The 144,179-nt window shown below is 37.8% G+C and overlaps 6 protein-coding genes and 1 long non-coding RNA gene across 11 annotated transcripts; 2 read left to right on the top strand and 5 right to left on the bottom strand.

Moving 5' to 3' along the window:
- Positions 1 to 1,235: 1,235 nt before the first annotated feature.
- Positions 1,236 to 1,739, top strand: LOC122029002 (vegetative cell wall protein gp1-like). The gene has a single exon (XM_042587966.1). It carries the CDS (start codon positions 1,236 to 1,238, stop codon positions 1,737 to 1,739), a length of 504 nt encoding a protein of 167 aa, XP_042443900.1.
- Positions 1,740 to 2,536: 797 nt separating this feature from the next.
- Positions 2,537 to 8,403, bottom strand: LOC122029003 (hexokinase-2-like). The gene is made up of 6 exons (XM_042587967.1): positions 8,242 to 8,403; positions 7,891 to 8,046; positions 7,708 to 7,788; positions 7,599 to 7,624; positions 3,668 to 3,788; positions 2,537 to 2,746 (listed from the first exon to the last, which is right to left on the bottom strand). The coding sequence occupies exons 1-6, from the start codon at positions 8,401 to 8,403 to the stop codon at positions 2,537 to 2,539; spliced, it is 756 nt and encodes a 251-aa protein (XP_042443901.1).
- A 4,548-nt stretch (positions 8,404 to 12,951) lies between these two features.
- On the bottom strand, positions 12,952 to 16,834 carry LOC122030045 (NAC domain-containing protein 75-like). Of its 4 annotated transcripts, none has more exons than XM_042589193.1 (7): positions 16,705 to 16,834; positions 15,865 to 16,059; positions 15,566 to 15,743; positions 14,674 to 15,260; positions 14,370 to 14,579; positions 14,117 to 14,224; positions 12,952 to 13,280 (listed from the first exon to the last, which is right to left on the bottom strand). In XM_042589193.1, the coding sequence occupies exons 2-7, from the start codon at positions 15,988 to 15,990 to the stop codon at positions 13,197 to 13,199; spliced, it is 1,293 nt and encodes a 430-aa protein (XP_042445127.1). In that variant the 5' UTR covers positions 15,991 to 16,059; positions 16,705 to 16,834; the 3' UTR covers positions 12,952 to 13,196. The 4 variants fall into 4 exon arrangements, with proteins under 4 accessions (XP_042445127.1, XP_042445130.1, XP_042445129.1 ...); XM_042589196.1 differs by lacking the exon at positions 16,705 to 16,834 and adding an exon at positions 16,217 to 16,698 and having other exon boundaries at positions 14,692 to 15,260; XM_042589195.1 differs by lacking the exon at positions 16,705 to 16,834 and adding an exon at positions 16,217 to 16,698 and having other exon boundaries at positions 14,117 to 14,221.
- A 2,045-nt stretch (positions 16,835 to 18,879) lies between these two features.
- LOC122029615 (serine/threonine protein phosphatase 2A 55 kDa regulatory subunit B beta isoform-like) lies at positions 18,880 to 54,932 on the bottom strand. Its single transcript, XM_042588683.1, has 14 exons — positions 54,509 to 54,932; positions 50,458 to 50,561; positions 50,282 to 50,377; positions 50,064 to 50,183; positions 46,743 to 46,934; positions 46,402 to 46,493; positions 33,269 to 33,387; positions 32,294 to 32,417; positions 32,039 to 32,162; positions 20,945 to 21,013; positions 20,746 to 20,837; positions 20,587 to 20,664; positions 19,759 to 19,820; positions 18,880 to 19,680 (listed from the first exon to the last, which is right to left on the bottom strand). Exons 1-14 carry the CDS (start codon positions 54,630 to 54,632, stop codon positions 19,547 to 19,549), a joined length of 1,530 nt encoding a protein of 509 aa, XP_042444617.1. The 5' UTR covers positions 54,633 to 54,932; the 3' UTR covers positions 18,880 to 19,546.
- A 4,553-nt stretch (positions 54,933 to 59,485) lies between these two features.
- LOC122029004 (neo-calmodulin-like) lies at positions 59,486 to 60,980 on the bottom strand. The gene is made up of 4 exons (XM_042587968.1): positions 60,919 to 60,980; positions 60,157 to 60,327; positions 59,966 to 60,062; positions 59,486 to 59,695 (listed from the first exon to the last, which is right to left on the bottom strand). The coding sequence occupies exons 1-4, from the start codon at positions 60,978 to 60,980 to the stop codon at positions 59,555 to 59,557; spliced, it is 471 nt and encodes a 156-aa protein (XP_042443902.1). The 3' UTR covers positions 59,486 to 59,554.
- Positions 60,981 to 62,486: 1,506 nt separating this feature from the next.
- On the bottom strand, positions 62,487 to 63,239 carry LOC122028554. The gene has a single exon (XM_042587399.1). The coding sequence runs from the start codon at positions 63,124 to 63,126 to the stop codon at positions 62,644 to 62,646; it is 483 nt and encodes a 160-aa protein (XP_042443333.1). The 5' UTR covers positions 63,127 to 63,239; the 3' UTR covers positions 62,487 to 62,643.
- A 67,339-nt stretch (positions 63,240 to 130,578) lies between these two features.
- On the top strand, positions 130,579 to 133,059 carry LOC122029936. 2 transcript variants are annotated; one of them, XR_006125246.1, is made up of 4 exons: positions 130,579 to 131,143; positions 131,219 to 131,330; positions 131,645 to 131,710; positions 132,766 to 133,059. It is a non-coding gene; the product is annotated as an uncharacterized LOC122029936 (long non-coding RNA). The 2 variants fall into 2 exon arrangements; XR_006125245.1 differs by having other exon boundaries at positions 131,645 to 133,059.
- Positions 133,060 to 144,179: the final 11,120 nt, after the last annotated feature.

A 144,179-nucleotide genomic window follows, 5' to 3' on the forward strand; every position in this document is an offset into this window, starting at 1 on the left:
GCGTCAGGGGTGACCATGTCATTTTTGCATCATATGCATGGATTGCATTTATTGTTTGTGCTTGCTGCATTATGTATGTTCATTTTGGTGATTGCATATGATTGACATGCATACAGGTGACATTTTGTATCTGGTCTGACGACCCTTATTTTCGGAAAGGAGGTTATGGTGAGTACAGTTTCTTCAGCCTTTTCAGTCTGTATTTCCTATTTTTGTTCAGGAAACTGTATCGCATGATTATTACTGTTAGTTATATCTTATTATGCATGTCTATCCGGTATCCGCTGAGTTGTTGAACTTACACCGTTGATTTATTCCTATTTCAAGTTGAAGCTGTCAGGAGGTTCCAGTTGCTAGTCCCCTTGTCACAAGAGTTTACGTATTGGTCTTTTGGTATTCTGGTTATTTGCTTAGAGCTGTGTTTCAGACTTGTATTGGTTTTGCACCCTGGATTTGTATGGTTTTTCTTAAGGCATTCTAATAGTTGGTCTTTTGCTTGCTTGGTAGGTTTCTATTTGGTATGTTTTGCTATGTGGCTGCCAGACGACAGAAGAGGTAAGTTTGGATGTTGTTTTCAATTTCTTTTCGTATTGTGATGATAGCCAAAGGCTGATATATTATAACTATGTGGATTGTTTCATTTTTGTATGATATATATTCCAGCTGTATTGGCTGATGATTGTGAGCCCTGTGGGCTATGTAGATAAATTTCAGATTGTCACCCGTACAGGGGAGATGCTGTCGAAATTTCTTCTGACAGGGACTTCCCCGGGGCGTGACAATTTATTTGGTATCAGAGAACGGTTTTACGAGTCAATCTGGGTATTTTCGGATTTGTACAGTTTTTTGTCGATTTTTCATGTTTCGGAATTTCGAGGTATACTTTGACGAGGACATATTTGGGGAGTTGGCAGCGACGGGACATCTCTAAACGACAAATAGGTAAAATGATTAATTTGATAATTTTGGTACTCGTGATAATACTTGGGTAATAATTAAACAGATATGAAGCGTAAACGCGTGTTCCCGCTCCGAGACGTGGTGCTGGACGACCACACAAGAGGACGTTGGCATCTCTGGCGACGGAGCCGCCAGAGAGGTCTGCTGTGATCGAGCCTATCGTTCAGGGACAGACTCCTCATGGTATTACGGGCGCGTTGGACTCTCAAAATTCGACGGTTCTAGAGGTACCTACCTCAATCGTACCCGCCATATCCACTCCTATAGAATTCACAATGTCACCGCCGGTACCACCTGTGACATACCCGGCACCACCACAACCTGTGCCTGCTACTGCATACCCGACACCCGTACCAGTAGTGCCAGTCACTCCTCCGGTACCACCATCTACCATACCTCCCTCCCCTATTACCTATATTGACCCTGCAGTGCCACCAGCGGTACTGGCCCCGACTTATGCAACAGCACCAGGGGTATCTACCCCGGCCTATCCAGCGATACCACTCGGAGAACCAACTCCAGTGGTACCGCCGGTTCTTGCAACAGTCCCTACTCACCTTATTGATATAATTGTGGCACGAGCTTGGATCCCAACTTTGGCAGAGTTGATGAAAAGTCGATTCACGCTATTCCGCGGGGAGACCGATCCGAGCATGGATCAGTCCTGGATAGAGACTATGGAGCGGACTTTCTTCCATATGGCTTGCTCCAAGCGGGAGAAGGCAGAGTTGGCTGCTTTCCATTTACGGGACGAGGCCGATTTTTGGTGGGATATATAGCGATCGATCATAGGCGAGCAGCACATCACCTGGGCGAGATTTAGAGAGGCTTTTGAGAATCAGTATTTTCCCTGGTCGTATTAGATGACACGTCGTCAGGATTTTCTGAGTCTTTGGCAGAACAATCGCACAGTAATGGAATACAATGCTAAATTTAATTGGTTAGCTAGATTTTATCCAGAGTTAGTTGCTGAGGATATGTCACATATGCTTCAGTTCATCCAGGGACTGGATGGACATCTTCAAGTAAAGATTGCGGGTTTTGGTTACTTATCTTACATAGAGCTCTTATGATTGAGGCAGCTCAATAGAGAGTGAATACAGATAAGAAAAGAAAGCAGATAGATCAGACTTCAGGGCAGACCCAGCAGCCACATGCTATCAAATAGCAACAGAGTGGTCGCAGACAGTCGGGTCAAGGTACTTTTGGGGCATCTGGTCGACCTCAGAAGTTAGGGTGAACTTCATCAGGATGTTTCGCACTTCTCGGCAGAACTGGAAATAGTCCGCCGGAGACATTTACTGCACTCGATGTGGGTCCAGAGATCACCTCACATTAGCCTGTTCCCTGGAACAGTCAGTTTGCTATTATTGCAAACTACCTAGGCACATGAACCGAGATTGTTCACTAAAAGCTCAGCATGTGGTTTCTAGTGTTTCTGTTCAAGGAGGTTAGTTCAGTCAGACAGGGACTCAGCGAGGGGGGCAGAAAGGTCAATTTTTGGATCGTCAACAGAGGGCAGCCCTACCTACAGTAGCTGCATATGGCATACATGGACAGGAGCACTCTAGTGCCCTTATGGTATCACAGAGTCCGATTTCGGGACCTTAGCATCTGACGCAGGGGAAATATCAAATGCAGCCCCAGCCACTGGTTCAGTACCAGTCACTGCCCTAGCCACCGGTCCAGTATCAGTTGTAGCCCTCATATCGATCTCTGGCTCAACATCTGACACCGACTCAGTGGCAGCCTCTGGCAATGCTACCACCTCCACCCCCACCAAAGACTGGACGAATTCACGTGGTTACTAGAGAGGATGCGCAGCGGGCCGACGGATCTATTTTCCACGGTACGGTTTTACTTTATGCATTTTATGCTGAAATGCAAATTGATACTAGTAGTTCGCATTCTTTTATTTCTCGTGCATTTATGAGGGAGATTGGTAGACTACCTGCTCTTAGACCGTGATGACTGACCGTCGTCTTATCGCACGGTGATACATTGGACATCACTCAGGAGGTCAGAAGATGCCCATTGAACTTCGGCAACAATATACTCACGGTAGATTTATTAGTACTGGAAATGGTAGAGTTCGACATTATCCTTAGCATGGACTGACTATCAACATATCATGCCATGGTTGATTGCCAGGCGAGGGTGGTCACATTCCGACCTCCGAACCAAACCTCGTGGGATTTCACTAGCATTAGGGATGACGGTATCTCGACTATTTCTGTGATTCAGGCACAGAAAATGTTGTCGCATGGTTGTAAGAGATTTCTATTGTCATTAATTAATACTGACGACAACAGTAGTCCTCAACTCTCAAATGTTTTAGTGGCCCGAGAGTATCCGAATGTATTTCCAAAAGAGCTACCAGGCTTGCCTCCTCGAAGGCAAGTGGATTTTTCTATTGAGCTAATTTCGGGGACCGTGTCGGCATCGAAAGATCCTTACCGTATGACACCGAAAGAGTTGGACGAACTAAAGGTCCAACTCCAGGAGGCAATTTCCAATTTAATGAAGGGTGTATGTCTCATCCTCATCAATGGTTCCTCTCCCAAGGATAAGGAGAGACTGGTTTGGCCGAGGGTTTGTACTTTATTCATGATGAACCTATATTCCGAGGTGGATATGGGTCGCGGTTCTTTTATGTCAATCTGTATCTAGTCAAAGATCTTTTTGAAGATGATATTCATTGAGTTACCTTTGCTACAAATACCCTCTTCATATTATAGTTGGCTTTGAGAGCGTGGATTTCCAAGGTGTCTTCATGAGGAGCCTCTACTCCTTCCAAATCTTTAGGCTTGAAGTTGATTATGTTAGGACTGAAGGAATTTAGATTCTCCACAATGGTATGATATTGTCTACCCTGGACCTACGTCGTTATGATTTTATTTTTGATCTTTCTCCAAAAGGTCTCATCCCAGTGGAGATATTTTTCCCTTATAAGTTCATGATCTTTTCCATATATTTTCAACGTAAGACTTTGTTTATAACCTTACAACCCCCACCCTCCCCCCCTCCTCAAACAAAGGACCATGTGACCCCTCTCAAGTGGAAAGTCTATCCATTTGACGTCAGATCCTCGATCCATCATGTCTTTTTGTCCCTTGGTCCAACCAACCTACTAGATTTTCCTGCCCCTCAGTACACCCGATCTATTAGGATTTACTTGTCCCTCGGTCCACTTGACCTACTAGGACTTCTTTGCCCCTTAGTTCAAATGACTTAATAGGTCTTCTTTGCCTAGTTGTAATTAGGGCTTCTCTGTCTGGCTGTCCACCAAGACATCATGCCTAGGGCTTCTCTACCTGGTTGCCCATTAAAATTTCCTGCCAAGTGTCTAATCCTCTTTATTCTAACATAGGAGCTCACACTTCTTTTGTTTGAGGTCAATATTATACTCATATGAAGCGATTAGATCATAACTCTTATGCATAGTCGATAGTTAAACCTTCTGACAATTTAGGTTTTGATACAAATTGTTAGAACCAAAGGAATTTAGATATCTCCATATTTGTATGATATTATCTACTTTAGGCATAATCCCTTATGATTTTATTTTTAGGTTTTACCCAAAGGTCTCATACCAATGGAGATATCTTTCTCATATAATTCCATTATCTTTCCCATGTATTTTCAATGTGAAACTTTGTTTACAACCTTGCAACCCCAACAGATTGGGAGTCATCCATTTACCTCTAACCGGTGCTGACTCTATAGTTTTCCATCCTTCACATGTGGTCTTTCTTGATCTGATGAGAATCTCCATTTATTGGACCCCCTAGAGATCATATTGACAATCCCTTACGAGGAAACTTTGCGTTTTCTCTTGTCCTTCTCCTGGTTAGTTTTTTGGCATGGCCAGGAAGATTCTTGGGGACCATTAGATGGTGAGCAGGTCCTCCAATCTGATTGATGATTGATCATCTTGTCGATTGGTTTATTGAGCGAGTCAATAATGCTCCGGGGATGATTTCCTAGGCAATGAACATTTGTTGACAATCTATCATAGCTCCTGAGCATACTAGTCGCATCCTTAATGGTATTTATGTAGGTAAATCATCCTATGGTATCTGATGTGAACTTTTTTTTCTACAATGGCATATCAACCCTAATCATCGTTTACTTTTGGAAGGATCATAACTAGTGATCGAAACCTAGGGAGACCCTGTGACTAGATCTCTCAACCTCTAATTAACCACTTTTCCTATTATGCAACAATGAATTATGTTTGATCCATTAAGTTCTATGATAAACTAGGGTCCCTCACGGCATATCAGGTTATACTTTCATATTTGACACTCTCATCTAGGTTTTCTATGGGTGGGAGAGTCAGGTTCTCCTTTCGGTTCATCCCTAAATCCTTATGGGATATAAATATCATACTTTTGGCATCAAGATCGGGTTAATATAGTAGATCCAGACCATAAACACATATTTCATCAAACAAGAAATATACAAAACATATAGATTAAACAAAAAGATGTTCACATATCAAAAGGACTACTCCATACATCCTAAAATCAGGAGAACTACCCCATTATAAAGGAATTACAAACTAAAGACACTAATAAAAAAGAATTCTTACAGATCAAAACAGAGAATAGAGATAGAGAACTACTTAGGGAGAAGATTTCTGGTGTCTTTTGAGTGGTTCCCTTGCGCTGAAGGTGGACAAATCGCTGGAATGGATGAAGATGATTGCTCTAGAATTTCCCCTAGAGGGGAAACCCTCTCCCAAGGAGGAGGACGAAGTCCTCTGGTCCCAGATACTTAATTCAAATGAGGAGAGCTCCTTAGTGTAGAAATTTAGACGCTCGACACAGGTCATGCCACTAGGCACGGGCGCCCATGTCGAGCATGGGAGCTTTAGATCTAACGGAGCATGGCCTGTGCCGCTGGTCATGGGTAGTTGTGGAAAAGTGGCAAAGTGGGACACGGCTTGTACCACTGGGCATGAGCAGTCGTGGTAGGTAGACCGAGCCGGGCATGACCCATGCCACTGGGCATAGCCACGCGTAGTGAGTTGGGCCAAGCTGGGCATGACCCGTGTAAGTTTGCTAATCGAAAGCAAGTTTAACTTGAATTTTAGAACATGGAGCACATTCTCAATAGTCACATTGTTGCTTAATTTCATAGACCTGATGGATTTTATCTCTATATGTCCTCCATTTGGTAGTTGCACAACAGCATGTTTAGAGATAAATTTAATTATAGTAGGTGGAGTATTAGATACGTGATCAGTGGCACGACTATCCAAATCCAATGCTATTTGTGTAAATAGAATCGATACTTAAAGTATTGATAAGAGGTTCAGTGTTACCGATGTCTTTGCGAAGGAGGGCCATAATCTAATCATATTCTTTTGTCGTCAACTGCTTGGTTTCACCCCTCTCCATTTTGGAAGCGACAGAGGAATTTATAGATTTTTTGCCTTTCGATTTGACGTCTTTTTCCATGATATCTGTGTCCCAGAGGAAACCATGAATATAGAAGCAATGATCGATGGTATATCCATCTATTTCATAGTTGGTACAGTAGAGCCTTTTGTTGCCCACTGATTGGTGAGATTCTACCTCGGTGACCCATCAAGTATTCATCTGATTTTGTGTCTTGGGTTGTGCAAAATTCACGTGTCCAAAATTGTCTCTGTTGGTCGCCACATCACTTTGTCTCTCGTGTTGTAAAATAAGAGCATGGACCTTCCGAATGTCAGGAAGATGATTCATTAAAAGTATGGATCCTCGAACAATGGAAAAAAAATCATTCAATCTCATAAGGAATTGCATGACTCATTCTTTTCTTCTCTTTCAGCGAGGTCCTTGAAGCCACCACAAGTGCAAGTGATTGGATCATGGTACGATAGTTCATCCCAAAGAGCTGTCATCTTAGTATAGTAGATTGACACATATTGGTGTCCTTGTCAAAGTTCTACAATTTCTTGATGGATTTCAAAATTCGAGTGTTGTTTCCTTGTGAGAATCTATTTTGTAAATCATTCCATACATCAGTTGTGAATTCTGTATAGATAATGCTACTTGCAATGTTGGAATCAACAGACTTAATAATCCATGAAAACACCATGTGATTGCAACGCTCTCATGTTTGAAATGTGTCATGGTCTTCCTTTGGCCTCTTGATTGTCCCGTTGACAAAACCAATTTTGTTCCTCACGCTTAAAGTTATGTGCATCGCGCGACTTCATTGTCCATAATTATTTCCTTCGAGTAGTTTGGAGACGAGAATCAGACCGAGATGATCGGAATGATGCAAAGCGAGAGGATCTGATTGGTTGCCTCCCTTCTCCTTTTTCAAGCTTTCTTCTCTCATTATTGTAGGGAAGTATATACCATAAAAAAAATATGAAAGTAAGTGGGAAGAAACCTTTGTTAATTATGTGCATATTCATGCATAATCAATTACAAGAATATATATAATTTTCTCTACTGTTAAATCTGTTCCTAATCTTTACAATTGATTACATAAAATAAGAAAACTAAGGCCTAAGTTGATATCATTTAATTACATAGAATATATCTATTTAATCAAATTGATTATGTCAATCAATTAGAATCCTTTCTTTAATAAGTCAATCAATTATAATCATTTCTTTAATAAGTCCTCCAAGTTACATCCCTGAAATCAACTTCTCAAATATCTGAAAACAACACAAAGATTTCATGAGCATTGAAGTCTGGCTCAAAAGAAAGATTGGCGTGATCAAGTTGATTAGTATCATGCCTGTTCACCAGGGTTCATGCTTTCACAATCCAATGCTCGGTCATACTCTGTCAGAGGAAGATGGCATGACTGGAAATTGCCCTACTCCATGTTTATAACCTTCAAATTCACGCATGAAAATCTATCAGGCTAAGCTACACAATGAAAATCTGTCAGAGCGCGAGGAATCAAAAGAAGCCTTACCATCTCCCCTGAGGTTGGTTGGATGCCATGCCACTTGGGCATTGCATTTGAACTCTCTACATATGCTGCATTAGTTCCAGTGCCGAGTATGACAGCAATAATAACATCTTCATCGTAGTATCTTGCACCAGCCAGAGTCCCAATCGAGTCGTTTACCTATTTTTTCAAGAATAAAATGGACCTAAATTTGCATGTTGCCTCTTCTTGGCATTTGTCAATTCAACAGGCACATCGCTCCCAACCTGATTCCATATTATATTGCCGTCGAATACACTCGTATCAAAGAAGTGAGTGAATGAAGGATAATAAATCTGCTGTTCTGTCATAAATTTAATTTGGAAAGAACTTTACGGTCTCATCGATTGAGAAACCCTTGGTCCGTTTAGACAGCACACCAGCTGAAATTGAAGATTGTCTAACTGAGAATGAGAAAGTAAAACCAAGTTCTCTCTGTCTTCCATCTTCGAGGTGTAATTCATCCCCATCAGATGCAATGAAGTTAACCAATTGCATGGCTACGAAATCGATTTGGTTTATACTTCAAAATTAAATCGGACGATACATGGTTTTAATTCTCTAGATCCATTGAAGGCCTACGTCCACAAGGCCCAGCATAAACCCCTTCGATCGTAGTTAGAGTTCTGGCCCAGTTCATCTCAACATCCTACATTCAGTCACCCGTGCCTACGTAATTATCATGAAAATATTCCGTGGGTTTTAGGCAATGCAGTTGCTTCTGAACTCACTGTTTTTTTAGTTTTTAATTTCAAAGGTGTTCAGATTCTAACTAAGTGCGTGATTGTCAGCTGATACTGCAAAACAATTGTCTCAAGCATCTTTGGACTTGAGCACTAGTATTATATTGCAGTGACAATTTGGATGAAGCCTTGCTGTATGTTCCAAGTAATATAATTAACCAGAGAATTGGTCTCAAGTGCTTGTCCTTTCGCTGTTTTTAAGAGCAAGTAGTTGGTGCAGACATTGGTTTTAGGCCTCAAGATTGTTCAGCAAATTACCGAACAGATAAAGTTTCAAAATATTTAAATCATGTATATAAATTTTAAAATTACTAAATCATGTAATCCGTGCCCATTTTACTCCTTCGTATTTATCTCAATCGATTACGATAATGTAGCAATCGATTCGGGATACTATTCATCAACTCAGTAAAATCCCAAATCGATTGTTATATATATATATATATATATATATATATATATATATATATATATATATATATATATATAATTGATTTGTATTTAAAAAATCATTAATCTCGATATATTATGTCAAATTGATATTTAAGGGCATGCATATAATCAGGAGAACTAGACGAACACATAAGATCTAATTCCATGTAATTCCAAACTCTCTAAGTTCATCAACCGATTTGACACAAATTTATTGATAGATCTAAAGAACTTCGAATGACATGGAACTAGCATCTATATATTTATTTAGTTTTACTTATTATATCTATGCCATTAAATATTAATTTAGCACATTACATTGAGAATAATAATTTTTTTAAAATCAATCAATCATTTAATAATAATAATAATAATAGATTGCTACAATATAACAATCTACTAAAGTTACTATTCATAGTCACATAGTCATGGAACTTTACCGAATCAATTGTTAGACTGTGGCAATCAATTGAAAATTTTGATTTGTATCAAAAATTCACTGCTTTCAATATAGTGGGTCAGATTAATATTCGATGGCATGAAATCAGATCTTATGTGTTCGTCTAGTTCTCCTGATTGTATATTGCCCTTAAAAATTAATTTTACATACTATATTAAGAGTAGTGATTTTTTTAAATATGAATATGTCCGAAAAATCTAATTCGATCGTGTTAAAAAAATTACTATTCTTAATATATTGGATCAAATTGATATTTGAGGGTATGGATATAATTAGGAGAACGAGATGAACACATAAAACTTAATTTCAAATCATTACAAGCTTTCCAAGTTCAACTGTCGATTTTGTCAAAAATCGGTCAAAACCAAATGATAGATCCAGAGAGCTCGGAATGACGTGGAACAAGGTCTAATTCTTCTAATTATACCAATGTCTGTAAACATTAATTTGACCAAATATATTGAGAACAATATTTTTTAACACGAATCAAATTTTTTGGATATACTCGTATTCAAAAAATTATTGTTCTCAATATAGTGTGTCAAATTGATGTTTGAGAACAAGAATATGATCAGGAGAACTAGACGAACATATAGAACTTGGTTCCATATCATTCTAAGCTCTTTAGATCCATCAACTGATTTTTGCCGAAATCAACTGATAGACCTAACGAGCTCAGAATGACATGGAACTAGGTTATATGTGTTCGTCTAGTTATATTTATACCATCAAATATCAATTTGACATACTATATTGAGAGAAATGAAATTTAGAATTTATGGCCACAAAATCATTCCCAATCGTAGTAAACAATGGGTAAATCTACCAATAGATTGGGAACAGTAACGAGAGGTAAAATGAGTATGAGATATGAGATTTGAAAATTTTAAAATTTAGGTACATGATTTTAGTATTTAGAAACTTTAGCTATATGGTTCAGTAATTTGTCAAAGATTGTTTTAGCATTATAGAGTCCAAACCACAAAAAGTGGAATATGTTAAAAGAATAACTCGAGGTCCCTAAATTACCAACAAGAAAAAAGGATGAGAGAGTAAGGAACAAATGCTATGGAAACCAAAGGATTAGAGTGTGCGTGCTTATTCTGCCTAAACAACTCCCTGGTGTAAAAGGAGTCGCTCAACATTAGCCTTATAATGTCTTTATTCCACACATACCACAAACCCTAAAAGTATGCTTAACTAAGGGACATGGGAGAGCATTAAAGGACGAGAATCATCCTTATAATTAAAGCATGCAGTCATTTGAAGAATCAAGAAAGGAAGTCCCCATGTTCTTTTATTCTCTCCTCCACCACCCAATTAATTCCTTCTGCAATTTCTTTATGGGACCAAATGCCCTTTGAAGGGCATCCAAGATCCTCTAAAGAGAGAGAGAGATAAGCATTGCCTTTATGATATGAAGAAGACAGTGGTTCTTTGCTAACTCCTGCTGAAAGGGACGCACGTATATATATAATGCTCAACATTTCATACACAAACATAATTATTATACATAAAGAGAGGCATTCATACTAGGATTCTCAAAATGATTGTGAAAAGGAAAAAAAAAATGTTCGAGTGATTACACATCCGTGATCAGTGCGAGATTAATGAATGTCAAAATCTTCCTAACTAATGGCAACCTTTTTCTCCAAGTATATCTGCCACATTGCACAACTTGAAGTGAGATGGTAAACTTTCCATCTTATAGTGCTAAACAGAATTGGATTCTTCTTAAAGTATGGTCACTTAAAAGTGAGTTGTGATTTGATTGAGATATCTTTATATCAAAACTAGTGTATTCAAAAAAAAAAAAAATATATGGAACCGTCGTATTAACCGCCCCTTACAATGGCCTCATATCATATGGAGGGAGGTTCAAGAAGCACAAGTGATAAGCGCATGATAAGGCTTTTGCAGGCGATATATTTAAGAACAGCAAGCACACAGAGATTGAACTGAGAAAAATAAGATAAATCTTCTATTTATTCACTTTGATCCTCGTGTGTGTATATAGTAATGTTACTCTAAGGACTTTACTACAGACACCTCGTTCAAAAATTAAAAATCAATTTGATAATTATTTTATGATTAATATTATAACCTAATCCCTATATCTTAAAAATAAAATCTTATTAGCATAACCGAGATCTTAATAAAAATAAACAAAAAAATACTTTAGCGCGGACGAAGTCCACAAGACTTCGTCCGTAGCGTAACAATTTATTATATATATATATATATATTTTAGTTAATTGCCATATATTGTAGCATGAATCATGTTGAATGGGAGTCTTAGTGTAACGGTAAAATTATTATCGTATGATCTTCTGGTCAAGGTTCAAGTCATCTTTTTCAGACCCCATATTGACAATAGATTGGTGGTACCGAACTATCTTTACCATATATCATCATGTTATATTCTCTATATAACAGTAAAAACCACATCATCTATAGGCCATTTGAATTATTTGGTTTGAAATTAGATAGTAATTTGAAATTCATGAACATATTATATATTGTAGGAATAATAACTAATTTAGCCAACCAACAAAAAAAAAAAGAAAATTTTTCTAGACAAATAAAAAACCGTGAGTAGAGCAGAAGAATTTGCTTTATCAAAATTGGTATAAGAGGAGAGTTTTGACTTCATAAAACTGCAAATTGAACCTAATTTCATATATATAAACATGTGTGCAACCAACACAATAATAATAAACCGCAAGTTTTTAAGGTCAGACATCAGAATTTGGATTATAAACTTTAATAAATATATCTTCGCATCAAAATTTGTGTAAACCACCTATATATTATTCAATTTGGCTTTGATGATCTAAAAAGATGTGGTGTCTAAGTATTCATGTTAAGGTGCCTCTCTAATTTAGAAAAGGGTGTTAATCTTTTCTTTCCAATTCATCTTCATCATCTATCTCATATATTTTCTAAATTCATATATATAACATTGTTATCAAGGGAACTCGGTGACACTCAGAGCGTCGTTCACGGTGATTTTTTTTAAGATCCTGGTTATGCTACTAAATTTTTATCTTTAGAGTCTTAGAGGTTGGACTATAATATTAAGTATAAAAAAAAATACTCACGGAATGTGCTAGTAAGATATGCATGATAACATTTCTTTTATATATATTCTTATCAAATTTGGCCAGCAACTTATGCTTTAGTAATTAACAACAAAAAACAAACAAGTATATCCTTTAGTAAAAAAAATTCTTGTCTAACAAACTAGGAAGCAAAATAAAGATATTAGCATGATTCTTACAATTAAAATACAGTGATCAGTTATTTATGAAGACTATACACATACACATAACCCTTGCATGCTCATGCAGTTTCTTAATCAACAGCCTTCCTAGCTTCTCTAACTATTTCTGTCAATTTTTTTTTTTCCAATTTTTTTTGGCAAAACAGTCTTTTATTAGCAAATTGCAATTGTATGTATTAAATTGTGGTTTTATGATTCCTTATCCAAACCTGATGTGTTGAATAGATCTTTTTGTTCAAATCTTTCTCTTTCTCAACTTGACAAAGCACTAAAGACAGCAGAGTGATCATGATTATACCCTTTTTCCCTTTCTTTCTTTCTTACTTTCTTTCTTCTCATAATTCATGGTTCTTGGCTTTGTCCATTTTCCTCATTAGACATGATGATGATCTTGGTCTTGTGGCCAGCAGTATGGGTACTGCCATTCTGTCTCTTGAGCCTCTGGAATTGATGCTTCCTGCCACACAGCATGCAAATTATCAACAGCACACGAGCAACAAGAAAGTAGAGTAGCATACTCAAGTAAATAAAATATAGCACAAGAATCAACATATATTAGATTGAGTGATAATAGATAGTATTATAGCTCAGTTATATATGATCTCATTTTAGAGTAGATTTAGTTATTAAGAAATAAATTCACCATTTTTCTTCAGTTTTTTCTAACAAAAGGATAAGCAATTCAATTATTTTAGCATATATATATCATTTCATGCTTAACCAGTCCTTTTCTTACAAATAAAAAGGTAAACAAAATCAAATAAACAGAAATATATAGAAGATGGGTGCAATGAGGATTATTCATTTTTGCACAGTGTTGCTACACACAGTTATTGCCATAATGTTATAATTGGCAATCTATATTATACAGGATACTATTTTATATTGCATAAATCAGCAGTCATGAATTAAAGAAGAAAAGAAGTCTCACTAGTTTCTTTTTCCTTTATCTTTATTTATAATTAAATTGAAACCATGTATACTTTAAGACAGTAAGAGTCTAGCTATTGTGAAAGATCAAAAGCTTAATTACCCCTTTTCACTTTTTACAAGTTGCATATATTAAAGAAAAAGAGAGGATCCTTGCAATTACTGGTAATAATTATGTTCAAAATAAACAATTAATTAATGTGTTCATATAGAAATGTAATTCTTCTCTATAAATTTATGATCAGTTAACTCATCTAGGAGATCTTAATGAATCAAATACAATATATATTCTTAATTATTCTGTTGATCATCTATGTATACACACACAATTCTCTAAAGGAAAAAAGTGATAATGCTACTCACTGCTTTACTTCCGGCAGAGGTGCAACTCATAACCACTTCTTCCAAACAAGAAGCAGATCTACTATCCACCTTCTGTTGTCTCTGCGGTAGTTGTTGTTGTTGTTGCTGCTGCTCAAAATCATATATATATATATTCTAAATAACTATTAATTTTCTTTAGAAGAATTAAAAAGAATAAAATTGGCAATAATTTAATTTGTTTCTAAAATCTAATTAATTTGGGATTGAAATAATTAATAATATTACTATGCACCTGAGACTTTTGGGCATGCAAAAGCATATGGTAAGGGTCTTCTGCAATGCCTTGCAAGGAGGAAAGCTGCGCATTAATGGCGGAGATGGTATTCATAGGAGGAGGCCTTGTCATGTGGAAAGCTGCAGAGGCTTGCACCACCTGATGATCCCGTAGCTGTAGCTCTCCTCCGCGCTCATGATCAGATCTCCCAATTGGAGCCTTGGCGGTCTGTTCCATTATAATTAATAATCACTTATTATTATTATTATTCCATATATATATCAATCTTAAAAAATTCTCTGAATCAATCACTACTACGTACATCGTCATGTGTAATTACCTCAGAAAAACATTCTCTAAAAGGAGCAAAGCTAAAGGCCTCAACTGGCTTCATGTGCACCACCTCAATGCCACTACTGTATCCAGAGACAGAATGTTCGACATGGTCTCTTTTGCTCGCCACCTCCTTGGAGGATCTACTTCCACTCTCCACTACTACTTTACTACTGTTTGCATTACAACTCCTCTCTGAAATCAAGAAGTTGCACTGCCTCGGCTGGGTCTGGTAAAAGATCTTGGACACCACCAGCTCGCCTTCCTTCTCCTCCTCCGCCTCCCCCAGGTGGTACTGGTGCATCACCCAGTTGGTCTTCTCGGGCTTCCGGTTCTTCCCGAAGTTGGTGTAGAGAACCAGGATCTTCTTGCACCCTCTCTGCCTGCCGCTGACCATCACGGGCCTGGTCTTGCCTGTCTTGTGCCACCTGGTCTCCCCTGACCCTCTCTGGCTTTGGAGATGCTCCTCCTGATCACTCTGCAGGTTTATTATCTTCCGCCTCTTCCGCGTGCCGGTGGTGTAGGCCTTGGAGGGCCTGTGGAAGAAGTGCTTGCTCAGGCCATCCTTTGTCACCCCTGCAGCAGTGCTGCCCTTCGAATTAGTGCATGCATGGATCAGTGAGTTAATTAATTAGCTAGCTAGGTTAATTAGGTGCGACAAGAAACGGAAATTTTGTTTCTTTTCCTTTTCCTTGTCAGATGAACCGCTTACCAAACTAAACTATATATAAGTTGGAAAAATTGGATTGTCTATTTAATTAACTTACTTCTTATAACTTGGACAGAGTAATTATATTAATTAGTAACAGCAGCACATAAAATGTAATAATGCAAGTCGTAATTATAAACAAAGGGAAATTTAATTAATTAATTAATTAAACCTGGGAGCTTCTCAGGGTGGGTGTAGCAGATGCCATCTTCGCCTTCAATTGTGGGGATGAACTCGTCTATCAGAGGGTGGGATCTTAGTTCTTCTGCTTTAACCTTCGCTTCCAGGTGCCCTATCAATTCTTGATCTGTCGGATCGAACTTTACTCCGGCAGGTAGCCCAAACCAGTCCTGTAATTATATATATACACACACACAGGAAAGATTAATCTTTGTTTTGTTTTAAAAAATATATATATATTATATTTTTGTTAATTTCAAGATTAAGAAGAACAAATCAATGAACACAGACCGGCCTTGGATCGATCTTGTGGCCGCAGCCAGGGCAGAGTTTGGATGCAGACAGTACGCGATGCTCTTCGATCTTGGCGTCGATGAGGCTGGAACTGCTCACTGAGCTTATGGGGCTTGCGTTCATGGCTTTGTTTAATTCTTGGAATTATGATCACTCATCAGCACTCGCATGCGTCGATCTCTTCTTGATCGCCTGAAAAGAAAAACAAGCGTGTACAATCAACACAGTAATTCAGAAGATAACTCAGATATCTAAAACACAAAGATATGATACCAATCCAGAATAACAAGAAGAAGAAGGAGAAGAAATAAGAATAGGAATTGCAAAAGGAAGACATTGAACAACTTACATAAGAGAGAATGCCTTCTACTTTAACTGAAACCCAAGAGGGAAAAAAAATCAAAGGAAAAGGCTTCTCTCAACAAGCACACTGACACCAAATAGAGAGAGAGAGAGAGAGAGGGAGAGAGGTGTTTGGGATTTTAGATTTGGGCAGTTCAGCTACTAAAGCTAAAGAAGAAAACGGCTGTTCACTGCTGTTACTTCACAAAACGAAGAACCAAACCCTTAATAAATATATAAAATACATAAATAAAGGGAAAAGACAATTCTGATCTGTCTCCTTAAGGAAAGACGACCACCACCGCCACCACCCCCTTGCGAGAGTTATGCATAACATAAAACTAAATATATTTTTGGCGTGATGGGTAAAGTTGGAGCTGGTTCAGTATTTTTCTTTTTTTCCTTGCATGAAATGATGGAAACAGGATATTATTTTGCTTTGGCTACGAAGGATTCCGAGAAGGGGAAAAAGAAAGAGGGTGAGGAACAAGAGACCTTGGGATGTGCTGATATGATGGTCCTTTTGTGGACTGGTCTGAGAGCAGAGGCTCTCAGAGGAGAGAGAGAGAGTTGTGCAGAGATGAATCTATAGGTTGCTTCAAAGCCACGGCAGCTAAATAGTAGATCACTTGATGGATACCGATTATAATATAATATGTTTGCATGTGTGTAAATATATTATAGGTGAAAAAATCCTAAAGCAGCCTTCAACAGTAAGCAGGACAACGAAGGCCATGTAATATTAAGAATTTTTATTTTTTTTCTCACGAAATTTATGGAATCGTCTCTCTTTGGTCTTTGGGTATTTATCTCCTCAGCCTTCTTCTCGCCTCAACGTGTGTTTCTAGAAGTGACAAACATCGACTCTTCCAAAAAATAATATTTCCATTTTGAGGCTTCTGTCATCGTTTTTAATTTATGTTGTAGCAAATAAATTATCTGACGACAGGAAATCATCCCGTAGAATTCACTGTTAAATATTTTTTTTTGGAATTCTCTTTTAAATAGCTAGAGAAATCAATCGTGGCAAGGCAGTGCGCAAACGAGTTTACGACGTGTTATCCAAACAAATAGTTTGAAACAAAAGATAAATTTAAATAGATTAAACAAATGCACGCGGTGCTACCATATCTAATTAATTAATGACATGTAAATGAAAATAAGTAATAAAAAAATGGATATGAGTGAGTAGTTGAAGGGGGCAGTGGTTGACAGGTTGAATCTGCGGTCGATATGCAGTCAATAGCTGATGAAGGAAGTAGTGAATGTGAGGTTGAAAGAGGGATAGAGGAGATTGAGACGTTGAAGGAGAAGAATAGGTGGATCAGGGGAAGGAGGAAGAGAAATAGAAGAAGCTGTCAGTGTCAGTGATAGAATGGAAGAAAAAAATTAAAATAAGATAAAAGAGGAGTAGGAGGAGCATTGTTTTCACTGCAGTGAGGATCCCTTGGGAGATTCACCTTGATGATACACGGTAAATGTTGAAGCCCTCCAAAATTTGATCTTGCCGTGGGAGACCAACAACTTAAAAATAAATAAATAAATAAAATAAAACATTTCGATCCTGTAGATTTTTTTCAGTTGTTACATTTTGAACTTAAAATTTTGATATATTAAATTCACTTTAATTTGTTATTTGAAGCATGTCATTTCCTTAAATCATTTCAATCCATAACTTTTTTTACTATATAACTTTCATAACTATTTGATCTTTTTTATTAATATATAAATAGACAAGACTACATAAAGTAGTTCCTTAAGTTCCAAAGTGAAATTATAAGTTGATCCGATAATTTATCTTTTTTTATATAATCTGGAGAAATATTATGAGGTGAATATAATCACTTTTTACTTAGCATCTAAAGTGAATATAATCACTTTTTACTTAGCATCTAAAGTCATTTTAAAAATATCAAAGTGAAGTATATATATCATGATTTGAAACAATATTAATTGACGTCTTGAGAGTTGATTTCTTAGAAAATTGAGAAGTGATCTAACTTAATCAATCATTCCAAAGTGACCTAAATTGAATTGTGACCCTTAATCTTAAAGTCTTAACATGAAGTTTATGGTGATATGTCCTCGTTACGGTTGAAGAATAGCAAGCAATAGCAAACAAATAAAAACTTCACCAAAAGGAAAACTTGGAACTAAAGCAATTACCAGCTTGAGATGAACTTCACTTCTTTCTTTGTCAATCTAGTCAAGCTGTCACTATCTTGGAAGTCTCTTCAAGAATCAATGTTAGTAGCCTACAAGTCCCAGAAAGTTGTAAATCTCTTGTCCAATCTCACATTACCCCCGCTGCACATGGCCTCTATCTTCTGCTCTTAGAACTTTAAAATCCAACACTCGGCAATCCAAAAGCACGCTGACTAAATTTGGCAAACTTTTTTTTTTCTCTGGGTCTCCAAAACTATTCCTCATGAAAACTTGTAATTTAAGATTCACCAAGATATCATTGATTAAAACAATCATAAATTAATCTGATACTCTAAAAAACACAATGCTCAACAAGCCTACTAATGCGCTTAATGACAACATTAGGAATTATCATAATGGTCACTACTCATTTGAAAAGTATCCTTGCAAAAATCCTCACTTTTCATTGACCTGAAACCTCGAATCAAACTTAAAATACACACTGATACCTTTAAATCATCAATCTAAGAAAAAAATCGTATTTTTGATGGTTATGCCATTTTCTTCCTAATAAAAAGATGAACTAGTGTGACAAACCCCTTCATTCATGGGTTACAAACCGTGGAAATGAAATTACAGCTGAAATAAAACTCGAGAAGCAGAAGGCATCCAAGCCTACTATTTGACAGCTTAAAAAAATTAAATATCAATGACCAACAAGATTACATTGTCTGAGCAATTTCTAAACTGAAAACATACTATATTCCAAAGATTAAAAAAAAAAAAACTGAAGGATTTCCGTGTATAATATTATATGTGAACGCTTTGCAAGTGAAGAACTTCCCCAAGCTCTGGTATACATGTCCAACAAGTACAGATGCCCTGCCATCCAGATGCAGAACAGCCCGTGCTTTGAGACACGAAAACACCTGCAATAGGTGCAGCAATCTACAAGGGTGCCGTCAAACTTTAGTGAAGATCTTCAATCTCTCCCACAAAATTAATCAGAAGACGCTTCCATGGAAAGTAGAATGTCTATTGAGCCTGGGTAGCAAATTTTTTTACCACACTTGAGCATGCAAAAAATCACATGCTCCCACACCTAGCTCATTGAACATCGAAAGCTAAGTGCCTGAACAAATCATAACAAAAAAAAAATTTGCAAAAATGAAAACTTCCGTTCCTAGTATCTTCATGCATAATACATGTACAAACTGTTCATCGCAGCACAAGCAATTAAATTTTCTGTTGGGTGCCAAGCTAAATGGAGTAATTTGGATGTGAAATCATATGAGTTGCCGTTAGAGTCTGAAGAACTTTCTGCTCCTGTGGCATTTAAGATAACATAAGATGGCATAGAACAATAGACTGCTGGGAGAATAATATAGTTTAGAGGTCCCAAACCTCGTCTAACAACCCGTGTTAAGCTGCTAGATCTTGCGGACTTTGAGTTCTGCACTTGCAGCCTATAGTCACATGAAAAGAAGTCAACCCGTACCTGATGCTTCAATTATAAAGCAAGACAAACTACTATAGCCCAGTGCAAACTTAATTCCATTCACATATTTCTAATAAATTACAGTAGAGGCACAAATGTCATAACGTCCATTAAATATCAATTTCTGAAGGAGAGAAGGGGAGAAATAGTCTGCTGGTTCAACTGCTGAAAATGTGCCAAAACCAAGTTCCATTAGGCAGAACTTTCTTGACTTATTTCCTTGCTTGGTAACAGACAATAAGTCAAGAAAATAGTCTGCTGGTTCACATGAAGAATAGAAATAGTTGAAGAATAAACAAAATATTACCTTGCTTGCTAACAGACAATAAGTGCCTCAAAAAATAATAGCACTCATCAAGTCTTTGCGATTGGCTATATGATGTTACCAAAATCAATAACAGAAACAAAGATCTCTAAGCTGGAAGGAAACCATAACATCCAAAGTATCTAAAAGGATTTAAAGGAGAAAAAAAAATCCCTGCAAATTAGTAGATGGTTATAACTGGGGCACTGGTCATCAAGTCAATTGAATCCCACAAACTTACTTGCACTATGAACATATAAAAATGAATGCCATCACCATGTTAGACTTATTTCTTTTATACAAGTTCAAAGAAGACAGCCTTGCATTCTGAGGTTGTTACTTTCTATGTCCATATATTGCTAAATAGACATTTTCTGGAGGACATAATGAAAGAACATAGGAATTTCTTTTAGTTTTATGGCCACTGTACCTCATTGGATTTTTACTGGCTTCCAAAGTGGTTGCTTCATTGCTGCCAGGAACACAACCAAATACACGAAAAAGATTGCTGCAGTTCACCAATGATATAAATATCAGAAATAGGCCAGAAGAATGCAGCACCATCACTACGATACATGCTGGATTATACCTGTAACTTCCAGTTGTGACATGCAACCCATCACCACTAAGGCAGCAATCAAATTTGTCAAAGATTGAATCACTTTCATAAAGATCACAAAGCTGCAGAGAAGCACAAACTAGTTACTGGAACTGTTCCATCATAGTATACAGCCAATACTATTAATTCGATCAGAGAAAATGTAGAATACTTAAAACCAAGCCTTTACCCTAGGTCTTAAATGTTCATGGACCTGGAAAGTTGCAACAGGACCAGCTTCCATGTTTATGTCCCATAGCTGTTGAACAAACAACAAAAACACATAAGAAACAAGTTTATACAAAAATAATTCATTTTTATATTTAAATGTCAAAGGTTCAATTCTTCACATGTGTTTTCTTTTACAATTTATTATCACTTGCTGAAATTCAAACTAGGCAACTTGTTATTTTATTCCTATTTTATAGGGATTTATTTTCTGTCATTTATTTCCTAGATTGGATTGTAATTAATTCAAATTTATCACACCTCTAATTTTAAGGGATTTATCTTTGCATATAAGGGGGATCATCCTATCAATGAAAATATACAATTTCAATCAAGCTACATTGTATCAGAGCATAAACCCTAGCCCGAAAAACCCTAACCTATCTCCTTCTCTGCTAGACTCTCCTCTCGACCTCTCTCCGTTGCCGCCGAAACCCTAGTAGCGAGTTCTTCCTCCAGCCTCAAGACAAAGCTGCACGATTGTTGGTTCTTCCGACAGCAGCATCTCCATTCTGTCATCAACAACAAATAGAGCAACCGACTTCTAGGTGTGACAAGATCATGGCTAACTCTGATTTTCTTGTGCAAGACACGGTAGGAACTTCCTCCGGCATGTCCTACGTCATACCTTCTCCATAAGGCAATCTCCTTCCCATCACCACTCAAATTTAAGGGCCACAATTATCTTCAATGCCGAAAGTCAGGCCATCTCAAAGAACAATGTTGGCAACTCTATGGAAAGCTAGTCGATTGGAAGCTTCCTAGTTGAGAGGCAAAGGCACATCATGCATCAATTCAAAATCTGTGACTTCTCCTTTCTCCAAGGAGCAGTTGGATATGCTCCAAAAGTTATTTCGGAACAATCTATTTAAGAGTTCAAATTTCAACTTGTCAACAAGCAATCCTATGACAATGCACACAAGCAAGTCCTATTGAATCATCGATTCAGGAGCATCTGAACATATAACAGGTGACAGAATGTTATGTTAGTACCCCGAGGTAGTTTTGATGTGAACAACCAAGTCAGGTTAAGTCCTGTTGACTTTTAATCCTTGTGTCTAAGTGTGCAGGAACTTAGGAGCACATGAAGTCGAACAAAAGACGCAGCTAGCGAGAAGGACGGCACGGAAGAGAGCCGAAGGGCTCGGTGCGTCTGAAGGACGAGGTGCTGCGGAAGAGTACGCAAGCGGACGATGAGGCGCGCAATATTTCCGAAAGTTGGGTTCGAGTGAACCCTATTTTGGATGGTCAAGATCACTCAAGCGAGCAGAGCCGGAGTGGAAGACCAGGACCAAGGCGAGCGGACTGGGCGGAAGACCCAGTCCAGGCTCTTGGACTCGCCGGACTCCGGGCGCCCGGACCAGGATGTTTATCAAGAACACGTCAAACGTGATCTGTTGCGACAGGGATAAAGTTTTATCCCCTCCAGGCACTTAGAACCCTTCCAGGGCTATAAATACAGCTCTGGTCCCAGAAAGCAAAATACAACACTTGTAATCGATTCTGTTTGAGTTTAGCTTTCTAGTTGTGAGATTTAATTGCTGTAAAAGGCTTCTCCGCCCAAAGGAGATTTTTACTGAGTTTTTCATCTTTAACAACCTCCCCGGTTGTAACCAAGTAACTCTTTCTGAGCCTCTTCTTTTTTGTCTTTTAATATTTTTTATGCAAGTGTTTATTTTGATAAAGCTATAAGTCGAGGAAGGTCTTTTTCATTTTATTATGCAGGCTATTCACCCTCCCTCTAGCCGGTCGCCAAGGGACCAACAAGTAGTATCAGAGCCCAACAGCTTCAGGAGGACTAACTGCCGAACGAAGCACTCGAGATGGTCGGACAGAGCATCTACCCATCCAAGTTCGAGGGGGAATTCATAAGCTGGAAGAAAATGATGGAGGTATCTTTTAAGACAAATTTTGATTTACTCTTAATAATGGAATTTGATTTTGTAGCACCCGAAGGCAAAGAAAAGTATTAATGGATTAAGAAGGAGCAAGCCGACTTCGTAGCAAATGACAAAACAGAGTTCCATCTACTAAACGTCTTACCGCCACAAGAAGTCAACTGGATCGGAGCCTACGAGTCTGCCAAGGAGCTCTGCGAGAAATTCCTGGAACTACACAAAGGAACCTCGGATGCAAAACTCGCGAGACGGGATCTGCTCAGAAACCATATCATCAACATCAAACTAGAAGAAGGCGAAACCGTTGCACACCTTTGCTCAAGGATCAAGAAGTTCATCACCGGACTCACGAATCTCGGAGAAAAAGTAAGCAACCAAGATTCACTAAGGTACGCACTTAACACATTCCCTAGAAATACTGAATAAGCATCATGAGTATATGTTTATTATATATCTAAGGATCTATAATTAACTACTTTAGAAGAATTATTTTCAACATTTAAAGTCCATGAAACAAGATGTGAAGATTTGAAGGAGCCAAAGCACAACCTTGCCTTGAAGGCAAAGATAGATGAACGAGATTCTGAATCGTCTCTCGATACAATGAAAAAGTGCTCATGGTAAGAAATTTTAAAAAATTATTTAAATCTAATAAATTTAATCAAGTGCAGGGTACAAAAAGAAAAAGGAAAGTAAGATGCCACCACTGCAATGAAGAAGGGCATGTCAAAGATAACTGCCCAAAGTTGAAGAGCAAGGACAAAAACAAGGAAAAGAACAAAAAAACCACCCAAGTATAATCTAAAGGCGACGTTGGATGACACGTCATCCGAATCGGAGATAGAAGTCCTCGCCGGACTTGCGCTAGTAGTAAGTCACCAAGAAGGCGAAAACGAAACAAGCTCGTCCGAAATGAACATCGAGAGCATTGATGAAGGGAGAGCGACATCGGAAGAAAGCAGTAATTCAGGAGGAGCTTCAAATTACGGAATCAACAAGGTAAGTCAGGTACGACCTCCACCTCCGGATAAAATGTTTGAATTTATAAAACTATTATCGAAAAATTGGTATAAATTAGAGAAAGAAAATAAGGATTTAAAATCAGTCTTAGCTGGTTCTTGTCGATTAGAAGATTTCGACAAAGTAAAATTAGAAAATGAAAAATTGAAAAACAAAATAGAAAATTTGAAAAATCACACATGCTCAAAATTTATTCCTTCTAATTTTAGAAATTATTCAGGATTTAACTGGTATCTTAAAAATCATAAGGGTTAAATTAGAAAATTATCTAGAAAGTATATCCCTTGAAAATTTTTAATTAATCCAATAGGAAGGAACCTATATTGGGTACCAAAGATATGCTTAAGTTGATTGTTTTTGGACTTAGGACTTTCAAAGAGCAAATTAAATATCCAATTTTTTTAAAAGGCTTTGTCTAGAAAATGGTTGTTATTCCAATATCCAAGAAGGCTTAGTGCCTCGTCACAGCCTAGAAGTCGATTATTAAAATAAGTATTTAATTCACTAACCGTTAAGCATTTAGTAGTTATAAAAATGCATTAAATTGTCTGTCAAAATTTTTTATCATTAAAAATTGAATTAATAAAAATCATATTTGTTAGAGTTACTTTAGCAAATTTATTTTTTTGTAAAATCTTATCTAAACATTTTTTTTGAAAATTTTCCGTTATAAAACTTTTTCAAAATGCAAAATTCTTGAAATCTTACTTAAACTTCCAATTTTACTTAAGAGTTTTTTTATTTTCCCTAGACTTTAAATTTAGATTTTCCAAAATCATTTTAAAGTACTCTATTTTAATGTGATCAAAGGGGGAGAAAGGAAGATTAAGTCTAAGGAGAGGGTAATTTAATTTTTTGCAAATTATTAAGTTGCAAATTTATTACCTTCTTATTTCTTTATGTTTGTTTGCCCTAATTTAACTTGGGTTTGATCACATCAAAAAGGGGAGATTGTTAGTACCCCAAGGTATCTTTGATGTGATCAACTAAGCCAGGTTAGGTCATGTTGATTTTTAACCCTTGTGTCTAAGTGTGTATGAACTTACGAGCACAGGAAGTTGAGCAAAAGACGCAGCTAGCAAGGATGGCACGGAAGAGAGCCGACGGGCTCGGTGCGTTTGAGGGACGAGGTGTTGCGGAAGAGTACACGGGCGGACGAGAAGGAGACACGCGGTGTTTTCAAGGGACGAGAAGCCGAAGCGGAAGATTGCTCGAAGGCCGGAAGTTGGGTTCGGGTGAGCCCTACTCCGGATGGTCGAGATCGCCCAAGTGAGCGGAGCCGGAGTGGAAGACCCAAACGAAGGCGAGCGAAATCGAAGCAAAAGACCGAGACCAAAAGTCAACAGGATGTTGACTTTCTTGGTCTGAGCGCCCGGACTCGCCAGACTCCAGGCGCCCGGAACCCTTCCGGGCACCTGGACCAGGATTTTTATTTGAAACACGTCAAACATGATCCGTTATGACGGAAATAAAGTTTTATCCCCCTCTAGGCGCCTGGAACCCTTTCAGGCGCCCCAACCAGGGCTATAAATACAGCCCTGGTCCAGAAAGCAAAATACAACACTTGTAATCGATTCTGTTTGAGTTTAGCTTTCTAGTCGTGAGATTTAATTGTTGTAAGAGGCTTCTCCGCCCAGAGGAGATTTTTATTGAGCTTTTCATCTTCTTTGGATTAACAACCTCCCCGGTTGTAACTAAGTAATTATTTCTGAGCCTCTTCTTTTTTTTATCTTTTAATACTTTTTATTGCAAGTGTTTATTTTGATAAAGCTATAAGTCAAGGAAGGTCTTTTTCATTTTATTGTGCAGGCTATTCACCCTCCCTCTAATCGGTCGTCAAGGGACCAACATGTTATTCTTAACATTTACATTATGTGGCAAATATCTAATGGTGTGTATAACAAACGACACAACTACCAAAGTGGTTGGAACGGGGACCATTAAAATTTCCAACAATATCAATCTCAATTCTGTGCTTTATGTGTCTAGACTTGCTTGTAATCTTGTGTCGGTTAGTAGGCTCAACCGAGACCAAAAATGTAAAACTAAGTTTTTTGGTGATTGTGTTTTTCAGGACTTGAGCAGCGGGAAGATGATTGGTAGTGCTAAACTTCGTGCACGACTTTACCTTCTTGAATCCTCCCCTACATCTAGCCAATCTGGTGAGCTCAACTGTCAACCAATCCATAGTTTTATGTCTAGTAGTTATCCAATAATGAAAGTGAAATTATGATGTGGCACTATCGATTAGGATCCAAATTTAGGAATTTGAAACATCTTTTTCCTTCACTATTTATCAATAAAAATCCTAATTTCTTTCAATGTGATCTATGCCAGTATGCTAAACATACCAAACACACTTATGCACCCCGTCAATATCAACCAACACAACCTCTCTCACTCATTCAAGGGGGCATTTGAGGACCATTCAAAAATCCAAGTCTTACTACTCTAGATGGTTCTTTTCGTTGATGATCACATAAGGTTGTGTTGGATCTTTTTTATGAAAGAAAATTTTGAAACCACACAAATCTTTCAGAATTTTCATTTTCATGCCATGATTAAGACCCAGTTCTAGGCTAACATACAAATTCTCAAAACAGATAATGCCAAAGACTTCTTTAATTCCAGCCTCAACGCCTATCTCCAATCCAATGGCATAGTCCATCAAAGTTCATGTGTTGATACACCCCAACAAAATTGTGTAGCTAAACGGAAAATTCGTCGTATACTTAAGGTAGCCTGCTCTTTACTCTTCCAAGCCCATGCTCCAACCAAATTTTGGGGGGAAGTAGTTCTAATAGTTGCCTATCTTATTAATCGTCTCCCTTCCAGGGTTCTCAAGTTCAACACTCCATTTCAAGTTGTACAAAACCTATATCCTAGACTCAAACTTGTCTCCAACAGCCCTCTCAAACTATTTGAATGTATTGCATTTGTCCACATCCACTCTCAATATCGGGGAAAATTTGATCCACAGATACTTAGGTACATTTTCTTAGGATATTCGGCCAACAAAAAGGGTTATGAGTGCTCTCCTATCACCCAAAAATTTTATTACTCTGGATGTCACCTTCTTTGAATACATTCCATATTATTCCAATACCACAATGCAGGGGGAGAACAAAATTGAATTGCAACATTGGGATTGGGAGCCCCTTTTTGAACCAAGTCCTTCCTCGATCTTACCATTATCATCACTCAACCCTCCATCATCCTCATCGACTCCTTTCTCTCCATCATCATCACAATCACATGTACCACCTATTCCGGAACCACAAAAGAACACACCACCTTCCCATGACATAGTGAAAGTCTACGTGTGGCTGTGTCTTTACACGAAACTCAATCGTATCATGAGTCAACTCGAGGCCAAGTTGAACATGAAAAGCAACAGGATCTAATAGAACCAGTTCCGCAGACATATCCCACATTGGAACAAAGATCTTGTACTCTTCATTCGACGCACAACTATATGTTCTACTAATGTCTATTTCCAGGATACCAAGCATTTGTGACATCACTTGACAAGATCAGTATTCCTAATTCTGTGTATGAAGCTCTAAAAGTTCTTGAATGGCACAAGGCAATCCTAGAGGAATACACATCCCTGGAAGAGAATGGGACTTGGACAGTATCTGAGATACTTCAAAGGAAAAGAACTATGGGATGTAAGTGGATTTTTTCAGTCAAGCATAACCCAAATGGAAGCATAAATAGATACAAGACTCAATTGGTAGCAAAAGGTTACACCCAGTCCTATGGGATTGACTATCAGAAGACTTTTGCACCGATTGCAAAACTCAATACCATCTGAGTATTACTGTCTATTGTTACTAACTTAGATTGACCCTTGATCCAGCTAGATGTGAAGAACATCTTTCTAAATGGAGATCTTGTGGAAGAAGTTTATATGGATATCCTGGATTTGAGACAAATAGTACAAAAGGAAAAGTCAGCAAACTAGGAGATTAAGAAGAGCCTTGTATGGGCTCAAACAATCACCCAGAACTTGACTTGATAGATTTGCTAAAGTCCCTAAAGGAGATGACTACTCCCAATCTAAAGCTGATCACACGCTATTTGTGAAACATTTTCCATGTGGGAAAATCTTAGTACTAATTGTATATGTTAATGATATTATCCTCACAGGAAACCATGAACCAGAAATCAAAAGACTTAAGTCACTCCCTATTTAAGGAGTTTGAAATCAAGGATATGGGGCAACTCAAATACTTCTTGGGAATGGAGGTAGCCATGTCACAAAGGAATCTTTGTGTCTCAAAGAAAATATGTTCTTGACCTACTACAAGAAATTGGGTTGAGTGGATATAAGCCAGTTGATACACCTATGAATCCTAATACCAAGTTAAGGTCTCGGACGGATGAAATGGAAGTTGATAAAGGACGATATCAACGATTGGTAGGCAAACTTATCTACCTAACTCACACTCGTCCATATATAAGTTTTGTTGTCCAACTATGTTAGCCAATTTATGGGAAATTCTTCAGTTAATCACATGGATGCTATGCTTCGAATATTAAGATATTTAAGAAGGGACCCCGGAAAAGGACTCATGTTTAGAAAGACATACAGACAAACCTTGGAGGTTTACACTAATGTTGATCGAAGATCTACTTTTGGATATTGTACGTTCGTTTGGGGAAATTTGATCACTTGGCGTAGTAAAAAGCAAATATTTGTTGCTCGAAGTAGTGCCAAGATTGAATTCCGAGCTCTGAGATTGGGCATTTGTGAGGGAATCTGGATACAATGGATTCTAACGGAACTCATGCTAAAAACAAGAGATCTAATTCAAATTATGTATGAAAATCAGTCTGCTATTGCTATTGCTATTGCCATTTCCAAGAATCCAGTTCATCATGACCATATCAAACATGTGGAAATTGATCGACATTTTAGTGAGAAGATTGAAAATAAAGACATAATGCTCTGCCAGGTGCTTTCAAAACACCGGGCAGCTGACATTTTGACAAAGGAACTATGACCCAACATCATCGAACTGAGCTCGATTCTGGGTTTAGAGAGCATTTATCGCCTAGTTTGAGGGGGAGTGTTGAAATTCAAACTAGGCAACTTGTTATTTTATCCCTATTTTGTAGGGGTTTATTTTTTGTTATTTATTTTCTAGATTGGATTGTAATTATAATTCATACTTATCACATCCCTAATTTTAAGGGATTTATCTTTGTATATAAGGAGGATCATCCTATCAATGAAAATACACAATTTCTGTCAAACTACATCACTGATGAGCTTTCAAAAGCAATGCTGGTAGTATTGTTGTTTATATATATATATATATATATATATATATATATATAAAGAAATTTTAGCCTGCGGTGCCTTATGTGCGGTTTTGCTGCGGTACTTGCCACGTCAGCGAGAAAACACAAAAAAAAATCAACGCTGCTCTCCTCCTGATCGGCCGGACCGATCAGGCTCCAACCTGATCGGCCGGACCGATCAGGCTCCAACCTGATCGGTCTGGGAGTCTCCTGATCGGTCTGTGGACCGATCAGGCCCTAGGCTGATCGGTCCCCAGACCGATCAACCAACTCTCTGTGAGAGTTGGCTTCGAAGCCTGATCGGTCTGTGGACCGATCAGGCTATAGGTGGATCGGTCCACAAACCGATCCCCCTACCTTTTTTTTCCTCCTGATCGTTTCCTGATCGGTCCCCAGACCGATCAGGAGACTCCCAGACCGATCAGGTTGGAGCCTGATCGGTCCAGGCCGATCAGGAGGAGAGCAGCGTTGATTTTTTTTTGTATTTTCTCGCTGACGTGGCAAGTACCGCAGCAAAACCGCACATAAGGCACCGCAGGCTAAAATTTCTCTCTCTCTCTCTCTCTCTCTCTCTATATATATATATATATATATATATATATATATACTTGTATCATCATTATTTTAGCATACACAATAACATAAAGCCAAGAGGGGAAATTCAACTATGGACAAATTAAGGTCCTATAATTTTACATTAAATTCAATAAAACTAACTTCAACTTACAAATCAACCAATAGAACATTATTTAGGCTCTCATGCCAAAAGAACATTATTAGTTTTCAATGTAATAAATTAATTGCTACTTGGATTACAAAAAGAATATTAAGTAGTTACATTATATGCATTTCCAAGGCTTGATGTAAGAGATGTTCATGAATTTCACCCCATTAAGCTTCAAGGACATGATCGAGTTTGAACATGGCACAATTTAACTTACAATGAAAATATAAACACTTAAACCCACACCCACATGAGTATTATCCATCTAGGCTTGGTCATAGCTTCAAGTAGATCTTTATAATAATTTTTTACAAAATTTATTTGTAGACGTTGTTGTGCTAATTGATGTGTGTAATTTAATTTAATTCAAGCTTTGAATTGTGGAGCAAATGTAGTTTCAGTAGAATAGTTCTAATGGATATTATGAAATCTTTGTAAGAGCTTTTAGGTATCTTGAATCTATTATTGGAGGAAAATGTGATATCGCTCACCCCAAGCGGTCCAGTATCAATAGTCACATGGCAAGATGCAAGCAAGTAAATCATAAGAGACATTTTGTCCTAGCATAGTGGCCCATTGCATGGGGGGAGGATATTGATGAAGATTAGTTAATAAGATAAAGAATGACTAGTCAAAATGGAGAGACTTCTAAATCTTGTGTGATTGTGATATCCCTATTAGGCTCAATGGGACATTTAATAACAATGTGATTTGATCCATCATACTTTATAGATCATGTTGGGTTGTCAGAAAATAACATGTTGATTCTTTTATCTCCATTAGCCTCAAAGGAAGGTACAATAAAAATGTGCTTTGATCCATCATACTTATAGAGATCAAAGCAGGAGGGAATAAAACATGTGGAAAAGTAAAAGTAGCAAAAATAAAATACTAGATGGATTTGTAGAATTACTAGAAGAGATAAAATATACATATTAATATTTGAGAGTAATTAAATATTAGCTTCAATATAGGATAATATTAAGAGAAAGAAAAATGATACGCAGAGAGAGAGAATCTCAAGGAAAAGCTAAAGGATAAACACATAAACTGATGGGTCCACCAAAAGTAAAAATGGTGGGCTATGACTTTATGTGTCTATCTGAGTTTTTCCTGAGATTTTTTCCGTGTATCATTACTCTAAGAGAGGCGTTGAGATGGTATAGAGTATATTTAAAAAGAAGAATTGGATCATTTAACATAGAAGGCATAAGTAGAAGGGTAAAACAATATTAATTAATATAATAAAAAATTAATTAATTTGAATATTACTAGTGATATTGTCATGCATAAATCTCCATTGTCATAGGGATAAATTCGTGAAGTTGACTCTAAACAGTTGAGTGATAGGGACAACTTTATGGTATGAAGACAAGAAGAAGAGTAGAGGGGAGAACATCATGATGTGGAGATGGCCTAGAGAATTATTACAAGGCAGAAAAGGGTGTCATTACTGCAAACAGTTGGAACAAACATGCTCAATAATAAGATGATCATTATAAGCAAATTGATAGTTATAAGCAAATTCTTTCAACAGATGATCTGCATCTGCTTGTTACTTTGAGCAATTGATACTGAACAGAACATAACAGAGGGAAAATGTCAATATTCCAATCTAGCTTAAAAATAATGACTTGATTAGCATGAGAATGCAGGCTCTAGGTTCTTCATATAGTATGGTAAAAGATTGGATTGTACTCACACAACAGGAACGTGTGTATGATATTGGTTTAAATTATAAGAATTTTTTTGGCACAAACTCAGACGCTTTTGTCAATTCTACAGATAATGGTGCAAAATTAGTCACAGATGACACAAGTGCATCCTAATGCAATTTGGAGTATCTACATAGAAAAATATGAAAAGCGCCAATGTCGAACAAGAATTTCAAGAATTCTTGTTTGAAATAACCAAAATTCAATTAATATATACACATTAAGTACTTAATTTAGTATGGCATGTCTACTGTGGTAGTGACTATCAGTGAGTAGATTTTATCCCACTTGAAATAGCAAACCAAGTGACACTAACCTGTGCTTCCATGATATTGCACAAATGTGCTGATATAGGGGAAAATGAAAAGAGGTGAGGATAAGAAAGCAACCTTAAGAGTCATATAGTCACGACTAAGGAGATGTCTTCCATCTTTTGCAAATTTAATATCTGAAATTGACGTAATGATTTCTGTAAAAAAAGACCTTGAACCAGGAGCTTCACGTTCCTCAAATCTGTTGATAAAGTATCTTATTATCCATACTAGATAACTTCAAGAAGTTGAGATAAAATATACTTAGTGAGTAGCACATGATTTTCCTCAAGTCATTCTCACATCAATACAATAAGGAAAGGAATTTCTTACATCTTAGAATGATTGTCACATAAAGAAGATTGTCGCAAGTCTATAAGCCGGACTGAGCCCTTTGAACTACTATAAGCCAGCAAGTTACAGTGGGTTGGATGGAACTCAGCAGATGTGATCACCTCTAATAGAATGTACCATTTCAAAAAAAAATCATTAACTCAGAAAAATAAATTTTTAGTAATAATGCATCAAAAATACAAACAAGTAGTATATACAAAAGTTTTCTAAATGTAGGCTGTGAATATATACATACGAATTATCAGAGAGGACAGTATATGAACATGTAGAAGGATTGTAGAAGAAATGGTACAGGAATAGCTAGATTATCTAATAAGCTGAGTTTTATCGTGATATTCCTATTGCATTATTGCATATCAAAGAGCCACCAATCAACAACCCAACAAATATGCTTATTTATCAGAAAAAAAAAACACAAATAAAAAAGACTAATTAGAAATTAATTGTCAAGCAGAGGCAAATTCTATTTGGATAGACTAACCTGCTTCCTGGTTATTTACAAGAATGCATTTCAGATCCACACAAAATGAGATTGGACTGCCAGTGTAATTGTGGTTCCAATGTTGGCTTCCACTTAGAATTTAGGAACAGCTTTTGCCCTTATATCATGCAAACTAGCGAACCAAGAAAACTGTTATAACAAAACGTATTGATGATTTTTTTTTAAAGTAATCTGATTGTAATTATACTAACAAAGTCGGTGGTTGCTAGTGTATTGGTAGTGTTTAGGAGGTTCTTAACCATGTCATCCAATGAACTTCTGAAGATCAAAGCAATGGATGCCTAGTTGGGTCTATTAAAATCACTTACTGAATAAAAACCCAAGGCAATTAATATTGCATCTTAAGTAGGCAGAATGTGCTAAAAATTTACAAAAATGACTAACACACTTAAAGTGCCCGATCGAAGTTTTAAAGCAAAGAATTAATTTAACTTCCAATTAAGAGGTAATACCAGTTAGATCCTCCATATTTGCAGGTTTCACATCAACAATATTAAAGCTCTGATTGTTAATTTCCAAATTCCAAAGGTTTATTCGCAGATCATCAGCTGATATGAACGTCTCACAATCACTGAGTTGAAAAGATAAAAAATATCAGTTTCAACAATGCTCAAATTACAAGTAGATTTAAACATATTTGCAGTCATATAATAATATTGCAGTATGCAAGATTAAGAAAATTATAAAATCATACTACTGAAAAGTCCCATATATACTCCTGAGTGCTGCTATGTGTCATAGCTGACGTGAGTAGTGGGCGCTGATGTCATTGCTTACGTCTATTTGAATTAAGTGCTTTCTGTTCTCATGGCTTGCATCATAGCTCCATCATGTTAATCAGGTTGGCTTCTTCTACTGACCCCATAGATAGAGGTAAAGTGGAAGTTGATGCTGCTGAAGGTGTAGCCATTCTTTGTTTTTAGAACCATGCAGTATTTTTCTTTTGATAGAACTGGCATAAGTTTGGATGTTCAGTAGAATATGTGAAAGGAAAAAATACTGTCCCAAAAGTTTTTGCCCAATAAATTTTCTCAGTAAAGATTTCTCCGGCCAAAGTATAGTCTATGGAATCCTAATAGGGATCCCAAAGCCAAGAACTGCCTTGGAGAGAGGATCTCCAATGCTTAAATTGTTCTTCCAGGGTTTTGGCGAAGTCCATTCCTTCTCCGTGTGAGACGGATATTCTTCAAAAGCAAGTAGTTGTATATTAAGTCCTTGGACATCTAGTTTAATTAGATGTCTAGCAGGTTCAGTTTGTATAGATAGTCATTCAGAAGGAGAGCTCTCGAAAGTAGCCAAGACAAATGTTTCTTTTTCTTCAAGTATATGAAGTACTCTTTTTCCAAGTACAGAAGGCAAAGTTTGTATAGAGTCTATGTCTTGGACCCAAAATTGTTGAAGTAGTCTGTAGTTCATAAGAGTAAGAGGAGTAATTAACTTTCCTCTATAATTTTTGTGTTTGAACTTGTCAGCATGAATATTGGCTTTTCTTAAGGAATAAAGAAGTTGGCGTCTACAACCTAAGTCTGAAGTTCCGGGAGTAGAACATTGAGGAAAAGATTTTGTACACTTGATTTAATAAGTATATTCCTCTACATAAGTAATAGTTATCCCAAATGTGGGATTTTGATGAAACTAATTCAAGGCTTCTTCAAGTTCAAGAAACTATTTATAAGAGGCATCACCCAAATCTCGAAGATAAGTATGTCTTCAGGAAGTGCTTTGATGGACAGAAAATTGTCCCTTTTTGTGTTGGCTTGTAAGACTTTCAATGACTGATATTGCCTTGGTCTAAGTGGAACAGACAATACATCAGTATCTCGTCTTTCTGGAGTACTATTGATGGCTGAAGTTGCTGCCATTAAGTATGTTTTGTCTCTTGGATAGTATTATCCAGATGAAGTAAAGGACTAACTATAAAGTTAGGACCTAATTTGGTCCTAAGTCAATCATAGGCTTCATTGATGGAACAAAAGCCTTTATAAGGGGGTTTATCTTCTTCCGAGAGAAGTATTTTCACTTCATCCCAAGTAGAGTATAAGCCTGCATAGGCTGCTGCAAGAATAGCATAACACGAGAATTTCTTCCCAAATGATTTCTGGAGCATAGTAAAGAAGTAATTTGACAGTGCATTAATTATAGCTATCTTTTGATTAGCTATTCCTAGAGACGTTTGAATGTTCCAGATGTTATTAATTAAACATTGCTGGATAAGATCAAGTTGTACTCTGACTGGAAACTGAAAAGTATCTTCTGGTCTTGAGAACTGAGGAAGTTCATGGATTCCAAATTTCATAGTCTTTTTATAACCATAAGTATGAACTTGTTTTTGTCTGTCCATTCCTACAAGAATCATGTTAAGTTAATAATCAAGATAAAGTATCGGCTACCGAGTTATTACTGCCTTTCATATGTTCTTAATGGATTTTTAGGCCTTTGTTCAGAAAAGTATCTGAGAATTTGAGCCATCATTTAGAACCCAGGCCTTTCCTAATATCCTTTAATTGTTGACTATATTTGACTATAGCCTCACAATCTGCTCTAAGTGTGATTTCTAACTTGCTGCAAATAAATAACATAAAGGCCTCTAAACAATAAATCAATCTAAGGATGTAAGACGACCTTTTTCTTTGTATTTGCCCGAGGCATAACAACAAAGAGATTCAGAAGTTTTGGGGGTTTACTGAAAAGAGCTCCACCCCAACCAGTTTCACAACCGTCTATTTCTATGATTAAATAGTCGGTATCTAAGGGTAAGGTTAACTGAGGTAAGTGTTGTACCATGTTTTTAAGTTGTTTAACCAGATCAACATCTTGTTGATTAAAATATCTTTGCCTGGTTTGAGAGGTTTTATTGTATAAAGGACTACTAAGTTTGCCAATGGCTTTAGATACGGTTTGGCATAGTTGAGTTATCCTAAAAAGGATCTGAGTGTTTTAATATCTTCCATTTTATCAAGAAAAGCTAATATTTTATTGGCTATATGCGCCTGGAGTGTTATTTTTCCTTGGCCAATAAGGCTTCCTAAAAATTCAATATGAGTTAAGACGAGTTGCATTTTTTTCCTTGACACAATTATCTCATGTTTCTCAAATAAGTTAAAGATCATGTGTAAGCGAGCATAGTGTTCTTCTTTGGTACTAGAAAATACTAGGATATCATCAATGTAAACACAAGTGAAAGTAGATACAGGTCAATATATCGTCCATTTTTTTTTGAAAAACCTGAGGTGTTATTTTAAGTCCGAACGACATAACTAACCATTCAAAATGTTCTTCAGGACACGAAAATACTGTCCAAGGAACGGAGACAGGTGCATTCTTATTTGTCAAAATCCAAATTGCATGTCAAACTTAGAGCATCATTTTGATTTCTGGATTTTGTTAAGTAGTTGATCCTTATCAGGGATCTTATAGTCATCTTCATGATAATTGTCATTCATACGCTTATAATTGAATATCATCCTAGACTGGCCACATTTTTGTTCTACTCCTTTGTTAACAATAAAGGCAGGACTTCTATGTCTAAAATATGATCGTTGTATTGCCTTAAGTGCCAAGAGTTGAGTAATATGCATTTTGCATTCTTCAACCTCGTATTTTAGATCTTGTGTTTTTATGGTTAAGTCTAGATTAATGATGTTTAGTTTGCAATAAGTTTTATCCTTTTCCCAATTTTTAGTTGGGTTTTCTCCTATGACCTCTAGTTTTTCGAGTCTAGAGATTAGACTATCCAAAGAATCTTGCTTATTAAGTAAGTTAGTTAAGTAGGACGGTTTGAAATGGTAATAGGTTTCGGACGACTTGTCTGTGTCTTCATCAATGCTGAAATCGCCAAGTATATCTAGTTTTCCGGTAAGGAAATATTAACAGTAGGTTTCTTAGAGCAAGGTTTGGGTTGAGGAGAGGCAGGTAGAAGAAGAAGTAGGGTTACAAGATTTGGCTGGAGGGGTGTTACCACGCTTCCCAGCGCGGACCTCGGAAGGGCAGGCTTACAAGATTGGAGAAATAATAGGAGTAGATAGAAAAACCGCGTAATCCTTTATAAGTAAAAGAGCACGGTTAGGGGAAACTAGGAAATTAAGACCGAGAATAAGAGGAATCGATTTATGAGACATAGGGTGAGTCCAAAGTTGGGCTAAAGGGGAGAGCCAAAAACGCTGCAATTCGTATATAAATGAATATGGACATTTTTTACGAATTTATGGCAATTAAGTTGTTGGTCGTCAAATTGGGTACTTAAAAGCGGAGTATTGGTTGTTTTGATTAAAGTTGAAGGAATAAAAGATGTGAGTAATATTTCGTCAATGGTGGAGGTGGTGACTCCACTATCGAGAAAAGCATGTAAAGTACGTTCATGGCCTTAGATATTCAGGGTACATTGTACGCGAATATCAATAGTGAGCCCAATATTACAAATGCTAGGTGTCTGAATAAATACAAATTCTGGATTAGTTGGTTCCTCAAGAATGAAGGGATTTTTTCCTTTATCCTGATAAGGGTCTTGTGTATAGGAGGAAGGGCTAGCTTCCGGATATTTTGGACAAGTGCCTTCTCTGAGAAGGGCAATTTCAATTTCTAATAAATTTAATCTAGTTTCGAGGATAGAAACCCGTGATTCTAACAAAGTATTTCTCATGTTTCTTTTAAATGTATGAGTTGGTGGTATACTGATTTGAAAGAGAGCACTAAGGCAAAAATTACAACATTGTTTCTTGCATACTTTGCAAGTTCCTTGTTGTAAAATGGATGGGTAATAGCCACAAGTAAAACAAGGGATATTATCTTACCCTTCCTTGAGAACCCAATCCTAAGAGCAAGTTCTTTGGTCAGAACGTAGATCTGTTAAGTTTTAAGGGATAAATTGATGATACATAAGTGAGAACTGCTGAAAGTCATGTAAAGTTTCTTCAAAGATTGGATTAGCTAGTGGAGCCTCTTCTGAAGAGTCATATGTGGGATCTAAAAGAGAATTGATTAAAGAATAATCTTTTTGTAACGGAGTTGGCATATCTTTAAGATCAAGTATAGATAGGATAGAGTAAATAGAAGTACTTGAAACATCTGATTGGATTTCTATTAAATCAAAATTTGTGTTGCCGACTACTTCTGCTTCTCGGCTGTACAAGTTTTTTCTATCTGGACAAGTAGATGATAGATGGCTAGGTTTATGACAAGCAAAGCAAGTAATAGTATTGGAGTAAGTTTTCTTTGGTTTAAAGCGTCGCACATGTTTCTCTTTTTTTAAATAGGGCTTTCTTTCTTTGCTTTTCCTAATGTAATAAGTCTTTTTCGGAGTCAATTTTGGTCTAGGAGCTGGAAGTCTATTCAGATGTCTTTGTTTGTATCTTATTTGTTTTTGTTGACTTCCATATTGTTGCAGTGTGTATATTTAACTATAGAACTCATATTGTTGGTTCTTAAGTTGCTTTTGAATTTGTATGTAAGTGCATTTAGTTTTAAATGTAGTTAAAATATGTTGGATACGTGCACCAATGTTATTATATAAGGCTGACACTTGTAAGTTTGTCAAGGATTTAGGGATTTCTTTGCCTAATTCTCCTGGTAGTTTACTGAAAAGTCTTTCCCTGGAGCTGGATTATAATAATTTCCTGATACTGTTGTGAACACTAAAAAGTCATTACAGAAGAATTTAATATAATTTCAATTAAATAATTAGAATTGCTTTAAATCTCTCATAGCTTCTTTTTGTCTAATATCTAGTCGCATCTCGTGTAGTTAAAAGTCTATGAATTGCATAACAAAAATTAAAAATATTATTGCCTTGTGAGGCAATACGAGCTACTTCTTCTAGAAAGTGAGTTTTAAAGTCTTCCCAAGCTGCTCTAACTACATGTCCTAAGTAATTTTCTCCTACACGCATCATAGCATCTCGTGTTTCTATGTCCATTTTATGTTTGGCTTGATAATCTCGTTTTAGACTATCCATTGTTATAAGTATCATATAACTAAGGATCACATTCAATTATATTAAGTAAAACAACATCCTTATCGAAAAAAGTCATTTCTGGTGGTCTACATTTGCCTATGGTTCTGACTAAGGGGTTATTGTTTGTATATGGTACAATTCATGTTCTTGGTGGATGTCTTTGACCATAATCCATTGTTTTCATGGTGCTTTCAAGTAGGCGGACATCATATGGTCTAGAAGTAGCAGAGGATTCAGCTGGATTCATTAGATTAAGAGGTCATGATTCGACCTTTCTCATATAGAGCGCCACAAGTTGTAAATGTATTTTACCCAAAGCAAACAGCAATTGATATTGGGTTATTGCTTGATTCATTAAGTTTAATTGCGTTACATGTTCCTCTTCTCTTTCAATGTCAGGTGCCATTGATGTAGGCTGGTATCCAAAAAATCTGACAGAAAGTTGGTTGTCTATCTTTGTACATTAGAGATGAAGTTAGTTTTAACATGGTGTCATGATTTTGTAAGTTAATATTCCATTCTAAGCCTGCTTAAGTTTCAGAGTTGTATTCTCTGAGTTTGAGAAAGTGTATGTCATTTTAAAATGATTATGCATGTGATTCATCGTTTTGCCTAAAAAAAATGATATCTAATTGAAGATTATCTCCTGGATTGGTCATAGCCTTTGGCTTGGACATAAATTTGAATATGCTTGACAAAGTCTTGTATGGTCATATTAAAATTTAGACATAAGTATGTAATGCCTAAGTTGGCATTCATGTCTACCTCTATTAGTCCAATGATCGCTTTCTCAGTATCTGACAAACGGGTAGCATCTAAGACTAATAACACTTTTCCTCCTAACTTGGCTCGAGTTAGACCTCGTAGCCCAAACACAATAAGTCCAATTATGTTTTCTAAGATACAAGGCTTTAGCAACCTCTTCTGTCATGAGTCCAAGTTTGACTTCTCCCCCATCGGGAAGATGAAGGGCTTCTTGTCTGTGATGCCTATATACTGATATTGAAAAGTTTAAAATTCCTTGACTATATAATTTTCTGGGATTTAAAGTGTTTAATTGTTCATTTGGAAAAATTGTAAGATCTTTATCAACATCCATTACTTCCTCTGCTCCGAGGGGTTCTAAAGTTGAAGTACTATTTCTTCTGGTGATAGCATCTAACCATGAAGAAAATGTATTTGCTTCCATAGACTTTATTGTCCTGGAAGGTCCATTGAAAGGTTCAGTTTTTGTGAGACTCATTCTGTTCATAAGTTAAAAATTTTGAAGTGACAGGAGGTGTCTTAGGAAGAGTTTTGCTTAAAGATAACTGGCTTAGATCTTTATTAAGTTTAGCAAAAGCCTCCTTAAGCTCACTGGAGTGAAAACTCCCAAAAGTATTGAGTTTCTAACTGGAGAAGTTTTGTCTCGATTAAAGTTAATCTATAATGAAAAGAAATAATTAATGATATAATAGTATTATTTTGTAGTACTTGAATTTGATCTCCTTTTCCAGGAAGTTCAAGTTGATAATTTCCGTCGTCTTTTGTAGTGGAGAATTGTTTAGTATATTCTATAGCATCTTCATAATGTGTGTTTTCATATTTCAATTTATTCATTTATATTTCATTTCTTCTAATAAGTGGTGTAACTGATCTAACTTTTCACAGAGTTGTGTTTTGTTGCAGAGTGCCCCCCTCCCCTTAGTATCTCGTCTACTCCTCGATTTACGGCTTCGGTAGTAGCGAATGGCATAGCATGTTGCACCCTTCTTCCTGCAAGTCAGCAATCCTGCATGGGATTGGGAATCATGTTGGCAGTTGCAACTTATAAGCAACCTCCCCAACCTTCTTGGTGCTGGGAAAGAGGCCTTTGTAATTATGCAATAAACCCTTGTGAATATTGCTTTGAAACATCTTGAAAGGAGTAGGTTGCCGCTTCATTAGGACTTTATCCCCAATATTAAAGCTCACATGTATCCTTTCCGAATCTGTCCACCTTTTCATCTTCCTAACTGTTCATTCCAAATAGAACTTGCAATCTCTTGTTTCTTTAGTCATTTCTTCGCCATCAAGTATGCAACACCACCACTTCAAGTATAGCCAGTTGCTAATGGGTGGGGATGTTCGGTTGCTGCCCGTTCACAATTTTGAATGCACTCTTGTCAGTCGTTGAGCTCTTCTACAAGTTATAAGAGAATTGAGCCATGTCAATCAACTTCACCCAATCCCTTTGGTTGGCTGCCACAAAGAGATTGAGATGCTGTTCTAAAAGTTCATTGAACCACTCTATTTTCCCATAAGTTTAAAGATGTAAATTTGTGGAGAAGTACAATCTCATCAACAACTTAAAAAGCTGTTCATTCATGACTTTTCTTGAGTCTTTGGATGATGATATTGCAAGACACCCCAATATTTGACAATGTACCTGATCACAAGATTTTTGTCACCTCTAATGTCAAAGAGTGAGTGAAAATTGCGATGAATATTGCATACTTAGAGAATCAATCAACCACTACTAGATTTGACCCAGGCTCTCAAACTTTAGGAAGATTCAGTATAAAATCCAAGAAGATGCCTTACCACAGTTTGGATAGCTAGCATTAACACTAGAAGCCCTGATGGCTTTCGGCTTGCTAACTTTTCTTACTAGCAGATTAAGCAAGTCTTAATGTATTAGTTAACATCATCCTCCATCTTTGGCCAGAAAAGAGCATCATACAATAACAACTTTGGTTGGAGCTTCGTGCACTGGACTACCCTTTTATCCTCCATCTTGTCCAGAAAAGAGCATTCTAAAGCAGCTTAAGTTCCTGTCCATAAGGTATCATAGTATTTTTTTTAAAAGAATGGTTCTCATCAAAGCCCTGGTAACTTTGGAACATAGACTTGATTTCCTTTGGCATAGATAAATTCCACTTGGAACTAGAATCTTAGAGTCTAGCTATCTTTAATCACTTTCAATGGTGTCTCATCTTGATGGTCACTTTGTAAGTTCAATCAAATTTTTGTCCATAAAGTGGGTTTGTAAGTGACTAAGATTGTTCTGAGTGTCTTATAAAGTAGGATTGTACTTAACATTATTGCAGCTGTCATGTCTCCTAGAAGAGATCCAATCTTGTGACTGAGAGCCTCGATGGCAACAATTGTTCCACTCAGCTTGTGCTCTATTGACATGTCAAATTCAGCAAGGAAACTTTATTAACAAGCTTATTTTGGAGCCAATCTCTTCTTAGCTTGAAAATAGCAAAATGTAATTTTATCGATGTTGACTACAAAATGCAAACCTAACAAGTAATGCTTCCAAACTCCTAGACAATGGACTATTGTCATCATTTCCTTCTCGTGCACAAGACATCTTTATTTCATATCATTGAGCCTACATAAGTACCCCACTAATGGTGAAGTCAGAGGCACAAATGGGAAGTGTAAAGGGTGTTTGGGAAGTTTAAGCATTGATTCATCAACAAAGTTTGCTCAGTACTACAAACAAGTACATAGTGGCGACATATATCCTCTACTCCTTGCAAGTCATAGTTTGGAAAATTTGTTCTACATTGAATAAGAAGTTTGTGATTTCTTTGAATCTATAAGTTCATTATAACATTTTGGTTAGGGTCTTCAGAAGTGTTGATGGGGGTGTTTGGGCCACATCCCCTAGCATTTAGTTCTCGATTGAGTAAAGTAAGCATGACTCTCAATTCAACAATTTCATATTGTAGAAGTTGAATGGACTCAAGGGTGAAATCCTGCATTGTTCAATTCTTTCCTTAAGTCCCATATGCTCCTTGGGGCTCGCAGTTGACTATCTAATCCATGCTCAGGACTAGTTAGATAATTGTTTCTCACATTTTGTTGCATCCTTCCTTGAAGCATAATCATTATCTTTAGAGCTTATAGGTCTTTTATTTTCCTATGGCTGATGAATCACCTTAATCATTCTAATATCTCTTTGCAAGGCTATCAGCATATTACTCTATGAGATCCCATGAGAGCCTTGCCCAGCATTGCCTTGAGTGATATCTATTTGACCCTTTTATTTTAGACACTCTTGCTTGGAAGAGTTCGTTATTGGTGCAACAAAGTTATAGCAAAGGCGGCTCAAATATCATTTGTAGCAGGTTAACTGGTCAGCGTCCGTGTAGCTATTGTGGCAAGTCCATTAGCCAAGGGCAATCTTCAGTTCTTGGTTACTTAGATTATCCATGAAAGACTTCATAGGCTAAGTGGTGGTTTAGGCTAGAGGCTCATCTGCATGGAGCTAAAGTTGTTTGGCCAAAGGGCCTAATTACTTAAAATTGACAATATGCAAGTGTAACAAACAAATGTAAGGAAGTTATTTTCCTTATAGTATATCTAAGAGTCATCCCCCACTGTACCTAGAAAGAAAAGGATTTTAAGGGACCAATTTGGATGAAATTTTTCTTTGTTCATTTATCCATCGAAATGAGATCTAGATTTGACGGGATGGAATAACTCGTAGTTTACAAGACGCCAGGGAAAAGAAAAACAAATATCTGTAAGATATGTTAAGATGCGGGACCAGTTTTGGTTCCTAATAAATCAACAACCCAAACTTGACTGAGATGGCGAAACCAACTCAACAATAGTCCACCACATGGCTACCACTATAACAATTTTATAGAGAGTTTAAACAAGTCATCTGTGAGTTATCCGAGATGACAAAGGTCACACAGACCTCGACAATAATGACCACTACAACTTAAAAGATTTCACGTTAGGCTGTCATGATGTGCACCACCACCAGCAATGACATCATATCCTTGGCATGAGCTTCCATATGATCCAACCATCAACCACAAGGAGATACGAGTTTGTGCGCAACAACCATGATGAGGTTAGGATTTCCTCTTCTTTTTTCTCTTCCTCCTATCATATTTTCTCCTCTCCAATTCCTTCCTCTTCCCATCAATAACTTTGGCACCATATTTCTGCATTAGCAACATGACACAGAAACATCTCATTAATTAGGGATCAAAACCCCAGCTCGAAGTGAAATCTCAAATCTTCTGTCAATGTCAGAACCACTGCAGCCAAAGCACTAATATCTAATGATAATTAAAAAGAGAAAAAATAATAATAACTTCAACTATCCCTTAAATGTAAAAAAATGCAGCCTAGTACACGAAATGTGGGGTTTTGGGAATGGTCGGACCACAACCACATTGGGTACGCAGCCTTACTCTACATTGCAAGAAGTTGTTTCGGCAGCCCGTGACCACAAGATCACACGGCAACAATTTTACCGTTGCATCAAGGCTCCCCTTTATAACAATAATATCAAACAAGTTCAATCCCAAATTTCTTCTTCCAAGAAAACCTCAATTCTCTTCTCTTAATGAATTCCAAGAGACCTTTTGGTCTTTAACTCTCCTCAATCAACCAAATATTAGTTATCCTCATGCATTGGTATTTGATCGTGTCTCTAGTAATTGGTATCAATGTCATTCCATGGGCGAGTTACCTAAAGCCATAAAAAACATTAAAATGCAACTCCTCAATGAGCTCCATGAAAGTTGTGTGACCTACTAAGATCATAAATACCTTTGTGAAGGACAAAACTATTACGGGCATAAATACCACCTTCAACAATAATTCAATGGAGATTGATAATTTCAAAACAAATGGCCACAAAGGGGGCTTGTTGAAGGGTTTTAATCCATAGTTATAAGATGCATGGATCCATGCCCCCCCCCCCCCCCCCCCCCCTCTAAGAGGCTATTGGTAAAGAGCAAAAGTTAATATCATGGTTTAAAATTTCGATCCGTGCTTTAAGGTTTCAGCCCTAGATCGGAACCATACAATTTCAATACCGTATCGTTCTGTCCTGATATAGTTTCAATCAAGAATTCAAATATAGTTTTTGTGCCGTTCGAAATGGCCGATTTTTACCGTTCCAACACGGGAGCGGCACTGGCACAGCATGAGGGCCAATTTTGCTTGCATCATTGATTGTGTCATGCATGCACAATGCCCACAGTTCTTGGTTTAAAAGTAAATTTACGAATTTAAATAATTCAATCAATTCCCAACTTAATGTGATATTTCGAATAGACTTTTATAAATCCTAATTAAATTATCTCGATAAAATATATAAAAAATATATTTAAAATTAAAATTTTTTAATAAATTTTATTAATTGATATTCTAAAAAATTACTGAAGGGGAGCCTTGGCGCAACGGTAAAGTTATTGCTATGTGACCAAAAGGTCACGGGTTCGAATCCTAGAAACAGCCTCTTGCAAAAACAGGGTAAGGCTGCGTACAATGGATCCTTCCCCGAGACCCCGCATGACAGGAGCTTCGTGCACCGGGCTGCCCTTTTTTTATATTCTAAAAAATTACTATTTTAAATTTTATTTAAAAATTCTAAAAAAATCTAATAAATCATATTTATATTCTTTTTTTTTATTTTATATTTTTTACTTAATTGATATTTTGATTTTTTTTTACTATTTTAAACATATATTATTTAAATTAATAATTAACTAAATGAATAAATAATTAATTTATATAATTATTATATACAAAGTAGCATCTTTGTGTTAATTTATGTACTGATTATAGAACTAATGCTTCCATTTGATTCACGCCACGACTTTTGGTATTAGAAAGGTAGCATATTATGATGTATCAATTTGAATTCGAATTATTGATGGATCAATTTTCTTTAAAGAAAACTATATCTTTTCGAAAAATATTAAATTGTTCAATAATTGAGAACTTATATAAAATCAATATACAATTTATTTTTAAATTATACACAATAAATATATTTATCTAATAATTACTATATATAAATAAAAAATACTGAAAGCATATCGGCACAGCATGAAATGATACCGAAACCGTATTGTTCCGATCTGGGACCAAAACATGGCACGAGTCGAGATTTTAAACATTGGTTTCAGTATTTTTTTTAATATAAAATATATTAACTAAAAATAAAAAATTAAATCTAACTATTTAAAAATAAAAGATATAAAATATTTTATATATATATATATATATATAATGAAGTAATTTTATTAGGCTTTAAATAAACTATTTAAATTATCTCAATCATAATGGAGAGTTGATTAAAATTATTAACCTAAGTTTATTAGTAAAGTCTAAGTTAAAACATATCGTTGTTCCCTGTTTTGCGACGACCGCAAGCACGTCAACTGGCACGACTAGTTGCAACAACCGCACTAGCTCGCGTACCACATCCGAACACGTCACCTGTCTCACATGACAGGTCTAGTTCTGACGAATTGTTGGGCCCGCGCGACACCTCCGAATGTCGGCGTTGTAACAGTGTCTGTCCGTGGGTGGAACGAGATGTTTCACCCATATCATGTGAAATGGGTCAAAATTTTAATCTTTGGTTAATATTACATCAATCAGACAACCAAAACCAACCAATTTATGATCAAATTTAGTGGTTGACATCCACATTATGTAAAAAAGAAAATAACTACCTATAGAAGAAGCATGTTTATATTTTCATGCTAAAAGGATGAGCTGCCCAAAAGAAAAACATAACTAATTGAGCTAAAAGGAGATTAAAAGAGCTTTGCCATAAAGAAACTAAACACAAAAAATAGAGCACGTGAAAAATGGACGAGGATAATTGAAAGATGCATGATTCACCTGTTAGTTGAGATAGAATTTATGTGATAATCATGGGCATGAGCATATATCCTTCGGCATTTAGGAATAAGGCTTGTCTCTTGACTCGTCGCCTATATTTACATAGAAAGATACATACTGAAAATTGATTACAACTTGTAAAACAGAATGCATACAAGTTTAAGAAGCAAAATCTGTGAAAGGTTGCAGATTGCATGAGCCAAAGGTGAATGCAATAGGGTGTGTTAGTATAGCTATAGGTGCAAGGTTGATTTGTTCAATGGATGAACTCCCTTTGTAGATTTTAATGCATCTAGGTTGCAAATCATATTTTGCAAATTCAATAGGACAAGTACAAGTACCACTGGAAGACGAAGCAACGAAGAGCCTCCAGGAGGGATGGAAAAGTCATTGCTCAAGTGGCTGTGGGGTCTTTCTGCATAAGCACCATCCGGAACAAATCTTGTAGCAGTTATACTTGCGCTAGCAATGCTCCCATTTTCTGAAGTATCTATATTGGTTTCAGAAAACTTCTTCACTTTCTTTTCTTGCACCTATTTAGTTTCAAGAAGTAACAATTAATAGAGCCGTCTAAAACATACAATTTCAAGGTCCATTATGAAATTATGAAAAATCATCTCATTTTCTTTGAAATTTTACAACAATTCACTAAGAATTGAAATCATATGTAAGTTCTAACAAAACCACGAGTTTGAGTTTCTTCTCATACTTACATGTAATTTTGGAGCAATAAAAAATGAATACTTTGCTAACCTAGATAAAAGCACAAAATTATTTTGGATCAAAGGATAATAGGCAATGATCAAAGCCTACAACATCTATATACACACATCTGAAGTGTAGAATGGAAAGGTCTCCTCCCAATATTTCAATCTTCAGTGCCTCCAACTTAGGATGAACGATATAAAGGAAGACACTTATGAGGAGCTTGCCAAAGTGATCTTGCAATAACATTAGATGGGAAAGATGTCTATAAAATCGACTGAAAAAGCCTCGAAGACTATGCGAGTGGTCATCTTAGCGTTATGTTGAAGCAAAATATGATATTGCTCCCATGGCAAAATATAGGCAGGTAAATCACGAGGGGCATTTTGCCCTAGCGGAGTGACCCTTTGCATAGGAGACGTCAAGCACCCAACGAGGCATTTTTGTGTTGGCGTAGCGGACCGGCAAGAGGGGAGGAGTGAATTGCCTTAAATAGAAAAAATACCCTCCAAGTTCTTTCAACTCTAAAAATACAACAACAATAAAATAACAGCACTAAAGAAGACTCAACGGTTGACTTGGTTACAACCTGGGTGGTTGTTAATCCAAGACGGTTGAACAGTTCACTAAGAATCTCCTTCTTTGAAGGCGGAGAAGTCTTTTATACACTGAAAGCTCTAAGAGTTGCTAGGAAGTTAGTACAAGAGTTGATTTTCATTTTCTAATTCCAGGGGCCCTTTTATAGCTCCTGGAAATTCTATCTACAGCGTTGAGGGCGCCTCCAAGAGGCTTGGAGGGTGCCTCCACCGCTGAAACGGTCATCTTTGACTGGTCGAGGGCGCCCTCAATGCCATTGAAGGTGCCTCGGATAGTTATGAAGGGCGCCCTCCCGCCTGAAGAAGGCGGAGGCGCCTGGGTCGCATCGAAGGCGCCTTCAGCTTGCTTTTCCAGCTCCTTTTCTTCTTCCAAAGCTCCGATCGCTTCGGTGATTGCGGCCAACCGAAATAGGACTCACCCGAACCCAATTTCCGACCTTCTCCTCGAGCAAGCTTCCGCTCCGACTTCTCGTCCCTCAAACGTCACGTACGTTCTTCTCGTCCACCGGTGTACTCTTCCGCAACTCTTTCGTCCCTTGGACGCACCAAGCCCGTCGGCTCCTTTCCCGTGCCGTCCTTCTCGCCAGCTGCGTCTTCCGCTCGACTTCCTGCATTCCTAAGCTCCTGCACACTTAGACACAGGGATTAAAACAAAACAAGACCCAACCTAACTTGGTTGATCACATCAAAATAACCACAGGGTCCAACATTTTGTACCCGTTGGAAATTGACTCCAAGATTTATTGGAGCAAATACTCATACAAGTACCAACTGAGCACCCACTAGGGCTTAGTGTCATGTTGTCACTATTGAAAGAGATTGTCAATCACATCATACACTTGAAAGATTTCACCCTTATACAATTCTCAAGATAATAATAGTGAGTAATAACAAAATGTTCTCATAACACTAGGATTGATAGTCCGACAAAGAAGAAGGATAAACATGTGCATCAATTTGCTCCCATGAGACTTAATTAGATTCAAGGATATCGACAACGTACATGGTGAGAGAAGATCCAAAATACCTTGGCCCATGAACCAATCTTGAATTGCAGCGAACCACAAGGTATAGTTTCTCTTATTCAACTTCTTTATGGTCATCATCACCCAAGAAACTCAGAAGACTGGAAAAAGGACACAGATGAAAGCCGTAATTGAGAAATTCGACATTTGAATTAAAGATAGATCTTGATGAAGGCGTGTCTTTATACAATGGGTTATGAAGAGAAGTCATTTCCCTTGGTGGTATTTGGAGAACCTATGTGAAGAATAGATGACATTAAAAATAAAAAAAATTTATGGAGAAGTGCTGCTTGCGGTGTGAGAATAACCATATCCATGTAGTGCAGAGTTGCTTCAAGATCGCTGAACAACAAAGTAGTCTATGTCTTTTGGCAGCAAATTAATTTAGTGAAGATGACTGGTTTGCAGAAGGTTGAGCCCGTCACTTGACACCCACAAAGGTGATGTCACACACATATAGACACAGCAAGGATGCTCATGGAGACAGGTCAAATCAAATGCTTGTGGAGCTAATGTTGCTGAACAGGGATGCTTGCATGGGAATTGCTCCAAGGTGTGCTAAACCAAAAAAAAAAATGATCCACTACCTTAACGGACCCTAGTGTCGACCCCATGGATATGGAGGCAAATGCAGGTACACATGCGTTAGACACAGTGGGATAAACCCAGCTCGTCAGTTTCTGAGAATCGACTCTTAGCCATTACGACAGAAATGTCATGCTCCAAGGTGTGCTAAAGGATTGCTTAGGCGTGGCTGCAACTCATAATAGATGCCAAACATCAGACAACTCACAATACAGAGAGTGAACAATGCCCCTCTAAAACCATGAAAAATGTAAATGGAAAAGCCATTAGGGATTTTCCCTGAGGTACTCCTCTCTACCTACACTTTTTGTTATAGTAAATTTCCAATTTATCCCTTAAGATATATGGTGTTTATAAAAGCTCCCTTTGCAGCTCAGTGAAGTTTTTATGTACTCTTAATATTGAGCATGCAAAGTTGAAATAACAAACTATTTGCTTTTATCATCTTTGATTATGCTAGCATATATAATCCTAGATAGAACTCTGAAATTATTGGTCTACATCAGAATGAATCTAATGATGCCAAAAAAATTATATGAAAACCCACAAAATATACATGATAAGCTACTATAGATTGATAGAGATAAACAGAAAATGTTTCTTATGAAAATTTAAAAAAAAAAAAATTATGCCCAATCAAAAAGTTAACAATCACACAACTTCTTACATTAACAGAATTAGAAGGAAAAATAGTATATTGTACGCGATTGAACAAAAGCACGACAATCTCCTGGATAAGAAAAGGTCTTACTTTCCAGTACTTAATAGTCTTGTGATTGGTAGAAAGAAGGAAAAGAGAATTATTGACTGTCTGACACCATTTAATCTTATTAATCTTCTCCTCTATTTCCAAGCTTTTAAGATAATCAAACTGCAGCACAATATGGAAAAAACATATATCAGATTTCTACTACATTTCTACTACATATCACGATACATTGTAGATAGTTGTTATTTAGAACAAAGTACTTCAGGCTCATGGCTTTGGAACTCAGTCATGTAGCAGAACTCAGGGTGCCTAGTAATTGGACAATCTTGCTTCTCCAAGTCCTTTCGGAAACCATGCTGTAAATCAAAATGGAAAATGTGGAAAGTGAAACAGGATAACAAAAAAACACAAACAAGAAGTTCAAAGATATGCCTACATGTCTAACATCTGTCCTTTCAAACAAAACAACACGCCCTCCTCGATCACCAGTGGCAAGATGATCTCCAGACTTGTCAAATTCAATGGCTGAAATAATATCAACTGCAACAAAACAGACATTAAGAATGTTACATAGCAACTCACAGAATCTTGAAGAATATAAGATTAGATATGCAACTTCAATATGAAAAAGGTATCAAAAAGTCATAAACTTTGTCACTAGACAAAATAGAATGTGAAGTTAGAACCAGATTATTCCACATGGTCAATTTTTTTTAGCAGCTAAGGAAATAGGATAGAACAGTACCTTATGCGTGGGCAACTATACCATTGGTACCTAAGCTCATGTCAACCATCTTATGTCAGATATGAGAAAGAAATCTTAAGAAAGAGGAACTTGAAGCAAAACTCAACATCAGTCATCATACAGTTGTCTAGTAGTAGTTGACTAAGGTGATGGTAACAGAAGTAGCCGAAGAGTGTTGAAATCATATAGATATTTTACTACCTTTATTGAGAAGATAAGTGAAAATTAAAGGGAAGCTGCCAGATGCTAGTACATAAATTTTTTGGATGTGAAAATGCCAGGAGAAAACTGATTATTTATGTTTCATTTGAACATTAGTCACAAGCCGGCCCACCTAGTAGGATATGGTTTGGTTGTTGTTATTGCTGAGAGAGTACGTAGGGATTATGGGTTTGAAACGAGAAATGAAGAAAGAAAAATTATATTAGATTTTACGATAACAAATGACCTTATATTAGCTAATACATTTTTTAAGGAAAGAAAAGAACACTTAGTCAAGTTCAAGAGTGAGAATAATAAATCGCAAATTGTCTTTTTTATAGTTAGGAAGAAGGATAGAAAGATTTGTAAAGATTAAAAGGTTATCCCTAGAGAAAGCTTAACTACCCAACATAGGTTAGTAGTATTGGATATACGCCTTAAGTATAGTATCAATAGAAAGAAAATATATATCTCTTAAAATTAAGTTGTGAAAGTTAATGGATGAAAAGCAAAATATATTTAAAAAGAAGATAGGAGTACAAGTATTAGGTGAAATATATGGTGACTCTAATACGACATGGGATAAGATAGTATCAAAATTGAAAATAATAACTAAGAGTGTACTCAGGCAGTCAAACGGATATACACCACTAAGTAAGAAATCTTGGTGGTAGAATGAGAAAATACAAGAGCAAGGGAAGGAAAAACAAACAGCTTATAAGTAATTATATATAAGAATGACGAAAACTTTAAAAAATTATATACAATAGCCCAGAAAAAGGCTACGAAAGTAGTGAATAAAGCAAAGAATGAAATTTTTAAATGATTACATCAAAAATTGGATAAAAAAAGTGGAAAGAGACATTTATAGAATAGCTAAAATGAGAGAAAAGAAGACAAGAGATTTTATCCAAATAAAACGAATTAAAGATGAATGTAATAAAGTACTAGTAAACGATGGAGAAGAGGTATTTTTATCAACTTTTTAATTAAGATTTAGGTGACCAACTTAACTTAGATAATTTAAGTAGGTCAAATGAGTACAAAAATTAAAAATTTTATTGTATAATTCAAACTTCATAGAACAAGCTTTAAATGGGATGCATAATGGAAAAGCCATGGGACTAGATGATATTTCGATAAAGGTATGGAAGTGCATCGAGAAACAAGGTATTGAATGACTTACAAAGTTATTTAACATGACATTGAAAATGAAAAAAAATATTTGATCAATGGAGGATAAGTACTCTAGTTCCTATATATAAGAATAAAGGAGAAGTACAAAATTATGCAAACTATAGGGATATTAAACTAATGACTCATATCATGAAACTCTGAAAAAAAGTAATAGAAAAAAATTAAGGAGGGAGACCAAGTGATCGAAAATTAATTTGAGTTCAAGCTTGGAAGGTCGACAGAAGCTGTACATCTTCTTTGACAACTAATAGAAAAATATCAAGAGTAAAAACAAGATCAACACATGATATTCATTGACTTAGAAAAAGTTTATGATAGAGTCGCAAGAGAAATTATATGGAGAATTCTAGAAAAGAGATATGTTAGCGTAACATATATTGAATTAATTAAGGATATGTACGAGAATGCAACGATCAGAGTAAAGATTTCAAGCAGAGTAACTGAAGCATTTCCAATAAAGATAGAGTTGCATCAAGGATCATCTCTAAGTCCTTATTTTTTTACACTAATTATGAGCAAACTCAATACACACATTCAAAACACAATACCGTAGTGCATGTTGCTTGGAGATGATATTATTTTGGTAAATGAAATAAGTGAAAGAGTAAATGTTAACTATAATCTTGGCGGGAAACATGAGAAGGGAAAGGTTGCAGACTTAGTAAAATAAAGACAGAATATATGGAATTTAAGTTTAGCAATATTAGACGTAATAAGACAATTGTTAAGATAAGATATGACAAATTTCTCGAAACCAAGAGTTTTAAATATTTAGGTTCATTTTTGCAAAACAATGGAATGATTGAGAGATATGTCGTACATAGAATACAAGCAGTATGGTTAAAATAGAGGCAAGCTTTGGATGTTTTATGTGACCGTAAAATATCTCTAAAACTTAAAGGAAAATTCTACAAAACCACAGTTAGATCTACTATGTTATATGAAGCTGAATGTTAGGCTATAACTCGAGTACATGAGCAGAATATGAAACTTACAGAGATGAGAATGTTAAGATGGATGTGTGGACATACGAGAATTGATAGAATAAGAAATGAGAACATTAGAGAGAAAGTCAAAATTGCATCTATGGAGAGAAAACTCTGAGAGACACGTTTAAGTAATACGGGCATATACTTAGACGACCAATAAACGTTCCGGTTAAGTGATGTGAAACTATGACAGACACATATCAAGCGAGGAAGAGGAAGACCAAAAAAAAAACTTGGTTAGCAACAATAAAATAAGATAAAATTTATTTTAAGTATAGATAATGATATAGTAGGAGATAGAGTTTAATGGCGTAAAAGGATCCATATAGCCAACCTCACCTAGTACGATAAGACTTGATGGTTGTTGTTGTAGTTACAATCGTCATAAACAACTATTCATATCAACCAATGTTTAACAAATCCTAAAAACAATTGGTTTGTAAGGAACTTGAACCTGTATCAAAATCTTACAAAAATGAAAAAATGTAACATAAATTAGTAATAAAAAAAAGTGATGACTCAAACTAAACTAAGTAGTTCATTATTTAAGAAACATGCCCACAAGTTAATCTGCATTACTTTTAAATGAAAATGGAAAAGAAGTGAAGCATTTCACCTAAAGGCGTGAAGAAGGAAACAAAATGATAGACGCAATGATGAAAGTAATGTCGGGAGAAAACAAATATTCCTCATAAACATTGATGTCAATCTTCTTATGATGACAAGGGTATTCCACTCTTCATTACCAAAAGATACATAAGTGGCTTCACAGGACATCCCACAACTCCATTGTATCAGCTCCAACTCAGGCATATCAGATAAGTGGTGAGAAAATGCTTTTAACAAAGATGGAAAACTTAGGGGGGGTATTCTGAGCTGGTTAAAGAACTTGATATATCAGTAGCTGATAGCTAACTGAAGAATGGCACTAGCATCACTGGTATGCAAGAATTAGCAAATCAGCCAACGCTTCCACAATGTATCATCGGGTGTATGAATGAGTTATTTATTTCTCAGGAAAATAATTGCAAAACAAACGGCTAAGCAGTCCACGGTCACAAATAACAAAGTGGAAACGAAAGGAAAAAAAAGTACAGTAGGACCGTATCCTGCAGTAGTTTCATAATTGATATGATTTTATACTTCAGAGAAGGAAACAAGTTCCACTTTTTCTTTCAGAAAGAGGAAGAGGTACAGTCGTACAATTAAGCTCTACATAATTAGTAGCAAATATATGGCTAAACTAGTGTGAAAGGTAAATTGTCAGCTCCAGCGGACATAAAATCCCTAAGAAACCCTAACCTCGCCTAGGAGCACCAAGAACCAACCTAAGTAGGAAATCAAGAAATCCATACCTTCCTGGAGCTCCTCGCCTGCCGCCCGCTCCCCAAAAACCTGCGAGAATTTCCATTCCAGTGGTGGCGGAATGGAAGACTCCGCCGCCGTAGTCCCAACGTCCACGTCGCAGCTTCCCTTCATCTCAGGACCAAATTTCCCGAGGGATCGGCCCTCGCTATCCCCGATTCATCAGCGATCGGGCCAGTTCGATTCGTCCAAATCAAACTGCCTTTTCCTAGCGGTGACTAGGATGACGATGGAAGAGGGTGAGAAGATTTTTGAGATAAACGTGAGAAAATCCGTTAGCTCCCTCGCGCTGCTGTCGCCCTTGTAATTTCGCCCTAACAAGGTCAAACTATGTAACGCCATTATTCGCCATACCTCTCGCTTTCCCTAGCGAATTGCAATCAATCATTCCTTTCCCAGGGCAAAAAAACAGCCTCCTAATAAAGAAACCGGTGTGCAACCCATTTCAATTAGGGTAAATTTCTAATTTCACCCTCAAACTTATTAGAATATCACTCACGTAAAAATTCGTGTGTTTCTACCAATTTTAATGAAAATTATAACAGAAATTTTATATATATATATATATATATATATATATATATATATATATATCCTACCTAACGCCCCTTGTATGTCGTCACCAATGTGCTGAAGTAGCATTGTCAGCTTAATTGTTTTATATTATTAAATTTTTTTTATTCTCTCTTTCCTTCCACCGTTCATTTAAAACCTTCACTTGACTTTTATTCTCTCAACTTTCTCAAATCTAAATCTCTATTGCTCTCACTCCTTTCGTTGCCAACTTTCATTGCTCTCGCTCCTACCAGCAACTCCCCTTCTAGCCCATTCTTCGTAAGCAAAACAAAGGTGCTACAAGCTAACAACAGAATTCAATCGCAAGCTTCTTCTCGAATAGGTTGGAAACCTTCAAAGCACTTTCCGAAATCTATTTTCCCTCTCACTCGCTCTCTCACTCAGACATACTTACTCTAAACCCTTCGTTGCCACTGCCAACTGTCTTCTGCTCATCCGCCACAAGCTAATCAAAGGCACTCAAGCTTCTTCTCGAATAGGCTCGAAGCTCCCCAAACTGTCACTGCAAACAAAGCTAACTTTGCCGCTCCCACCTCTCCATTCTCTATTATAAGCCTTCCTCCAGTATTTGATTTTTTCTTTGTACAATATTTTTTTATTAGAGTTTAAACTACAACGTACAAGCTCTAGCTACTACAATGTATATCAGCTACTTGTGCGATAACTACTACACGTCAATTGATACTTTTATCCTTCTACCTTGCAAATTAGTAATGAAGAATAGATATGGTATTTGAAGTTATAGTGTTTATAGGTCTTCTAGCTTTAACACTTTCACGATGTATTAACTCTTGAACAAATTAGTGATGAAGAATAGACTTTTAAATATCTTATTGTCATGTTTCTATCCAGTATTAACTATAATATGTAGTTGCTTGCGGTGCAAGCCAAATAATCTTTTCTTACAATGCGAATAATCTTTTTTGATTATATAATTTATAAGAAACTTGTCAAACATTATTTCCCACATTTCATTTGATGGTAAGTTATTTCATTTTAAGTTGTACCTCTCTCTAATCATAATATATTGTTTATACGTGATTCTAAATAATATATATAGGGGAAAATATATATTATTTTTATTAGGAGTCAACTGGGTGTCTATAACACCTAGATAGAAGCATCTAAACAAGTTAATGATTTTAAGGGCATTATACACCAGTTCTTACATAGTACAGAGGAGGCAAAAAGAGCCTTTAAGGCACACTTTGATAAAAATCTAGCACATACCTCCTTTACATTGAGAAGAAAAGAAAGTTCGTGTGCAAGTTCAAATATAATATCAAGTTCAACTTAAAGGGAAAACTATTGACTGAAAAATTTAGAAAAGTGAAAGATGCATTAGAAGAGATAAAATAACAAATAGATTCTCTATGAATTAGTAATGAAAAATATATATAGTATTTGAAGTTGTAGTATTTATAGATCTTCTGTCTTAAACTCTTCTATAATGTATTAACTTTTGAATAAATTAGTTATGAATAATAGACATTTAAATTTGTCTTATTGTCATTATTTTTATCCAATATTATAGTTTATAAGTTTGATACAAGTTAAACAATTTTTTATAACATGAATAATATTTTTTTGATAATTTTAATTTTTTGGTATATAATTTTAAAATTTGTATCAACTTCATAAAAAAAAATATTTAAAATCATTTTAAGTTTGTTAAAATTACTTTAAAATTGTAATACACAGTAATTGCTACATGTTGTATCAACTATTGTCGAAATAACTATTACACATTGTAATAGCTATTTTTTGTAGCAGTTACTATCAAAATAACTGTTACACGTTGTAGTAGCTACTTTTTGTAGCAATTATTACTCAAGTAGTTACTATAATGTTAATAATTACTTGGGCAGTAAATGTTGCACGTTGTACTAGCTATTTGTATAATAGTCGCTTCAACGTGTAGTAGTTACTATGTACAGTAATTTTAAAGTAATTTAAAATATTTTTTTACCAAGTTGGTAAAAAATTTTAAAATATTTTTGGAGTTATTAGCTGCTACAAAGTGTAGCTGCTAAAAAAAAATTTTATAACTAAAAAATTAAAATTTATCAAAAAAAAATATTCACATTGTAAGAAAATATTATTTGACCTGTATTAAGCATGTGAACTATAATATTTGATAGAAACAATGACAACCAGACAAATTTAAATGTCTATTCTTTATAACTAATTTATTCAAGAATTAATACATAGTGGAAGAGTTTAATCCAGAAGACCTATAATCATTATAACTTCAACTGCCATATCTATTTTTTATCACTAATTTGCAGACAATCTAATTGTTGTTTTATCTCTTTCAATGCATCCTTTACTTTTCTAAATTTGTTAGGTTTTGATAGTTTTCTCTCTGAGTTTAAACTTGATATTATATTTGAACCTGCACACAAAATTTCTTTTCCTCTCGATATAAAGAAGATAGGTGCTAGATTTTTATTGAAGTGTAATTCAAAAGTTTTTTTGTTTGCCTCCTCTTTACTCTTGAAGAACTGGTATATAGCGCCCTTAAAATCTTTAACTTGTCTAGATGTTTCTATCCAGGTTATAAACACTCGGCTGACGCTAATAAAGTCAACATATAATTTTTCGTATATTGAATACATCATTTAGAATCATGTATAAATAATATATTAGGATTATAGAAAATTACAACTTAAAATGAAATGACTTATCATCAAATGAAATGTAGAAAATGATATTTGGCAAGTTCCCTACACATGATATAACTAAAAAATTTAAAATTTATCAAAAAATATTATTCACATTGTAAGAAAAGATTGTTTGGCTTGTACCGCAGCAACTACACGTTATAGTTAATACTGGATAGAAACATAACGATAAAATAAATTTAAAAGTTATTCTTCATCACTAATTTGTTTAAGAGTTAATACATCATGGAAGAGTTTAAGTCAGAAGACCTATAAACACCATAACTATATATTCTTCATCACTAATTTGTAAAGTAGAAGGATCAAAGTATCAATCAACGTATAGTAGTTACTACACAAGTAGCTGATACACATTGTAGCTACTATACAAATAGCTGCTACAATGTGTAGCTAGCTAGGGCTTGTACGTAGTATAAACTCTAATAAAAAATATTGTACAGAGAGAAAAATAGATACAGGAGGAAGGGCTTAGGATCGAGAGAATGAAGGGGTGGGAGCGATAGCGACGACTTTGTTTGCGTTGGCAGTTTGGGAAGCTTTCAGCCCATTCAAGAAGAAGCTTGTGGCGCCTTTGATTAACTTGCGGCGGATGAGCAAAAGGGGAGTTGGCGGCGACGACGAAGGGTTTAGAGTGAGCATGCCTAAGCGAGGGAGCGACTAAAAGGGAAAAACAAATTTGGGAAAGTGTTTTGAAGGTTTTGAGCGGAGGGCGGGAGGTGAGAGAGATTAACTAAAAAAGCTTGTGACTAAGAGGGAAAACATATTTGGGAAAGTGTTTTGAAGGCTTCAGGCTCATTCAAGAAAAAACTTGCGGCTGTATTTTGTGCTTAGCTTACAATGTCTTTGCTTTGCTTGTAGTGGAGAGGCTGAAAGGGGCATTGCCAACATGAGCGAGAGCGATGGAAGGCAGCAACAAAAGAAGGAGCAAGAGTAAGGGAAATTTAGATTTAGGAAAGTTGAAAAATAAGTTTGAATGGAGGAAGAAAGGGGCGAGAGAATAAAAAAATTTAATAATATAAAAAAAATTCAAACCAGCAACGACACTTCAGCGCATCACTCACAGTCGCATAGGAGGCGTGTATATATATATATATATATATATATATGTGTGGGGTCAATTTTTTTTTTTAAAAAAATTCCTCTCTTACCTGTACCTATATGTAATAATCTTCTTCTCTTTCCTTTGATTAATGCAATGTAATGTTTGTTTCTATAAACCAAACACCAAGATGGTGTTGGTGGTATTGGCACCACCAAACTAGCACCGCCCACCTCTTCAACATCTATAAATGATTTGGGAATGAGACGAGCCATTTGGTAAATTTTAATTGGTGGTATCTTCTCTATTGAATATCTAACATTATAAAAAATGTTAGATTTGACCAGCTGATTTGCCCAGCCATTCGATAGATTCACTTTGACTCTCTTGGTTCATTCATCCAATCTCATTTGTCGATACGTTTGTTTGTCTTATCTGACCCATTTCACATGCTTGATTTTACGCCTCTGAATTGATTTGCGCAATCCAATTTATCTATTGGCTTAATGGATTCTATAGATTTCTTTAGCTTGTAAATCTTGACTAATCTTCTTAGCTAGTATCTAGCTTATCGCTTTGGAATGATTCACCCAATCAATTTACTTTGCTAAAACCTTCTCTGAAGAAACAAACAATAATATCTATTGGCGATAAAATTTAAGAAAACAACATGCACCATTTACATCTGTTAGCACTTCAACCTATGAAAGCAGAAATATTCTCCTTGACTATACAGATTATGAAAAGAAGATCGATACAGAAAAGAATTCGTCATGATAAATATAATCATTTTCTTCGCTGAAGATAACGCTATAAAATACATTAGGGTTGTCGATCATCTCTTTCAGACTTAACCGACCATCTTTATCTGCATCTGCCTGTAATTATCATTCATCAGCTTAGTGAAAGGAAAAAAAAAACGAATCCAAATAGATGCATCAACAAAAGGCAAGGCAAAGGGGGTATTCAAGTCATGCAGAAACTAGATACACAAAACTACTCGCCCATTTATCTTATTAAAAATTGTTTATAATTAAGAAAAATAATTCCTGAGAAAATGCAACCAATGAATGCAGGAAACAGAATGTGATTCATGAAGTATTCAAATTTATAGCATTTATTTTATTATTTTGAAATTTCAACAATACCTGGGAAATTACATAATCAGCTTGCTGTCTTGCAAAGAATCGTTCTGATAGGTGCAGATCATTAATGATGGGTTTCAGTTCATTTGCAGATAGATAACTAAAAAGAGGAAATGGTTAACTGGTTAAGATTCTCACAGTAAGCTGTATGCCTTCATAGTATTTTCAACACAGTTTATCACTTAAAGGCACACCCATCATGATCCAAGTCAAGTCGGGCAAAGGATTGTTTAACTTGTGTCTCACGTGATCTACTTGCCTCATGAGTTGAACTAGAAAATTTGTCATATTTTTTTATCAAGCGAAATAAACTTGTTAAGTATTCATGATAGTTGAGCCGTCCATCTTCGTCTTTATCTCTTTGCCTGAAAGAATACAAAGCAGACCTTATCAGCAACACCAAACATAGAAGCATTCTATTTTCATCCTTATCTCTTTCCCTGACAAAATCCAACTCGAAACTATTGAAGAAGATGAGGAATCAGACAACATTCATGTTCAACCAGAGGAAAAAGAACATTTATACTTAATTGTCATAAAGGACATAATCCTCTGTATATTCCTGAGCTCACAAAAGAATACAAATAATGGAAATTGCATTAACAGCCCAATATTGAATTGCATGTATTTAGCATGCTTCTGATAGTTGCAAATGGCATACCTTTGAAGTACAGTCACAGTTGGAAAATCAAATTTTAGAAGCAGAGACAGAAACTACTTAAGATCTGAAGTTTTCCACATATAATAATTTGGTCAGAGCAGCCGCACAGAAGTAAGTTTAAACAGCATCTCTGGTTTCCATCATGGCTCAAAAGGTCCACATGAGCTATACCCAACTGATTGATATGGAGGTGCATGCATCAAGAAAGGGTTCCAACCATCAACTTTAAATAAGTTATATTGTGATAACTTATATTATCTCATATTAAAATATCAGATGATCAGCTTTCTATTACCAGAGCAGGATTATACTTGGAGTGAAAGATGCAGCCACTGTATTATTGACTTCAAATTTCATGTAGTAATATTGACTCCAGTTTTCATGTCAGTTCATACCATCATACAATATTAGAATGCATTCTTAAATTTGACAATAACCAACTAATTAATACTAACGAGTTGAAATAAAGTATTTTAGTGAAGCTTAGGGAAAAATGGAAAATTGCAATTAGTCAACATGCAAAAGCCACTTGAATGCTCTTACAGAAGAGGGAGCATAATTGAAATGGAGGTGTCTGAAGAAGAGCAAATTGAATGCAAGGTGCCAAGACATAGTGTTAAGGAAGAAACATAGTTTGTATTTGAATTTAGATTATAAAACCCAATACAACCCTTCTACCTATCCTAAAACCCTTTAGATACACCTGTAAATGTTTCTAGATTTGTTCCTAAAGCCCTTCAAAACTAAAAATGCCTAGAAACCCAATGATCCAAAAAACAACAACAACAATGAAAATTTACACGAGATAGGAATATAGTTGCAAATGGCAATTGGACAACTAATAAACATGTGCATTTGTCTACCAGATGGCAATTTCTAGCAATTAGAAATAGCTGATTTAGCTTAATCCCATGTTCTTTTCTTCTCTAAATGCTATATCTTTATCTATAGGATCCCGATCCCCCATTCTCTACCAATTTCTAAATGACATTCTATGAACTCTAAATTTGCAAGAGTTCATTGCTTAATATTTTCTTCTCTAAAGGCCTTTCTTGACCTTAAAAATCTAGTTAGCACGCCCCAACATGTTTGTGATTCCTTCGAGCCTAAAAGAGAGATGTTTATGAAGGGTCCAGCACATTGGGGCATTAAGAGTTGACTGCATTGGATGAGCAATTCCAAATCCTCTTGTCATTTAGTTTTTTTAATCTGTTTTTTTCCCATTTGCTTGGTCCTAAATACAATCACATTGGGGCATTAATCTGTTTTTTTTAATCCTCTTGGCATGGAAATGTGACGTAGGTCATCTTAAACAGTTGTATCATTTGTCCCATTATAAAATACAATCAGATAAATAAACATTTTATCCTATCACATTTACACAGGTTGGAAATTGATCCAAAATTTATTGGGATAAACATCCATGCGATATTATTAGTAAACTTTAAGATGAAATTGTTAATTAACACTATAATTAATCTCATAAATCAGTTTATTATCCCACTACTTAATCCTAGACATATATTAGATTTTTATTCACAATAACTATAGTTTGTATCATGATCATTATTGCTTACATATATCAAAGTTTTTTTCCAATATGATATTTTTAATGAGTTTTTTTTCTTTTTATAGTAATTTTATTAACTTCTCTTTACAATTGATATCTTTCTAATATAATAGACTTATAGCATGTTGCGCTTCCATCGAAACATAATATTTTTATACTAATTAAGGAATGACATTCTATATCATAAATCAATTTTTTGCCCCACTACTTAATCCTAAATGCCCTTTAGAAAATTTTCATAACTGCACATTCCTTTTAATATTTAGTTGTCTTGTTATATTTGCTAGCACACCTATTCCAAACATAAATTTTACTTTTATTCACAATAACTTATAGTTTGTATTATGCTTACATATTTTGATCAAAATTATTTTTTAATATGTAATTTTTGATAAATCTGTTTTTTTCTTGTTTTATAGTAATGATACAATAGTATTCCCATCCACTTCTCTATACTTTCTCGTCCGGAGAGAGCTCTTGGTTGACCAGGGCACTGCAATTGAGGCAGCATTTATCGACCACATCTGCCTCGGAGCGAAAGAACATCAAATAACATCCGCTGATTGTGATTAAGCCAGCCACGAGCCACAGGGCGACGGCGATCGGAAGCGGAATCTCAGCGGCCACCCGCCAAGTGAAGGCGAGAATTTGAGCGGTGGCGAGGAGCCAAACGAGGGCCTTGAGGCCTTCCTTCTTCCTAGGAGTGGCATCGGGGCCGAGCCGCTCGAAGACCATGAGGCAATGAAAGAGTAGCACAAGGTCGGCGTAGGAGAAGAGTGTGAAGGCCAAGGCGGAGGGTTGGTGCCGCGACCGGTAGGCGGATTCGGTGGTTGTGAACGTGAGAAGTAGGAAGGCGACGAAGGCGAGAAAATTGAAGAGCTTCGTCCTGCGGCGGCTGCTTTGCTTGCTTTCTGATAGCGCTCCCTTCTCCATTTGAAGTCGCTTAAAAGGAGTGACAGAGGATAGTGGGGGCAACAACTGCTTGATGCTTCCTCAATCTCCATTAACGATTTTATAGAGACGATCGATCCATTTTCAAGGAAATTTCCGTTTGGAAAAAGAACGCGCTTAAAGTTCTGATTTTTAGTCGGTCAATTTTTTTTTTTTTGAATCTTTCAGTCAGTCAAGAACGCGTTTAACGCCCAAAAACTTCCATGGACAAAATATGGATGTCGATATTTTACTTCTTCTATCAGTCGGCAACTCATAATACACAGAATTGTTATTTGGCTAGTAGACCAACTCTAAGAAGATAGTATCGTCAATCACCGTCGCCCGATCGGAGACACAGGTGCCGATTAGATGGGCGAAGGGAAGGCGAAAGAACAATGATTGAATCACGCGACCAATCTCAACGACGGAACAGTCCAAGTCCTATTTGGGAGCAAGATGAAAGGAGGCGACCCTCAACTCGTGAGGAAGAAAATAGGAGCAGCACCACTTGGGGGTGAGATATGAATGATCGTCGGGGGACCGACCGATGGTGATTCCAATCGAGCAAGAAAGTTGCACGCTCGGTGACTTGAAACTCATGCAATTGGTTGCAGCAAGGAGAAGGCCGAGAGACCTGAGATCAGATTTGGTCTGAAGGATTTGGAGGGGGTAGAGATCCCCCATGATGATGCCCTGATTATCCGAGCGATAATAACTAATTATGTTATTCACCGTACCTTTGTTGACACAGGGAGCTCGGTGAACATCATCTTTAAGAAATCATTTGATCAATTACAAATCGACCAGAGCGACTTACTGCCCATGACGACTCCACTATACGGGTTCACTGGCAACGGAGTATTGCTGATTGGCCAACTACGCTTGACCGTCTCACTCGGGGAAGAACCGTTGAAGAGGACACAGGCAACCAATTTCATTGTGGTGCATGCGCCTTCAACCTATAACGTCATTCTAGGCCGACCAGTGTTGAATGAGTTTCGAGCGGTGGTATTCATTTTCTACTAGAAAATCAAGTTCCCGGTGGGGAACAAGGTGGGCGAGGTCAGGGGCGATCAGTTGGCCGCTCGACGTTGTTACTTCGAGATGGTCAGAACGGAAGCACGAGCCGCTCGGAAGACGCCTCTCCTGGAGGTGAGCGCTATCACGGAGAAGCCTCCTGCTCTAGTCTACGATGAAAAGGAGGAGGTCCAGATACATCCAAGCCGAGCGGAGGTGACAACCTTTATCGCCGCTGATCTGGAAAGCGAGAAGAAAATAGAATTGGTCGCCTGCCTCAGACAAAACTATGCTGTGTTCGTCTGGTTGACACATGAATTGTCTTGCATTTCTCCAAGCGTAGCTCAGCACGAGCTACATGTCTGACCGGACTCTCGACTGGTTAAACAGAAAAAGAGAGATTTCAGCCCGGAGTAGAATTTGATCATCTGAGCGGAGATAGAGAAATTACTGGAGGCATGCCATATACGGAAAGTCCAATTCCCAAGTTGGCTCGCTAACATGGTACTAGTCTCTAAGCCAGACAATAAATGGTGAGTCTGTATCGATTTCCATGACTTAAATAAGGCATGCCCGAAGGACTTCTATCCGCTATCTTAGATAGACCAAATGGTGGACTCCATACTGGGCTGTGAATTAATATGCATGCTCGACGCATACTAGGGCTACTATCAAGTGTCGCTCGCCCGAGAAGATCAGGAGAAGGTCAATTTCATTACGACCGATCGAACCTATTGCTACAATGTCATGTCGTTCGGACTGAAGAATGCTAGAGCAACCTATCAAAGACTGATGAATAAGGTATTCCATAAGCAGATCGGACGTAACATGGAGGTTTATGTCGATGACATACTAATAAAATCCCTCCGAGCGGCCGACCCCTATATGAACATTGAGGAAACATGCCAAACACTAAGAACCTATGGAATGAAGCTGAACCCCAGCAAATGCTTGTTCGGCGCGAGGAGCGGTCATTTTCTCGGGTATATCTTGACCGAGAGGGGGATCGAGGCAAATCCAAGTAAGGTGAAGGTCATGCAAGACACCTCCACCTCGCAATCTGAAGGAGGCCCAACGACTGACCGGACGGATCACCACACTCTCAAGGTTTATCTTTAAGACGTCCGATCGAAGTCGGTCATTCTTTAAAGTTCTGCATCGAGCTACGAGGTTCCAATGGGGCGCAGAGTGCGACTGAGCTTTAAAAGAGCTCAAAGAGTATCTTAACTCTTTGTCTGTGTTAGCTAAGCCAATCGTTGGAGAGTCTCTCTGCATCTATTTGTCATCCACCGAGCATGCGATCGGCTTGGCATTAGTCAGGCATAACGACCACGACCATCAACCTATGTATTTTTTAAGCCATATGTTGAAAGATGTTGAATCTAGCTACACTGGTCTGGAAAAGTTAGCTTACGCTCTGGTGCTTACCACTCAGAGACTCCACCCTTATTTTCTTGCTCACCCGATCATCATCATGACCAATAGTACCCTAGGAAAACTGCTCAACACAGAGACATCTGGGCGACTGGTCAAATGGACAATTGAATTAAGCAAATTTGATATTCAATATCAACCCCGAATGATGATCAAAGCATAGACCTTAGCTGATTTCATGACAGAAGTTCAGAACGCGGAACCAGAAACAACCTAGAGAATATATGTGGACGGTTTTTCCACTCGTTAAGGGGGTGGGATCGGCATACTATTGATCTCACCGAGGGAAGATCGAATACAGCTCTCCGTTCGGCTAGATTATCGAGCCACCAACAATGAAGCTGAGTATGAAGCTTTGATAGCCAACTTACAGGTAGCACGACATGTCAGAGCTACAAAAGTCCTCATTCACTTAGATTCTTAGTTGGCCGTCTAGCAGCTGTCAGGGGCGTTTGAGATTAACAGCTCCCGACTCAAGTTATATGTAGAAGCCTTCGAGAAGCTAAAGGTAAATTTTTAGGAGGTCAGAAGATCCCCTGGTTGGACAATCAAGTAGCAGACGAGCTGGCTAAGTTAGCCAGTTCACTATCACCAGTCATGATCAACCAACCGATCAAATAGGTATTGCTGGTGGCACACATCAACCGGATGGAGATAGTTTACTCAAGCAACTAGAGATTGCCACTGATCGAATTCCTCCGAGCAGGTATCATACCGACCGACCAAGAAGCAGCGCGACTATTAAAGAAAAGGGCCGAACGGTTCACCTTGATCGGGGATCAACTTTATAAGAGAGCTTTCTCCATACCCTTACTCAAGTGTGTTGGACCGGAGGATGTAGAGTACATCCTATAAGAAGTGCACTAAGGCTCCTGCGGAAGTCATCTGGGCAGCCGTTCCCTGACTCGAAAGATCCTCCTGATCGGATATTTTTGGCCAACTCTCCAAGAGGATGCCGCTCGAACAGTGCCCACCTGTCAGTCTTGCCAAAGGTATCACAATATCCTGTATTGACCAATTGAGGAGATGAAGATATTCACGGTGTCTTGCCCATTCGACCAATGGGGCATGGACATCGTAGGGTCATTTCCCATAGCGATCAGTCAGCCGAGGTTCCTGCTCGTCGCTGTGGACTACTTCTCAAAGTGGGTGGAGGCCGAGCCGCTAGCAAAGATAAGTGAGCAATGATTATCAAATTCATCTCGCAAACCCTCCTATGTCGGTTCAACATCCCTCGCCGACTTGTCTTAGATAATGAGAGGCAATTCGCTGGTCGGAAGCTCAAAGAATGATGCAAAGGTTACGGAATCCAGCAGGCCTTCACCTCAGTGGCCTACTCCTAAACCAATAGCCAAACAGAAGTCACTAATTGGGAGATACTCAGAGGATTGAGAGCTCGGCTCGACCACGCAATAGGCAGTTGGGTCGATGAACTGCCAACCGTCCTGTGGGCCATGTGCACGACCCTAAAGGAGACCACCAGTGTGACGCCATTCCATCTGGTGTACGACAGTGAATCACTAGTCTCGGTGGAAGTTGGGGTGGAGTCCGATTGAGTTTAGCACTATGACGAGGAGAACAACGAGCAGAGATTGATGGAGCTAGACTTGGTCGATGAGGCACGAGACAAGGCTACTATTCGACTTATGGCATACCGACAACGTATGAAGCAGAACTACAACCGAAGGGTGATCCCGAGGTCCTTCTTGTTGGGATCGTTCGTATGGAGGCTAGAGAGGGGGGTGTGAATAGCCGCCCCAAATCGCTCGTTTCTTCCTACAATTCGTTAGCGCAGCGGAAAAATAAACTAGAAACGAAAGGAAGAATATCAAACCTTAACACAGCGATGTACGAGGTTCGGAGATGATGCTCCTACTCCTCGGCGTGTCCGTAAGGTGGACGAACCCAATCAATCCGTCGGTGGATGAGTCCCCGGAAAATCGGCTAATAAAAACTCCTTCTGGGTGGAGAAACCTTGCCACACTTGTTTGCAACAGCAAACAGGAGTACAAGTACAAAGAATAAGCAAGAAATACAATAAGAATACACAAGCACTCTACCAATCTTGCTTTCTCGTCGACTGGATTTCGTTGAAGCAGCAGCTCCTCAGAACACCTACAACAGCAGGATATCCCAGTCGAGAAGCTCACGCGAAGCTTGCGAAGAAGAGCTCAACAAAGCTCAAGCACCAGAACAGCAGCTCTGTAGCAGAAGAGAAGAGGAAGAAGTTGCCAGCGGTCTTGAGACCTATCCGAAGAAGACAGCGGAAACTAGCAGAGAAGAGAACCCCGATCGGTCTACGGACCGATCAGGGCCGATCGGTCCCGCATCGACGCTTAGTGCACGTAACCTTCAGGCTACGATCGATGCGTGGACCGATCACCGGATCGGTCCACGCATCGATCCCAACTCTGGCCGTGCTTCGCGACATCGTCTCGATCGGTCCCCGCATCGATCAGATGGCCCGATCGGCCGTGGACCGATCACCGCTCTTTTCTGTTGGCGATCGGTCACCGATCGATCAAGAATCAACAGAGTTTTGACCGATCGATCGGTCACCGACCGATCGAGCAAACAGATCACCGGATCGGTCCGGTGACCGATCCGAGCTTGGTTTTGCCCAAACCAAGTCCCAAGACTTCCAAACCAATATCCGTCAACCTTGACCTATTGGTACTTCATCCCTAGCATCCGTCACCTCGACCGACAGAACTCCTCGCCAAGTGTCCGGTCAATCCCTTTGACCTACTTGGACTTTCCAACACCAGAAGTCCGATCATCCCCGATCCATCTGGATTTTCCCTTGCCCGGCTTTACTCACCAGGACTTTCCACCTGGCTTCACTCACCAGGATTTCCCACTGCCTAACATCCCAGTTAGGACTTTCCCACTACCTGGCTTCACTCACCGGACTTTCCAACCGCCTAACATCCCAGTTAGGACTTTCCCACTTGCCACGTCTCCACACGGGACTTTCCTCGTGCAAGTCTCCATACTTGGACTTTTCCAACCAAGTCTCCATACTTGGACTTTTCGCGTGCCAAGCTCCCTGCTTGGACTTTTCCGTGCCAAGTCTCCATACTTGGACTTTTCCAGTGCCAAGCTCCCTACTTGGACTTTTCCAGTGCCAAGTCTCCATACTTGGACTTTTCGCGTGCCAAGCTCCCTGCTTGGACTTTTCCGTGCCAAGTCTCCATACTTGGACTTTTCCAGTGCCAAGCTCCCTACTTGGACTTTTCCGTGCCAAGTCTCCATACTTGGACTTTTCCCGAATCAGGTCAACCAGGTCCACCCTGACCTACGGTTGCACCAATAATCTCCCAAACATCTATTCTTGTCCCACATCAAGAATAGAACTCTCTCACGAGTGTCAAACATCAACATGCAACACAACTAGGTCAACCTTGACCTAAGGTTGCACCGACAATCTCCCCAAGTCAAACATCAAAATAAAACTCGAGTCACGTCAACTCGAGTCGGGTCAACCAGGTCAACCTTGATCTAAGGTTGCACCAACACTTCTAGGTCGATGATCTAGTGTGGAAGAAGAAAAAGTCGGACGACGACGTGACCAAACTTGAAGCTCCATGGATAGGAACTTACAAAGTCGTACAAAAACTCCGTTTGGGGGCCTACTACTTGGAGGACGAAGATGACAGACGACTCGAGCGGTCGTGGAGTGCGAATCACCTCTAATCCTACAGGCTCGGATGAGAGGTGCATGAGCAAATGATGTATTTGTGTATTTGCCTTTAGTATGCAGGATAAACAAGAATAAAATCGAAGTTTTCCACATATCAGTGGTCGAGCAACGACCTTAAACCCTTGTCTTTACCAACGGTCAAGCGGCGACCTTAAACCCTTGTCTTTACTAACGGTCAAGTGGTGACCCTAAACCCAGGTTTTCATCAGCAGCCAAGCGACGACCTTAAACCCTTATCTTCATCAACGGTCGAGCGGTGATCTTAAACCCTTGTCTTCACCAACTGTCGAGTAGCGACCTTAAATCCTTATCTTCACCAACGGTCGAGCGGCGACCTTAAATCCTTGTCTTCACCAATGGTCGAGCGATGACTTTAAACCCATGTCTTCATCAACGGTCGAGCGGCGACCTTAAAACCTTATCTTCATCAACGGTCTAGCGACGACCTTAAACCCTTATCTTCACCAATGGTCGAGAGGCGACCTTAAAACCTTGTCTTTATTAATGGTCGAGTAGCGATCTTAAAGCCTTGTTTTCACCAACGGTCGAGCGGCGACCTTAAACCCTTGTCTTCACCGACGGTCGAGCGACGACCTTAAACTCTTGTCTTCACCAACGGTCGAGCCGCAACCTTAAACTCATATCTTCATCAACGGTTGAGCGGCGACCTTAAAACCTTTCTTCATCAACGATCGAGCGACGACCTTAAACCCTTGTCTTCACCAATGGTTGAGCGGTGACCTTAAACCCTTGTTTTCACCAACGGTTGAGTGCGACCTTAAACCCATGTCTTCACCGACGGTCGAGCGACGACCTCAAACCCATATTTCATCAGTGTCGAGCGGCGACCTTAAACCCATATCTTCACTGATGATCAAGCGGCGACCGTAAACCCATGTCTTCACTGACGGTCGAGCGACGACCTTAAACTCATGTCTTCACTGACGGTCGAGCGACGACCTTAAACCCATGTCATCACCGACGGTCGAGCAACGACCTTAAACCCATGTCATCACCGACGGTCGAGCGACGACCTTAAACCCATGTCTTCACCGATGGTTGAGCAATGACCTTAAACCCATGTCTTTATCAGTGGTCGAGCAATGACCTTAAACCCATATCTTCACCGACAGTCGAGCGACGACCTTAAACCCATGTTTTCATCAGCGGTCGAGCAGAGACCTTAAACTCATGTCTTCACTGACGGTCGAGCGGCGACCTTAAACCCATGCCATCATTAGTGGTCGAGCGACGACCTTAAACCCATATCTTCACCGATGGTCGAGCGACGACCTTAAACCCTTATTGTCATCAGCAGTCGAGCGGCGACCTTAAATCTGAAAATGATTGGACGACTACACAGATGGCTCGTTGCCAACCATCTAGGCTGCACTTGTGTTTGCGCGACAATGCTTGAACTAAAAGTCAAAAAATACTCAACGGTGAGAAAACATATAAGGGTTAGCTGGATGGATAAGTCTTCATTGATACTTCCAAAAATTTTTATAGAGATGAAACTATCAAACATGCTCACTCCAAATAATCCAAAACATCATCAGACAGCGACTCAATCAGCTTGTCTCGACTGATAACCTTGATTGTCAAGGCAAAGGGGAGGTAGTCGTCTTCCTTCAGTTGATTAAGTGTCCCATCGATGGCCAGGTCGAATAGGCGGAGTGCCCGATTGACGACCTTATCATTAAAAGCATCCGAGCAGATATAGGCTTGTTTTATAAGATCAAACTTACTCGATTCGGCTCCCTAGTAAGTCTCTAAGGCCGCGTGGGAAGCTTTCAGCTCTTCCTTCAACTTAGTCTGCTCTTCATCTTTAGCGGCAAGATAGGTTTTCGCTGCGGTTAGGTCGACCGATCGCCCATACCGCTCATCCTTCAAGATGGCCTTAGCCTCTTTCAGGTTTTGAGCCAACGCACGCAACTCTTTGTTTTTTATCTCTAGATCTTGAATGGCTCGGAGTTTCCTGGTGTTGGTCGAGTGGATTTTGGACTCAAAGGAGACAGCCTGTTTATTAAGTTGGGCCAGCTGTGCCACCTGCTCGGCGCTCTTACCTTTGTCCGCTTCGAGCTGCTTGGAGCTTTTATTTAGATCGGCCCTTAACTGAGCCATCTCAGCAGTCATCTGTTCCAATTGTGCTTGAGAAGCAAATGACTGGCCGCTCGAAGTATGAAGCTGTTGGACTTCACGCTCCAGGTAAGCAAGCCTATGGCACATGACCAGGCTTTCCATCAAATACTGCAAAGAACGTTGAGCATTATAGAAACTGAGCGGACGAAAGAAAGGGGAAAATGATATACATACCCCATTAGATATCTTGGTGTGACTATTCACTAGTTCCCCCGGAGCTACCACCGCCGCACGAGCTCGTGCGTTAGCCCATATCTGTACAAGCGACCCTTGTATTCTTATTTAATGTTCGGGGGTGAGGGACGTAGGGTTGTCCGGATTGCGGTACTCGTCAGTCGGCAAGTGGATGATTGTAGTTATCGATCTCTGGCCGCTCGGACCAGAAGGCGCAGAAGTCGTTCGACCGGTGGGCTGTGAGGAGACCGACCGAATGCGGGACACCTGCGCCACATGCAGGATGGGGCATGAAGGCGATTAGCGGTGCGTAGATCGTCCCTTAAGGCAACCCAGACAGTGAAGGTGTCCGGTCGGAGGATAGAGATGCAGGGAATTCCCCAAGGCCCTGCTTAGGTGGAAGGGAAGACTCACCCCGCTCATACGGAGGTGGAAGAGGAGTCTCACCCCGCTCGGATGGGGGTTGAGAGTTTGTCGTGGTGAGGGTCTGTAGGGCTGAAGTAGCAGTTCAGGAGGAACCTTCCGCTCGACACCTTTTGCGGTATTGTAGGGGCTCGCCGGAAGTTGCCGACTCCGAAGCGACAGCTATCAGGACCATGGATGGCCGTTCATGCAGAAGGTCCGCTGTGGCAGCCGTTGCATCACTTGCGGTTGTCCGACTTCCTCTAGCGCCGCTTCCCAACACTTGAGTTCCTTCCTCTTCGCTGAGCGGATCCTTGTGCGAACCGACCGATAGCAAACCATGACTCTCCAATTCGACCACGACCATAACGTTGATCTTCGTATCCGTGAGTTTGGCTTTGCCGGCCAGACGTGCACACAACATAACTTGGGTTGCAAAAGAAAAGAAAAAATCAGTTAGATTCAAAAGTTAGACCAAGAAGGAGCGTACCTAGGCTGGACAGAAACCTTGTGCGGATCGGGCTTAAGCCAAATATTTAGAGGATACCTTCTAGCAGCAACTTGTGTATATGATATTTTTGATCGGCCAAGCTGGAAGACGAATGAAGATAATCTGAGCGGCTCTTGTATTTCTTGAGCTCTGGAGGATTCAACACGTCTAATTGCCACCCGGTCGGGAAGTTCAGTCGCTCAGGAAAGCGGATGAAAAAGTAGTAGTCCCTCCAATGCTTGCTGGAGGATGGTATCTTGTCAAAGAAGACTAGGACCACTCGGGGTTGGAAGAGAAAAGTCCCCGGCTCAGACAATTGAGATAATAAAAATAATGGAAGAGCCGAGGAGTAAGAGGTATGCCGTGCAGGCGGAATAGAACGACGACCCCATACAGAAATCGAAAGGAGTTCGACACTAGTTGATATAGAGAAATATGAAAATATTTACAAACAGTTGAGAAGAAATGGTGGATCAGGAATCACAAACCGGCGGTAAATTGGTCCTTAAAGAAGCAAACGAAGCCCGGAGGTGGCTTGTTCGGGCGGTCGAAAGCCGAGGGAAGACCAATTTGATAATCAGAGGGAATTTCAAAAGCATCTCTCAGACTCTCAACATTGCCTCCATCAAACTTGAACTCAAGGGATGTATACCAGAGCCCGGGGATGGAGGCAGGAGGTTGTAAGAAGCTTGCCATCAGAAATAAAAGTCGACGAGAAATCACGAAGTTCGATTGAGAGAAAAGATGCTACAAACATTGAACAAATTCGATTGAAGGGAAGCAAAGCTTACTAGGAAGATTGCTAAGATCGCCGGAGAAGATGCAGAACGCGGTAGCGCTGAGATTCTCACTGACAAAGATGAAGATGCAAAGTGAGGAAAATGGTGAAGCACGCGAGTTTATAAACCTCGAGGCCGATCGACCTCAATCGTCCGATCCGAGGTCACAAAAACCTAGAAATAGATCTAATCGTTGATTTTGAAAAGGTGCACGTCTCGTCACTAGCGAATGTTCACTTATCACATCGAGCATGCGACGGTAGTAGGGGACACATGTCCTTCAGTCACCGGATTGTTGGGTTTTTCGGGCCGCGAAAATCGCTTTTCGCGTCGCGGAAACCCCGAATCACCCAAAGCCGTAGATCCGTGCAAGGAAAACCGAACGGAAATTATGAGTACGAGTTTCAAAAACCTTTAGATCTACTCCTAGATCTATGTGTTGAGAAGTATACCTTGAAGCGTGCCCTTTCGCGTTCCCGCTCGTCCAAGGAATTGCCGGATCTCTAGACCGTCAAGCGTCGGTCCTCTAGAAGTATCCACACAGACACGTAGGTGGAGAAAACCTCACACAAAGGTGTGCTAGCACCTTGGTAAGATTCGTCCAAGCAAGGAGGAGAGGGAGAGGGAGAGCTTGAGAAGAAGAAGGAAGAAGATACACCCTTGAATGAATGAATGAAAATCAATTCATCCCATTCAAAATGTGGCCAACCACTATCTTCATGTGTAACTCCCCATTAAATGCAATTAATGTGAAGTTATTAAGAAAATGGCTTTGTAACTTCCATGAGGTGGCACCCATGATGATGTGGAGTAACATCATTGGTCCACATCAATGCCAACTCACCAATGAGGTGGCATAAAGTCAAGTCTAACTTGACTTTTAATCTTCCTCTCAAGTCAAGTCAAACTTGACCAAATCTCTTCCATGGTTGATCGAATCCAACCATTTGATTCAAGCCAACTCAATATAATGAATCTAATTCATTTAATTAAATTGATTCAATGAGTCAAAATCTAAAGTAGACTCATTGAACACATGAATCAACTTGAGTCGAACTCAAGTTAGCCCAATTAGGATTACTCTTAATCCAATTTGATTCATCAAATGAATCTAATCCTCTTGGTTCATCATATGAACCTAATCTCCATCTAATTGTCCTAAGTGTGTGACCCTATAGGTTCTTGTAACGTTGGCAATGCCCTAAACCCATTTAGGAGCATAAGTAATGAGCGGTATCTAGCAACACATCATTACTACCCAAGTTACAAGAATGTCGAGATCCAACATCACCTTGTGACTACTAATTGTGACTCCTCACAAAATATGACAAGTGTCCTTCTATCCTAGACATCTAGATTGATCAATGTGAGGCATAGACCGTGTCATCCTCTGACCAATCTAAATCTTGAACTCCAAGTAGACTCACTAAATCAAATGAGCTCAATATCCTATATTGACTCATTTGGGCATGGCCATGCACTTCGTGGTCTCACTCTATCAAGAATACCGATGTCGCTCCCGTCATATGGGAGGGATAGATCCCATCTACATCACTCACATCCCTCTGCATAATTTGTTATATACCCAGTAATCGCCTTTATAGTCTACCCAGTTACGGGTGACGTTTGACGAAACCAAAGTACATAACTCCTTATGTAGAGATCTATGGTGACTTCAGGTCTAAGGACTAGTAGTCATACTAATAGCCACATGAGAAAGTATATGACACTCATATAACGATCCATGATACTTTCTCATGGCGGGTCATTGAGTATACATTCTCTAATGTATACCCATGTGTCAACTTGATATCTCTATATCCATGACTTGTGAGATCAAGTCATTGAGCTGACCTACATGCTAGTCTTATTGCATTAACATTGTCCCTGAATGTTAATACTCGACTAGGAATGATTTAGAGCAGTGTTCCCTATATCATCTCACTATCGATTCAACTAATCGATTGATATAGGTATGAACCTTCTACTCAAGGACGCTATTATACTTAGTCTATTTGACACTAATACAAATAAGTATAATAACCAAACAAATGCCTTTATTAATATACAAGAATATGATACAATGAGTCCATACAATCATCAAATGATTGGCTCTAGGGCTCTAACTAACACGGATAACATTTAATGCACTTAATTAAAAAGGTATGGCCGCGTGCTCGACCATAATTAGCAAGGATTTGCATGGTCTTCAAGATATATGGATGACGTCAGCCACGATCAGACTCTCTCTAGGACACACATAACGGAAGACAATTTGCCAAATGTTGCTGCTCATCTTCTCAATCGGATCGAGGAATGAACCACAGGATTGAACCCAGCGATGGCGAAATAAAACTAAGCGATGTCAGCCTGTGGGCCAACCAACGATTACAGATCGAGTACAATCCGATCGGACACTATACCATTCAGGTCGAACGAGCTTCAGAGTCGTCAACGATATCTTATCAAGTCAATCAGACTTACAGCCTCCTTTGACTAAACTTGAAGGGGAGGCTTGTGATACGACGGTAAAGAAGAGCCTACCTGGCACGAGTCAATTGCCACAGTGTAGGTCAAAGTCAAGGCAGTCTACACCAGGGAAGCGGATCAGCGGTCGATCGAAGAGGCCCTTGTCCGATCAGCCATTATATTGTCTGATCGACCATCTGAGTATACATTTTAATTAGTCCAGTCAGCAGAAGAACAAGCTAAGTAGGCCGGGAGCCTGAGCCGAGTGGACCACTCATCTGGCTCGAAGAATGACATTAGCATTATACACTTAATGAAGCAATAAAATGGATAATTAATAAAGGAAAGAGAAAATCAAATAGAATACTCCATCTATCATTAAATGAGAAGAAGTCAAGATAAAGATATCCTCTGTCGATAATCAATATAATTAAACAGGGGAAGATAGAGGGTCACCAGAAAAGGTATAAAAGGGGCACGCCAGGTATGAAGAAGGCAAGAAAAATCTTTATCCTAAGTACTTACTATTTTCCTCCCCTGTTTTTGACTTGAGCGTCAGAGGTCTAACGCCAGGGACCTCTTTCTTGGTTTTGGTTTTGTTTTACAGAGAGCAAGGTCTTCATCTAGTCAGCGAAACTGCCATCTCCCCAGGTTTCCAGCTTCGCGCCTTCGGACAGGATCAACTGCTAAGATTAATGACATAACATAAAACACCGCTAAAATATACTAATAATGATGTAAGATAAATCCATGTTGAATCTTAACATGAGCTTTCAAACTTCAAATAGTTATAATTTTTGACTTAAGATTTGAAATCAGATTTTGTTTGTTGCCACGCGTGAAGAATTTGAAAACCTATGTTTGTTAACTGTGAAATCATAGCCACCAAATTTTAACTCCAAATTCTACAGTTTAAACCCTCTTCAGAGTTTTTTTACTATTTTTAGTATTTTTTATTTTTAGGGTAGTTTTCGTATTCCTGATATTTATTATAGAGGATTTGTCTTGATCCGCATTCTGACTTTCCTTTTTGGGTAAAAATCTATTTTCTTTCTTTACAATATTGGAATTAAGATTTGTCAATTGTAATTTCTTTCTTTATTTAGGTCTTAGGTTGTGGTATATATAAGAGCCATGCTTAGATATTGAGGGATTAACCCTCAAATTTTAATAAAAGTTTCCTTTTTTTTTGGAGGTTATTCTTCTTACCTTCTTCTCAAATTCCCTTTTCTCATCAACCCATAGGATAATTGTTATCCCACCTGGCGTCAGTTAGCAATAAATATAGCATTATTCGTCGCTAACTAGGATAGTATTAGCGATAAATTGCACATATTTCATCACTAACGGGAATTCATTTTCGCAGCGAAATTCTTAAATTTGTCGCGGAAACTAGATGTTAGCGATGAATTTTTCATACTTTGCCACTAACCTTTTAAAAAAACACTGGCAATTATGATAAGTTTCGAGTGGTTAGCGATGAAACATGGGTAAATCATCACAAAACCCTTTGTTAGCGATGATTTCCTCCTAATTCATTGCTAACCCTATTTTTTTAAAATAATTTTATTTATTTTCATTCATATCCTGTATACAAATTTATAAATTCACAAACTCACAAACAAATTTACAAACAAACTCACAAACAACTCATACTTCAACCTCATCAAATTCACAACATTCACAAACAACTCATACAACTCTAACACAAATAACATAACAAATAATTAACACAACTCTAATAACAAGTAACAAGTTTACACCTCTAACTCTAACAACAAGTAACACAACAAATAAATTTCACAACATCAAATTCACATCTAAATTCACAACTTTAACAAAAGTTCACAACATCAAATTCTATGATTGAGGAGGAGGAGGAGCAGAAAATGAATCATGGTTCAAGGATTGTAATGCTTTAGGTGCCAACTAGTTAAGAATTTATTCAAACATATCTTGTCTTGATCTCATTATTGTAACTCATCTTGGGTGCTTGCTAATTGAACTCTAGTGTTTGCTAACTCTTCTTTTGAGTTATTGCTCGATGGATTCAAGCTTTTCACGCAATGTTGTATTAGTTGATCTAGATAAGGTGGCATCTAAAGAAGTGGGCCTAACTAGCTTTGATCCACTTGCAAGTCCTCTAATATATCCAAAACGAGTATCAAGGGCCTAATATAGCTTAATAATAAAAATACCAAGTTATGAAAATTTAATTCAAGGATCAAAGATAACCATAACGAGATGTGCAAGTACATGAATCTTGTTAAAAGTTGTGACAAAATCAAGTTATACTAGATTATACTACATTCTCCTTCACAAGTAAATGACACTTGTGCATATACTCATGCATGCAAAAAAGATGGATTTGAGGCTTCTACATTTTAGGATGATGCAGACTATACTAAATGCTTCATATGAGGTGTATGTTAATATAGAACATAAACAATACAATACAACAACAGAACAAACATGTTGGCCTAGAGTTTTAATACTTAGGTCACCAAAACAATACAAGTTTTGAAGATAATAAAACATATGATATATTGATATCTTGTGCATGTGGATTAGGTTTAGCTCGTCTGAGTATCTCAAATGACTAAGATGGAACGACCAAATACAAGCAAACATAAGGTGAAAACATATTCAAAAGAATGTGATAGAACAATTCAACACAGAAGCATTGAAAATATAATTTACAAGTATCAATCAAATTGTGCCAAACATGACAAGCAGATAATAAAACAAGTATCATGGATCTGATCATAAACTATATTTGCAATTTGGACTGCATCGATGCCATTTTCTACATTTTCTTGTGTTTGAATATACTCATTACGCAGTGTCACCATATCATCCTAGAAATGACAAACATATTAAAAGTATCATAAAAAAATAATTATGCATAGCTAAGAACAAATTCACTAAATAAAGTCATAGTATACGTATGTAGTTTCGACCCTCTCCCCAATCAACCCTTTTGACGAGCTATAATGAGTTTCATTAAAGATAGTAATCCAATCTTTTCTCTATGATTGATCGGTCTGAAAAAAATAATGTGTTAATATTTTAATCAACAAACAATATACAATAACTATAAAATTAGCACTTACACTGTTGTAACTATATTGAATGAATGATTTAGAACCTCCACGATGGTTATATTGGAGTTTCCCTTGATTTTTAGCATTTGTTATAGATTGTTTCTACAACACAAAATTTTAAATAAATAAACATTAGATATAGAACAAATAATTAAATTTTTATATAAAAAGATATTTGTTATATAATGAGTTAACTGAAATGTCTCAGATTCAAATAAAGCACACATGTAATCCCAGTCATCTTGCATCTCATAAGACTCAATCGACATTTGTTGTTGGCACTCAACAAAAGGAAGGTGCAATAGAGTTTTATAATGGTTATGCATTTTAGTTCTATTGTCTCTATACCTTGCACTCATTAACCATCTGGTCTCCTTTCTGACTAACGATGAACCCTCCTCAAAATTGATATCAAAAGCAGTCTCAAAAAAAAAAATATTTTGCATGTGGTTAGTAATAAAGGAGTGGTTATAAATATGTTGATCTTGAATTACTTATACTTACTGATAATCGATCAAGTCTTAGAATCAATTTAATTATATGGTTCAAAACTCTTGGTTCCTACTCCACAATCTAGTCCTAGCGATAATGTTATATTTAAGAGGTATCCTAAGGCAATCACCTTATGGAATATACTATTTATTGGATAAACAAATATTTACTATTTGAGTGCACATTTTATATGTGTTTGATTGGATCTTAAACTCATTTATTGAATGCCCGTAATATGATTCATAATATAAGAGAACTTATGATTGGATTACGACTAGTGAGCATCTCAACATGTGTAATTATAAATGTATTGAAATCTTCCCTAGTCGACGAATTGATGAGTTCGGACATCATTGATTCTATGAGACTAGAATGAGTTATATCCTTTGTCTAACCATGCAGCTATTTCTCACTGGCTAATGACACTAGGATGTCGAGAGTTAAACGTGGATTCTAGTTATGGTAACTAGTTTATTGGAGTGATCTACTGTAAGACTTCATATAGTTCTCTACATATATGGATATATCAATGAAGTTCTTACTGTAGCTTAAGTGCGAGTTTTCTTCAACTTGAGGTATTCAAATTATCATAGTCATAAAGACTTATACTTTAACATCTTAAGTAAGCATCTCGAGGAGGTGTGGACCATGACTGGTTGGGTATAAGCCAAAGTACCCGAAAGTGTTTAAATATCCAACAAAGGATTCACCACTTCTTACAAGGAAATGTACATCCTATGATCACTTATCAGGATTGTTACTTAAAGTCTTTAGTCAAAGTATCACATATTAAGAGTATTATATTCTTGGACACATGTATGAGTAACTTGAATCCATAGGACAAGAAAGTATTAATTAGGCTAGGTGTGACATAGTCATCCTAGTGGGATTTGACACACAAACCATGTCCTGAACTAAGTGAGAATAAAATGACTGAAAGGAATAAGACACAATTGACTGTAGATGCCGAAGGGTTCATAAGTGGTTATGGAATCAACTATGATTTTCCAGTCAATTAGGGATCATGATATACTACTAGGTGTCACTCATGATCATTTTATAATTAATAGTTAATTATAGATGACTAACATAACTAGGAACCTATAAGGTCACACACACTATAAGTTTATCTTAGAGACTTAAAATGAGTTTGAGAATTAGATTTTCAAATCGAGAGAGAGATAGAGTTTGATTGGACCAAATGGAAAGGATAAATATAGAAAGATATTTGTCAAATGTGAAGTGCAGATGGGTGATGACTATTATAGGAGATATAGATTCATTATAGTTTGATAATAAAAAGGGGTTTGATTTAGTTTTGAAACAACTTGGTTTGATAATAAACTAAAAGGGTTTGGTTTAATTATGAACCAAGATGGTTTAGTTTTGAACCAAACTTAATCTTAATGGTAATAGATCGGATTAACTTTGTTTATTGTGTTTGAGAGTTGACTTACTCCTCAAGTCATGTAGAGGTGTATAAATACCCCTATATGAGGAGAAGAGAGGAGTGATTTTTATTCTTTGAGAGAAAACCCTAATTTGATTACGGCTTCTTCTCATCCTCTTCTCCCTCTCCCTCTCTCTAGTCAGCGCTCAAGTTCTTATCACCCAAGAATTACCACCGGTCATGTCTAGCCATCAAATTTGGTGTCGACAACTTTGGTCTCAACAAATTTAGTGCTAATGAATTTTATGTCAACGATTTCGATATCGACAAATTTGGTGTCGACAATTTCGGTGCCATAATGCCCACTAAATCGTGTCGTGGGAATTCTCTCAAATTACTTCATCTTCACGCTTGGCTAGTACCGATCGGAGATGAATGACTCGTGACTTCATGAAGCTATCCCAATGACAACTCTGTGTGGATATGAGTAGAGGCAAACTCCGTTGGGTTTGCTAGTTGATGCCCTATTAAGGGGGTGATTGTAAGTACCTCAGGTTGATTTTGATGTGATTAATTTGTTGGTACAATTTCCCCTGGGCCAAAGTTGACTAGTTTGATTAAGCTTGAGTTGGCTCAAGCTTGAGTCTTGATATTTGAGTTTTGATGTTTGACAATATATGAAGACTATTGATGTAATTGTCCATCTGGGAGATTGATGGCCAAAAGTTGACCAGAAGAGTCAAGTAGATCAAGGTTGACTTAATACTTGATTAGGAAGTCCTAACTAGAGGTTAGACAAGGGAAAAACTAATAGGAAGGTTAACAGAAGAAGAAAATCCAAGTGGATCAGTATTGATCGGACACTAGATATGGAAAATTCCTAGTGAGTAAAGCCAGGTAGCTGGAAAGTCCTAGTGAGTGAAGTCAGGTAGTGAGAAAGCCCTAATTGGTGAAGCCAGATAGTTGAAAAGTTCTAGTGAGTGAAGCTAGACAGTAGGGAAAGTCCTGGTGAGTGAAACTAGTTGAAAAGCCCTAGTGAGTGAAGATAGGCTTGAGAAAGTTCTTGTGAGTAAAGCCAGACAGTTGGAAGTTTTAGTGAGTGAAGCTAGGTAGATAAAAATCCCGATGAGTGAAACCAGGTGGAAAAATCCTACTGAGTAAAGCTAGGTGGTGAAAAGTCTTGATAAGTGAAGCCATATAATGGAAATCTAGGTGGGTCAAGGTTGACCAGACACCTGGTGTTTGAAAGTCCAAGTGGGTCATAGAGGACTGAACACTTGGCACGAATGCAAATCTAGGTGGGTTAAAGGACTGATTGAACATCTGGTGAGTGGAAGTCCAAGTGGGTCATAGAGGACCAGACACTTAGCATAAGACGGTAAGTCCAAGTGGGTCAAGGTTGACTTAGCACTTGACACAAAGAGAAAAATTCAAGTGGGTAAAAGGATTGACCGGACACTTGGTGATGAACTTCCAATAGGTCAAGGCTGACTAGATGTTAGGCATGAGGAAGTCCTAATATGTCACGGTTGACCAGATATTGGGCAAGAGAACCATAGACTTGAGTTAGGGTTGAACCAATCAATTAGTGGATTGATTAGGAGTGTCATCACAAAGAGGCATGGTGAATCAATCCACTAATTGATTTAGCTAGAACTCAATCGATCAGTTGATTAATTGGGAGAGCATCGCGAAATCACAAAGGGCTACCTGATCGATTCGGCTACTTTAATAGATCAATTGATCGATTAGAGATAGGTTTCTCACGATGACACGAGGAGAGAAGAATCAATTAGTCAATCAATTCCGAGAGCTCTTGTGCGAACATAGAAGTTAGCTAGATCGATCAGCCGATCAATTGAGCTACTCTAATCGATTGGATTATGACCGTTGTATGGGTTTAAATGGGAATCCCAATCCCAATCGATTGGGAACCCTAAAGCACATAGATAAAGGGTATTTTTACTGTAGCTCTTAGTGACTCTACTCTTCGAGATCATCTCCGCCATTATCACCAGTTCTTGAAGTTTCTTGGAGATAAGTATTGATGCACTTCCAAGGTTCAAGAGGTGTTTACAAGTTACATGAGATCTATTGGGTCACTTCGGAGCTAGGGAGGGGGGGGGGGTGAATAGCTCTTCTTACTCGTTTGCTTGCTTCATAGATATTGTTGCAATGGAAGATTCGAAGCATGATCCTCCAATGCTAACAAGATGGATTTACTTAGTATTCACCTCAAATGAGTTGACTAATCTAAGGATCCGACCCTCTCTCACACATCCACTATCAAAACATTCCTTCTTGGAAACACATCAGAGGTGGAGAAACCTCGTACAAGCTTACAATACAATAAGAATAAAATAAAAATTAGTACAATAGAAATCTTAAAAGATTTACATAAATGAAACCCTAGCTAGCTTCTTCTTCTTGTTGGGAATGCCTCTTGACCTTGGAAGTGCAGCAACACTTGCCTCCAAGAAGCTTCAAGAATCGGCGGTGATCATCTAAGCTCGGTGAAGAGTGTGGGAGAGAAGATAGATAATGAAATAGTGCACGCATTCGCCCTTTTATCGGGCTCATAACGACTAGCTTTCAAGCGTAATCGATTACCCTAATCGATTATGCCTTCTTAATCGATTAGCCTAATCGATTAGGAAGTCTTCTGTTTGTACTAGAATAGCCTGTAAGCGATTAACCAACCTTGCTTAATTTCTTACCAAAGCTTCCGTGCATTCGTAAATTCTTGGCTTAAGCGATTACTCTAATCACTTAAGCCAAGATGAAACTCACTGAGCTCTCGCGAAAATGAGTTTAAGTGATTACCCTAATCACTTAAGCTATGGTAATCGATTAGTCTAATCGATTACTAAACCCTAACTTTAAAACCTAAGTCTAGGGTTCCTTTACCCAATATTCGGTCAACCGTAACCTGTTGGGACTCCTCCTTGTCTAGCATCCGGTCAACTTTGACCTGCTAGGACTTTTCCACCAAGTGTCCAGTCAATCTTTTGACCCACTTCGATTTTTCTCCTTGTGCCAAGTGTCCGATCAATCCTTCCACTTAGACTTTTCTTCTTATGCCAAGTGTCTAACCATCCTTGACCCACTTGGACTTATCATCTGGTGCCAAGTGTCCGATCAGCCTTGACCCCCTTGGACTTCCAATCACTAGGTGTCAGGTCAACTTTAACCCACCTAGATTTTCAACTGTCTGGCTTCACTCACTAGGACTTTCTCAGTGCTTAGGTTTAGTCACTAGGGCTTTCACCTGGCTTCACTCATCAGGATTTTTTAACTGCCTGACTTTACTCACTAGGACTTTCCATCTGTCTAGCTTCATTCACTAGCACTTTCCATCTACCTAGCTTCACTCACTAAAATTTTCCACCACCTAACTTTATTTACTAGAATTTTCACTTGGCTTCACTCACTAGGACTTTTCACACCAAGTGTTCAGTCAACACTGACCCACTTGGATTTTCTTCTTCTGCCAACCTTCCTATTGGTCTTGCCCTTGCCTAACCTCTAGTTATGACTTCCCAATCAAGTATCCTATCAACCTTGACCTACCGACACTTCTTCATATCAAACTGGTCAAACCTAATCAGAGGGAAATTATACCAACAATCTCCCTAAATGGATAATTACACCTATAATCTATATGCATTATCAAACATCAACACTCAAATATCAAGACTCAAGCTTGAGCTAACTCAAGTTTAGTCAAACTGGTCAACCTTGACTTAAGAAAATTGCACGAATAATATCTCCCTTTTTGATATTTGACAATACGTTTAAGTTAGGCTAATCCCATAGCCTTAACTTCTTCTTAATGCCAAAGCATGAATGAGGGGTTCCCTTCATTCACCCCTTTAACATAAGAGTTTCACAATCTCCCCTTGTGAATATGGAGAATTTCCTAACTTAAACCCTATATTCTCCCCATTTGACACAAATAAAAAACTCTTCTCCTTGAGAGTTATCTCATGTTGTTTATAACCTCATTTGTTATTCATAACACTACAATAAAGATCTCATACCCTTCATTATGCCCAATGCTCACCCTTAAGTATTAATCATTCATAATAATGAATATTTTTCATCTTTCATTGTCTTCCATGCTCAACCTTGAGCATTTATAACAATGAAGGTTTCCAACCTTCCATTATTTCGATAAAAAAAAAATCTAATTTACTTCTTTAAAGAGTAGTTCCCCCTTAAAACATGTTCTAACCTTCTGTTATTATATCAACAATGACTTGGAGTTTCTAAACCTTTAAAAAATTTAAAATTTGAAGTTTTGAGATTCAAAATTCAACTTTGAAACTAAACCTCATTCTAAACTCCAACTTAGTCTTCTTTTAATCAATCCTTTCTTGTTTCAACAAGAAAACTACCCTTAAATATTCATAAATAATTTTTTAGAGTTAAGGATGGTAAACATGACTAAATGTGACTTAATCAGCTTAAATAAACTTATTTAAGCTAAAATCAAGGCCTTAAGCGATTAGGGAAGTCTCTTAATTGCTTTAAACTAGTCATAATCGATTAAAGTTGGGATCTAATCAATTACTGAGTGTTAATCTATTGTTTTAATTGATTAAGACCTCTTAATCAATCATAGTGATCGATTCTGTGAGCCACTGTGCTCACGGGGAATTTACTTTAATCGATTGACCTAATTGATTAAGATGGGCCAATTGATTACCTTAATCGATTCCCATTTTTGAATTTCTTAAACCAATTTCAGCCGAAATTCAAAAATGTCCTAAAAATTCTATAAAATTCTAAAAACATGAAAATCCATGTAGACATTATTTAAGGCATATTCTATCACAGAAAAATCATTTTCTAAGAAAATACTTCTCATTTTCAAAGATTGATACAAAGTTGAAAACTTTTGAAAACTTCAATGTTTCTTCCAAGTTTTTGTCTAACTATACAATGATGATTCCTATCACAAGATATCCTTCACCAAAGTTTTTTAAAAATATTTTGAAATAATTTTTAAAACCAAATTTCCAACTATGATCTTTGACCTAAATGCACATAACTTATACATTTACTTTCCCCATGATTGGATAATACATAACTATATATTTTGATGAATTTAAAACTCAAAAAGATGCACTAAATCAACATCTTGAGTTTTGTTCATTCTCCTAATATCTCACTTATCTAATGTGTACTAAATCATATACAAGTCATCTTATAGTCTTTGTGAGATGTAAATATTAATTTTGCCATAAACTAAGGGATCATGCATATTTATCTAGGTATTTTAAAATTAATCATCCACCTAAGATGTCACTTGTTGATTAATGCCATTGTCCTTAATTGCTAAATCCAAATATGGGCAAACAGTTATGTTAATTTAGCATAAAGAAAATACCTAGATTATCCATCTAAGTATTCCTAATTAATTGCTAAATCAAAATTAATCCTAAGTTGCCCCTTTTCTTCCCAAGACAATGCCAAAAATCCTAACTTGGCATTTATTTTACCTTATCCTATTTATGCCAATTTTAAATTAAGTTCAATTCCTCAAATTCTGACATATTTTACTCTTCCAAAGAGTAACCAATGAGTCCTTCTCATTTTCAAGGAGTACAACTACCTTAAAAATGCCCTCCAAGTATCAACTTCTTCAAGGTTGGATTAACTACCCTTCCAATTGGAGTTGATACTCTCTAGACCTATCTAGGGTGTAGAGAATACACTCCTAGGAATCTAAAATTAATTGGTGCTCCTTGGGTGTTCTAGATATTCACTAGGGATTACTTCCCTTGATACCTTCCTAATGACCTTCTTAGGCATCTTAGAAGCGTTAGTCATACTTGACTCCTCACGATAAACTCTAGGGATAACTTCCCTTGTGACCTCCTTAGTGACTTTCTTAGACTTCTTGAAAGCCTTAGTCACATAGGTCTTTTCAAATTTAACTCTAGGGATAACTTCCCTTGTAATCTTGACTTGACCCCTAGACCTAGGGTTAGTTCCATAACTATATGGAACTCCATGATAAGATGAAATATTCTTCTTGGCTTGAGTTTTGTATCCCAAACCTCTTCTACCATTGGATGACTCTTGCCTATTGTGACATAGATTATACTAATTTTGCCCCTTAAAGATATTTTCCATTCTTTTTAGGGACTTTTTCAATTTATCAAGTCTTGACCTTAAGACTTGATTTTCTATTCTTAGATTCTTAGATTTGGATTTTTCTTGATTCATTTGAGCATTTTTAATTTTAAGCATATATTTAGAATTCTTAGAATTCTTGCCTAATTTGTTATTTATCTTCCTAGCTTTATGTATGGTAGTTTGACATATTTTTCCCTAACTCTATCATGCTTCATATTTTCATGATAAATAGTATTAAAGTGATATAAATTTGAACTAGCATGCTTTTTATCATTTTCAAAGGAATTGCATTAATAAATGATGCCTTGCATTTGCTCTTGAGAGCTCCCCCTTGAGTTGAGCATCCTCCTTTGCTCTTGGCTGGATTCTTTCCCTTTAGACATTGGCTTTGATAATATCCATTTTGATTACAATAGAAGCATACAATGTGCTCCTTGCTTTTGCATACCGAGGGACAGATCTCCATAGCCTTCTCCTTACCCTTGGGTGCCACTTGACCTTTCCTCTTGATCAAATTAGGGTACTTGCTCTTATAGTGCCCACTTTTCATACACTCAGCAAATTATGTGATTTTTATTTTTACAAATTGAAATAGTTATACCTTCTTTGCTTGTAGGGGTGACACATAATCCTCTATTTGATCCAGATGTAGAGGATTCTTTTTAATCTGACATTGATTTACACTCCCCCTCAATCCTTGAGGTGGATGCTTCTTCATCTTCATCCTCAGATGTTGAGCATCTCTTAACTTCCGAATTCTTATGTATATAAAATGAAGAGTATGCTCTCTCTTTGCCTTTATCATTGCACTCTCTTGAGGATGAATCTTCTTCACTTTCTTCTCCTTTTGAAGATGAGCATCTCTCATCTTCCAAATCTTCTTCATCAAAATTTAATGAGTCTCCCTCTTTGAATTCTTCTTGATTTGGTGTAGTGGAGGGTTCTTCATGGATTATTGTCAACTTACTCCAAAACTCCTTGGCATCTTGGAATTCTATAATTTTACACACGATAGTGCTAGGCAATAAACTAACCAATAATTTAGTTACCTTGTCATTTTCCGCACACCTTTTGACTTGTTCATCGCTCCATTTGCTCTTCTTGATGATTTTTTCCTTTGCTATCCCTTAGATCTTCAAAATCTTTCATTAGAGTAAACTATTACTCTATCTTCATCATCAAGAAATTTTGATCCTTGATTTTCAAAGATCGAAGCTTGCCTTTGTAAATGGAAGAGACATCCTTATATCGAATCCGAGTTCATCTCGAAAATCCATCTTGAAGTTGAGCTCCTTTTTGATGAAATCTTTGACTTTGTTGACTTTAAGGCTTCAACTTCTTCTTCCTCTAGCTCATTGCCCTTTCCGACAATGAGTCCAGTGAATAGCGGCCCCACTCTGATACCATTAGTTGAGTCACTTCGGAGCTAGAGGAGGGTGAATAGCTCGTCTTACTCGATTGCTCGCTTTGTAGATGTTGTTGCAGCGAAAAACTCAAAGCAAGCTCCTCCAATACTAACAAGATAGATTTACCTGATATCCACATCAAATGAGGTGACTAATCTAAGGATCTAACCCAAACAAGAAGAAGAAGCTAGCTAGAGTTTCATTTTTGTAAATCTTGTAAGATTTATATTATACTAGCTTTTATTTTATTCTTATTGTATTGTGAGCTTGTACGAGGTTTTTCCACCGCTAGAGTATTTTCAAGAAAAAGTGTTTTGATAGTGGATGTGTGAGAGAGGGTCAGATTTTTGGATTAGTCACCTCATTTGAGGTGGATACTAAGAAAATCCATCTTATTAGCATTGGAGGAGCTTACTTCAAGTTTTCTGTTGTAATAACATCTATGAAGTGAGCAACCGAGTGAGACGAGCTATTCACCCCCCTTTAGCTCCGAAGTGATCCAACAAGATCAAGCAAGAAGAGGTTTTACATTTATATTCTTGTATTTACTTCTTGTTTATATTGTATTATTGCTGAGAGCTTGTACAAGGTTTCTCCACCTCCGAAGTATTTCCGCGAAGGAGTTATTTCATAGTGGATGTGTGAGAGAGGGCCAGATCGATCATTGGATTAGTCACCTAGTTGAGGTGGATACCAAGTAAATCAAGGCATTAGCGTTTGCTTCGAGTCTTCCACTACAAATCATCATCGACGAAGTGAACGGAGCTGATAACCCCCCTCTAGCTTCCGGAGTATCCTAACAAGTGGTAATAGAGCAAAGTCACTCTTCACCAGACTCATCGCTGGAAAGGGCAACGAGCTAGAGGGAAAAGAAGATATTGAAGCCCTAAAGTCAACAAGTCAAAGATTATCCTTAAGGGAGTTCAACTTCAAGATGAATTTTCAAGATAGACTCGGATATGATACTAGAGCACCTCCACCATTCATATCATCAAGCTTTGATCTTCGAAAATCAAGAATCAAAAATTTTCTTATGATGGAGATAGAGCAATAGTTTGCTCTAATGGAAGGCTTTCAAGCTCCAACAAATGATAAAGGCAAGCTCATCAAGAAGAGCAAATAGAGCGAGGAAGAAATCATGAGAAGTGAGGCCAATGACAAAGTGACTACATTATTGGTCAATCTATTGACAAGTAACATCTTGAGCAAAATTGGAGAGTATGAAGATGCAAAGAAACTTTGGAGAAAATTGGAAAAGGTTCATGAAGATCCCTCCACTGTACTAAATTAAGATAAATCTAAAGAGGGAGACTCATTAGATCAATAAGAAGAAGATTCGGAGGTTAAGAGATATTCAACATTAGAAGAAAAAGAAACTGAAGAAGATCCATCCTCAAGAGAGTGCAAGGACAAAGGAGAAGGGGGATACTCTTTATTTCATGTACATAAAGATTTCGAAGTTGAGAGATGCTCAATATCCGAGGATGAAGAAAAAAATGCATCCACCTCAAGGATTGAGGGAGAGCATCAATCTTTGACATCGGAGCAAGAAGAAGCTTCATTATCCGTAGTTAATGAAAAAGACGATGGTGCCACCTCTATAAGTTAAGAAAGCACAAATTATAAAGGTATATTAAGTTTGTGAATTAAAAATAAAGGTCATATTATTTATTTTGAGTGTGCAGAAAAAGGACACTATAAGAGCAAGTGTCCTAAATTGGGAAAGAAGAAGGTTCAAATGACACCTAAGGGCAAAGAGAAGCCAAAGGAGGTTGACCCCATAGTACATAAAGACAAAGAGTACATTGTGTGTTTTTCTTGTAATCAAAAGGAACATTACTGGAATCAATATTCAAGAGAAAGAGGTCTGACCATGAAGATAATTGGAAGCTCAAGTCAAGGGGGATCCTTCAAGAACAAAACTAAGGTACCATTAGTTAATGGTATTTCTTTAAATAATGATAAAGAGCATGCTAGATCTAAATTCTATCATTTTAATGTTATTTATCATGAAAATAGAAAGTATGAAAAACTTAGGGTCAATTATAAATCATTTCATGCTAGGACTACCTCATCTAAAGTTAGGAAGGTAGATAACAATTTAGATAAGAACTCTAAGATATTTAGATATATGCCTAAAAATAAAAATACTCAAGGAAATCAAGAAAAATCCAAATTTAAGGATAGAAAATCAAGTCATGAGATCAAGACTTGATAAATTTGAAAAGACCCTTAAAAGAATGGAAAATATCTTTAAGAGATCAAATGAGCATAATCTTTGTATAGCTAGGCAAGAGTCATTCAATGGAAAGAGAGGTTTGGGTTATAAACTAAAAGCTAAGGAGAATGTTCCCTCATACCATAGAGTTTCATATAGTTATGAAACTTGTTAGTGCAATATCCCTAGGTCAAGGTTGACCTGGTTGACTAAGGTTGTGTTGTTTCAAGCTTGAGTCTTGATGTTTGAGTTTCGATGTTTAACAATACATGGAGATTGTAGATGCAATAATCTGATTGGGGAGATTGCTGATACAATTCTCCTCTAGTCAAGGACTAGCCAGTTAGATGTGAAGAAGAATCAAGAGGTCAAAGGGTTGGCGGGATACTTGATTGGGAAAGTCCTAACTGGAGGTTAGGCAAGGGGAAGCCTTGATGAGTGAATCCAGGCAGTTAGAAATCCTAGTGAGTGAAGTCAGGTGAAAACCTAGTAAGTGAAACTGATAGTTGGTAAATCTTGATGAGTGAAGCCAGGTGAAAGACCTAGTGAGTGAAGCTAGGCAGGTGAAAGTCTCGGTGAGTGAAGTCGGGCATTGGAAAAATCCTAGTGAGTGAAGCTAGGTGAAAGTCCTGCTGAGAGAAGCTAGGCAGATGGAAAGTCCTGGTGAGTGAAGCTAGGCAGGTGGAACGTCCTGGTGAGTGAAGCTAGTCAGGTGGAAAGTCCTAGTGAGTGAAGCTAGGCAGATGCAAAGACCTAGTGAGTGAAGCCAGACATGTAGAAATCCAGGTGGGTCAAGGTTGACCAGACACCTGGTGTTGGGAAGTCCAAATAGGTCAAAGGAGTGACCAGATACTTGGCACAAGGAAGTCCAGATGAGTTAAGGGTGACCAAACATCTGGTGGAAGGAAGTCCAAGTGGTTCATGGAAGATCAAACACTTGGCATGAGACGGTAAGTCCAAGTGGGTCAAGGATGACCAGACACTTGGCATGAGGAGAAAAGTCCAAGTGGATCAAAGGATTGACCAGACACTTGGTGAAGAAGTCCTGGCAGGTCAAGGTTGACCGGATGCTAGGCATGAGGAGTTTCAACATGTCACAGTTGATCAAATGTTCGAATTGAGGGCCCTTGAGCTTGAGTTAAGCAAGCCAAGGGTGGTCAATCGATCAATTGATCAATTGAACCGAAGCTCAATCGATCAGCCGATCGATTGGGAGTGTGGTCCGATAAACAATAGCCCAATTGATCGGTTGATCAATTGTGAGCTTATATCATGCACACAGAAGCCTTCCCAATCGATCAACTGATCGATTAAGCACCGCCAATGGATCAGCCGATTGATTGGCAGTTAGAAATCAAGCACGACGCGATAAAGGCTGAATCGATCGGGCGATCGATTTAGGCATTTTTCAGCAGAGCACAAAGGCACTCTGAATCGATTGATCGATCAATTCAAGCCTCCCTAATCGGTTGTTCAATCGATTGGGATGTGACCGTTGCGCAGGTTAAAGCCGTTGGCTAGCGATTTCTTTGTCAGTTCTTTGCGAGCTTTATCCTGAACCTCACGCGATCTTCTCCACCGAGCTCACCGACACACACCAGATCTTGAAGGCTTAGAGAGGAGTGTTGGTACACTTCCAAGCAAGTCAAGAGGTGTATTCAAGCAAGAAGAAGAGCAAGCTAGGGGTTCGTCATTGTAAATCTTGTAATATTTGATCTTGTATTAGCTTGTATTTTGCTCTTCTTGTATATCTCTGTGTGTGAATTTATACAAGGCTTCTCCACCTTCGATAGTTACCAAGAAAGAGTATTTTCATAGTGGATGAGTGAGTGAGGGCTGGATCCTTGGATTAGTCACCTCTTCTTGAGGTGGATACCAAGTAAATCCTCGTGTTAACATTGTGAGTCTTGTTTCGAGTCTTTCCGCCGCATATCAACAACAATGAAGTAAGCAAATGAAACGCAACGAGCTATTCACCCCCCTTTAGCTACAAATCGTCCCTAACAAGTGGTATCAGAGCAAAGTCGCTCTTCACCGGAATCATCGCCAGAAAGGGTAACAAGCTATAGGGAGAAGAAGTTGAAGCAAGTTCATCAAAGTCAAAGACTTCAAAAGACTCAACTCTAAGATGGAATTTCGAGATGGACTCGGTTTGACACAAGGCTGCCTCCACCATTCACATTAATGAGCTTCGATTCTTGGAAATCAAGGATAAATTTTTTTCTTATTATAGACATAGAGCAATGGTTTGCTCTAATGGAAGGTTTCCAAGCTCCAACAAATAGCAAAGGCAAAATTCTCAAGAAGAGCAAGTGGAGGCAAGAGAAAATTCAAAAATGTGAGGCCAATGATAAAGTTACCAAGCTATTAGTTAATTTGTTTCCTAGCAACATTTTGAAGCAAGTGGGAGAATTTGAAGATGTCAAGGAGCTATGGAGTAAATTGGCTAAACTCCATGAGGTCCCCTCCATTGTACCAAACCAAGAAGAATTCAAAGAGGGTGACTCATTAGATTAAGATCAAGAGGAAGAGGACTCTGAGATTGAGAGATGCTCAACATCAGAAGAAGAAGAACAAGAAGCTTCATCTTCTACAAAGTGCAAAGAAAAAGGCAAGGAGGGAGCATACTCCTTGTTTCATGTACACGAGGATGATGATGATGAAGCCTCCAACTTTAGGATTGAGGGGGAGTTTAGATCATTGACGCCGGAGCAAGAAGAGGCTTCCACCTCTGGGTCAAATGAAGAAGAAGAAGATGGTGCCACCTTCACAAGTCAAGAAAAATTAAATGGAGGATCATGTGCCACCCCTACAAGCAAAGGTATAACAATTTCAATTGTTAATAATAAAAATCATATCATTTGCTTTGAGTGTAGGGAACATGGGCACTATAAGAGTAAGCCCCCCAAATTGGCCAAGAAGAAGGGCCAAGTGGAACCCAAGGGTAAGGAGAAGCCAAAGAGAGTCGGTCCCGTGAAATGCAAGGGCAAGGAGCACATTGTGTGCTTCTCTTGCAATCAAAGAGGACATTATAGGAGTAAATGTCCTAAAGGGAAGAAGTCGATCAAAGTCAAAGTAGGAAGCACAAATTAAGGGGGAGCTTCCAAGATAAAATCCAAGGTATTATTCATGGAACCTATTCCTTTGACTCATGATAAAAAGCATGCTAGAAATAATTTATATCATTTTAATGCTATTTATCATGAAAATAGGAAGCATGATAGAATTAAGGAAAATCATGTGACCTATCATGCTAAGACTACCACACCTAAGGCTAGGAAGATAGACAAATTAGGCAATAACTCTAAGGATTTTAGTTATAGGCCTAAAAATAGAAATGCTTATAGAAATCAAGACAAATCAAAATCTAAGGATTAAAGGTTAGAAAATCAAGTCTTGAGGTCAAGACTTGACAGAATTGAAAAGACCCTAAAAAGGATGGAAAGTATCCTTAAGGGGCAAAAAGAGCATGACCTAGGTTTAGGACAACAAGGGTCATCCAATGGCCATAGAGGTTTGGTATACAAACCTAAGATTAAGAAGGATGTAGCTTCATATCATAGGGTTCCATATACCTATGAAACCAATCCTAAGTCTAGGAGTCAAGTCAAGGATACAAGGGAAGTTATTCCTAGGAGGATCTTTACAACAACAAATGTGACTAAGACTTCTAAGAAGTCAAAGGAAGTCACCAAGAAGGTCACAAGGGAAGCTATCCCTAGAGTTGACCTAGAGAAAGTGACCAAGGCTTCTAAGAAGCCTAAAAAGGTCATTAGGAAGGTATCTAGGGAAGTTATCCCTAATGAGTACCTAGAGCATCCAAGGAGCACCAATAGGTTTTGGGTTCCGAGGAGCATATTCTCTACACCCTTGATGGATTTAGAGAGTGTCAACTCTAGATGGGAAGGGTGGTTAACCCAACCTTGATAAAGTTGATACTTGGAGATATTTTTAAGGTTTTTGTTAACCTTGAAAATGAAAAGGATAAATCGATTACTCTTTGGAAGAGTAAAATGTGCCAATATTTGAGGAATGAGATTTAATTTAAATTGGCATAACTACTCAAGAGTAAAAGAAATGCCAAGTTGGATTTGACATTTTCTTGAGAAAATGAGGGCAATCTAGGATCAATTTTAATTTGGCTAAGGAATTAAGGATACTTAGATATATTATCTAGGTATATTTTATTTATGCTAATTTGTCATGATTGTTTGCCCATCATATGCCATGACATCATATTTTACATTCATATTTATTATAAAAAATAAATAAAAATACCATGTCATGTCATACATACATCATGCAGCAATAATGCATTTTCTTTTGAAAATTATTTCATTTTGATGTATGCCATAAATCATCATGCATTATTTTTAATTCCTTATAATTAAGGACAATGAAATTTACTAACAAGTGACATCTTAGGTGGATGTTCATAATTCAAAATGCCTAGATAGATATGCATGATCCCTAGTTTAGGGAAAAACTAAAATCTACATCTCCCAAAGACTATAATTTGACTTGTATTGTTTTAGTACACATTAAATACAAGTGAGATGCTAGGATGATGATCAAGACTCAAGATGTTGATGTAGTACATCTATTTGAGTTTTTGATTTCATCTAAACACATAGTAATGTGTACTCCAATCATTGGGAAAGTTAATATACAAGTCATATGCATTGAGCCCAAAGAACATGATTGAAAATTAGTTTTGAATTTTTTTTTAAATATACTTTGGAAAACCTTGGTGAAGGCTATCTTTTGATAGTAATCATCATTGAAAAGTTAGACACAAACTAGAAGAAAACATTGAAGCTTTTGTAATTTTTCAAGTTTGTGTCAATCTATGAAAATAGAAAGTATTTGCTTAGAAATATAGTTTTCCTTGATAGTATATACCCTAAACAATGTCTACAAGAGTTTTCATGATTTTTAGAATTTTGTTGAATTTTTAGGGCATTTCTAAATTTTGCTGAAATTCACTTTTAGGAAATCAGAGCTTCAATCAATCACCCGATCGATTGGAGTATCTCAATCGATCGGGCGATTGATTGAGAAAGATATTATCACGAGTAGAAGCTCGTTGAATCGATCTGCTAATCGATTCAACCCTGGCTGGATTGATCAGTGGATCGATTCACGTAGTTTTTCTGCGAATAGAACCTTGCTAAATCGATCAGTGGATCGATTGAGCAAGTGCCAATCGATTAAGTCCCAACCCAATCGATTAAAAAGGCTAATTTTGTTGGGACTTTCGAGCCGCAAAAACCGTTTTTTTGCGTTGCGGAAACCCCGAAGTCCCATGCCACCGGATCCGTGCGAAGATTAAAAAAATTTCGTGTACTTGTTTTCTAACCTAGATCTACACTAGATCTACATGTTAAGGAGTTTATACCTTTGATGCGAAGCCCTTCGCTTATCCCGCTCGTCCAAGGTTCGCCGGATCTCAAGGGTATCAAGTGAACACCCCTCTATGTGTATCCACACGAACAAAAAGGTGGAAAAAAAACCTTAGAGTGTGCTAGCACTCTTGAAGGTTTCGGCCAAGGTGGAGGAGAGGGAGAGAAGAAGATGAGAGGAAGAAGAAGAAGGGGTGAATGAATCACAAAATTGTAACCCACACAATAATTTGGCCGACCACTTCATAAGGAGTTTTAAACTCCATGGAATACCAAGAGTCACAACTCTTGATCTCCCTCATGAGGTGGCACACATATGTACTATCCTTGATGATGTGGAACATCATCATTGGCCCACTCTATGCCAACTCACAAATGAGGTGGCATTGGTCAAGTCAAACTTGACCTTTCATCTTCCCTTCTCAAGTCAAGTCAAACTTGACCTCTTCTCTCCCATGATTGATCAAATCTAACCATTTGATTCAAGCCAACTTAATTTAATAAATCTATATTCATTGAATTAAATTGATTCAATGAGTCATAATCTAAATTAGACTCATTCAACACATGAATCAAATTGAGTCCAACTCAATTAGTCTAATTTGGATTACTCTTAATCCAACTTGGTTCATCACATGAACCTAATCCTCTTGGTTCATCAAATGAACCTAATCTCCATCTAATTGCCCTTTGTGTGTGATCCTATAGGTTCTTGTAACGTTGGCAATGCTCCTAAACCCATTTAGAAGCATAAGTAATGAGCGGTATCTAGCAACACATCATTACTACCCAAGTTACAAGAATGTTGAGATCCAACATCACCTTGTGACTACTAATTGTGACTCTTCACAATATATGACAATGCCCTTCTATCATTGACATCTAGATTGATCAATTTGAGGCATAGATGGTGTCATCCTCTGATCAATCTAAATCTTAAACTCCAAGTAGACTCACTATAATCAAATGAGCTCAATATCTCATATTAACTCATTTGGGCATGACCATGCACTTAGTGGTCTCACTCTATCAAGAATAACGATGTCACTCCCGTTATATAGGAGGGATAGATCCCATCTACATCACTCACATCCCTCCGCATAATTTGTTACATACCCAGTAATTGCCTTTATAGTCCACCCAGTTACGGGTGACGTTTGACGAAGCCAAAGTATGCAACTCCTTATGTAGGGAACCATGGTGACTTCAGGTCCAAGGACTAATAGTCATACTAATAATCACATGAGAAAGTATATGACACTCATATAACGATCCATGATACTTTCTCATGGCGGGTCATTCAATATACATTCTCCAATGCATACCCATGTGTCAACTTGATATCTCTATATCCATGACTTATGAGATCAAGTCATCGAGTTGACCTACATGCTAGTCTCGTCGCATTAACATTGTCCCTGAATGTTAATACTTGACTAGGAATGATTAAGAGTAGTGTTCTCTATATCATCTCACTATCGATTCAACCAATCGATTGATATAGATAAGAACCTTCTACTCAAGGACGCTATTATACTTAGTTATTTGACACCAATACAAGTAAGTATAATAACCAAAACAAATGCCTTTATATACATAGGAATATGATACAATGAGTTCATACATCAATCATCATATGATTGACTCTAGGGCTCTAACTAATAAATTTTGGCTGGGAAAGCCTGATTTCAGTACTTTAGACCATTTTTAACCTTATTAACCACTCCTAATCCCTTGGAATATATTTATATACATTTAAGGATAGTTTTCATAATGAAAACATGGAGAAATAGTTAAGGAACACTAGGTTGAAGTTTAGGATGAGGTTAGTTTCAATATTGAATGTTTTAAATCTCAAAACTTTAAGTTTTTGGGTTACCTAAAGGTTTAGGAACTCCAAGTCATTGTTGGTGCAATGATAGAAGTTTAGAGCATGTCTTTAGGGGGAATTACTTTTTAAGGACATGAAATTTCATTTTTTAAAACCATAGAAGGTGGTAAAACCTTTGTTTTGAAAAATGCTCAAGGTTGAGCATGGGGAAACAATGGAAGATTGAATATCTTTATTATTGGAAAGAATAATGCTCTAGGAGGAGCATTGGATACAATGAAGGGTATGAGATCTTCGTTGTTGGAACGATGAACGCTCTCGGATGAGCATTGTGAAGTGGTTAATGCTCAAGGGTGAGCATTAAAGATAATGAAGGGTATGCAACCTTCATTGTGGTGTTGTGAATAACATGTGAAGTTGTAAACAACATTGGGTAACTCTTCAGGGAGAGAATTTTTTGATGTGTACCAATAGGGGGAGAATGTGAGGTTTAAATTAGGCCTTCATTGCCCCTTTAGGAAAGTTTGGGGGAGAATGCTCTCTAAGAAAGGGAGAGAAACCCTCATTCATGCATTGGCATGAAGGAAAGTTAAGGCTATGGGATTAGCCTAACTTCAAGGTATTGTCAAATATCAAAAAGGGGAAGATTGTTGGTGCAATATCTCTAGGTCAATGTTGACCTGGTTGACTAATCTTGAGTTGGCTCAAGCTTAAGTCTTAATGTTTAGGTTTCGATGTTTGACAATACATAGAGATTGCAGATGCAATCATCCGATTGGGGAGATTGTTGATACAATTTCCCTCCAGTCAAGGTCTGACTAATTAGATGTGAAGAAGAGTCAAGTAGGTCAAATGTTGATCGTATACTTGACTGGGAAAGTCCTAACTGGAGATTAAGTAAGGGGAAGTCCTGGTGAGTGAAACCAGGCAGTTGAAAATCCTGGTGAGTAAAGCTAGGTGAAAGACCCAGTGAGTGAAGCTAGGTGAAAGACCCAGTGAGTGAAGCTAGACAATTAGGAAATCCTAGTGAGTGAAGCCAGGTGAAAGACCTAGTGAGTGAAACTAGGTAAGTGAAAGTCCCGGTGAGTGAAGCCGGGCAGTGGAAAAATTCTAGTGAGTGAAGCTAGGTGAAAGTCCTGGTGAGTAAAACCAGGTAGATGGAAAGTCCTAGTGAGTGAAGCTAGGCAGATGCAAAGACCTGGTGAGTGAAGCCAGACATGTGGAAATCCAGGTGGGTCAAGGTTGACTGGACACCTGGTGTTGGGAAATCTAAGTAGGTCAAAGGAGTGACTGGATACTTGGCACAAGGAAATCCAGATGGGTCAAGGGTGGCCAGACATCTGGTGGAAGAAAGTCCAAGTGGGTTATGGAGGACCGGACACTTGGCATAAAATGGTATGTCTAAGTGGGTCAAGGTTAACTGGACACTTAACATGAGGAGAAAAGTCCAAGTGGGTTAAAGGATTGACCGGACACTTGGTGAAGAAGTCTTGGCAGGTCAAGGTTGACCAGATGTTAGGTATGAGGAGTTATAATAGGTCACGGTTGACCAGATGTTGGAATTGGGGGCCTTTGAGCTTGAGTTAAATAAGTCAAGAGTGGTCAATCGATTAGCCGATCGATTGAACCGAAGCCTAATCGATCAACCGATCAATTGGGAGTGGTGCAATAAATAATAACCCAATTGATCGGTTGATCGATTGGGAGCTTATATTGTGTGCACAGAAGCCTTCCCAATCGATCAGTCGATCGATTGGGCACCGCCAATCGATCAGCCGATCGATTGGCAGCTGGAAATCGTGTATGACGCGATAAAGGGTGAATCGATCGGGCGATCGATTCACACATTTTTTAGCAGAGCACAGTGGTGCTCTGAATCGATCGACTGATCAATTTAAGCTTCCCCAATCGATTGGTTAATCGATTTTGATGTGATCGTTGCGTAGGTTAAAGCCGTTGACGAGCGATTTCTTCGTCAGTTCTTTACGAGCTTCATCCTAAACCTCATGCGATCTTCTCCACTGAGCTCACCGACACACACCAGATCTTGAAGGCTTAGAGAGGAGTGTTGGTACACTTTCAAGCAAGTCAATAGGTGTATTCAAGCAAGATGAAGAGCAAGCTAGGATTTCATCATTGTAAATCTTATAATATTTGATCTTGTATTAGCCTGTATTTTGTTCTTCTTGTATATCAGTGTGTGAATTTGTACAAGGCTTCTCCACCTTTGATAGTTACCAAGGAGGAGTGTTTTCATAGTGAATGAGTGAGTGAGGGTTGGATCCTTGGATTAGTCACCTCTTCTTGAGGTGGATACCAAGTAAATCCTCGTGTTAGCATTGTGAGTCTTGTTTTGAGTCTTTCTGCTGCATATCAATAAAAATGAAGCAAGCAAACAAAACGCGACGAGCTATTCACCCCCCTCTAGCTACAGATCGACCCTAACAGAACTAATCGTAGACCTAGGAGTTAAGTCAAGGTAACAAGCAAAGTTATTCCTAGAAGAACCTTGAAAAGACTAGTGTGACTAAGGCTTCTAAGAAGCCTAAGAAAGTCACCAAGAATGTCACAAGGGAAGTTATCCCTAGAGTTGACCATGAGGAGTTTAATGTGACCAAGACTTCTAAGAAGCCTAGGAAGGTCATTAGGAAGGTATTAAAGGAAGTTATGCCTAATGAGTACCTAGAGCACCCAAGAAGCACCAATAGGTTTTTAGTTCCTAAGAGTGTATTCTCTACACCCTAGATGAGTTTAGAGAGTGCCAACTTTAATTGGAAGGGTAGATAACCCAACCTTGGTAAAGTTGACACTTTGGAGCATTTTCAAGGTATTGCTACACCTTGAAAATGAAGGATTAATATTTACTCTTTAGAAGAGTAAAATGTGTCAAAATTTGAAGATTTAGACCTAATTAAATTATCACAATTAGATTAGAAATCAAATAAATATCAACTTGGGATTTTAGAAATTTCTTTGAGAGATTGGGCAACTAAAGATTATTTTTAAATTTAGCGATGAGTTAGTGATACTTAGATAGATAGTCCAGGTATTTTCTTTATGCTAAAATTGTCATGATTGTGTACCCATCATATGCCATGACATCATATTTATCATTCATATATGTTTATAAAAAATATTATATGTCATGTCATACATACATCATTATTCATGATAGTTTTTCTTTTAAAAAATATGTATTTGATGTATGTCATAATCATTTTATATATTATTTTAAATTTCTTGTAATTAAGGATAATGACATCTAGTGATATCCTAGGTGCATGATCAAAACTTAAAACGTCTAGTTAGAAATGCATGATCCTTTAGATTAGAGAAAACCAATATCTACATCTCACAAAAATCATAAGTTGACTTGTATGTATTTGGATACACATTAGATACAAGTGAGATAGCAGGAGGATTAATAAAACTCAAGATATTAATTTAGTGCATCTTTTTAAATTTTGGTTTCATCAAAACATATAGATTATGTGTTATCCAATCATTGAAAAAATTAGTATATAATTCATGTGAATTTAACCCAAGAAACATGGTTAGAAATTATGTTTTAAAAATAATTTTAAAAATACTTTAAAAAATCTTGGTAAAGGTTATCTTTTGATAGTAATCACCATTATATAGTTAAACACAAGTTTGGAAGAAATATTAAAATTTTTAAGAGTTTTCTAAATTTGTGTAAATCTTTAAAAATAGGATGTATTTTCTTAGAAACTATTTTTCCATGATGGTGTATGACATAAATAATGTCTACATAACATTTTATAATTTTTGAAAAAACATAGATTTATTTATAGATTTTTGAAATTCAACTTGAATCTGATTTCAGAAAATCAGAAACCTAATTGATTGGGGGTGTTCAATCGATTAGTTGATCGATTGAATTGGGTTTTTCATGAGCACAGAGGCTCGTGGAATCGATCAGGTGATCGATTGGCTTGGACTTCAATCGATTAGTTGATCGATTGAGTGACTTTGATCAATTGAGTTCCAACTTCAATCGATTTAAAAGCTGATCTTGGCTTAGATGGTCTGATTTCAATCCATTAAGCCACATTTAGTAGTGTTAACCATCCTTAACCTTAAGAAATGCATTTATATATATTTAAAGGTAGTTTTCTTGATGAAACAAGAGAGGAATGGTTAAAGAAGACCAAGTTAGAGTTTAGGATGAGGTTTAGTTTCAAAGTTGGATTTTAAATCTCATAACTTCAAATTTTAGGTTTCATAAAGGTTTAAGAATTCCAAGTTATTGTTGGTGTAATGACAGAAAATTAGAACATATTTTGAGAGGGAGCTACTCCATAAGATATGATTTAAATTTTTTTCGAACAAGGAAACAATAGAAGGTTGTCAACCTTCATTATTGTGAATGTTCTAGGATCAGCATTGGATGATGGGTGTATGCTCAAGGATGAGCATTTGAAGACAATGAAGGATATGAGATCTTCATTGTGATGTTATGAACAACAAGTGAGATTGTGAATAACATGTGGATAACTCTTTAGGGGGGAGAGATTATGATGTGTGCCAAAGGGGGAGAATGTAGGGTTTAAGTTAGGAAACCTTCACTTACCTAAAGGGGGAGATTACCCACTTGTTAAAGGGGAGAATGAAGGAAACTCTTATTCATACTTTGGCATGACTAGAAGTTGAGGTTAGTGGATGAGTCTAATTTAAATGTATTGTCAAACATAAAAAAGGAGGAGATTATTAGTGTAATTTCTCTTAGGTCAAAGTTGACCAGTTTGACTAAACTTGAGCCAATTCAAGCTTGAGTCTTGATGTTTGAGTTTTAATGTTTGATAATATATGGAGATTACTGGTGCAATTGTCCATTTGGGATATTGATGGTCAAAGGTTGATCTGAAGAGTCAAGTAGGTTAAGGTTGACCAAATACTTGACTAGCAAGTCCTACCTAGATGTTAGGCAAGGACAAAACCAACGGGAAGGTTGGCAAAATAAGAAAATCTAAGTGGGTCAGTGTTGACCAGATACTTGGTGTGAAAAAGTCCTGGTGAGTGAACCCAAACAGTGAGAAAGTATTGGTGAGTGAATCTAGGGAGTAGGGAAAATCTTAATAAGTGAAGTCAGGTGAAAAGCCCTAGTAAGTGAAGCTAGGCAGTGAGAAAATCCTTGTGAGTGAAGCTAGACAGATGGAAATCCTGGTGAGTGAAGCTAGGTGAAAAAATCCTAGTGAGTAAAGCTAGATAGTGAAAAGCCCTGATGAATGAAGCTAGATAGTGGAAATTCAGGTAGGTCAAGGTTGACCAGACATCTGATGTTTGAAAGTCCAAGTGGGTCATGGAAGACCAAACACTTGGCACGAGTGGAAATCTAGGTGGGTCAAAGGACTGATCGGACATCTGGTGAGTGGAAGTCCAAGTGGATCATGGAAGACTGGACACTTGGTATGAGACGGTAAGTTCAAGTTGGTCATGATTGACCAGACACTTAGAATAAGGAGAAAAGTCCAAGTGAGTCAAGGATTGACCGGACACTTGGTGAAAAAGTCCCAATAGGTCAAGGCTGACCAAATGCTAGGTATGAGGAAGTCTCAACAAGTCACAGTTGATCTGATGTTAAGCAAGGGAACCATAGACTTGAGTTAGGGTTGAACCAATCGATCAGTGGTTTGATTGGGAGTGTCATCACGAAGAGGCATGGTGAATCGATCCACTGATCGATTCAGCCAGAACCCAATTGATTAGTTGATCGATTGGGAGAGTATGTCGAAGGCACAGAGGGCTATCCAATAGATTAGCTAATCGATTGGGCTACTTCAATCAATCAGTTGATTTATTGGAGTTGTGTTTCTCGTAATGATGCGAGGAGAGCAGAATCAATTAGTCAATCAATTCTGAGAGCTCTCGCTCGAACATAGAAGCTAGCTGGATCGATTAGCTAATCGATCGAGCTACTCCAATCGATTGGGCAATTGATTAGATTATGACTGTTGCATAGGTTTGAACAAGAATCCAACGTGGCAATCGATTGGAATCAAGCACAATCAATTGGGAACCCTAAATCATATGGATAAAGGGCATTTTCACCGCAGCTCTTAGTGACTCTGCTCTCTGAAATCATCTCTGCCATTATCACGAGTTCTTGAAGCTTCTTGGAGACAAGTGTTGTTGCACTTCCAAGGTTCAAGAGGTGTTTACGAACTACAAGAGATCAAGCAAGAAGATGTTTTCCATTTATATTCTTGTATTTACTTCTTGCTTGTATTATATTCTTGTTGAGAGCTTGTACGAGATTTCTCTACCTCCGGAGTGTTTCCAGAAGGAGTTATTTTATAGTAGATGTGCGAGAAAGGACTGGAACCTTGGATTAGTCATCTCATTGGGGTGGAAACCAAGTAAATCAAGACATTAGCATTTGCTTTGAGTCTTCCACTGCAAATCATCATCGCTGAAGCGAACGAAGCTAATCACTCCTCTAGTTCCCCGAGTGTCCTAACATAATCGAGTTAAGTTAGGTCCTGTGTTGTTTTAATGTCTTGTGTCTAAGTGTGCAAGAACTTAGGAACACAAGAAGTCAAGCGAAAGATGTGGCGAGCAAGAAGCGTGGCATTGGAAATGAGTTGACGGTCTCGGTGCATCCGAGGGACGAAACACTGTGGAAGAGTACACTGATGGACGAGAAGGACGCGACGGAGCATTCGGGGACGAGAAGCCGGGGAGGAAACCTGCTCGAGGAAAAGGTCAGAGTTAGGTTCAGATGAGCTCAACTTCGGATGACCAGAGCATCACTCTTGGAGTCAGCAAGACCTGAGGTGCTTCGATTGTGCTTGAGGCACCTATCCGCCTGTGCTCGAGGCACCTCCGTATAGCCGAGGTGCCTTGGGTCTTGCTGACTCCAAAAGTGATGCACCAATCATCCGGAGTAAATTTCACCTGAACCTAACTCCGACCTTCTTCTCGAGCACGCTTCATCTCCGACTTCTCGTCCTTCGAACACTCCTCGCACGTCATTCTCATCCACCGGTGTACTCTTTCATAACTTTTCATCCCTCGGATGTACCGAGCCCGTGGACTCATTTCTAGTGCCACCCTTCTCACTCACCGTATCTTCTGCTCAACTTTTTGTGTTCCTAAGTTCCTGCATACTTAAATACAAATAATTAAAATAACACATGACCTAACTTAACTTGCTCGATCACATTAAAACTAACCTGTGATACTTACACTCTCTCTTTTTGATGTGTATCAACCCAAGTTAAGGTTTGGGTTAAATAAACAAGTAAAAAAAATTACAACTTAAATATGACATTTAAGTGCAAGTATTAAATGCAGTAGAATAAATGCAAAAGTATTAGATGCAATAAAACCTTCCCCCTAAATCTAGTTATTCTCTTTCTTTGATTACATAAAAAAAATAAGGAAAAAGTAAGCAAAATAAGAAAAAAAAATTTGAAAATTTTTATAGGGGTCATACCAACCATCCTGAAGTTGTGTATTTTTACCGAAATTAATTCGCAAAGAAATTACATTTTAAGAATTAAGTCTCAGATTTGATAAAAAATAATTTAAAAATAATTTTAAGTATTTGAAAAATATTGAAAATTTTTGTTAGTGTCGAAGATAAGTTTTCGGATCAGTATAAAGTTTTCATGAGCATATTATTTTCTTTCATTATCAAAATAAATATTTTGATAAAGAGATGTATATTTTTTAAAATTTAATGTTTAAAAATATTTTTAGATTTTGAAAAATCATGCCAATTTTCCCAAGCATGTAAAATATAATGTCTATCCATAGAAAATTTAAAATTTTCAAAAGTGATTTTTTGAAATAATTTTAATTTTAAAAGTCTAATTTTTGTTAATAAATTTATAAAAAATAATATAGCAGTAAAAAAATTTTAATTTTTTTTCTATTAGTAGATAATATTTTCATTTTTCACACACAAAAAAAAAATTGGACAAAAAAACTATGAATAGAAGGTCTACCAATTAAATTTTGTTAAAACTATTAATAAATTAAAATAATTTTAATATCTAGCATACATTAGAAATTAATCCAACAATCTAGTAGATATTTTAGTATCCAAAATAAGTTTCTTCTTAATGGATTTATCAAGTATTTTCTAGAAATATTATTTCTATTAATTTTCATAATTTAACCCTTATGATTTCTTAAATACCAATTAAGACCATTATTATAATTTTAATAATTTGAACTACAAAAAATATTAGGACTTGAGCATGCAAAATTCTTTATTTTCAATGTTTTTATTTCCATTTTAATTTTTCATTTTCAATTTTAATCTTGTTAAGATTTTCTAACAAACATGCATAATCATTTTTTGATTTTAAGTATTTGGTCCTATTTTTGTAAAGACTTCTAGATTACATTTTAACTACATTATATAATTGATCGGGAGGTAGGAGTCATACCTCACTTACCGTGTCAAACTCGTAGTTTGACGCTCCTATTTTTTGTTGCACTCGATACTCATGTCAGATGAGCTTTCTTTGTCTTCATCTTCTTGATGGCTTGTCATAAGTACAAGTTTAGCATAGGCCTCAATCTTGGTCTATCTTGGCCCTTTGGTTTTTTTCTTTCTGCTTATTTTTTAGCCTTGGGCAGTTGTCCTTGTTGTGTCATTCTTCTTTACAGTTGTAGCACCAAATTTTTATTTTGCTTTGGATTAACTTTATTGCCTGTTTCTTATCAAATTTGTTAGTTTTTAAAAATTTACTAAACTTCTTTACCATATAAGCTTCTTCGTTTTCTTCAAGCGGCGATTCTAAGCCTGGATCAACCTTAGCTTTAAATGCTAGGTTCTGACTTGGCTCCTTTTTCTTTCTTAGACATGCACATCAAGTTTCATGTAATTCTAAGGTTAAAAATAAACTTTCTAAGGTACTTACCTCAAGTCTTTAGAGATGTAATAAGAATCTATTATCGATGTCCAGTCCGGGGTCATTGGAAATACATTAAATGCATATCTTAATGAGTCTTGATTGGTTACCATTTCTTTAAGGTTGGTAATTTAGGTGATTAGCTCCTTGAGTTTGGCGTGTAGTTGAGCAACTGTTTCCCCTTCTTCAAGCTAGAGGTTGCTGAGTTAGTTTCGGAAAAGATCTCTGTTGGCTAGTTTTGCTTTCGATGTTTCTTCATGGCTCTAGGAATTTTTCTCAGGGTTCTTTTACTGAGTTTTAAGCACCGATTCAATTGATTTCTTGAGGTGGTAGCATGCTTAAAAGGTGGAACTTGGCCTTACCGTTTGCAATGAACTCAATTTACTACTTTTTGTTCCATAGATGCTCTTTCATTTCATCTCCATTCTCTTCTTTGGGCACTTCAAAATCATATTTTATAGTTAGTAAAATGTCAAAATTAGTTTAAAAGTATACCTCCATTTTTCGTTTCCATAGTGCGAACTCTCCCTTGAACTTTAGAGAGATGCTAGATCCTACCATTTTCTTGTTGTTTCAGTTGATAGTTAGTCCTTTTAAAATGGTCTGACTCTGATACTAATTATAGGTTCAGGTAGACCGGCTAGAGGGGGGGGTGAGGGTGGGGTGAATAACCCTAAAAAAAGTTAGAATTGCTCTTACTTTTTGAAATAGAAAGGATAGAAAATTAATTAAAATAAATAAATAACATAAAAGAAAAGAGGAACAATAGTTACTTGGTTACAACATAGGTAGTTGTTAATATAAGGCAATGAAAAGCTTACTAAAAACTCCTTCGTTGAAGGCAAAGAAGCCTCTTACTAACTTTGAATACTCATGAATGACTTAAGAAATAAATACAAGGGTTGTTGTCTAATTCCTAGCTCTAGGAGGCTTTTTATAGCCTCCTGGTATAAGTTATCATTACTTGGAGGCGCTTCCAAAAGGATCTAAGGCGCCTCCAAGCAGATAAACTTTTATCCGCTTAGCAACGATCAGTCAACGACTCTACCGCATTGGAGGGGCCTCCAAGGGCTTTAGAGGCGCCTTTGCGCCTTGACTTAAGGCACCTTAGCGCCTGTCCTTGAGGCACCTCTACACAGCTGAGGCACCTCGGGTCTTGTTGACTCTAAAAGTGATGCTCCAGTCATCCGGAGTTGAGCTCACTCGAACCCAACTCCGACCTTCTCCTTAAGCAGGCTTCCTCCCCTGACTTTTAGTCTCTCAAATGCTCCGCGTGCGTCCTTTTCATTCACTGGTGTACTCTTTCATAGCTTTTCATTCCTCGGATGCATCGAGCTCATCAACTCATTTCTACTGCCACCCTTCTCACTCGCCGCATTTTTCGCTTGACTTCTTGTGTTTCTAAGTTTTTGCACACTTAGACACAAGGTATTAAAATAATACATGACTAACTTAACTTGGTTAATCACATTAAAACCAACCTGGGGTACTTACACTTTCTACTTTGCATCATTCGTCAAGTATACCTAAAGTAAAAGTTATTTTAGAAAATTTTGTTTTATCATCATGTCTTACCATATTGTATCCTTACATGTGTGTGGTTTGATATAATAATTAAGAATATTACGTTTTTATTTCTACTATGCATATTTTTTGAAACATGTTTTAGCACTCACCATATCAGATTCCCCAATAGATAATCTACAAGATTTTTCCTTATCGGACGGAGACTTTTTGGAAGCAAAGAAACCTCTTACAGAACACTTGTTCTTATATAATCAATACATCACAAAATACAGGTGCAAATATGAAATAATTAAAGTAAACAACTTTACAAATGAAAACGTTACTTTGCTCGTTATTGAATATTTTTATATTGTCTTCTAAAGTCTATAAATGCAATAATACTCTTCTTCAAAATCCTCAAGAATCGGTGGCGAAAACCTCCACAAAGCCCTCCCTTTATAACCTATAGGTTAGGATTGATTTCCATCTATCAGTCGATTATTTCGCTGAATTCGACCGTTGCATATGTAAAACAGCTCTTACCAACTTTGATTTGGCTCATAAAAGTCAATTGTTCCTATTCATTAGTCGATTGATGTCCAAATAATCGAGTGCTACAGTTGACTCATAAATCTTCTATTCACTACAATAGTGACATTAATCAACTATTATTGTTCACTAATCAATTGATGCTCATTAGTCAAATTGTTCAATCAAATTCCAAACATTTGTTTATTGCTACAATGCCATCAATAGATGGCTTAAACTCATTAATTGACTAATGTGCAACACATGCCCCACAAACTCTAAATTTAGAGTTTAGGGTTGAAAACATTATAGCAAAAATATTGTTCATATCAATCAACTAATATTGTTAAAATAGTGCAACAATCGACTATTAACATTAGAATGGCTAAAATAGTGTAATAGTCAACCAATAATGGTGCATCAATCGATTATTGCATTGTAGATCAGAAGAGAGTTTTTGTTTAAGAGTTTAGGGTTTGTGAAATTCCAAGTCAAGCTGAAGGGATGAGAAAAGTTGATTGTTGTGTTATAACAATCGACTGATGTGATAAATTTTGAAGCAAGGGGTTTGCATAATAACTCTAATAGTTAAGTTGAGCAATCGATTGCATGAGATTTAAAGTGAACATAATATTTGACAATTGACTAGACAATTCGATTGATTGTTTATCAATTGATTGATTGGAAATATCAATCGATTAATTTAGTATTTCGAAGAGAACAAAAAGTTCTTTGTTCGACTAGACCTAACAGTTGAATTGAGTAGTCAATTGCATGAGGTTTAAAGTGAACAAAATGCTTGACAATCGGTTGGACAACTAAACTGATTATTTTTCAATTGATTGATTAGAAATGTCAATCAATTGATTTATTATTTCAGAGAGAATAGAAAGTTCTTAGTTTGAATATCCAACTTGACTGATAGACATCAATTAATTGATGGTATGCAACAATTGATTGATTGGGCATTTGAGAGTGAATAAAAGGGTCTCAGTTCAACTGCCTAATTTGACTGATCGCTATTAGTTGATTGTTGTTGAAATTTTAGGATGATATTAGCCACATATCAGAAGTTAGTGGCCATTCAATATGGCTGAGTCAACAATCAGCGCCTACTCTAGTCAATTGTAGGTAATCTCAGGATCTTGCGAGATAGAGGAGGGTGAATAGCTTCAATCACTTCTCGTCTTGATCTCGAGCTTGTCGTTTGAGTGCACATAAGAAACTTGAATCAATACCAACGTCATATGCACAACTCTAATATGAACTTCTCCTTTTCTAATACTTTCTAGAGGCAAAAAAGTCTCTTACAATATTTTTTACAAGAACACAATAAGAAAATGAATACAAAGATAAATGAAATAAAAAATAACTCTACAATAAGGAACATGCTTTGGAATGTTGAATCGAAAATGCACCAACACGTTGTCTCAGAATCTCCATGAATCGACCCCTTCTAATCTTCATGAAACCCCCTTTTATAGGGTTGCATTTGAGTTGATTTTCACCTACCAATCGATTGGTATACTTCACTAATCGATTATCACATTAATCGATTGGTATACTTCACTAATCGATTATCACATTGGATCCAACCATTTAAACCTACAAAATGGTTATTTTTTACCTTACCATCGATTGATGAGACTCACTAATTGATTGGTTGTTTTCAGTTGATCTGGCTAATTGATTCCACGATATTCTATTTGCTGCTACAATGACACTAATTTATTATGCCAATCAATCAATTGCGCTAACCAATTGATTGGCTATAGTAGCAAACTAAACCAGGTTACTATAGCAACCCCTAAAGTCACTGTAGCCAATAATAAAACTACTGTAGTACCCTAGAAATTACTGCAGAAACCTAATTTTTGAGGTTTAAGGTTTGCAATGGACTCCATCTATAGTAGTAACCCTAGTTACTACAGCAGAAACCCTATTTACTGTATCAAATCCTAAAAACACCTCAAACCTTAATTTCGAGGTTTAGAGTTCATTGATCAATCAATACACCCTATCAATAGACTAATACTCTTACTTTAGCTTTACGAAGTTGAATTCTCATCTTGCTTGGTATTCGATTGATCTCAACCTACCATAACTTTCTTTGCTCAGTATCCAGTCAACATTAACCTATCAAGACTTCTCATTGCCTATCATCTGCCAATTTTGACCTATCGGAACTTCATTATTGCCTAGTATCCGATCAACCTTGACCTACTAAGACTTCCATCATTACTCTAGTATTTGGTTGACCTCAACCTACTAGGACGTCCTTTTCTCAATATCCGATCAACCTTCATCTGCCAGATTGTTGGTCCCGATGAGACTAACTAGAAGGGGGGGGGGGGGGAATAGCCTATAATTTAGAATTAAAACTTTTTCTCTTGCTTTCAAGCTCAGCAAGGACACACTGTTAGATTAATTCAAACAATAAACATAAATTAAAAGACAAGGTAGAATTTACTTGGTTTACAACTAGAGAGATTGCTAATCCAAGGTGATGTAAAGCTCCACTAAAGATCTCCTTTTGATGAAAGTAGAGTAGCCTCTTATAATGATGAAAACACAGACTTTAAAACGTAAATATAATTAGAGTATAGAGTGTGTCATTTACAAGTGTTGTGATTAACTCTTAGGACTAGAGCTCTATTTATAGCTGTTGGTGCAACATCCCTCAGGTCAAGGTTGACCTGGGTGACCAAGCTGAGTCTTGGTTTGAGTTTAGATGTTTGACAATAAGAAATTGATTGAAGAAGAGTCAAGTAGGTCAAGGTTGACTGGATACTTGACAGGGAAGTCCTGGTGAGTGAAGCCAGGTAGAGTGAAAGTCCTGGTGAGTGAAACCAGGTGAAAACCCTAGTGAGTGAAGCTAGGTGAAAGTCCTGGTGAGTGAAACCAGGTGAAAACCCTAGTGAGTGAAGCTAGGTGAAAGTCATGGTGAGTGAAGCCAGGCAGAAGGAAAACCCTAGTGAGTGAAGCTAGGTGAAAGTCCTGGTGAGTGAAGCCAGGTGAAAGCCCTAGTGAGTGAAGCTAGGCAGATGGAAAACCCTAGTGAGTGAAGCTAGGTGAAAGTCCTGGTGAGTGAAGCCAGGCAAGGGAAAATCCAGATGGATCAAGGATGATCGGACATCTGGTGTTGGGAAGTCCAAGTAGGTCAAAGGATTGACTGGATACTTGGCACGAGGAAATACAGATAGGTCAAAGGGATTGACCAGACATCTGATGGAAGTCCAAGTAGGTCAAGGGAGTGACCAGATACTTGGCATGAATAGAAAAGTCTAAGTGGGTCAAAGGGATTGACCAGACACTTGGTGGGAAGTCCTAGCAGGTCAAAGGAGTGACCAGATGCTAGGCATGATGTACCAACAGGTCAAGGTTGACCGGATGTTGGTTTGAGAGGCTTGGAACTTGGTTTTGGGCAAAAACCAAGTGTTGGATCGATCAGTGGATCGATCCAGGAGCTGGATCGATCAGTGGATCGATCCAGACTTCTCCTAAGCGAACAGAGAGCCTCTGGATCGATCCGTGGATCGATCCAGATGTTCCAATCGATCAGTGGATCGATTGGGACGCGGCTGCTTCGCGCGATAAGCGCTGGATCGATCCAGGCGTTTTTCTAGAGCACAGAGGCGCTCTGGATCGATCCGTGGATCGATCCAAAGCCTCCCCGATCGATTGGGAACATTCGAATCGATCGGGATCCGACCGTTGGCGTCGATAAAGGCCGCAGGCGTTCATTTCCTTCGGCATCTCTTCACCGTTTCATCTCAGATCTTCGCCAGCTCCTCCACAGCACTCTCAAAGCTCGTGATCGCCAGTTCTTGAAGGTTCTTGGAAGCTCTCCGAGTCAAGAGGCGGATCAAAGGCAAGAAGAGAAGCTAGGGTTAGGGTTTTCTGCATTCATTGTAAGCTTTGTGCTTGTATTTTGTTTCCCTTTCCTTCTTCTTGTACCGAGAGTCTTGTAGGGCTTCTCCGCCCTCGGTAGTTACCGAAAAGGAGTGTTTCATAGTGGAGGGTGCGTGCGTGGTGTGGATCCTTGGATTAGTCACCTCCTTTGGAGGTGGATACCAAGTAAAATCCTAGTGTTAGCTTGGTTGTATTTGTTTCTGTATTTTCCGCTGCATATTCTTGAAGAGACAAGCAACGCCGAGCAACGCCAAGCACCGAGCGAACGCGACGAGCTATTCACCCCCCCCTCTAGCTACTTTTGGTCCTAACAAGTGGTATCAGAGCGAGGCCGCTCTTCACCGGAATCATCGCCGGAAGGGTCAAGCATAACAAGAAAAGCTAGAGGGGTGAAGAAGTTGGAGCAAATTCTTCAAGTTCAAGATTTTATCAAGCTCAACTTCAAGATGCAATTCCAAGATGGACTTGGATTTGACACAAGGGTGGCTCCACCATATTCATCCACGAGTTTTGATTCTTGGAAATCAAGAATTGAAAATTTTCTTATGATGGAGATAGAGCAATGGTTTGCTCTCATGGAAGGTTTTGAAGCTCCCACAAATTCCAAGGGAAAAGTACTCAAAAGGAGCAAGTGGAGCAAAGACCAAATCCAAAGATGTGAGGCCAATGACAAAGTGACCAAGCTTTTGGTCAATTTATTGCCAAGCAACATCTTGGAACAAATTGGAGAGTTTGAAGATGCAAAGGAACTATGGAGCAAATTGGCCAAGCTTCATGAAGAGATCCCCTCCACTGTACAAGATCATGAAGAATCCGGAGAGGGTGACTCTTTGGAGCAAGATCAAGAGGAGGACTCCAAGGTTGAGAGATGCTCAACCTCCGAAGAAGAAGAAATCCAAGAAGCTTCATCCTCAAGGGAATGCAACGAAGGGAACAAGGAGGGAGCATACTCCTTGTTTCATATTCAAGATGATGAAGCCTCCACCTCTAGGATTGAGGGGGAGCAATCCTTGGTGACGCCAGATCAAGAAGAAGGAGAAGCTTCTACATCCGGGTCAAGAGATGAAGAGATTGAAGAAGCTTCTACCTCCACGAGTCAAGAAAAATCAAATGGAGGAGAATCAAGATCGGATCAAGAGGAAGCTTCTACCTCCGGATCCAAAGGGAAAGATGCCACCCTACAAGCAAAGGTATAAATATTTCAATTAAAAATAAAATCATATTATATGCTTTGAGTGTAGGGAACATGGGCACTACAAGAGCAAGTGCCCTAAATTGGCCAAGAAGAAGGACCAAGTGGCACAAAAGGGCAAGGCGAAGCCCAAGGAGATCATCCCCAACACAAAGAAGAGCAAGGAGCATATTATATGCTTCTCTTGCAATCAAAAGGGGCATTACCGAAGTCAATGCCCCAAGGGGAAGAAGGTGGTCAAGGCTCAAGGAAGCTCTAGTCAAGGGGGAGCCTCTAAGGTAAAGAAGAAGGTAACATTTATTGAGCCTACTCCTTTACATTATGGTAAAAAGCATGATAGTTCAAATTTATATCATTTTAATGCTATTTACCATGAAAATAGAAAGCATGATAGCGTTAAAGAAAAACATATAGCTTTTCATGCTAAAACTACTACACCTAAGGCTAGGATTGTAGGTAAAAATCTAGGCGAAAATACTAAGGAAAATAGACACATGCCCAAGATCAAAAATGCTCATGGACCAAAACCTAAGGATTTAATGATAGAAAATCAAGTCTTGAGGTCAAGACTTGACAAACTAGAAAAGACCCTAAAAAGGATGGAGAATATCCTTAAAGGGCAAAATGAGCAAAACCTAGGGCTAGGAGCACAAAGGTCATCCAATGGCTATAGAGGTTTGGGATACAAACCCAAAGCTAAAAGGGATGTGCCTAGTTATCATAGGGTTCCATATAGCTATGGAACAAACCCTAAGTCTAGAGGTCAAGTCAAAGATACAAGGGAAGATATCCCTAGAAGTATCTTTGCAACCAAAGTGACTAAGACTTCTAAGAAGTCTAAGAAAGTCACTAACAAGGTCACAAGGGAGGCTATCCCTAGAGTTGACCTAGAAAGTGTGACCAAGGCTTCTAAGAAGCCCAACAAGGTCACTAGGAAGGTATCTAGGGAAGTTATCCCTAGTGAGTACCTAGAGCATCCAAGGAGCACCAATAGGTGTTGGGTTCCTAGGAGCATCTTCTCTACCCCATAGATGGGTTAGAGAGTGTCAACTCCGATTAGAAGGGTAGTTAACCTGACTTTGAGGAAATTGACACTCAAGGAGCATTTTCAAGGTTTTTGTTAACCTTTGAAAATGAAGTGGATCTTTGTTTACTCCTTGAAAGAGTAAAATGTGCCTAATGGTGGAAGAATTGATTTTAATCTAAAATAGCACAAATTGGGAAAACCTTGAGAAATACCAAGTTGAGATTTTGGTATTCTCTTGGAAATTTAAGGCAATCCGGGCCTTGATTTATGTAATCACTCTTGAGGAAAAATGGAATATGCCAACATTTGAGGACATGTTTATTTTCAATTGGCATACATTAAATCAAGGAAATTAGAAATGCCAATTTAGGCTTTGGCATTCTCTTGTAGCACTTTAGGGCAATCTAGGTTTAAGGTGTAAGTTTAGCTAAGACTTTAAGGATACTTAGATAGTTAATCTAGGTATATTTTATTTATGCTAAATCTTGCCATGATTGTTTGCCCATCATATGCCATGACATCATGTCTAGTTTTGCATTCATGTTTTATTATGAAAAATCCAAAAATACCATGTCATGACATTCATACATCATGTAGTAATAGGATATTTTCTTTTGAAAATTATTTTCTTTTGATGTATGCCATAACATAATCATGCATTAAGTTTAATTCCTTGTAATTAAGGACGAATGGCATTTAACGACACTTATTGACAAGTGACATCCTAGGTGTATGTCTAATATCTCTAGAATGCCTAGATAGATATGCATGATCCCTAGATTAGGGAAAAATCAAAATCCCACATCTCACAAGGACTATAAGGTGACTTGTCCGTGTTTTAGTGTACATTAGATACAAGTGAGATGTTAGGAAGATGAACAAAACTCAAGATGTTGATTTAGTGCATTCTTTTGAGTTTTAGGTTCATCAAAACACATAGTTATGTGTTTTCCCATCATTGGGAAAGCTAATGTACAAGTCATGTGCATTATGCCCAAGGAACATGATGGGATATTGGTTTTGAAAATGTTTTTAAAATGTTTTTGGAAAACCTTGGTGAAGGCTATCTTTTGATAGTAATCACCATTGAATAGTTAGACACAAACTTGAAGAAAAACACTAAAGTTTTTGCAAGTTTTCGAGTTTGTGTCAATCTTTGAAAATATGATGTATTTTCATAGAAAACTATTTTTCTTTGATAGTATATGCCCTAAATAATGTCTACACGAAATTTCATGATTTTTGGATTTTTGTAGAATTTTCTAGGGGTTTCTGAAGTTGACTGGAATTTCAGCAACTATCAGAGCTCCGATCGATCCATGGATCGATTGGAGTGCCCGAATCGATCCGTGGATCGATTCAGAAGGCAAGTCTCCCGCGAGCAGAAGCTCACTGGATCGATCAGCCGATCGATCCAGGTAGTCTGAATCGATCAGTGGATCGATTCAGAAAGGTTCAATCGATTGGAACCCAACTCCAATCGATCCAAGTTGCTGATTTTGGCTGGGAAGGCTTGATTTCAGCATCTTTGAACCTCTTTGAGTCTAGGTAACCATTCCAAACCCCTAAAATACATTTGTATACATACAAAGGGTGTTTTCATGTGAAAACAAGGATGGATTGGTTAAGGAAGGCTAAGTTGAAGTTTAGGTTGAGGTTTGTTTCAAATTTTGAATATTTGAACCTCAAAACTTCTAAAATTTGGTTTCCTAAAGTTTTGGGGATTCCAAGTCATTGTTGGTGCAATGATAGAAGTCACCACCATGTCTTTAGGGGGAGGGACTCTTTAAAGACATGAAAAATTACTTTTCATGAATCTTGGAAGGTGGTTAACCTTCTGTAAAGAAAATGCTCATGTATGAGCTTTTGAACTTGAAATGGGGAGTGGATATTCTCATTATTTCAAGTGGGAACTCAAGTGGTTAGATAATGCTCAAGGTTGGGTATTTGTCTACATTGAGGGAGAAGTTAAGGATAAATGAAGGGTATGGGACCTTCATTATCGTGTTGATCACAACGAGTGATGTTGTGAACAATGATGAGTAACTCTTCAGGGGGAGAGTCGTCAACAAATGGATTTGTTGATGTGTACCCGAAATTGGGGCATGGGTTGATGTATGCCCAAAGATGGGTTGATGTGTGCCAATAGGGGGAGAATGAAAGGACCTATGAATGGGTGTAAGTTAGGCTTTCATTACCTAGAGGGAGTGTGCCCTCGTTGGGGGAGAATGAAGAGCTTAATTTATATGTTCATTACCTAGTGGCATGAAGATTGAGGCTATAGGATTAGCCTAACTTACATGTGGTATTGTAAGTGTTATTGTGGTATTGTCAAACATAAAAAAGGGGGAGATTGTTGGTGCAACATCCCTCAGGTCAAGGTTGACCTGGGTGACCAAGCTGAGTCTTGGTTTGAGTTTAGATGTTTGATAATAAGAAATTGATTGAAGAAGAGTCAAGTAGGTCAAGGTTGACTGGATACTTGACAGGGAAGTCCTGGTGAGTGAAGCCAGGCAGAGTGAAAGTCCTGGTGAGTGAAACCAGGTGAAAACCCTAGTGAGTGAAGCTAGGTGAAAGTCCTGGTGAGTGAAACCAGGTGAAAACCCTAGTGAGTGAAGCTAGGTGAAAATCCTGGTGAGTGAAGCCAGGCAGAAGGAAAACCCTAGTGAGTGAAGCTAGGTGAAAGTCCTGGTGAGTGAAGCTAGGTGAAAGCCCTAGTGAGTGAAGCTAGGCAGATGGAAAACCCTAGTGAGTGAAGCTAGGTGAAAGTCCTGGTGAGTGAAGCCAGGCAAGGGAAAATCCAGATGGATCAAGGATGATCGGACATCTGGTGTTGGGAAGTCCAAGTAGGTCAAAGGATTGACTGGATACTTGGCACGAGGAAATACAGATAGGTCAAAGGGATTGACCAGACATCTGATGGAAGTCCAAGTAGGTCAAGGGAGTGACCAGATACTTGGCATGAATAGAAAAGTCTAAGTGGGTCAAAGGGATTGACCAGACACTTGGTGGGAAGTCCTAGCAGGTCAAAGGAGTGACCAGATGCTAGGCATGATGTACCAACAGGTCAAGGTTGACCGGATGTTGGTTTGAGAGGCTTGGAACTTGGTTTTGGGCAAAAACCAAGTGTTGGATCGATCAGTGGATCGATCAGATTTGGATCGATCGGTGGATCGATCCGGCTTCTTCTGTATCAGAGCCTCGGATCGATCCGTGGATCGATCCAGATGTTCCAATCGATCGTGGATCGATTGGGACGCGGCGCGCGATAAGCGCCGGATCGATCCGTGGATCGATCCAGCGCTTTCGCACGAGGCGCTCCGGATCGATCCGTGGATCGATCCAAAGCCTCCCGATAGATTGGGAACATTCGAATCGATCGGATCCGACCGTTGGCGTCGATAAGCCCGCAGGGTTCTTTCCTTCGCATCTCTTCACCGCTCCCTCGATCTTCAGCTCCTCCACAGCACTCTCAAAGCTCGTGATCGCCAGTTCTTGAAGGTTCTTGGAAGCTCTCCGAGTCAAGAGGCGGATCAAAGGCAAGAAGAGAAGCTAGGGTTAGGGTTTTCTGCATTCATTGTAAGCTTTGTGCTTGTATTTTGTTTCCCTTTCCTTCTTCTTGTACCGAGAGTCTTGTAGGGCTTCTCCGCCCTCGGTAGTTACCGAAAAGGAGTGTTTCATAGTGGTGGGTGCGTGCGTGGTGTGGATCCTTGGATTAGTCACCTCCTTTGGAGGTGGATACCAAGTAAAATCCTAGTGTTAGCGTGGTTGTATTTGTTTCTGTATTTTCCGCTGCATATTCTTGAAGAGACAAGCAACACCGAGCAACGCTAAGCACCGAGCGAACGCGACGAGCTATTCACCCCCCCTCTAGCTACTTTTGGTCCTAACAATAGCCTACTGATTGAATTTATCTGTTAGCTAACGTGACAACTCCTGGCGCCTGGAGTAGGTCCAAGCACCCCCAACGGTGCACCTTATTTGCTTTGTAATGACTCTTCAATGAATTGATGATAATATTTTATCCTTGCTCGGGTGCTTGGATTGGTGTTGACATGGACTCTAAGAGTTATCCTCGCCATAACGATCCAAAGAGGTGCTTGCGCCAACTTCGTGTTGACTTCTCCGGCTGCTGCTCCGGTCGCTTGGGTGATTCTTTGGCCATCTAGAGTTGAGCTCACTTGAATTCAACTTCGGCCTTCTCCTCAAGCAGTCTTCCGTTCTGGCTTCTCGTCCCTTGGAAGCGTTGCGTACATTCTTCTTGTCAGTCGATGTACTCTTCCTTAGCACTTCGTTCGTCGACTTACTTTATTGTTAGGATCTTTGTGTTCGGCTAGAGGGGGAGTGAATAGCCTTTCTTTCGTTTTTCACCTACAACTTGTTAGTGGAAGATAAAGGAAACAAATGAACAAGTATGAAAACAAAAGTTCAATGCTAACTCCCTTTGTTTACTTGGTCTCCACCTCCTTGAGGTGACTAATCCAAGGCGCACACACCCACACAATGAAGTTCCACTATAGACTTCTCCTTCTCGAATGACAATCGAAGGTGGAGAAACCCTTACACAATCTCCTCTTCCTTTTACAAAGTGAAAGTTAGGATCAGAAGGAAGAGTATGAGTGTCTGTAGGCTTGAGGATCACTTGATGAGCACTTTTTCAGTTTTAGAACAGTTGATCCTCTCCAAGCTCTTAAGAATTGCTTTTATAGTTTTCCCGACATCAGTCGACTGGTATACCTATCAGTCGACTGATGGGCTTTAACGGCACTAAGGATTTGACGAGATTTTGAGCCGCCACTTCATAACGGTCATCTACCAGTCGACTGGTACCATCACCAGTCGACTGGTACTTGCCTCCAGTTACCCTGGCGACATTCTGTCCATTCTGTGCCTTGGTACCAGTCGACTGGTGTAAGTATCAGTCGACTGGTACCTTATACTTCTGAAAATTACAGCATTTTGTACCGTCTCAGTTTTACATTATTTTATACACTTGAATTTACTTCCTTAGCTTAGACTTCAAGCCTCCAAGCACCTTCCCTCAGCCTTACGCCCCTAGGATGCTTCTGTCTCCACGACTCCTCATCCTTGCGCTTGCCTTCAAGGGCTACCTTTGGCTCCGTCATGCTAAGTCTCCTTTTTGCCAATAGATCACACCTCCGGATCTTTCCTTGCCAAAACTTCATACTTGGTCTTTTCTTTGTATCTGCTCACTCAATACTTATGTTAGATCACAATTAATGCCTAGCTTAAACTATTTTAACCAAACATCAACAATGAGTAATGTCTTGAGCAAGATTGCTCCAACAATCTCCCCCTTTTTGATGTTTGGTAAAATGTGTTTAAGTTAGGTCTTTAAATATACAACATCTAGAAAGTATGATGATATTCACGAAGCATAAGCATACAAAATATCTTCATATAACATGAATCATGAATGAAGCATAAGCATACGAAATATCTAACTTAAGATATCCACATCTCCCCCTTTTTGCCACACACAAAAAAAAAGGTTACAACTCCCCCTTAATCCATGATATCGTCTAAGAGCAAGGGATAGGAAGACACAAATGACAGATAATAACAGAAGACATAGGCGAATATAAAGGAGCTGACAAACTAGCAAGAAAAATAAGCACGAGTCACATAATGTCATAACACCAAGCGTACATCATAGTCAGGAAGCTAAATGTTCGAGATGAACAAAATATAGCACTGTCGAAGCCAAAACACATCTCGACATCACCACACAAAGAAAACCAGAAGCATAGTCCTAGTGATCATCACTGGGAGGAGGTGGAGGAGCCTGGTATGTCAGATCCCAGCGCTGCAGCATCGCATACATATCCGCCTGACGCTGCTGAGAAGCAGTCCAGTCCTGCCGGAACCCCCGAAACTCCTGAAACCCCTGGCGTACTGTCTCCTCCAGCTGAGTCAATCGAGCCTCGATAGTCACAGGGACTGGATGCGGTGCCAATGCAGGAGGAGGTACGTCAGCCTCCTCAGCGTCAGAATCATCCGCCTCCTGAGCACGCCATACCATCTCCCCCTGGCGTCGCTCAATACCTGCAAGAGACATCTGGCGGGCCCCAATCTGATCATAGTCCTTAGATAATTGATGCAGTTGACCCCTCATGACATCGAGACCCCGAGAAGCAAAGAAAGACGTCAGGATGTGACAGTAAGGCATGTACAACTTCTCATTAGAAGGACTAGAGAAGTGCACGATGGACTCAAAGACGTGAAGAGCGATGTTGATGTCGAGCCGGTGCTCCAAAGCATACATCATGACCAGATGGGGCAGCCGAATCTTGGCTTGCCCCCGAGTGACTATAGGTAAGATACACCCAATAACAACCTTATAAAGGATGTTGCTGCGGGCAGACATACGGGTAGCATTGAAGATGCGTCGCAGAGGAGCTCGGGGGGCATTGAAGTAATACTGATGTATCACTTCAATGGACAAATGAGAGAGTGAATCGGTGAATGGCTCAACAACAGTAGGAAAACACGTAAAGGAGCTCTCAGAAGCCCGACACTCTAGAAAAGACTGGAGAATGCTGGGAGTGAACTCAATATCGACACAACCTACACGAGATACCCATGTATGACCTCCACTACCTCTAGGATGCAAATTGATGTAGAATTCCTTACATAAATCCAGATTGACTAAATGCGTGCAATGCACTAACTTATCTAAACCAAAATACTCAATGATCTCCATGACATCTGGCACAATTGTAGTAAAATAGGTCTGATTCAGATACCGACAGGGTATCATAGCGAAATCTGTAGCCGCAAATTGTTGTCGTGCGGCTTCGGTTCGGAATCGATCCCCCGAGGGAACGGGAGCAGACTGCCGGGAGGTTCCCTCACCAGCCCTGCGTTTTTGCCTAACCCTAAATATGGTAATGCAATGCATATGATCCAAAAATAACCCCAAAACAGGGAGAAGAGCACAGAATCACAGCAAAAACAGCAAAAACAGCAAAAACAGCAAGGTATTAGGGTTAAATCACACTTGATCTTGAGAAAAGATGAAGGAGAAGGATTACCTGCGTTCCATAGCCACGAAACCAAGGCAGAACCGAGGAAGAAAGAGGTGTGGTGAGGACACGAGCCGACTGGTGTGGAGAGGCCGCAGGAGAAACAAACTGAGCAATGAGGGAAGATGAGGACAGATCGAGAAAGAGAAGGAGGTTTAGACGGCCGGAGAGGACAAGAAACGGCGACGAGCCGCGCTGGAATCCAGGCGGCAGCAGGCGGCAGATGAAACTAGGGTTTCCATCGGGCCACTGCACGCGGAAGGGTATATAAAAACGCGAGTACCAGTCGACTGATGCTTTCATCAGTCGACTGGTGCCTAAAACAGAAACCCACAGAATCATTCTGTTCGCAAAGGTCACTGTTACCAGTCGACTGATACCAATTCTGCCCTTATTCTGCCCGAATTTCAGAAACCTACAGATAATTATACCAACCTCCAAAAATTCTCAAATTTGGTGAAGAAGTATATTTTAACCTTGTCTATTCGGGAAAAATATGTAGAAAAATATGTCTATCATAGATCCTAAGATTGACACATGCTTTAACACTAGTTGGATTATGTAGTATATCGGTGAGTGAAAGTCCCAATTTGAACTTCCCTATAGGTGCTGTACCTATATTAGAACAAGGCTTCTTTCTTACACTTCTTTATATGGTATTTTCCATATCATCTTAAATTTCATACAATAGGTTGTGATATTTGGATTTGAAAGAAATATCCAATCATGTTCAAAGAGCTATGTACACATTGATTGTGCACAAGCCTTCCCAATGATTAGTCCACTTAAGGATTAATGTGACTAGATGTCATATTGGCCCAAAGTCATGTATCATGACAAACATGTGGAACCAAGGACATCATCCTAAACATCTCACATGGTTTCTAATTGAAGAAATACACAAGCAAGGCTCCTTAGGGCTATGTGAGAAGAAAAAGAACATAATGTGATGTAACAACATGCGATGCTATACTCACTATTCTACAAGACACATACCAAGTTCCCTCCTAATAGAGGTGAACTCTACTTCGGGCAAAGGCTTGGTAAAAATATCGGCAAGATTAGATTGAGATTCAACATAAAGTAGTTCAATGTCTCCCCTTGCCACATGATCTCTAATAAAATGATGTTTCACCTCAATGTGCTTTGTCCTAGAGTGATGCACCGGATTTTTGGTTAAGTTGATGGTGCTAATATTATCACACAACACCTTAACTTTAGAATAGTGACACTCATAATCTTCTAAAGTATGCATCATCCAAAGCAATTGAGCTACACAACTACCCATGGCCACATATTCGGCTTCGGTTGTGGATAAGGCCACACAAGGTTGTTTTCTACTACTCCAACTTACAAGGGAAGGTCCAAGAAATTGACAACCACCGCTAGTACTTTTTCTATCTAATTTGCAACCCGCATAATCGGAATCGGTATACCCAATCAACTCAAAATTCCTAGTCCGAGGATACCAAAGACCTACATTAAGAGTACTCTTGATGTATCTCAAAATTCTCTTTACCGCTACTAAGTGTGATTCTTTGGCACATGATTGGTATCTTGCACACATTCCTACGGCAAATATTATATCCGGTCTACTAGCGGTTAGGTATAGCAAACTACCAATCATGCTCCTATATAGTTTTGGATCAACTAATTTCCCTTCTTGATCACTATCTATCTTGGTATTAGTCCCCATAGGAGTAGATGCTCCTTTAGCATTTTCCAACCCAAATTTCTTAATAAGTTCTTTAGCAAATTTGGTTTGGTAAACATGGGTTCCTTCGCTAGTTTGCTTGACTTGTAATCCCAAAAAGAAACTCAATTCTCCAACAAGACTCATTTCAAACTCACTTTCCATGTGTTTGATAAAATCATGAAGAAGTTCATTATTTGTTGAGCCAAAAATGATGTCATCAACATAGACTTGTGCAACAAAAATTTCCCCATCCTTAGACTTTAGAAATAATGTTGGGTCAATTGTTCCTCTTCTAAAGTCCTTGGAGATTAGGAAGGATGAAAGTCTCTCATACCAAGCCCGAGGTGCTTGTTTTAACCCATATAATGCTTTCTTAAGCTTATAAACATGGTTTGAGCAATCTATATTTTCGAATCCGGGTGGTTGCTCTACATAAACCTCTTCCTTAATGAAACCATTTAAGAAAGCCGATTTTACATCCATTTGGTGGAGTTTAAAACCCATGTAAGCGGCATATCCTAATAATATTCGGATGGACTCTAACCTAGCTACCGGAGCATAGGTTTCATCATAATCAAGTCCTTCCACTTGATTGAAACCTCTAGCTACCAACCTAGCCTTATTTCTAGTGACTCTCCCTTGATCATCCAACTTATTTCTAAAAACCCATTTTGTTGTGACGATTGTACTCCCATTAGGTCTTGGAACCAACTCCCATACATCACTCCTTTCAAATTGGTTCAACTCTTCTTGCATTGCTAAAATCCAATCCGTATCAAGTAAAGCATCATTAATTGTTTTTGGTTCAAGTTGTGATATTAGAGCAATTTGACTAGTATGATCCCTAAAGTAGGATCTAGTCCTTACCCCTTGTGCCACATCTCCAACTACTTGATTAATAGGATGATCTTGATGGTGCCTTAAGGTCCTTGGGGTAATGGAATCATCATTTTTGGAAGTATCATTGTTTACATTGTTTCTTTCATCATCCGAGCCATTTCTTTCTCCCCCTAGATCAATACCTCCTAATTGTAGATTTTGCATTTCTTGAGTGATGTTTTGATTGTTTTCAATTATATCCTTGTCAATAGAGGATTTTCTAGGGTAAGTCCTAGTAGACTCATCAAACTCAACATTAGATGATTCCTCAACCATTTGAGTCCTTTTGTTGTATACTCTATATCCTCTACTAGTGGATGAGTATCCAACTAAAATTCCCTCATTAGACTTGGGCTCAAATTTTCCTAAGTCATCTTTGGTATTGAGAATATAAACCTTACAACCAAAGACCTTAAAATAGTGAATTGTAGGAATTGTGCCATTCCATAATTCAAATGGTGTTTTCCCTAAAAACTTATGAATCAAAACACGATTTTGGATATAACATGCGGTATTAACCGCTTCGGCCCACAAATAGCTAGGTAGAGAGTATGCATTGAGCATGGTCCTAGCCGCTTCTTGTAAGACCCTATTTTTCCTCTCCACTACACCATTTTGTTGAGGTGTTCTTGGGCAAGAAAATTCATGTTTATAACCGTTATCCAAACAAAATTTAGAAAAGTTCAAGTTCTCGAACTCTCCACCATGATCACTCCTAATTCTATCAATTTTGATGTTCTTTTCATTTTCTACCCTCTTGGTAAACCCTATAATAGTGTCTAAAGTTTCCCCTTTGTGTTTTAAGAAATGAACCCAAGTATATCTAGAGTAGTCGTCTACTATTACCAAACAATATTTGTTACCCGTTAAAGAGGGTGTTCTATGACAATCGAAAAGATCCAAATGCAATAATTCTAATGGTAATGAAGTGCTAGTTAAGGTTTTACCTTTATGTGATGACCTTGATTGCTTACCCTCTTGGCATGCATCACATAGTTTATCCTTGATGTACTTGATTTTTGGTAGCCCCTTAACTAGCTCCATCTTGGCTACCTTGGCTATGTTCTTCATGTTGATGTGTCCAAGTCTTCTATGCCATAGCCATCCTTCTTCTTCTTTAGACATCAAACACTTAATAGAGGGGTTAGAAGCATATGAAAGATCAACATAATAGAGATTTGCCTTTCTAAATCCTTCTAGCATCACATTCTCAAGATTCTTGTGTTTAACTATACACTTATTTGGGTGAAACTCTACATTATATCCGGCATCACATAGTTGGCTAACACTAAGCAAATTAAATCCCATATTCTTAACCAACAAGACTTTATGAATGATAATTTTGGGTGATACCTCAATTGTACCTTTACCTATAATCTTGAGCTTCCCACTATTCCCAAATGATACCGTTCCTTTCTTTATATAGTTTATTGTGGAGAACTTGCTCACATCACCGGTCATATGTCTTGAGCAACCGCTATCCACAATCCACATACTTGCATCCTTTTTCTCTTCTACCTAGACAACATAAAACACACAATTCTTTGGTACCCATGCACTTGATTCGGAAATATCATTCAAATATTTCTTAGGCACCCAAGCTTGTCTTGCCTTTCCTTTAGCATTCTTCTTAACATTGTTTCTATCACTTCTAGTGCCATTAATTAGAGACATGTATGCAACTTCCTTTTCTTTAGGTCTATATCCTATACCGGCTTTGTTGTAAACGGCTCTTTGGTCTCTAATGATCATATCTAAGTATTTGGATCCATTTGTAAACTTCACTAGACATGCTCTTAACTCAATCACATCATTCTTCAATTTTTCGTTTTCTTCCTTGAGCATGCTTGACTCACTAGATGAACATGCATCAATTTTAATAAGCTTAAGCTTTCCCTTCAAGGTTTTTACCTTAGATTGTGATTTAACAAAAGCATTTTTGAGATGAGCAATAGTTTTGTAAAGAAATTCTACTTTGGGAGATTCTTTTACCTCATCATCATCACTTGATGATGATTCATCACTTGATTCCTCTTCATTTGATGACTCCTCTTCACTTGACACCTCCTCTTGACTTGATTCATCTTTGCCCTCTTCAAAAGCCATAAAGGCCATATGTCGAGTAACATGGCATAGCTCATCTTCATCCGATGAGTCAATGCTTGGTGTATCCCATGTAGCTTGGGCCATCATGGCTTCCTTCTTTTTCTCCTTTTTCTTCTTCTCCTTTTCTTCTTTCTTCTTTAATTCCGGGCAATTCGGCTTGATGTGTCCTTTCTTGTTACATCCATAACAAGTGACATTAGTATTAAAGTTCGAACTTTGGCTACTCTTACCTTTTGAGGGTTGAAACATCTTCTTCACATCCTTTCTTGTGAATTTTCTTGATCTTCCCATCATCTTTTTGACATAGTGAGCCACTTCACTTGCCGACATTTCATCATCACTATCCGATGATTCTTGCTCGGATTCGGATGATGACGATTCCACCTTCTTTTCCTTCTTCTTTTTCTTTTCCTTCTTCTCTACAACAAGAGCCATACCTTTCTCTTTTGAAACCGCATTAGCTTGCTCATGAAGTTCAAATTCGCAAAATAATTCATCAAGTTTAACTAAAGAAAGGTCTCTAGAAACCTTATACGCATCAACCATTGAGGCCCATAAGGTGGTTCTAGGAAAGGATTGAAGAACATACCTTACTAGGTCCCTATTGTCAATTTTCTCACCTATAACATGAAGACCATTTACTATTTCCTTGAATCTACCGTGCATTTGACTTACGGTTTCATTTGTCTTCATAGTGAAGGTTTGAAGTTGTCCCAACAAAAGATCTCTCTTGGCCCTTCTTGACTCGCTTGATCCTTCATTTAACTCAATGAGTTTCTCCCAAAGCTCCTTGGCGGAATCGAAAGGTCCTACTTTGCTTAGTTGCTCCTTTGAAAGTCCACATTGTAGGGTTGTTGTGGCTTTTGCATTAGCTTGGGCCTTCTTTGCCATCTCCTTTGTCCACTCCTTGGTAGGAAGAGGTGCTCCCGATCCATCCTTCGGCTTTTCAAACCCATCTACAACACTAAACCAATTCTCAATATCATTCATTAAATAGTATTCCATTCTACCTTTCCAATATGCAAAGTCATTGCCATCAAAGAAGGGTGGTCTAGCGGTGCTATATTCCTCTTGAAACGCCATTTCGATGCTTCGGTTGACGATGAGTTCTTCCGATGCGTTCCTTGCTCTGATACCAATTGTTAGGATCTTTGTGTTCGGCTAGAGGGGGGGTGAATAGCCTTTCTTTCGTTTTTCACCTACAACTTGTTAGTGGAAGATAAATGAAACAAATGAACAAGTATGAAAACAAAAGTTCAATGCTAACTCCCTTTGTTTACTTGGTCTCCACCTCCTTGAGGTGACTAATCCAAGGCGCACACACCCACACAATGAAGTTCCACTATAGACTTCTCCTTCTCGAATGACAATCGAAGGTGGAGAAACCCTTACACAATCTCCTCTTCCTTTTACAAAGTGAAAGTTAGGATCAGAAGGAAGAGTATGAGTGTCTGTAGGCTTGAGGATCACTTGATGAGCACTTTTTCAGTTTTAGAACAGTTGATCCTCTCCAAGCTCTTAAGAATTGCTTTTATAGTTTTCCCGACATCAGTCGACTGGTATACCTATCAGTCGACTGATGGGCTTTAACGGCACTAAGGATTTGACGAGATTTTGAGCCGCCACTTCATAACGGTCATCTACCAGTCGACTGGTACCATCACCAGTCGACTGGTACTTGCCTCCAGTTACCCTGGCGACATTCTGTCCATTCTGTGCCTTGGTACCAGTCGACTGGTGTAAGTATCAGTCGACTGGTACCTTATACTTCTGAAAATTACAGCATTTTGTACCGTCTCAGTTTTACATTATTTTATACACTTGAATTTACTTCCTTAGCTTAGACTTCAAGCCTCCAAGCACCTTCCCTCAGCCTTACGCCCCTAGGATGCTTCTGTCTCCACGACTCCTCATCCTTGCGCTTGCCTTCAAGGGCTACCTTTGGCTCCGTCATGCTAAGTCTCCTTTTTGCCAATAGATCACACCTCCGGATCTTTCCTTGCCAAAACTTCATACTTGGTCTTTTCTTTGTATCTGCTCACTCAATACTTATGTTAGATCACAATTAATGCCTAGCTTAAACTATTTTAACCAAACATCAACAATGAGTAATGTCTTGAGCAAGATTGCTCCAACAACTTTCTGTGTCATCCTTCTCGCTAACTGCATCTTCTGCTCGACTTCTTATGTTCCTAAGTTCCTGCATACTTAGATATAAGGATCAGACACAATAAGACCTAACTTAACTCTGCTGACCACATCAAAACTATCCTGGGATACTTACAATCTCCCCATTTTTAATGTCCATCAACCCGAGTTAAAGTTAGGGTAAATAAAGACATGATTTTTTATTTTGTAAAATAAAATAACAATTAAAGTATGAATTTTGCAATAAAAAATTTATAATAAAAACCTCCCCTAAATTTAATCCCCTATATTATTCCTCTTTTGATTATATAAAAAATACTCCTAATTTAATTAGGAAAAAACTATTAGAAAAATATGAAAACTTTTTCTAGGGGTGTTTGAACCAAGTTTCAGTAAATTACTTTTTTATTGGAAATAATTTTCAAAAAGGTAATTTGTTAATCAATTAATTTGCTATTTTGACAAAAGTAAATTAAAATTATTTTTATGTATCAAAAAATTCTCTAAATTTTTGTCAAATTCAACCATAAACAATTTGATTTAGGATACAAATTTATAGATAAAACAAATATTAATTTTGACTGTAATTAATCTTTTTGACTGATAGAATTACTTTCAAAATTGAAAATTTAAAAGTAGGTTTTCATGTCTAAAAATTTGGCTAATTTTTCTCAATACTTAAAATATAACGGTAATCTTCCTAAAAATAAAAATTTAAAAAATTTAATTACATTTTTTGATAAAAAAATCGGTTAACTATCAAAATTTTTTGACCATAATTAATCTTTTTGACCGATAAAATTATTTTCAAAATTAAAATTTTAAAAGCAGTTTTTTATGTCTAAAAATTTGGCTAATTTTTCTCAATACTTAAAATATAATGGTAATCTCCCTAAAATTAAAAATTTTAAAAATTAAATTACTTTTTTTGATAAAAATTTCATAAAAAATCGGTTAACTATAAAATTTTTTTTGAAAATTGTATTCTAACGGAACATATGATTCACTATAATAAAAAAATTTGAAATTAAAAAAAAAGGATTTTCATACTATTTTTTCATCGTTGAAATTTATTTTTTCAATCAAGAATTTTTAAAAATGGTACAAAAGTCAAAAAATTTTGTTACTTGAAAAAAATCATCTTGTAGCAGAGTAAAAATTTTTAACCCAAATTGTGAACATTAATTATATAAAATAGTTTAATTTTGCAAGCAAAAAGTTCGACTACATTTATATTTGATGCATGCATAAAAAAACAATTTAAATTAAGTAGGATTTAGAATCCCAAAATAAGTTTTTATTTACTAGATTTATTAAAAATTATCATGAGATATATTTTCTATCTACTTTTATAATTTATTTTTTATTATTCCTAATATACAAATTAAGTCCATTATATTTTTTGAAATTAAAAAATTTTGAACATGCATTATTCTTTTCAAAGATTCTATTTGTTCTTTTAACTTAAAATTTTCCATTTGAACTTTGTCAAAAAAAAAATTTAATAGATATGCATTAGCTAATTTTATTTTCAAATCAATATTTTTCTTTTTCAATTTATTATTCTTAGACTTGAGTTTGCACATTGATTTAGACATTAACATTATACCAAAATATAACGGATTAGAAGATAGAAGACATACCTCACTTATAATATCTAGTCTGTAGCTAGATTCTCCTTCTTCATTGATGCTATTGTAAAATACCATAATCCAATAATAAGGTTTAATAGGCAAAAAGCTTTAACAGAATTTTTAAGAATTTTTAGAAATTTTCTGGGGATTTTTAGGAGTTCGTATGAGATAGTTTGCGAGGATGAATTAATAGGCACGAGAAATGCCTGTTTAGAAATATCGAATGATTGGAGTTGATTAGGGAAATAACCTAGGCTTTGATAAAAAGAAACTCTAAGTTTTTTTTATTTATTTCCTTATTCTACCCTACCTTTTCCTATTTCCCCTACCCATGCTCTTCTCCTCGCCGAACCTTCCTCCCCTCTTCTCCTCGCCGAATTCCTCTGCTCATCTCGTGCCGCCACCTTCGATCCTTCTCCTCTTATGTTCCGAGCCGCATGCCACGACCAACACCTCTCCTCTTCTCACTGTCGGCCGAGCTTCTTCCTCCCTCGGAGTCACCTTCGGCCAGGGAGAGGTTCTGTGCCCTAGCCTCTCCCTCGTGCAACGCCGAAGCCACCACTGTCCCACACTCGACGTCGTCTCCACCTCCTCTGCCCTATCACCGGCTGCCGACCCTTTCCTTGTGCCCTAGTGTCGGTCGTCTACTGTCCCTCTGCCCTAGCACCGGCAACCCTAGCTCGATCCATTCCACCTCGTGCCCTAGTTCCTGGTGCTGGCCCTCTTCAGCGCCGCCAACCATAGAGCTCCGACGCCGACAGCTACGAGCTTGATCGCCGACGCCGAGTTACCTTGGCCCTCTGCCCTAGCTTGGTTTCACCGATTCTTCCTTGTTGTTGATTGAGGTCTCGGTTGAAGGTAAGATTTGGGTTGGAATTTGGTTGTTGCTGGATTTGTTCTCTACACTTCTTGATCTCAAATTGATCCGACCAGTGGGAAAGATTCCAGCAGGGAGATTGTGCTCTGTGGGGGTGTTCTTGGTTCTGACATCAATTCCATCCAGCAGCTCACATTGTCCCTGCAACAACAGCGGCTGTGAATTGAGGTAAGGTGTAAGAATTCGATACAAATTGGTTAAGTATGATTTAGGTTTTATGGTAGTTAGGTGAAGCGTGAATTGTTACTAGAATTGATTTAGGTTTAGATTTAAATCTAATTGAATGGTGGATTGATTAGGGGTTTCCCTAAATTAGTTTTGAAGATTTTATTTAGCTATTTAAATTCATATGAAATTCGCTAAATAATATATATATATATATATATATATATATATATATATATATATATATATATATATATATATAGATATATATATATATATATATATATATATATATATATATATATATATTGATGCAGGACTCTGATTTGAGACGAGCATCTCGATGTCGGATTTAGCTTGATTGAATCTTCTATTTGAGGCAGGTACTTCTGACTTATCTCTTGATATAGTCATGTTAGATGTGCATAATAGTTTATTTCTAATGGTAATGATTATGTTTACATCTGCTTTGATATGCCACTATCTGTTTCCTGTTGTCTGCCTATATTCCTATCTGTATGTATTCCTACTTATATTTTCTTTGATTACCGCCATGTGTATCCCTGTTCATAGAAATAGTGACTTACATTGCTTACTGTGTAGTAGTCTTGTTGTTCGTCATATCTGATTTGTGTACTTAGGTTTTGATACCTAGCCCATCGTATGGTTTATTTCTTTCTAGTACATTTTATATTGAGGTGTATACTGTCTATATCCACATGTTTAGTGTCATGCACCATCTTTCATGATTGCATGCTAGCGATGGTCGGCTCCATTATTGTTGAGCGCATCGCCAGTTACATGGTCTACACACACAACCACTCATGAGTTAGTGGTACATCAGGCAGGGTGTGTGCAGTCTACTCTGTCAGGGCTCCGCTGGTCCGCTCCTGGGTAGTGATGACTGCAGCGTGTAGTGGACATGGATCCCTCCCCTATGATATAGGGAGATGAGAGCTTAGGCTCCCCCACTATGTTTGAGGTAGGAGGATAGGTGTACTCTGACAGCATCCTATCCACTCGGTCACTCAGTAGCAGTGATGGAAGAGTGCACAGTTGTCATAGCCCTACCCACTCGATCTCACCATCGCGTGTAAGATGGCCGACTGACGTCAGAGGTGACACATGTCATGTTTGCACCATATGCATAGATTGCATTTATTATTTGTGATTGCTGTATTTTGGATGCTGCATTTGTTTGGGTTGCATATGTTTGACATGCATACAGGTGATATTTTATATCTAGTCTGACGACCCTTATATTCAGATAGGAGGTCTTGGTGAGTACAATTTTCTTCAGTCTTTTCAGTTTGCATTTCCTAATTTTGTTCGGAAAACTGTACCATATGATGATTACTGCTAGTCATATCTTATTATGCATGTCTATATGGTATCTATTAAGTTCTTGAACTCACCCCGTTGATTATTCTTATTTCAGGTTGAAGCCATCAGGAGGTTCTAGCTGCTAGTCCCCTTGCCACAAGAATTTTCGCTTTGGTCTTTTGGTTTCTATTTATTTGTTTAGAGTTATGTTTTAGACTTGTTCTGGTTTTGGTACTCTAGATTTTGTGTGTCTTGTCTTTGAGTAATGTACTGGTTGGGTTTTGTTTGCTTGGTGATTGTATTTGGTATGTTTTGCTATGTCTTGCCGAACGGGCAGAAGAGGTAAGTTTAGATGATATTTTTGTTTTCTTTTGTTTTGTGTTGATAGCCGGAGGCTGTTTTATTATAACTGTGTGGATGGTTTTATTTTTGTTTGATATATATACCAGCCGTGTTGGTTGTTGAGTGTGAGCCCTGAGGGCTATGTATACTACCTGGGGCGTGACAACTATCTTCTGATGTAGCTCCCTTTTCATCAATTCTCTTCATTTGGTGACTCACTATTAATGCTAGTCTGATATATTCCTCCAATTCAAATTCTTCTAATGACTCGTCCCACGTTGCTTTGAGGTTCCTTTGTTTCTGCTTACTTGATCCTTTGCCTTTGTCTTTTAATTTCAGTCAGCTTTCTTTTATGTGTCCTTCCTTATCGCAGTTGTAGCATCATACTCTTCTCTTATTCCGTGGAAGCTTCTTAGCCCGAGACTTGTTGAATTTGTTAGTTTTAAAGAACTTTGAAAATATTCTTACCACGTAAGCTTTTTCATCTTCGTCAAGAGATGTGTCAGAATCCGATTCGACCTTTCTCGTGTTCAGGGTGACGTTGTTGTTTGGCTCCTTGTCCTTTCTTATGCCTATATATCTAGATTCATATAATTCAAAGGTAGAAAGTAAATTTTCTAAACTACTTACCTCGAGGTCCTTGGAAATGTAGTAGACATCTACTATCGAGGTCCATTCGGGCGTTCTCGAGAATGCATTTAAAACATACCTTATTGAATCTCTATTTGTTATCACTTCTCTGAGGTTGTTAAGTCCGGTAATCAGTGTCTTGATCTTCACATGTAGTTGAGCCATTGTTTCTCTCTTTTTCATCCAGAGGGTTGTCATTTGATTCCGGAGAAGATCCTATTTTGCTAGCTTAGCCTCCGAGGTCCCTTCGTACAACTCCAGGAACTTCTCCCAGAGTTCTTTGGCTGACTTATAGGCTCTGATTCAATTGACTTCTTAGGGTGGTAAAATGGTGAGCAGATACAACTCTGCTTTTCTGTTGGCCATGAAATCTGTTTGCTTTTTCTTGGTCTAGTGATTTTCTTCTTTTCGTCACTATTCTGATGGTTGGGTGCTACAAAACCATACTTGATAGTTAATAAAATATAAAAGTTAGTTTTAAAAAATATCTCCATTTTTCTTTTCTAATTGGAAAAATCCCCCTTAAAATTTGGTGGATGAATACTCGCTCTGACCATTTGTGCTTTAGACGATGGTTAATCCTTATGAAGCAACTTGGCTTTAATATCATTTGTTGGTCCCGATGAGGCTGGCTAGAGGGGGTGCATAGCCTATAAGTTAGAATTAAAATGCTTTCTCTTGCTTTCAAACTCCGTAAGGACACAATGTTAGATGAATTAAAATAATAAAATAAATTAAAAGATGAAGCAGAATTTACTTGGTTTGCAACTGAGGAGGTTGTTAATCTAAGGCGATGTAAAGATTCACTAAAGATCTCCTTTTGAAGAAGGCGAAGTAGCCTCTTAAAACGATAAAAGAAAAAACTTTAAAAAGTAAATATAATTCGAGTACAAAATATGTTATTTACAAGTGTTACGATTAACTCCTAGGACTGGGGCTCTATTTATAGCCTACTGGTTGAATTTATCTGTTGGCTGACGTGTCAGCTCAGGGCGCCTGGAGCAAGTTTGGGCGCCTGGAGCAGGTCCGAGCACCCATAGCGGTGCACCTTATCTTCTTCACAACGGCTCTTCAATGACGTGATGATAATATTTTATCCTCGCCCCGACACCTGGATTGGTTTGGGCACTTGGATTAGTGCTAACATGGACTCTGAGAGTTATCCTTGCCATAATGGTCCAAAGAGGCTCCTACATTGTACCAGGTTGGTCCTGGCACTTGGAGTCTAGGTGCTTGGATAAGTTAACTTCGTGTTTACTTGTTCGGCTGTTGCTCCGGTCACTTGGGTGATTCTCTGGCAATCTAGAGTTGAGCTCACCCGAATCCAACTCCGGCCTCCTCCTTGAGCAGTCTTTCGCTCCGACTTCTCGTCTCTCGGAAGCATTGTACGGATCCTTCTCATCCGCTAGTGTACTCTTCCATAGCACCTCATTAGTTAGATGCACTGAGCCCGTTGACTTGCTTTCAGTGTCATTCTTTTCGCTAGCTACATCTTCTGTTTGACTTCTTGTGTTCATAAGTTCCTGCACACTTAGAGACAAGGATAAGACACAACAAGACCTAACTTAATTCGATTGATCACATCAAAACTATCCCAAGGTACTTACAAAGATTTTTTGTTGACTAGCATCCGATCAACTTTAACCTGCTGGGATTTCATCATTGTCTAGCATCCAATCAACCTTGACCTGTTAGGACTTTCGTCATCACCAAGTGTCTAGTCCTCATGACTTTCTGTCTTGTGCCAACTTCATCTTGGACTTCCAACCGCTAAGTATTTAGTCAACTATGATCTACTTGGACTTTCTGTATCTTGTTAAGTATATGTTGGGAATACAATTAAAATCTCATATTGAAAATATATGGAAAAGATTATGAGTTTATAAGATGGAAGATGTCTTTATTGATATGAGGTCTTTTATGTAGAGCTAAAAAAAAAATCTATAAGAGTTTAGACCAAAAGTAGAAAATATCATATCCTTGTGAAAATATGTGAATTCTTGTGGTACTAACAAGTGATATTAGGGTCATAATCCAAATTGAGCCATGTGGGTTGAATAGTGGCCTAGTGGCCTTGAACTAAGGGGGGGTGGGGGGCGGGGGGGGGCTCCCAGATGAGTGAACTCTAAGCAGGTCAAGGGTGGCTGGATTCTTAGAGGAAATCCTAGGGGAGTGAACCCTAGGTGATGAAAAATCCAAGCAAGTGGAGTACATTAAAAGTCCCATATTGAAATATATGGAAAAGATCATGGATTTATAAGATGGAAGATATCTCCATTGGTACGAGTTATTTTGAATAGAACTCAAAAATAAATCCATAAGGACTTAGACTCAAAGTGGACAATATCATATAATTGTAGTGATATGTGAATTCTTTTGGTCTTAATAATATCAAATCAACATTAATCTACTCGACTGTTCGCTCAACTAAATCAACATGTTGATCAAATATCGAAACACTAACTCGAATAAACTCAAACTTAGTCAATCTGATCAATCTTGATAAGAGGTCAATTACACCAAATAAGAAAAATTGATTGCTAGTGGGAAAAAGGTATAAACTGCGTTCAACTAAAAGCTTTATAAAAGGGAGTTTTGATCTTTTGCTTACGATTTGTACTCAAAGGCTCGCTCATTCATTGCTTCCAAAGTAGAAGAAGAAGATATTGTGTTGAAAAGTTTTGTAATCTGTAATCAATACTATAAAGGTTTCTTCAACTCCAAATTTAATTATTATGGTAATAGAGCGTCAGGATTAGACTTTAGAATAATAACTTTAAAAAGGTTATGAACCAACTCACCGAGTAAAAAAATCTCAGTATTATGTTTGTACTTTAGATTTTACTTAGCAATACGAATCGAAAATATTCACCCTCATTTAGCACCAGTCCCAACACTAAAGTTTATCTCATAAATCAATTTCTTATCCCACTACTTAATTCCAAATGCCCTTTAAAAAGAATTTCATAACTGCACATTCCGCTTAATATTTAGTTGTCTTGTTTTATTTACTTACACACCTATTCCAAACATAAATTATACTATACTTTAATTCACAATAACTTTTAGTTTGTATAATGCTTACATATTTTGATAAAAAATATTTTTTAATATGTAATTTTTGATAAATCTGTTTTTTTTTTCTTTTTTATAGTAATAATACACATACTATTCCCATCCACTTCTTTATACTTTCTCGTCCGGCGAGAGGTCATGATAAATCTGTTTTTTTTAATATGTAATTCTTGATAAATCTGTTTTTTCTTGTTTTATAGTAATAATACAATCATCCACTTGTCTCTATACTTTCTCGTCCGGAGAGAGCTCTTGCTTGACCAGGGCACGGCAATTGAGGCAGCTCTTATCGACCACATCTGCCTCGGAGCGAAAGAACATCAAATAAAATCCGCTGATTGTGATTAAGCCAGCCATGAGCCACAGGGTGAAGGCGATCGGAAGCGGAATCTCAGCGGCCACCCGCCAAGTGAAGGCGAGAATTTGAGCGGTGGCGAGGAGCCAAACGAGGGCCTTGAGGCCTTCCTTCTTCCGAAGAGTGGCGTCGGGGCCGAGCCGCTCGAAGACCGTGAGGCAATGGAAGAGTAGCACAAGGTCGGCGTAGGAGAAGAGTGTGAAGGCCAAGGCGGAGGGTTGGTGCCGCGACCGGTAGGTGGATTCGGCGGTTGTGAACGTGAGAAGTAGGAAGGCGAGAAAATTGAAGAGCTTCGTCCTCCGGTTGCTGCTGCTGCTGCTTTGCTTGCTTTCTGTAAGCGCCCCCTTCTCCATTAGAAGTCGCTTAAAAGGAGTGACAGGGGATAGTGGGGGCAACAACTGCTTGATGCTTCCTCAATCTCCATTAACGATTTTATAGAGATGATTGATCCATTTCTAGGAAACTCCAACACACCTTCTTCAATCGACCAGTCAGCCACTTAACGCGTTGAAAAAAGAACGCGTACGGAAATAAAAAGTATTTACTTCTAAGGAAAATTTAAAAGAAAGGGGCATGCTAAATGACTACAAAGAATATTAAAAAAATGACTGCAAGAATAATTCTTTTTAATGTCTAAATAATATCATATTCTATGAGTCAATTATATTTTTAATATATTTTTATATTTAATTTTAAAAAATTATTTTTATATATTAATGGTTAATTATATTTTTAAAATAATATATATTGATTAAATTTATAGATTCATTTTTTAGCTAGATAGATTCTAACCATCTAGATTTATCATTCAAAGGGCACCAAAATTGATATACGTATTATATTTTATTAATTATCAAACGACCATGCACTTAATGATCTGTTATTTTTGTTCTATCTCCCCCGCTAACCTCCGTTGTCCAGACACCATTAAGGTATCCGAGTCCTTTTTTAAGAAATTCTAATTCAAAATTTTATTGTTCCGATTCACATCATCTTATCCTATATCTCACCCTCTCTCTCCATTGTATGACATTGATCTCCATCCATATCTCTTCGTGAAATTATAAACACAATGTAATCATGAACCTCTTTCTATAGTTTGGTGGGATAGTAATAGAGTAAGTAAAAAACGGGAGCATTGTCATAAGGTGTTCAAGAGATGACTTTGAAGGACAACTACATTGAAGAATAACGACGTTGAACGATAAATTTCAAGCAAGACTAAAGGTGCGCAACTATTTAGTTAAACAAAAAAAAATCGACTGAGTCGATGTATTTCAAAAATTCTATTAAGTCAATTTAGAAATTTAGTTTTTATTTTTAAAAATATTGGTTAATTCGGTTCGGTTTCGATTTCGGTTTACCGGTTAAAAAAATTAATTAACCGAAGTATTAAAAAAAATAAAATTTGAATTTTATTTTTTAGGATTTATATATAATTTATAATATTTGTTTAATATTTTATATTTAATATTATTTGTAATTTTTATTATTTTAAGGTTGAATTATGATTAAAAAAATCAAATTTCAATTATTAATTTTGTATATATATATTTTTTATTTTTTTAAAAAATAAATTAGATTAATTCAATGTTAACCAAAATAAATAATTTTTAATTTGGTTCAATTGATTCAATTTTAACAAAACTTCAATTCAGTTTGGTTAATCAAAATTAAATCGGTTAAATTGATTTTCGGTTAATTTATCTTTGTTATTGACTAAATTAATCAAATGCTCACCCCTAAGCAAGAATGAATTTGGTGAGAGAAGATAGATAAAGATTTAGTAATATATGTATCATATTTGCTATTGTTTGTAAAATTATTCTATAATGTAGAAAAAAAATTGTGTCCATAAATCATGTTTATGTTATCCATCAATGTGTTGGAAAGATTTATGAAACAATACCAGCAGTACAGTGTTCTTCATTACTTATTTAGGGCTCTCCGGAGGTGCTCCACTGTGATGCTAAATTTTAGCTAGATTGTGGTCCTGGTATTCAAGATATTAGACCCATTTTGGGTCTGATATGAGATCATAATAGGCCCTTTGTAGTCCTCATATCCGGATTTTAGGCTCACGTTGTTTGTTGATCAAAACTAAGGTTTGACACTATATTTACATTCTCCTCGCTCAACCCTTCACAGCGGTTGCAAGTTTACAAAAATTCAAATAGCCTAAGTCCATCAGTGGATTTTGGTTAAAATCCACTGATGGACCTAGATAAGTCTGATTGTACTCATTTCAAGTCTGGTGGATTTCTAAGGCTTCAAGGAGTCTAACGGTGTCCTTCATTGCTTATTTAGGGCTCTCCAGAGGTGCTTTAATGTTAGGATATGTTTCAGTAGAATGTCGGCCTTGTATGAGATCATATCAGGCCCACATTGGGTCTAATATGAGATTATATCAGGCCCTTTGTAGTTTTGATATCCCGATATCAAACCCACATTGTTCCTTGATCACAAACAATGTTTGACATCATATCTACCTTCTATTCGCTCATCTCTTCCTATTGATTGCGAGTTTACAGAAATATAAATACGCTAGGTATATCAATAGATTTCGATCAAAATCCACTAATCAATTTTGAAAATAAAGTATGTACACCAAATCATCGTTGCTTGCTTTTTAAATTACAACACCACTTATTCTGACATTATAACTTTGCTAACTTAGTTTATAATTTATTTTTTTGAAGAAATTCTCTCTGAGATATGGAATATGCTTGATGTAAATTCTATCATGGGACAGAGATCTAATGTAGTAAAAGTATCTAGAACTAATATTCCATCTTTTTTTTGAGTATACTGGTGTGGGGGAACACAAATAAAATACAAACAATTTAACTTTTAATAAAATGAAAAAGAATGTAACCTAGAAGATGAGGTTTAGAATCCTTGTAGGACACTTGTTAAATACTTTGAGCCTACTTGGAGTGAGGAGGAAGAGCATTATATCTAGATTGTAGAGAAATTACAATACAATACAGATGTACACAATTCTTAGCTGATGATATGCAGATTGAATAATATGAATTTCCCCTAGAGTAGTACAATGATTTAGAGGAGGAATTTCCAATAGTTGATGATCGATATATTTTGAATTATTGATTGCTACAAAGGCCAATTGGAGATGCAACATATGAGCATGAATTTTTTATTGGATAGATTTTTCATCTGGACAAGAGTTCAAGAATACACTTGTGAAGCATGCCATGGTTAAACATATGAGATATAACCTAGTTGAAATCCGGATAAATCGAGTTAATTAGTCTGCTTCAAATAATCATGTACATGGAGAGTAGTTGGGCAGGAGATGTGGAGTTCACTATTACTATATTTGTAAAGGGACACCAATGTCGCACTGTTAGGGAAAGTGCTGATCATCAAGTATACACTTCCTCATTTGTAATATCTCTTATTGGAGAGAAATTTATTTCTAACGAACAGTACAAACCAAGAATGATTATATCAGATATAAAAGTTAGGTTTAGCATGACCATATTATATAGAAAAACATACACAACCTAGGAGAAAACGATAAAGAAGGTCGTTGGAGATTATGATCAAGCATATAGAGATCTTCGACTGTATCTACGTGAGTTAAAAGTCAGAGATCCTAAAACTTATGTGACACTACACAGGAATGATAACAATCAGTTATAACATTATTTTTGGGCTTTTGGTGCTTGTTGGAAGAGTATTTAGGTCTTATCTATTGGTGCAATTTTCCTAAATCAAGGTTCATTAGTTTGACTAAGCTTGAGTTGACTCAAGTCTGAGTCTTGATGTTTGAATTTTGATGTTTGACAATATATGGAGATTACATATGAATTATTCATTTGGGGAGATTGCTCAAGGTTGATCAGTTCAATGTAAAGAAGAGTTAAGTAGGCCAAGATTGACCGGATACTTGACTAAGAAGTCCTAACTGGAGGTTAGGTAAAGGTAAGACCAAAAAAAAAGTTGGCAGAAGAAGAAAATTCAAGTGGGTCAATATTGACCGGACACTTGGTATGAAAGTCTTAGTGAGTGAAGCTGGGCAGTTGGAAAATCCTGGTAAGTAAGCCAAGTGAAAATCCTAGTGAGTGAAGCTAGGTGATGGAAAGTCCTGGTGAGTGAAGCCAGATGAAAAGCCCTAGTGAGCGAAGTTAGGCAGATAGAAATCCTAGTGAGTGAAGCTAGGATATAAAAAAACCCTAGTGAGTAAAACCAGGCCTGAGGAAATCTAGGTGGGTCAAGGTTGACCGGATACTTGGTGTTTTGGAAGTCCAAGTGGGTTATGGAGGACCAGACACTTAGAACGAGGTGAAAAGTTCAAGTGGGTCAAGGTTGACCGGACACTTCACGAGGATAAAAGTCCAAGTGGGTCAAAGGATTGACTAGCCACTTGGTGGAAAAGTCTCAGCAGATTAAGGTTGACCGGATGCTAGGCAAGGAGGAGTCCCAACAGATCACGGTTGACCGGATGTTGGGTAAAGGAACCTTAGACTTAGGTTTGGAAGTTAGGGTTTGGTAATCAATTAGGCTAATCAATTACTATAAATTAAGTGATTACCCTAATCACTTAAGCTTGGAATTACGAGAAATAGAAGGGAGTTGAATCGCTTACCTTAAGCAATTCAACAAGGCTTAATCACTTAGTTTTATTGATTAAGATCCATTTTGTGAGAACATAATATTTGGTAAGTGATTAAGCAAGGAGGCTTAATCTCTTACGATCCACTCTTGCGCAAACAGAAAACTTCCTAATTGATTAGGATAGCGTAATCAATTACGCTTGAAAACTAATTGTTGTGAGCCTGATAAAAGGGTTTGGCGTGCACTGTTTGAACATCTCTTCTCTCCCAGTCTCTTCACCGAGCTCAGATCATCACCTCCAATTCTTAAAGCTTCTTGTAGACAAGTGTTACTACACTTCCAAGGTCAAGAGGCATTCCCAAGTAAGCAGGAGAAGCTAGCTAGCATTTCATTATTATAAATCTTATAGGATTTCATTTGTACTTGCTTCTTTTTTCTTCTTGTTGTATTGAGAGCTTGTACAAGGCTTCTCTGCCTCCAGAGTGTTTTCGAGAAGGAATGTATTCATAGTGGATGTGTGAGAGAGGGCCAGATCATTCAATTAATCACCTCATTTAAGGTGGATACTAAGTAAATCCTTGTGTTAGCATTGGGGAATTTTGCTTCAAGTTTATCCGCTGCAACAACATCTATCAAGCGAGCAAGCAAGCAAGATGAGCTATTTACCCCCCTCTAACTCCAAAGTGTTCCAACAAGTAGTATTAGAGCGAGACTGCTCTTCACTGGTCTGATCATCAGAAGGGCAACTAGATAGAAGAAGAAGAAGTTGAAGTCCTAAAGTCAACAAGTCAAAGATTTCAAAAGCTAAACTTCAAGATGGATTTCTGAGATAGACTAGGATTCAACATAAGGATGCCTCCACCATTCATAATGACAAGCTTTGATCTTTAAAAATCAAGGATCAAAGATTTTTTGATGATGAAAATAGAGCAATGGTTTGCTCTGATGGAAGACTATGAAACTCGAAAGGATTCGAAAGGCAAAATCATCAAGAAGACCAATTGGAGCAAGAAACAAATTTAAAGGTGCAAGGTAAATTATAAGGTAACCAAATTATTAGTTAGTTTATTTCCAAGCAAAATCATATGTAAGATTGGAGATTATAACGATGCCAAGGAGCTTTGGAGAAAATTGACAAAAATCCATGAAGAATCCTCCACTACACCAAATCAAAAAGAATCCAAAGAGGGGAACTCATTGGATCAAGAGTAAGAAGATCCATCCTCAAGAGAGCACAAGGATAAAGGCAAAGGAGTGTCCTCCTTGTTTGATGTGCACAAAGACTTGGAGGTTGAAAGACGTTCAACATTCGAAGAAGAGGATGAAGATAAAGAGGCCTCCACCTCTAGAGTTGAGGGGGAGCGTCATTCATTGACACTAGAGCAAGAAGAAGTTTTTACTTCCAAGTCGAATGGAGAGGAAGATGGTGCCACCTCCACAAGTCAAGAAAAATCAAATGGAGGATCATGTGCCACCCCTACAAGCAAAGGTATAACAATTTTAATTATTAATAATAAAAATCATATCATTTACTTTGAGTGTAGGGAAAATAGACACTATAAGAGTAAGTACCCAAAATTGACTAAGAAGGAAGGTCAAGTGGCACCCAAGGCCAAAGAAGTCGGTCCCTCAGTATGCAAAGGCAAGGGGCACATTATGTGCTTCTCTTGCAATCAAGATGGACATTATTGGAGACAATGCCCCAAGGGAAAGAATCCGTCCAATAACAAAGAAGGAAGCTCAAATTAAGGGGGAGCACTCAAGAGCAAACTCAAGGCATCATTTATTGAAGCAATCCCTTTGAGTCATGATAAAAAGAATGCTAGGTCTAATCTTTATCATTTTAATACAATATCATGAAAATAGGAAGCGTGATAGGTTAAAGAAAAATATGTAGCATATCATGCTAAGACTACCTCACATAAGGTTAGGAAGGTAGATAATAATTTAGGAAAGAGCTCTATAGATTTTAGATATAGGCCTAAAAATAAAAATGCTCAAGAAAATCAAGAAAAATCCAAATCTAAGGATTTAATAATGAAAAATCAAGTCTTAAGGTTAAGACTTGATAAGTTAGAAAAGACCCTAAAAAGAATGAAAAATATCTTGAAGGGGCAAAATGAGCATAATCTAGGTTTAGGAGAACAAGACCCGTTCAATGGCCATAAAAGTTTAGGATATAAACCTAAAGCCAAGAAAGATGTGACCTCATACTATAAGATTCCATATAGTTATGAGACCAACCCTAGGTCTAAGGGTCAAGTCAAGGTTATAAGGGAGGTCATCCCTAGAGTTAATCTTGAAAAAACCAATGTGACTAAGGCTTTCAAGAAGCCTAAGAAAGTCACTAAGAAGTGTTGGGATATGCCTGACGCCGGTGTGTACTAGAACATGTTTCATAAATATGTACAACAAAAAAATAAAATAATAATTCCTAATTATTACATCACACATACCACATGCACATAAGGATACAATATGCTAAATATGATCGCATAATTAAAATTTTACGAGAAGTAAATTTATGCTAGGTATACCTTACGGAT

This window comes from Zingiber officinale, chromosome 10B (assembly GCF_018446385.1).
Source record: "Zingiber officinale cultivar Zhangliang chromosome 10B, Zo_v1.1, whole genome shotgun sequence".
NCBI lineage: Eukaryota > Viridiplantae > Streptophyta > Magnoliopsida > Zingiberales > Zingiberaceae > Zingiber > Zingiber officinale.

What these genes read in the sequence shown, in the direction of transcription:
- LOC122029003 (XM_042587967.1), bottom strand. Translation starts at nt 8,403, where the DNA reads ATGCAATTGGTTAACTTCATTGCATCTGATGGGGATGAATTACACCTC. An exon ending in GCATGAACCCTGGTGAACAG is followed by an intron (nt 7,625 to 7,707) that starts GCATGATACTAA and finishes TGTTGTTTTCAG; the next exon opens with ATATTTGAGAAGTTGATTTC. An exon ending in GAGAAGTTGATTTCAGGGAT is followed by an intron (nt 3,789 to 7,598) that starts GTAACTTGGAGG and finishes AAATTCCTTCAG; the next exon opens with TCCTAACATAATCAACTTCA.
- LOC122029615 (XM_042588683.1), bottom strand. Translation starts at nt 54,632, where the DNA reads ATGAAGGGAAGCTGCGACGTGGACGTTGGGACTACGGCGGCGGAGTCT. An exon ending in TCCAAAGCCATGAGCCTGAA is followed by an intron (nt 50,184 to 50,281) that starts GTACTTTGTTCT and finishes ATTGTGCTGCAG; the next exon opens with TTTGATTATCTTAAAAGCTT. An exon ending in GTGACTATATGACTCTTAAG is followed by an intron (nt 21,014 to 32,038) that starts GTTGCTTTCTTA and finishes TTTGTTCAACAG; the next exon opens with CTATGGGACATAAACATGGA.
- LOC122029004 (XM_042587968.1), bottom strand. Translation starts at nt 60,980, where the DNA reads ATGAAATTTGAAGTCAATAATACAGTGGCTGCATCTTTCACTCCAAGT. An exon ending in CCAAGTATAATCCTGCTCTG is followed by an intron (nt 60,328 to 60,918) that starts GTAATAGAAAGC and finishes GTATTCTTTCAG; the next exon opens with GCAAAGAGATAAAGACGAAG. An exon ending in CTGATTATGTAATTTCCCAG is followed by an intron (nt 59,696 to 59,965) that starts GTATTGTTGAAA and finishes TGATAATTACAG; the next exon opens with GCAGATGCAGATAAAGATGG.
- LOC122029002 (XM_042587966.1), top strand. Translation starts at nt 1,236, where the DNA reads ATGTCACCGCCGGTACCACCTGTGACATACCCGGCACCACCACAACCT.
- LOC122028554 (XM_042587399.1), bottom strand. Translation starts at nt 63,126, where the DNA reads ATGGAGAAGGGAGCGCTATCAGAAAGCAAGCAAAGCAGCCGCCGCAGG.
- LOC122030045 (XM_042589193.1), bottom strand. Translation starts at nt 15,990, where the DNA reads ATGAACGCAAGCCCCATAAGCTCAGTGAGCAGTTCCAGCCTCATCGAC. An exon ending in AGGTAATTACACATGACGAT is followed by an intron (nt 14,580 to 14,673) that starts GTACGTAGTAGT and finishes ATAATGGAACAG; the next exon opens with ACCGCCAAGGCTCCAATTGG. An exon ending in CCTCTGCCGGAAGTAAAGCA is followed by an intron (nt 13,281 to 14,116) that starts GTGAGTAGCATT and finishes GCTGTGTGGCAG; the next exon opens with GAAGCATCAATTCCAGAGGC.